Here is a 133,910-nt window from a genome sequence, read left to right as displayed (position 1 = left end):
GTGACAATAATACACCCAAGGCCACTTCCTGGTGACTCCTCTGAAAACACTGAATATATACAATTTAGCAATTAGTTCATAACCTGGGAGAGATATGTAAGTTGCATGAAGGAGAAAATCAATGATATTTTGTTGTATCTTGGTTTTCAATCATAAGTTTTCTTCTCAGGTATATCAAGATTACACATTTCCCTGTTAAACATCTATAATGAACCTGTAACTATTTCAATTATTTCATCAAAAGTAAACTGAGCAAGTTTAAAAAGTTCCAAAGTGTCAAGAAACTTCCACTGATTCCATCTTTAACACATAAATCTCATTAATATGCAGGAGCTACTTTACATTAACTTGGTTCTGAACGTTTTCCTCGTGTTTGACAGTGAATATTCTGATGCTGGTAAACAAGCCGTGCACTGTACACTGGTGTCAGAGCCCTTTTCTCATTTCACAGGGGAAATATTCTTGAATTTCCAGCAGCGGAAGGAGTTTATGTGCGACCACCCACCTTGGACGGATGGTGGGTGGACGGCTCTTGGAGCAGTGTGCGGTGATTTGACAGGCGGACGAGAGGCGGTGCAGAGTCTGAACAAGGGACCCGGTGCTCCGACATGTGAGCCTCTGCACGGCTGAATAACTGGAGCCTGTCTCGATGCAGAGACAAGTCCCTGAGAGCCAGTCGACTGTCGAAGGTGCTGCACTGAAATTCATCCTAACAGCAGATATATATTTATATATATGTGTCTGGATGGCTGACACAGGGAGGCTTGTCTTTGCAACTTGTTGTTAAAGTAGAAAATTATATATTTGAAAGTTGCCGGCATGTTGATTAATAAGGTACTTTTTCCCTTTAGCACTTTCCAGGGGCGTTGCAACAGGTTAGACGAAGCACATACTTGCCTGGGGCCCCGAGCTGAGAGCCCCCCCCCCCCCCTGAGAACAGCTGATAAACAGCAATAACATTTCTGTGAGAACCCTTTGAATTCTTTGATTAGGAAACTGCAATGACACCACTGTTTGGAAACCCACTAACAAGGCCCCTCGCCACTGACTCTCTGTCAAAACAGTTTGTTTGGATGTAGACCCCCCCCCCCCGCCGGGTTCCTTCTGCCTGGGGCCCCCGATGTCCCTTGCAGCACCCCCGATGCTGTTGTTTGTAAGTGATTGTGTCCATTTCCTCAGTTCAGGCGTCATTAACCTCTTCCTGCACTGGTTGCTGCTGTGGCAACGGCATGAGTGTGCACGGTAAGCTAATAAATAAAAAACCCAAACACGAGCTGCAGGCGAGATGAGGAACACAGATGTGTCCGGGTGCACTCGTGGTCAGAGCCTTCAGTCACGGTGCTTAGCTCGGGCGCAGTGAGCAGAGGCAGCAGTGATGGAGGAGGTTGATCTGCAGCCATGTTTCACGCTCCAGTCACAGACGCTTAATCATGCTCTGGATCCGACTTCAGTGTGCGTCACGCGTGTTGGAAAGAACATGGGACACGCCCCCTTTCTTTGACCTGCTGCCCTGGTTTGCAAACATCTACGTAAGAGTTCTGAATCTGATTTGCAAATAATCTTTAATGTTCGTTTGTGTTTTTGAAGCCATTAACAGATTCAGTCGGACTGGTTCTGACAATCTGGTCATACTGGAGCTTTAGAGTGTGTCACGCCCCCTGACAGTGATTCACACACAGCTGTCCTCGCTGCAGTAAGGTGAACGGGTCATTTCAGAATCAGAATCAGAATTATTTTTATCCCCACGTATATTTGCATATATTGGAAATTGCCATGGTGTGGTTGGTGCACTGTACATAAAAACAAAAACAACAATATATACAGTAAGACAATGTATACAGTAAGAAACACTGTTATTCACTGGTTTGTATGAACTCTCCCAGTAAACTGCTGGTTGAATCATCTCTCAGTCTCCTTGTCCCCCCCCCCCCCCCCCCCCCGATGTTTCACACTGATGACTGTGTGAGTGTGTGGATCTGCTCCTCTGTTGTCATCTCCCTCTTTCTGCTGTCAGCACTTACAGCTTTAGTTTTCTCAATATAACTAATTGGTGTCTTCAGCGCTGCACAAACCAAACCTCCACCTGTCCTCTGTCGGCCATTGTTCTAAAAACAATGACAGAACCCAACCGTGCGGGTCTCTGCATATTTAAACGTTTTCTAAAATGTGGAACAGGCAATTCCCCATGCCCCCCCCCTCAGCTGCTCCTGCTGACCCCCACTCGGTGCAGCACAGGACTCGGTGTGAAGCTCCTGCTTGGTTCTCATTGTTTCACTTATTTTAAAAGTTTTTAGTTTCTTCTTCTCAGTCAGTGAATAATCTCAGGGTGAATCAAGAGGATTTTTACTTTTATCTTTATGCTCGATGGCATTTTGCACTCGTAAATGTGCATATTTTTAAAAGTACTCTCTGGCCTTTTGCCTTTCTTTTCAAAAGACGAAGTTAAGGAGAGACGGGGAAAACACACGGGAGATGGTTCAAGCCAGCTGGGAGACAATCTGGTGACCTGCCGCCCGAGACGTGTGCGCCCGTGTGGTGTGCCCCCCCCCCCCCACTGTGACCTGTTAATGTAAATGAAGTGTGAGAACATATCAATACTGCAGAATAACCTTTCATAACTTTGTTGTGAACCTCGTGCTCCATCCTCCGACTCTCTTATACCAACAGTGCTGCCTTCACACACCCACGTGCACATGGGAGAATACACAACACATACAGTTATAATTTGAATAAATGAAATATTCATTTACCATTATTGGGTTTTGACGCAGGGGCCTCTCCTCAGAAAGTATTTGTTCATTTCAGTGGTATTGAAAATAATACTATTGATTTGAAGTCATATGGCCCATGCAAATTTTTGCGTAATCCTGCAGAAAAACACAGTAAAATATAAAATATATAAAATAGTGTCTGTTTTATTTTGATTCCATTCAGATTAAACTGACTTGACTGCAAAGATCAACCAGAATCAGGTCAAACACATAAATCTTCTCTGGTAAAAACTACAGCAGACTGTAAACCTGCTGTCCTGTCCGCGGCTGCAGAGGGAATTATTATGTTGAATGCACCCCCGCTCGCACACAGAGATGCAGTGTTGGATGATTTGTCTCCTCAGCCGACTCCCCGGCTGACACCAGGAGCTCATTGTGGCTGCAGGAGGCTGCGCCCTGGGACAGGCCGCTGTCCTTCATCCTCTCCTGCCCACTGGAAGAGGAGGAGCAGGGAGCACGTACAGGACTGGGTTATATAACATCTGTCTGACACCAGATCCTTCAGCTCAAGTGTTTTGTTCAGACTCTCAAAGATGAGATAGAGAGTTTCAGCCTCTGTGTCCACCACAGGAAGACAGATGGTAAGAGACAGAAATGTAAAGATCTGGGATAAGAATTTAATAAATGATATATTTAATGATGTAATGTGTCTTTGATCCAGATGTTTGCGTTGTCATCAGTATAGAACCTTGAAGATGTGTCAGTTAATTTGACTGTAGCTCTAAGTGTGTCTTCTTATTGGCTAATGGCTTCTGTCAGTTTGAAGAAAACCAGACGGATGAAGCGGTGAAATGTGCCAGATTTTTTTTTTTTTACATCCAGTTCCATGAGTGAGTGATTCACCGGGAAAACAAACTACCTCACAATGTTGAGACAGTGATTACAAAAACATTCCTGGATCTGTCCCCTAATTCAGATCAACAGACAGGAGTACAAACATAACCTCATTGGTGGAGGTAATCGCTAGAACCAATCAGGTTGTTGCTCTGTCACTTACGTTTGATTGGCTTAGCTCTGGAACCAAAGTGAGCCAATTTCTGCAGGTGAGTCCGAGGACGACAACATCATGTGACACTGAGAACACGTCTAACAGATTATCACCAGGACCATGTTTAATAAATACATTCAGAATCTACAGAATTATCTGTTTCTGTGACATAAAATCGCACATTGACCTGGACTATTAATTTATAAATATTAATCTCTTTTTTTTTATGAACATGTACGGTTAAATATGTTATATCTGTTAAATATCTTAACTGTATGAATGTGTCCTTAAACTGAACTTTATTATCTTAATCATCAGTCAAGCCAGGACCTGCGGCAGGTTAAAGTTTAAACAGTAATTAGGTTTTAAGTGATCACCTGATAACACAGGCTTAAACCTGTTAGAACCTTAAACTGCAGCTGAGGTAATGACAGAGCAACAGACCAAGTGAACAGCACTTTGGTGTCACCTCAACAAACTGACCCCTGGGAAAGAAAAGGCTCATCGTCTTCCATCGTGTTCTCCAGTGCAGGAGGGTGAAGGTGTCACTGACTAAGTTTTACAGTAAAACATACAGAACTAAAGGAAAACTCAAAGAATACAGAATGATCTCCAAACGTCTCGTGATCGAGGTTTTGAAAGTCTCCAAATCTGAGCGTCTGCACCAGTTCAACATGGTGATTCATTAAAATCCTACAACGTTTAACCCGTCGTAACAGAATCTAGGAATCAAACCATGTGACGGCAAAGCGCTCGTGACAGTTTAGACCCAGAAACCTCAGCGTTAACCGCCTGCAGTGACTTTCTGTTTTTACAAAAAGCTTCGACTCCTGCCAATCCTGCAGCAGGACGTGAAACCACAATCAGAGAATTGGCTCCTGGGAGACTCGCTGGTAAATGTTTTCATCAGAGCTGCGTCATGAAATTGAGTTGTGCAGATTCCACTGGCTCCCGTGCTTGTTTATTTTTTCCCCAGATTTCCTGTGCTTTGAGCAAAGCAGTGCATTATTTATGCCTCCCGAGTTGGAATCCCACAAAGTCCCCGAAGTCATTATCTCCTGAATGAGACGCGCGGAATGACGCCACCCTCGACTGCATATGCAAGACATTATGTTTTTATGATTACAGTTCTCCTGACATTACTGTGTCATCTGTGCTGTGAGGAAAAGTTGTTGTGTGTATCACAAATGGTGCATTTAAATCCCCTCAGAGCAAATATTCATTTAGGCCTTTCATTTAAATCAATTTGTCTATTTACGTTATTTTTACATCCCAGTTATGTTTGCAGAAGAATCCCAGTCCAGGATTTCTCCAGTGACTTTTGTTCTATAGATGAACGGAGGATGTTTTTCTTTTTAATGCAACAAAAGTTAAACAATTATCCATTTAGCGACCGGGGGGATTAATCTCAAAGCTGCAGCCAATTTCACTTCAGAACTTCCTTCCCCACCAGGTCCCAGTAAAGGTCCCAGTAAAGGTCCCAGTAAAGGTCCCTTCAGTCACTGTTGTGTCTCCTTTCGCAGTAATTGTGTAGTTAAACTGGGCAGAGTACAAGGTGCATTATGTGAGTGATTCCTCAGAGGACGAGTGACGCAGGACCGAACTTCCACTTGTGTGTATTTTTGCTGCTAAATGCCTGAATACTTCTTCCACTGCGAGAGTTAATTGAGCAGATTTGTCTTTTCAAAATTGCTGTTGTCTCGTTTCATTTGTGTTTCAATGCGCAGAGAAGAAGCCGAGCTCTCAGCGAGCATTCGTTTTGCATTCACTTTGCTCCCCAGTTCATTTTGGCTTGATTCCTTTTTCACCGTTACAAACACGAGATGAAAAACGACCCGGTGCCGTGAAACCGCTGCTCTGCTGAAGTGAGGATCGAGATGTAATGAAAATGCAAATGCAATTATTTTATTTTCTAGTAGTTGGGAGTAATTTAAGTGGAGATAAGCTATAAAGCCTGGTAATTTGTATTAAATTGGTTTTGTTTCTGGACTCGTAATATGATGATATAATAAAAAAGTACAACAAATAAATCATATCAAGCTGGGAAATGAGTTAATAACTCAGATGAAGGCGTCGTGGTTGTTAAAGCGTGATTTATCGCCAGCTGCAGAGAACTCGTCAAACTCACGTCGGAGTTATTCCTTCTGTTTTAGGGGAAAAAAATAAATCCAACACAAAAAGTGAGTAATATTGAAAATATACACACGGGGCAATGTGTTCAGATGATGTCAGAGGAAGAGCTGGAGGTTTGGTGAACATTAGGGAGAGTGATGCAACACCTGTTCTCTGTTTGACTAGTTGGACGATTCATTTCTACTGTATTCAATTCACAGTGCGTCTGTTTATTACCGACTTATTATTTTTATCATCTACAATATTTTTATTTGAGTGGAAGAAGTCAGATGCTGCAACTGAGCCCAGGGGACTGAGGCAACATGTTAGAAATACAACCCATTTAAGAATGTTGTTTCAATAAGCATTGTAATCTGAAACAACATAGTATTACAATTATATAGTGTAGTGTACAGTGGTATAGATTAGTATTTATCAGATAACATTTACTGAGTTTTAGATTTATACCTTGATTCATGTGCAGATGCAGCAGATTCGATATTTCATTGTGAAACAGTAAGACTGAAACGATACACAGTGCGACAAGCTTTTATTAAACCAATTTAATTTACACAGCTGCAACTTTGACAACTGATTTAAACTCTAATTTCTCTCTACATATTACTGCAATTTGTTCTTGTGTGTAACACTCGACCTCGTCAGCCGTTACAAAACATGGCCTCTGTCTGAAATCCCTCACTAATCACTTCAAAGGGCACTTTATAGTGAGTTCGCCGCTCCTAGTGTTGCAAGTTTTTTATACCCTATATATTGCACTCATTGTTTCCCACAATGCACCTATGGTCACTAACCTAGCAGTGTATCCCATCATGCATTGCGCTTGCGGTGGAGAGACTAGAGGAGCGGGGTCACCAGGAACAGTCCGGCCCGTCTTATAAATTTAAATACAAGCAGAGCAGAGCGTCACAAACTGCGACAGATGATCATTCAATATGTTTTTTAAGTATTAATAGAGAGAGTAAATGTCCAAAAGCGTTTTATTATTTTCCTGATGAGCTCACTATGCAGTCGTCTATATACTGTGTATATAGTGAAGTGGGGAATAGTCAGCGGTTGATTTCAGACACAACCAAGCTGCCCAGACAGACTGAAATTGACACAAGCTAACAATGTCAGTTAGAAGTCAAGAAGATATTAATAAAATGAATCAAGTTTTGAATAATTCATCTAAAAGGTCAGGGCCGAAAGACAGAAAAGTGAAGCTGATAAATACTGAAGTAAATGTTCAAAGTGTTTCACTGTCTCACCTCCAGTTTATTACTGATGTGTGTGAGCTGGGAAGTGAATGAAACATTTCCTCCTTGTGTCTTCGAGTGGAGTTCAACTTTGGTGAACTTTGACCTGCGATATTCGCTTCACATTTCTCTATATGAGTGACCGGGTCGTCACTCTAGCATGGTTCTGATCGGAGGAAATATAACTTCAGTCCCCTGTCTCTGCTTCACATAATTACTTTCTGGCAGAGAGATCGATATCGCTGTCGTGTAGATTGATCATTCCACAGAGTCCGTTAGCTTAGCTTGGCCCCAACGACTGAAAACAGCTAACCTGCCCCCGTCCAACTATAACAACCTCCGTCAACCGGCACCTCTGCTCATTAATTAACATGTCGTTAAAAACAACAACTCACCGAATGGTTTCTGGCAAAGCCACAGACGTGAGAAGAGGTCGGTGGAATGTTGTTTTCACTCCGCATCAATTTAACTAATTAGACCAATTACTCTAACGTGATAATTAACGAGCGTTACAGGAGCTGGCAGCAAAACTATTTGTTACCTTTGGTTTGAGCCAAAAACCTGGAGGCTGCTTCCTGTTTCCAGCCTTTGTGCTAAGCTAATCTGGGATAATGAGCCAGTGGCTGCTGCTTGATCACTGTACAGGCATGAGAGCGGCGTCAGGATCAAGGCAAATTCAATTAGAAAGAGGTTGAAAAGGGAAAAATAATACATATGAAACAGATCAAACTATGTAGACTAATAAGGAGGCAGATCCAGGAATTTGTTCTCGATCAAATTTAATGGGACTGTTTTAACCTTATAGAGATTTTGAGCTTTTTTTACAACTGCTGTAATGAAAAGTTACTCATGTTTTAGTCTGGTCCACTTTTCTCTGTCTGTTGTAGTAAACTGAGGAATGGAAAGTTGAGATAGTGAAGACTGGGGGGTGGGGGGGGGGTGCAGTTGCTTCTTTGCTTGTCTATCTGTAAAAGTCATTACTACACGCAGCTGATATAAATGAAGTCCGGTCTCTGTGTTTCACTGCCCCCTTTTTTTATGGGATGAATCATTTTTGGCGTCTGAGGATTTTCCAGTGACTGTTCTGCAGCACTTGGAATCAAACATCCACAAAACAGCCACATCGATTTCCTCTGAAGACGGATGGAATCAAAAAATCCCTTTGGTCTCTTATTGGTCTCGACAGAAATAATGACCAAACACCCACTGGGCTGGATCCAGCTCTGCTCTGGCACAAAGACAAGTTCACATGAGGTTCAGGCCCGGTGGATTATTACCTGAAGCTCCAACAAGCTGCACATGCACACAGAGCAAATAGAAGTCCGTGCTTTGCTATTAGTCAGAACCGTCTTTTATATCTTACACAGTGAGTCAAAGGATGTCAGCTCGCATGAGAAGCATCAGCTGGAGTCGGCCAGTGGCCCTGAGGAAGAGCACCGAGATTAAAAACAGACCAGAAGTTGGTTCAGGCAGAAAATGCATCCAGCAGCACTCACACACTGTCATGTTGGTTTTAAGAGTTTCAGTAAAATATCCGAATGTCTGACGTCAAGAGAAACCGTCTGTTAGAGCAAAACTAAATATTATTTTCCACAGTCTCAATCATGGAACGTCTCAGAGGTTTAACCCCTTGTAGACGAATGTCGCAAATTTGCCTCAAACCCCATTCTGGTCTTAATGCCGCCGAGGTGACGATTGTGCCTGATGGTGCAAATACTACACATACCAAGGAAGGTATTGGGAGCACTCTGCCGTCATCTAGTGGTCGGAGTGGAAAATACATACTAGCTCCTTGGGACTGTGCAGCAAAGTTATTTTGAGGTATTAAGCTGTATTTGAAATACTGTTATGATGGAACAGCAATGATTGTACATATGTTGTTATTCAATTTCAAGCAAAAGAATCATCAATATAATAATCTACATACCAAAATGTGTTAAATTAAGGTTATGCCCCATTATGCCTAATGTCGCTAATTTGCCTCATATCTAAATTTATATCTATTGTATATGCTTTATTGAAATTAACAATCTCCGCTTAATTGAGCAACTGTATGACAGGCCAAGAATACCAGTAATATTTTTTTTATATAATTGGAAATTAATTCAGGCATAAAGGGGTTAAACCTTGAGGAAAGTGAAGGACGAATGTCGGTTGAAACAGCTGCAATAAATTCACACCATTCAACATAATTCTCTTTCTCCAGTGTTTTTAGTCCGAAGCAGTAAAACAGCACAGTTGGTGGTTAATGTCCAGGAAAATGTTATCTTTACAAGTCAAATAAAGGCTTATCTGACATTATGGCTCACCGGCATTCAACAGTTTAGAATAAATCGAAGGTACAACTACTGTGAAGCCGTTTTCAGACACAAACTCCAGTGTAACTGACATCACTTCCTTCACAGCTGTCATCTTGACATCTAATTAGCAGCTACAAATCAAGTTAATTAACGATGTTGTGTTCAAGCTAACAAACGACACAAAACGACAAACCGGGAAATGTTTTGTTTTAATCCTGCACGTCCCTCGGGGACGGGGATTAATGTTTTGAAAACCAGACTTGCAGAAAGCCTTAAAATGAATGTTGCAATAAACAATCCCCCCGTGTGGAAAAGGCTTAGAGTTAAAAATCAGAGTTTAAATGTGGATCCACATCAGCACTTTGAGACGTGAGGCTCAAACACACATTAAATATATTACACTTTTTCAAGTAAAACTGAATTACCAGCCGTTCTGAAATGTCTTTTGTAATGACACGGACATTGAGCGTGCATTCAAATAGATTTGTTCTTGGCCCATTATCTCAGGGTAAGAGGGAAATAACTTCATTAGAGGTGAGGGGGGGGATGGGGGGGTGAGAATGAGCAGCTGCCGCAGCAGAAGACAGACAGAAGGAGAGAAGACTAAGAATGGAATAAATGAGGTGTAAGTAAAGTTAAAGCACACAGCAGCTACCGCAGTTAGATATATTAGATGTTATATTATATTGTCAAAATCGAAACTAGCAGAACATCAAATAAAAAAATCACAAACAAAAACATAATTGAAACTATACAGCATCGAAGATATTGTACGACATTTCCTCTGATTAAAAAAGTTCACGCTGACATCATTCCAAAAACATTGCAAATGTGCAGCTTACGAATATATGAAAATAAAAGCATTAAGAAATCTGAAATATGCACCAATTAAAAAAGCAAAAATCTGCATTGTGCACAAACAGGTGCATTGTCGTCAGTATTTCTATATTCATTAAAAGTCAGCGATGTTTTAATACAAAATTGTGTGTAAGAAAAATAGCACTTATTGTATTTTTTCTGACAATCTTTTTAGGGGGGGGGAACTGTATTCTATAGTATATTGACTCAAAGCTGTGTTAGATTAGCTCGACTGTAGAATCCAGCAGCACTAATAGGTCCTGCAATGCAGTGGGAGCATGGTATGGTCACATGTAGATGTTCAGCAGGTTCAGGGAGAAGACAAACACTTTCCAATGAGCATTCAACACAAAGTAGACTACAGCTAGAAGGCTAATGTCATTATCTCTGCAGGCATTTGTGTCCTAATGAAAGGGCTAAGTAAAAAAGCTAGAGGGGTTAGCTAATTGATTATGTTTCATTCCGAGAGGGAAATTAATTTCCGGTAATCGCTGCGATTAAAGTCAGGGGATCACAGAAGCTCAGGAGGACACAATGAAAATCTGTGGAACCATTTGAATCAACCCATCTTATATATTGAGATATTTCCCCACGCAAGTGACTTTATGACCTGTTGGTGGCGCTAGAGGAAAAAGTGTGAATCAATAAAGTGAGTGGGTTTCCTCCTCAAGTCACGTTGTGTAACTGTACAAACTTTCATGACATTCCAGTAGTTGTTTGGATATTTCAGTCTGACTCTTCCGAGCCGTGAAGTTTCCATGGTTTAGAAAGAAGTGCAGATTTGCTGCAGAGCACAAATTCTACAAAGACGGATTTCAAGTGAGCTGATCTCGTCCGTCCACACGCTGCAGCATGTGGACATCAGCTGCCAGTCTGAAGCTGGGGAGTCCTGAAGAACTTCAGATCAAATACCACCACCCCCCCCCCCACATGGGAACTAAGATTGGGATTTTACATTTACAAAAGCCTGCTGTGCACTTTGGAGCAAACAATAAAACAACCGGGCGGCTAGAAAGTTTTGCAGCTGTAAGAAGAGACACTCCTACATCAGCAGCTTTGTCTTGTGAGAACCAAAGCAGTAAAACAGCATAAAAACAGAGACACAGCTTCACACACACACACACAAAATGATAGCATCGTCAACTCTACAGATACAAAGGACTTCTAGCTTTTCAGATTCTCCGTTTGAGGATCCGCTGACAAGGCAATGCATCTTCTGTATCGGCTGCACAGTCTTAATCCTCCCTGACCCAGAATCTGTCAGGAAACACAATAGATTCCCCGACTGGGAGAAAGAGCCGATAAAGAAAAACGATAAGAGGGGAATATTGGAATTTCTCTTTGTGCTACATTCTAAAAAGAGTCTGAGCGGCTGCACAAGCAATCTCTCGAAAGTCTGCGTGATGTATGATGTCACTGCCACCGTGCTGCAAGCCACTGGGCGCGCTGGGAACGCTGGGTACGCTGGGTCGTGATCCCACTGCCAGAGGGTTGTGGGAGAGCGTTACAGAAAGTGGCGCCTGGATATAATTGGAAGTAAACTGTGACATAAGGGCCCAAAGTGAGCTGAGGAGCAGCCAAAAACATATTTCATGGGAGATTTTCTCTGGTGTCTAATTGTGTGAGTCTGAGTGAGTGTGGCAGGAGTTCGCTGCAGCTCTGGACGCAGACTTTTCCAAACAAGCATCCTCCTCTGTGTCTGAGTAGAAGTCAGATGATACGACCCATTTGAGCTCAATGACACGAGAGAATACGTGTCAAACTTTATTGTTTATGTTTGAGATTTCAACACAACGTCTTGAGACCAATTGGCATCGATTGTATAGAATAATACCAAGAATCTGAATTAGACATGAGCTGCTCTCCTCCAAGTAATTCCAGCAATTTCATGAACAGACTAGAACGGCACTCAGTAGAGCACATACAAAATTAAATTTAATCAAGCCGCACCAAATTGCTCAGACTCAAAGAAATCCCTCATCTAAATATCAGCCAGATTTTTTTAAAGAAATCACAATCCACAAATTATTCCCTGGGGAAAACATCCTATCTCGCAAAATGTTGAAGAAAAGAATCTTGCATCCATCTCTTTGTTTGGATCCACAACAAAAATGTAATGAGTTCTTTCTTGGCTCCTTCCAACGCGTTTCAATAAAGTCAGTTCATTTTTCCAAATCCACCCGAACATGAAAACAGACCCAGAGGTGAAAATACAACCTCCTCGGTGGAGAGGAACCCATTTGTACTTTTAACTTGAAAAATATCTTAATTCATTTGTTTTAAAGTTGCTAATATGTTTGGAAGTACGTGTTCTTTTTTCAGTGCAGGTGCTCGATGATGTGCTTCCCAGTAAAGTGAGTAAATCTTATAACAAAGTGTAGTTTGACTCTATTTCAGGGCCTCTAGCTGCTCACCTCTAGTTTAACTGTGTGGTGTAAATATGAGGAACAACTCAGAACATGGATTTCATTGCCACAGGTTTGAGTCACAGAGTCACAGAGTGTCACCACAACCTTAACAATTCCAAAATAAACACTTATTACCAGACCGTTGAACTGCACTGCAACACACTGGCTTTGATTTCCTGCCTTTGTTTTCTTGCCATGTTCTTTGAACTAACGTGTCCTTTTCAGACCCTGTCATTTTCTGACTTCAGCGGTTCAGAGCATCCCCCCCCCCCCGTCACCTGACCACCACCTGCACAACTGCCTCTTATTCCCAATGTAAACACATAGTATACACTATCTATACAATAAACTCTATTATTCTATATATTCACCCATAAAAGCTCCTGTTTGGAGGATTTGAACCCTGGCGTCACCGACCTGCCAGCTCCCTTCTGGACACACATCCCCCCCCCCCCCCCCCCCCCCACCCCCGACAGCCAACATCTGTTCTGAACATGGAACACACTCTGATTCCACCTCCTCTGCCTTCGTCCTCTGCTCTCACACACACACAACACCTTCCAGAGATGAGGTAATAAGTGAGCCCAATACCCCGTGCTCTTAAATATATGAACTAACTAACGAGGTTTCCAATAACACAACACAGTCTCAGCTGGTTCCACCTATTTAAGACAAAGAGAGGCTTTTCAGCAATCACAGGGAGAACTGTTTGAGTCTAATCGCTGAATCATTTCCAATCAAACTCGGATCGTCTGCCGAGCCGGGACTTAGTCCAGACTTGGTCCATTTAGCTCAAAGTTGGAGGCAAATAAGGATGTTTCATGTTGTTGTGTAGTAGATTTCAAATTCCATCCAATATCTGGAGAGAGAGGATCAGATAAACGTCACAAGCTCTCACAACAGAGAGTTCGTAAGAGGAAGAAAATGTCTGGATTGTGTTCCGTGCTCCAGCTTCATTGCAGAATTATGGAGGTCACAGAACCAGTTTTCTTTTATTAGACGCTTCCTCCTGTGTAAGTAGGACACTTCTCCACAATGATTGAATGTTAATGTGCCCGAAGGACCTCAAACCACGACAGAGTGACACACCCTGAACCCAGAACATGACTTCATTTTCCATTTGCCTTTCCTTCTTTCTTTTTTTTTTTACATCTGACACCATATTGAAATTCCTTCTGCAGAGTGGTGACACCGAGCAGCCTCCATTAAGCCTCTCTCGGCTGCCACTCTATTCCCTGTCTACAGGAGCTAGCGCCACAGGTTTCTAATAAAAGTGGAGCTGCACACATGTCAATGCATAAGATTGATGTTAGCATAAGGAACACCTTAGTGTATAAGTGTGAAATCTCCGAGGCTTGAGTTTGAGAAGAGGACGTTTTTTTGTTTCCCTGCTATTAAAAATAGACATTACGAAAGAAAAATGCAATATAAAATACAAAGGACAATCGTTAAAGCAGACGTTTCATAGAAGATATGTTCTGTATGTTACATAAATGTTTTTTCCTCCCAATGGTGCCAATAATCTGTTTGCACCAATGAGAAAACCAGGGACTTTCCTCCCTCCTGGAAAAATACAATGTGGGGTAAAGCCTCCACGTCCGTGTGTCCTTTATGTTGCCTCATCCCGAGTGTAAACTGCTGGCTCAAAGTCTGGTCAGACCATGTGTACTTAAACTACAGTACTGTACAGTTGGCACTTGATCACGGAGTATAGTAGCAGATGCTCTGGATTATTTTAATTCCTATCTTTTCCCCCAAATTTTAAAACTGTTTACACAAGCTTATTTTTATTTTTTTTACGAAATATGTTCTTTTCCGCTGACAGGAAGAAACAAGCTGTTTGGTATGGCGCACTGAAAATACCATCAACACAACATCCTCACATCTCGGCTGCTCATAAATACCAACGAGCAGCGTCTTCCTTCAGAAGACTCCTAATTAGGGGCCACGGCCTGTGTGTAGTTCACAGAAGAGAGATGCTTGTAAAGCAAACATGGAGGGGAGCTTTGTAATTGTGAAGCACGTGGCAGTGCAGCATGCAAGTCCCTGTGGTTATGTGTCTACCAAATAACACAACGTCTGTGGACTGCCCGGGTGCAGCTCCGCGGGGATCCTTGGCTTCGCATGAGGAAAGATTTAAAGGCTCCATTTGTAAGTTTGTGCTAGAAAACATTAGGATTAGGGATGTGTTTACCAATTTAACAAAAAATGTTGAACTTCAGTGTTCAACACAACATTTTAGCTTTGCCTTTTATTATCACTTCTTTGCTCAACTGAAGTTAGCAACCTATACGCAGCAAGCCTGGCCCGGATGTGGAATGTGTTTATGTTTTAGATTAGATTAGATTCAACTTTATTGTCATTGCACAGTACAAGTACTTATACAACGAAATGCAGTTTAGCGTCTAACCAGAAGTGCAAAAAAAGGCAGTAAAGTGCAGATTATGTGCGTATTTAAAGTGGAATTTAAATAAATAAGATATGTACAGTAAGAAATATATATGGAATAGTACAGTATTAAAAGGTATTGTATGATGTAAGACCTATGAGCAAGATAAATATATACAAATATATAAATATGAATATACTATAGGCGGGATAATACAGTAGTGAAAGAAAAAAAAATCCCAGATACAAACGTTTTGAGAGTCTGCACAGTAGTAGTTTAGTAGTTAGTTTAGTAGTTTCACCAATACATCTGTTTCTGTTTATATGGCATCAAATCAAAATAGCTGGAAACGGAATATTTGAGCATCGATTAATGTGATAAAAACTACCAGAAATTACAGAAAACCTTTATTTGACGTGTATGTTGACTTCTTACTTTCGCCCACGCCCCTGTCTGTTAACATGGAGAAAGAGGGTTTTATAAGATATACTGCAGCCAGCCATTAGGGGGCAGTCAAGACGCTTTGGTCTCACTGCTCTGGCTTCACTTTATTTACAGTCTATCGTTCTACTGGAGTCAGCATGCTCACACTTGGAATTATAATATCTTGTCTTAGTGCATGCTACCCTCTTGTTTGGTGGGAGAAATACTGTTTATATGATGTATTGCAACTTTAATCTCAATTACATGTTTTTAAAATGGTTCAGCAACGAAACTTTTTATATTCATAAAGTTTGTATGAGTGTTTGATATGTGCTGTGTTTAATTATTGTGTTTAACTTCATATTATTTTCCTGTTTCATGAACTGATGATATTTCTCTCATTTTTATTCCCGTTTTTCGTGTGTGTTCAGCATATCAACAATGTTCTATAAACAAAAAAGTAAGATTCATTCCTATAATAAATCAACAAAGGTGACATTTTTTTTAAATGATTTTGCTTCAACACTGAACTTGAAACACAAACCTCTTTATTTGAGAAGACACGACACAATCTGCTCCGACTGTTTAACACTGACGTGCACGAGTGCTGCCTGCAGTCTCACCCATCACACACATCTTAGGTCAACAAGAATAGATACTATACGCTGCTCTATTTCAAATCTTTATATAAACAATGAATACATATCAAGGTGTTCTGTAATAACGATACTGGCACTCACAGTATTTACTTACTTCTAATAACACACTGTACATTTGAGAAGATTACACAGCCTGCACAGCACAGTAAAGTAAAGGCCTCGCATTTTAAATCCCGTCTCAACCTTTTAGCACCTTCATAGCAAAATAACTAAAATACAGATAAGTGTCCACTTGTACACAGTCTTTTATCACTTCTGAAACATTCACGTGGAGGATCAGAGATTAATATTTGCTCATGTTGAGGAGCTGTAACTAGAGATAGTTTATTTAAAGGTCAGAATCAAAACATAAACACATATTATTCAGTATGAAATATAGACACTGACACATAAACTGTCCGAAGTGTCCAAAACATGACGTCGTCCTCCGGTGAATCAAATAAATCTCTGCAAACATCACCCTGTTTTTTGACCTCACACACACACACACACACACAGACACACAAACCTGTTACAGATGAATTCAATGCACAAAAATGGCCATTGTTATACCAGTTGAAACAAGGACGACATTTAACACACATGACATCTTCTTTTGCATACTGGGGAAATGTGATTTTCATTTGTTCCCAGCCATCTTTAGTGTGGTGATGTAACTACCACTGTGTGTGTTTATGGTTTGTTAGGGTGTGTTATTATTACTGACACTGGCCACAAGTCACAAAGTGCTCGATACACTGTCACATGATATATTTGTTTTTACTGTGATGTTGAAAGAAAGTGACATTTTTTATGTTATATACTGTTCAGACTCTTTTAAAGGGTCAGTTCACTCAATAAACTGTTTTCTGACCGTTTGAATTTACTAGATTCTGAGATATCCCTCTGAGATTTCTCACTCACATCATAAAAATAATATAATAATATAACATAACATATAAACTTGTCAGATCTCATTATGACAACACCAGAAAAACTTCAGAAATGTATCATTAGGGTTGAGCTGGGCTTGTTTTCTCTAAATGCTGTTTATTATTCTTTATTCAATATTTTGCAGTTTGTTTCTAGAAAGAGACTGAGGATTCATTTTTCCATGTAATTATTTAATGCTGAGGGCACAACAAACAAAATGTGATTCACCTTCATTGTTCTGGCTCAGCAAAGACATTTTAAACTCTCCGAGGGCCCTAGGCTAGAATTAGCTCATGCACTCAGCATGTATACACTGGGGCCCCTGTGTTCCAATCAGGCTTTAAGGAAGACTATACATGGAGCTTCATTATATGACCAGAAAGCAATACTCCTCGTACGGTGGAAAAAAATCTGTTGTGGGAAGTTGATTGAACCCGGCTGCCCGGCAGCTAATCCAGCTCTGGAAGCGGATCCCTCTAAAAATCTGGGTAAATACATAGTTTGTTGATTTTTGAGGTGAAAAAAGTGAACACAGCCCCTTCTCCAAACAGACGTGAAATATCAGCCTTTCTTCAAAACCTGATGAACTCGTTAGATTTCATGAACTCATGTTGTGGGATGTGTGAAAAGTTAGTCAAACTCTTTTCTTTGGCAGATATCACAGAAAAGCATTTTGCAGCCAGATTAGAGTCTTTCAAGTCTTGATTAAAGAATTTTCCTTCATTGCAGATAACGTCAAAATCTGCTGCACACACAGCAGCAATTTTAATATCGAGTTATTCATGATGTATTTCACTTTCCTCAATGACTCATTCACGTTTAGAATTTGCTGACATTTACTGGAATCTATTCTTCCCCGCAATGTTTCGTGTGTCAGTTGCTGCCGCACAACCCCCAAGTATAGTATTTCCACCCCTATGTTAAACAGCTGGCAAAGGGTGAGTTACTAATGGTGCGTTCAATTTGAATTGGGAAGTCAATCTTTCAGAGTTCCCAGAAGGACATTTTAACTGGAATGACCCCTGAAGTCGGATTTCCCACTCGGGACGTCCAAACAACCCCCGGCCGTCGACCTGCTTTTAAGGTGAACTGACATTTGAAGCTTTGACTTTAAATCCCTGATATGAATTTTCACCCTTGCCTCCAGCATACGGTCTCAGTCAACCATAAAACTTAGAATAGAAAAAAAATGAAATAGAGTGAGGTTTCTTTTTACGGGCGTAAATCCCAGTTTATTTCCAAAATGATCTCCTTAGAACTTTCCTGGAAAGAGCCTTGCCATTTAATAAATCATTATATTACTTTTGCATGGAAATTCATCTGGAAGTCAATGATAGGCTCAGCACAATAGAACAGACTAAAATAAAGCTACTGTAACTCTCTTGTTTTCCTGGAACTGGTACAAAACTGCAGAATTCTTTCCAGAAAACGTTCAATACATTTGTAAAGGATTTAGGCCACTTTAGGCAATAATGCAGCACTTCTGGTCGTCTTGTAGCCTGAACAAAATGAAAGTGAGCCTAAAGTGCAACCGTGTAAAACAACGAATTGTGGCCAAACTCTACCGAAAACAAATATGGGCTTTGTCTCGCTAACACCCAGGGATCTAGGCAACATGTGTTCTGACTACGAGAGGTGAATACGACCCAAATAGGACACAACTAATGTGGGTCAGCCTTGGTTGATGCGATGGCTCACTTGTGGCCAAGATCTGGCAAACAGGAGCAGACCGCCCAAGAACCATCATTCCACGCATGTGTGGGCCAGATGACAGCGTGGGCCGAATCTGGGCCAAAACTAATTTCCCCTACGGGAAAGGACCTTTTAAATAAACTACGATAAAGTATGTCATGAAACTTTTTTCAGAACTTCATGATCTCGTTCTACGGGATGCTCAGTCTTGTGCTGTGGCTGAGGATGATGAGGGAACGTGTTAGCCACATCTGGACCAAAACGATTTTACTCAAAGGGAATTAATGTGTAATATAAACTACGATAAAGTTTGTTTGGAAACTTTAATCAGAACTTCAAGTTGTCCTTCAAATGCCTAGGTTGCGGATGATTGGGGACAACATGGGCCAAATCCGGGCCAACACAATTTAGCTATTTGAGAAAGAACCTACGATAAAGTATGCTAGGAGACTTCAGAACTTCATGTACTCGTTCTTCGGTCTGATCGGTGTCATGCCATGGTTGCTGATGATCGGCAACAGCGTGGGCCAAAACTGATGTGTAAAATAAACTACGATAAACTATGCTAGGAACTTTTTTCAGAACTTCATGTTCTCCCTCTATGGGCTACTTAGTCTCGTCCGGTGGCTACGGATGGTCAGGGACAGCCTGGGCCAAATCCGAACCAACACAATTTAGCTATTCGAGAAAGAAGTTTTAAAATAACCTACGATAAAGTAAATTGTGTGGACTTTTCTCAGAACTTCATGTAATCGTTCTTCAGTCTGCTCAGCCTCGTCCCGTGGCTGCGGATGATGAGGGACAGCAGCTCGTGCTTGTCCCTCAGCCCCAGGGAGACGTCCAGCGTGTCCTTCAGCACGTCGCGCGTGTGTACCATCATGCTGAGGAAGTCGTCGTTGAGCCGGTGCTCCTCGCGCAGCTCGCTCTCCTGGCTCTGCTTGAACTTCACCTCCAGCTCCAGCAGGGACTTCTCGGAGTTCGTGAACGCCTCGCCGATCTGCGCCGTCTCCCTGCGCAGGTACTTCCCGTAGCTGTCCTCCCCGTCCAGGTCGTAGGAGATGCTCTTGCCGATGCCCTCCAGCACGCGCGCCGCGTCCTCGATCTGCCGCTTCACGATGGTGAAGTCGTCGCGGATCATCGCGTCCTGGTCCTGGTCGACGCCGCACTTGCGCTCGTCGGTCATCTTGAAGAGCATCTGGCACTTCTCCGGGTCGTCGTTGTCCTCGTAGTCCCCGTCCGGCACGAAGTAGTGATGGAAGGTTCCGTTGGACATCTCCGGCTGCAGCGGTCCGAGGTACGAGGCGGCGCACATCGTCCCCAGCAGCCCGGCGCACAGGAGCCAGTGGAGAGGAGCCATGGCGCGTCCGCGTGTGGTCCAACAAACACACGGGTTGTTTAAATGTTAATAAAAAATAAAAAAGTTTCAAAGTCAACCTCGAGCCTCTGTTTCACTATTTCACTCCAGCCCGGCGGAGAAACCCAAACATCTCACCCGGGTTTAAACCTCCACAAGTGCGCAGTTAGTTTCCTCCTCCAAGTGTCCTCTTCCTCCTCCCGGATTAAAAAACAACCTCTCTCCTCTTCTTCCTCTTCGTCTTCTTCACTCCAGGCTGCCAGCTCCCATCGCTGCCTGTCGTCCTCTGTGTGTGTGCGCGTGGGTCCGAGCGGTTGTTCTCCTCCTGACTTGTCTCGGTGCCTCGAACGCAACATCTGGATGTCTCAAGTGCCTCTCTGGGCTTTTTGTCTAATAATAATACCCCAGTGCTGCTCTCAGGTTACAGCCCCTCCGCCACTGACAGGGCTGCATTCAGTCTGCACCGGGGGCCAGCAGCTGCTAAAGTCTGCACCCGCACCAGGGACAATCACTTTGGGTCAATGCACAAGTTCAAAAAAAGTTTTATTAGACCATTTAGAACATACGTATAACCGCTTATCTAGGGCCTGGAATACAATAAAAAACACAAAAGTCCTGTAATTATCCTACATTTATAGAATATGAGGACATGTGGCCGAAACGTGGATTCAATTGGACGAAGTATCTCTTGTAGTAGTATTTTTGTAGAATATTGCATCAGGTAAGTACAACTTAAATTGGTATTATTCTTTTAAGGTTCATTCTCCTAATGATTAAACAGTTGTGTGAATTCATAACCATGACAAGTTCAAAAAGTTATATAAGACGATTGAGGAATAAGTATAACTACTTGTTATTTACCTGAAATACAATCCAACTCAAAAGTCCTCTGATGAGTAGCCTTCATTTATAAAACTTAAAATGTCTTACTGTGGTACTTTAGGTTATTGGATCATTTGTACATTATTTATTTTTGAATTATACTTGCCTGAGGTGGAGTTAATATGCTACAAATTAGAATGCTGCTTAGGAATTGTTGATAACAGTCTAATTTATGGTGATATTTTTCTTGTATGGTTCTTACGGCCTCTTTGTCTAACAACACATTCCACGAGAGATAGGAGATTCTGGTCCATGTTGACATAACTGCGTCATTCACCTCCACATCACAAAGCTTCTATTGGATTCAGCTCTATAGCGACTCAAGGTAACATATATAATTTCACTCTTTTAAATCGTTTTGTTCTTGCAGTCGATCAGCGTTTTACCTTGAAGGGATAACAAAGTGAGACATATCATTATCTAATAATAGACTCAACCATAATGCCTGTCTGGCCTTTGTTGCTGGTAGCACGTGTAATTCCGGAGGTGTAAACACATGTTCACTTCAGACCGACCACCTGTTTTCAGTCACCTCCTGGCATCAAATGACAGGGCGAGTTTATTTCAAGGAGAAGGAAAGACTCCACGTGATCGTCCCCCGTTGAGTAAAAGGAGCCGAGCAGCTTGGCTAGACCTTCAAATCGTAGGTGAGGAGTTTTGAATTGAAATGTTGTATTTCACAAACTAACACACTGGGATTGATCTAATCTGCTGAACCCACAGTTCCCCTCAAAGCGAGCGTATCTTTCCAGTGGAAACAGCAGACGTGACACCAGCACCCACCTCCGAGGAGACCTGCTCTCATTTTTCCACTGCATGAGCGATCTTCAGGGTTCTGACCTACATAAATAAATCTTGAGCAGAGTATATATTTTTTTAAGCGTCAACACACTCAGTTAAAAACAGATTTATCATCAGATTTATCGACCAAGTAAAATATCATATTATATTGCGAAAATGTGGAAGTGAACGTGTTACATAAGCCTCACGTAAAACTGAGGTCTGCGATGTGCATCAGTCTGATTCCCTGATGCATAAAAGTGTCTCACTGCTCATCGTGTCTGTCTCTGGGGTTTGGACGATGTCCTCTGAGCCGGCATGTGATGATGTGCACAGTAGAAGCTGGTGATGGACGGTGGCATCGAGGAGTCGGTGGTTACTAAGCTTTCAGATACTGATAATCATTGTGTAGTGTTTTTTGTACTTCCTCAGGTCAACCACTTCCAGGGGATTCTTCCTTTAGCACCGCCCTGCACCTCCCAGCACCTCCCAGTACCACCCAGCTTCGCCCACTGGCATTACAATCCAGTATTCCCCGCCTCTAGCCGGTTCAAAAGAACAAGAGAGAACGTCAGACTGGATATAGGAAGTGGTTTTATTTAATGATTTGGCGTCATCCATTGTTCCTCACCTTGTTCAATGCCCGTTATCATTGCTGTTGTGTATCTTAATTTTGCACCATTACAATAAAAGGCTACTTTGCCAGTTAATACCGGGTCTGTGTTGCTTCCCTTACTCCGACAGGCTCACTGGGTTGTAACATTGCCATTGTTGTTGTTGGTTAATCAAATACACAACTATCACCAGCTTGTTGACACAAGGCAGGTTTAGTCAATGGATTTATGCTACCGATAAGAGACAACCCAAACCAGGCTACGTTTTTCCAGTCTTGCCCAGTTTAGGTGACCAGTGACATTGTGTTATATCCTGGTTAGTAAAGGAAATACACAATTACACATTTTATTAAATTCTTTTTGATGTCACTTTAAATGTTGAGCAACGTCACCTCCCGTCAAGTCAGGTCAACCGTCGCTGCTCTTCAACACATAACAGTGGATTTATGATGAATATAAAGTATTGTTTTATCACAGGTTGAACATTAACTCACCCAGAGTTGAGGCTTACTGTAGATTTGCATGTGTGTCTGTAAATGGACCATAAAACTTGACATGTACATAGATCCTCTAAGTTTATTGCCTTGACACAGCCAGTGTTGGGGAATAATAAAACAGAATCAAGTATTGAGAAAAATTGTAACTGGAGTTAAGGTTACAATTTAAATAGGCCGCAGTTAGAAAAACAGTTATATTAGTTATTATGGAACAACAAATCAAAGAGGGGAGACCAGACAAACTTGAAAACATGCATGATATGTAATCTAAGACAATCTTTGCCAATTATTCAGCTAGCTCCTTTGTTCCATGCAAATTATCGTTAATTATATATTTTTTCTAATGTTTAATGAAACTAGAAACTACATCCTTTTTGTACAAGATTTAATATTCTCCTCACTACTGGCTTCAGCCTACTTTAGGTAGCAGCATTGTACTAATACCACATTTATTTACAACGTCCAATGCAATAATAAAGTAAGATCCTAAGTATTAAAAGGTGTTAACGAGCACACTTCATTTTTCTAGTCTGGATACAGCTTCATGTTGTTGTTGTTAATTGACACGTGTGCACTGAGGTCATGCTGCAAAGGTGACGTGTAATCATCAGTTACCTTGTGAGACTCCGGTCTGTTGTGTCATAGATGGTCCGGCCCTTTGTGTTCCTGGTTAATAATTTTCAAAAGGAAGCTTTTTTAAATCAGAACCTCCGATGTCGGTCGTTTACCATTTGGACTGAAGACTGTTGTGCACATCCACTGGAAAGTGATCAACCCTCCTGAACCTGAGAAAGACACAAGTGCTCAACTGAAAGAGGTACGAGTGAAGCTTTGACTTACAGCAGGTTGGGTTTAGTTCCTTCAGCAGCAATTGTTCCCGGTGCTCTGAAGCAATCTGCCACTTATCTGGCAACATGCTTCAACATCTACATGACAGATTGGTATTAAACTTGAACATGTTTCCTTAAATGTCTGAAAAGTGCACCACACAGTGACAAGTGCACAAGGTGAGGTTAACCATTCAACAAAACCTGGGAGATAGACTGAGTATTCATATTTTGTTATTGTATAGTTATTTTGTAAATACCCACTTTCTTCTAACCTGTATATCTATTTTGTGACCATTATTATTATTATTATCCAACTTCTTTGTTTTTGCTCATATGGGAGTTTCCCTGCAAACCTTTTGAAGATGTGTTTACCTGTATAACCAGTTTGCACACACATGAGATCATCTTGAATCTTGGAAGCAACTCAAAACATCTAATCCTCTTTAGCAGGTTGGTTGGGTTCAAGCAAGTGCAAGTTTAACATACATGTAGAAAGAAGAATTTGCTTTCAGATGCCACTCAAATGATGAAATTAGATCATGTGGAGGGATGGGGCATGACCCCAAGGAGGCACGTCTCTGGCTCAGCAGTTAGAGCAGGTCATCCTATAATCAGAAGGTCACAGGTTCATGGCCCTGCTCCTCAAGTCCACACGACCGAGTGTATTTATTCAACAAACTGAAACTTCAATTGCTTATTTTTCTTCCTCTAATGAGGTCTATTGGATTTACGCAGTGAAAACCTGGGGCAGACGTTCATGTCTAAATGTCTAAATCCATGCAGAGTGGAATAATATTAATATAACTTTATTTTTAAAGGGCTTTTTAGAGAAAGATGACGTGAAAGAAAATACCAAAAAACAAAACCAGTTAAAAATCAGTCATTAAAAGGCTTTCCTAAAAAAATATATCTAAATTGCGAGTCTAATCTCCTCAGAGTGTTTTTAATTCACCTGATCCTGTCGCTACTTGTCTGAATTGTAAGATTGGGGAATTGGCTGCAGGCTGTTGATTGGTTCCCCTTGAAAAATCAAATTCTTAATCTCCTGGTTAAACGAGAAATGAAATGAAATAAATGCCCCAGAGCCTCAGTTGTACTTTTACTAGACATTGCACAGACTGAACTGTAACCCTGTTTAATACTGTTGTGTTGTCAAAGTACCAATATTCATTAAAAAAAAAAAACATCCTCCTCTGCGGCTGACTCAGAATCAGCCCTTGGCCTTGAGAACACACTGATCCGATCTGATCCGAGCCGAGCCGAGCTGAACTGTGTGAGAAGTGGGACATCGTTCACTTCCAGCTCGACCTCTCACCTACTTTCTCAGCCTCCATAAAGAGCCGTGACGGGCGGCGGCAGTGTTGACGGACTCTCGGTGTGTGTGTCTGTGTGTGTTTGTGTGTGTGAAGGACCCGTTGCGTGTGAACCACACAGGTAACAACACACACTTTAACTCTCCAGCTGTGACTTTAATAATAAACCTGTGTGTAGTCGAGCTAGTTAGCCAACAAACGAGTTAGCTGCTTCCTCCAAGCTAAAGGCTAACACGCGCAATGTTTTTAGCATCCGAGCTATTTTTAAAATCACTGACGTTTGATGGAAGATGTGTTTAGTTCCTGTACTTCTGTAAAAGTACTTAAATACTTAATACAAGTACAAAGTCCTGCATTTAAACCTCAACTAGTATCATCAAGTGGATAGAGGATGAGAAGGAAAGTAAAATGGTTTAATATTCTATCTAGATTATTATATACAGCTGCATTCATATATATATATATATGTACTTAACTTTATATTAAGATTGTGTTAACGTGTGTTGCATTTAACTGCTGCAGAGGTTGAGTTCATTGGAACTAGTTCATAGACTGTAAGTTTATCATATGTATGTGACATATCTAAATAGTAGAAGTAGAAAGTTGTACAAATACCTGGAGAAATATAAAGTACAAGTACCTCAAATGTGTGCTTCAGTGAAAGTAAATGTCCCCAACTGCCTTTAGCTTGTCAACAAACATCAGGTTGTATTCAGATTCTGCTAATCAAACTCTACGTCATCCAATCCAATGATAGTGATATCTGCTCAATTAGTGTTGACATCTTTTTACAATGTTGTTATCAGTATAAGCAAATACACAATTTGCACCTATTTTACGTTTGAACTTTCACTGGCTACTGTTCAAGTGCATCCAACAGATAGACACATTTCACTGTGGGAGAGGTGACTGGGAACCCAAAGGTCAGTCTGACTTATCGTTACTGGAGCAGTGCTCTGAGGAAAGACCCATGAAATCTGCTAAAAGACTCAGATTGTGAGGCTGGACCACATGGCTAAATAATTGTATCAAGATAACACTTTTCATTTCATTTTTTTATTGATAATAATAACAATAAATAAATAAAGTTTAAAGTTTAACATCAGATGTTTTCTCTTAAGTGAAGGTCATGGTTTTAATCTCTTCTTCATGACTAGAGGATGAGAAACATTGATAAACAACAGACACTCTCTACTATTATATTGGGTTTTGTGGCTTTTGTTGGATCGTACCAAACACACAGTCAGCTGACCAAGCTTAGAAAATACCTCTGGTTGGCAGCGTTACCAGTCCATTCCTGATGACTGGAGACTTTTCAAAGCCCATTGAAAAGCTCCCTGAACTGTGTCCAATGAGCTTGGCATCGATCTAGAACAAGCACAACACAGTGTTATGCTTCTGAAAAGAGTCATTAAGTTGTTATAAAAAATTGGTTCTTGTTATTGGAACTTCATCCCATTGGCTCATTATATCCTCAGTTTAATTGTATGGCATTTAGACATTGTGTTTGTTGATATTTCAGTTTTTAAGCTAAATAGGAGACTCATAATATTGGTCTATTACTCACTCCTGGTTTGGAAACACATCATCCGAAAGGTAAAAGTTCAGGATTCTGTATTTAACCAATTTATTTCTCCTATTTGTGCCTCCTGTTCTCATTATCTACAGATTCTGTGGCACGTTCTGCTCTTGAGACTCAGGTGCCTGGTGGGAACTCTTCAGAAATGTGGACGAGCACTTTTGCCCGTTTCGCCCTGCCGGCCCTGCGGAGTCGCTCCTCCGCCGCGGCCTGCCAGGCTCTCAGGGCGTGTCGTGGACCGGGGCAGGCTGCAGGTCCGCCGGCCTCTCGTCTGACCTCAGTGCAGCTTCGTGGGCAGCAGACCATGGTCTCGGCCTCGGCCCCTGTGGCGAGCCAGTCCGTGAGGCACGCCCGGGCCCTGGACGAGGCGCGGATGGTGGAGGTGGAGTGGGATGATGGAGGCACCAGTCTGTACCCGTTCACCTGGCTGAGAGACAACTGCCAGTGTCCACTGTGTACCCTGCAGTCAGCTCAGGCCAGGCAGCTGGTGATGTGTGATCTGGACATCCACACGGGGATCGACTCTGTAGAGGTCATCAATGACAACAAGGTATTGCTTCATATAAACTGTACAATTGTCCTGTATAAAGGGAAAAGCATAAATGTTTAAATTATTATCCAACTAGCTGTGTATATGTCCAAAGACCTCTGGAATACAAGCAACCTCCAGCTGTGGAACTGTGGTTGTGTAATTAAAATTAATTGAGATTATTTACGTTTATAGTGCATCAAGTTTCAACTTTCATCTTTTAATAAGTGACCTGTTGGTTTGAATTCTGTTGATATTTAGATAAAAAATGTAATATGTCAAACAAAATGCTGCATCCTGAGACCAAAGCTCTTAACCAGGTGAGACAAATATTCATCATTTTAAATAATCTGAAATATGTAAATAAGGTTTTACTTTTGGAAAAGTATAAAAACATTATTTTTGAGCTGCATGAGGAGCCTCCTGATTCAAAGCATCAGGAGCAAAGTAGCGCACTCACAATTTCACACATTTAATTAGAATATATCTCCACTAATCTATATCCATCTGCTCCTACATGTTTGTAGTGTTCAGTTGTAGTCGTACAGTTTGTAGAGTTTCTTGTTGTGGATAAAAGTATTTCACAAGAAAAACAAATGTGAAAAAACCTTAGAGACAAAGACGTAAAAGATACTATTTATAAAACAGTTTGTCTAATGTTTTTAGATCAGATCTGTGGGAAAGACTCAATTTCACATTGTGTTCCCCTTCACTGGACGTTTTTACAAAAGATGAGTTATGTGAATCCTCCATTCAGCACTGATGCACCCACATGTTGATGATGTTGGATATTAAACTAAACTTTAAAATATTTTTTTGGTGGATTGTGACCAATCTGCTTGTTTGTGTCTCAGGTGTCGGTTGTGTGGCCCGACCATCACACCAGTGTGTTTGACTCAGAGTGGCTGAGGAGACGCTGCTTCTCCACTGCTGCCAGACAGTCACTGCAGGAAGAGCTTTTCCTCAATGGTGAGTCCATTTTTTTCAATTTCAATGTATTATAACTCTTGATTTTAGAATTTCATGTAGTGAATTGGTGTTGTGAACTTTCACCTCTATTCTCTGGGCCCAGCTCCGTCTGCTCTATAAAGATTAAGAGAAGATAGGGCTTTATTGTCTGTTAACAAGGAATTCTCTCACCACTGCCACGTCTACAACTTGGACACGTTGACAACATAAAAACATAAACTAAAGGAACGCTGCTGGCAGAGAGATACGAGGGTTGTTGCACAATCCATGTGTGAGTCTGTTGTTGTGAAATGATTTGAAGTAGAGTTTACTGGAGACAGTCAATAAATAATTGATTTGTTTAGTTTTGGTTTCACATTGTAATTTAAAAAGCACACTTAAGAGCTTTTGGATTATGAATGATCGTCTGGTCATCATCATCACCCACATGGGCTTTGTCTAACTGTACATGTTATTGATTGGTGTACGTGGGCATGTTGTCAATTTGACTGTTGTTTTTTTCCGTTTGAATGGAGACAATAATGAACCGGTTCACTTCATTACTGTTGTTGTAATATACTGAACATCATTATATTGTCAGTGGTCTGGCATCTTTCACACCCGTTATTTTGGTTTGGACTAAACTAAAAAAGTCCAAAGTTTACGGACCAAACGACCTCAGAGTCTGGTGAAGAAACTTCTTTTTACTTTTATCTGAAGCCCAAAGCAAACTTGTGTAAATCAGATGCATAAACACACAATAATATTCGGAGCAAGCGTTGGATCCTGCAGTTCAGCAGCATCATCGTGTAACGCTGTGATGTCAGATACCAAGCGGTGATAACATGAGCTGTCACTCCAGCCTCAGAGCTGGGATCAGCCGCACTGACCTGCGGTGCTGTGGTTTTGCTTGGTAGCGGGTTCAACCACATCCAACCTCCTCCAGTCACCGTCTCCTCCCCTCAGCTGGGACTTGAGGGTCCCAACTTGTTTTTCTGAGCTAGAGATCAGAGAAAAATCAATGTTTTTACAAATCGTCAGCTTCCGTAGCTTCTGTCTGGCTCTCTGTTGGTTGGTAGATTGTTTTAAATCACTGAGAATTGATCGTTTTAAGCTGTAGATCTGTGTTCAGTTAATTCTAATGCGAAATGTACCTGGTGTCGTTGTTTCACACGGGAAACTCTCCACCAGCAAAGCAGCAGGAGGCTTTTATTGTGAAGAAGTTACGGGAGATGCATTGTGTTTGTCACCAGCTTAGTAGTACATCATTACAGGTGCTATTCTTCAAGAAAAAACAGTTATAGGGATAAATTCTGTGCTATTTGTCCGCTCAGATTAAAATTTTGCAGAGAAGAAGCACAGGAAGTCACAGTGAGTTGAAAAGAGTTGCAGATTTACTTTGCAGACGCCACATGATTCAGTAGATTGTAAAAGAGGGTTAATGGTGTTTGAGTCACACTCAAACGACGTCTCTACGACAGAAGTGGCTCCTCGTTGTAATGTGGACTCTCGGTTTGGTCTCGGTTGGTCTGAGTCCTTCTCCTGCTCAGAATGATCACATTCTGTGTAATGTTCTCTCCCCTTGTGTGGCCTTCATGATCATTTCCTGGCCTGCATCTTTATTGTGTTGGAAGAACACAAAGAACTGTCCAAAAGACAAAGAAATTCCATAAAGGGTAATTTGCATTAGATGTTTTTCATTTGTCACACAAAATGCTGTAATATCCCAAAGCCCTAAGAAAGGATGGACTGCTTCTGTAATTGATCGATCTGACATTGACATACTGGTCCTTTGCTGCTTGTTAATGAAAGAGTTTGTCAAAGTTACTCAGCAGAAATTTATTTCACCCTGACATGACTGCAAAAATTAACAAAACTGTGATTTTTCATTCTGTTCGTTTCTTCTTTTTCTGCTTTCAAGAAGTTTTTGGCTTCATTTCAATCTTCACTTCTCTTTACTTTTTGAAGCTTTTACAAATGTATTGATCAAATACGATGTGCTGGCAACACTTTGCTTTACTTGTGATGCACAACATCAAAATAATATATAACTGGGTAGGTGTACTCCAAGGATTATATTTTAAATTTAAATTGAAGAGGTAAACATGCGGTAACAGCAGGAACAAGATGCTTGTTCACATCCATTACGTGATCAAGCAGCAGCTCTCAGGTCTGTTTGGCTGTGAAATTAAAACATTTGTATTTTCACTGCTGACTTTTTTCTGGGGGGAAAACGATGCCCCTGATTTAAACTCTTCTTTCCAAACCATTTCTCCTCAGTAACACAACAGGGTTGTTAAGGAAGGAGGGAGAAGTCATTTTACAGTACATTTACAAGGGGCCCAATACACTTTACAGTCCTGCCAGACAGCAGACGATTCAAACTCGTGGAACAAGGTAGCGGCACCTCAGTGGAGTGGGGGGATGGACTGAAGTCAGTTTGTGTACACACACGTGGTCCTGAAGGACCCACAGGGCTGAGTGGCTCCTGCTCCCTTCCAGACTTATTAAGGGTGTGTGTGTGTGTGTGTGTGTGTGTGTCTCAGAATTCCTCCATTCGTGTTGAAGTGTAAACAGATCTCCCTCTTAGCAATTTAGAGACAGATAAGTCATTCTGTAGAGTGGATTCTTCTCCGGTCAGAGCCAGGGGCGCACCTTGAAGACGCTGCTAAACTCATTCACTCAAAAACACAATACGAGATGACGCACAGGGTTTATTTGGGTTAAATTATTTCCCCCCCCCTGAAATTCCTAACACAGAAAAACAAGAGCACATTCTCCAAAAGATGTGTAATGCGCAGCTTTCACCTCCGAGGATTTCCGTGCTGCTCCCACTGCTGAGCTCTCGATGACGTTAACCCAGCGAAGCGTAGTCCACACTTTGAGTTTCTGTTTCCTTTTCCATGCAGAGCACCTAGACTTTAACAGGCCCGTCCCTGCCTGTTAAAGTGTTCTCAGCAGCGAAAGTGAAGCTCAGGATACCAGGAGGTCAATATGATAATTGGAGCTGTGGGGATATTATTCAGCCCGCACCGTGCCTCCTCTTTTTTTTTTAAATGTCTGGGCTAATGCTTTTTTCTTCTGCTTTTACTGTTTCTGTTTGAGTTGTGCAAAGTTGAACTGCAGTATTTAGTTCAGCAGCAAGTTCTGGAGCTAGACATGGAACTAGTTCTCATCAAGGGCACTTACATTATGACTTTATATCTGTTACACAGTCCCAAATGTAGTTGATTGACATTGAAATGTACTTATCACACATTGTAGAATAGTTTTCAGTGGAGTGGTGACGTGATTAGGTCGACTCTGGGATCCTGTTGATACGTTTCCATCATTACCAGACATTAAATTGTGTATTTCCAGGGTTTTTGGAAGCACATGAGATTTGTCAGCATTTCTCGTTTATTGGCTTTGGACAGGTCTGCACGTAAAGGTGGTGTGAACTGGACCCCTCTGAAAAGCTGACATCTGTTTAAATGTGAACGTCTCATTCAGAACCCCCTCTCTGCCTCCGCCAGATGGAAAACCTATTTAGACTTGAGGGTCAAGAAAAGATCTGCATGTTTCTTACCAAACACAAGCTCACCAGTATTTCCTTCCCTGGGAACAAGCAATTCCCTGAGCCTGTAGGTATGTGTAACCAGGAATTCAAACTCAAACTGCCCGGTGTCCATGACTGAGGGGATCTTACAGACATTTTCCTACTGAATCTCTAAATATCCACATATACAGTTCTCATTGACTGGACAGTAATTTTGGGTTTTGACTCACTTTCATGGTTTCATGGTTTTTGAATTTTTACCACTTTGGTTGCACGCTTGTTGGCTTTTTTGCGAGAGAACAAAGATTGTTTGCAGCTGTATGGGTCTGTCTTCAGTGGGACGTCTTGATTTGAATATATTTTTTAAAAGACAAAAGACTACAGAAGGCCACCACAGTCCAGTGCACTGGGTTTTTCTCTTAGCCAGAGCTGAGGCCTGGCTCCCCGGTTGGAAAGGCCTGTTTGTTGGTGGATCACCCAGTCCACTGCTTTAGTCTAGACTGGAATATGTCAAAAACTATTAGACAGATTACCCTGAAATTTTATACTTATATTTATGTTGCCCAGAGGATAAATCCAAGTGATGACATTCCTGGTTCCGATACCACGGATCCTGACGTCCTTGGTGTTCCCCCAACTTTCCTCTGTGGTTTTGAGGGAACTGTCTAACAGATATTGGCTGGATTGTTATGAAATTTGATTTCAAACCTTCATGTTCCCAATGGGAATAAACATTTTTGAGCACCACCGGTAAATCAACATTGGTCTGGATATCAAGTGAAATACCTCAAGATCAAATTGTACAAACTCTGTAAAATGTCTTGGCCAATTCATTTTTCCTCAAGTGCAACCACAGGTTTGCATTTTTTGGTCACAACTATTACACTTCTATAGGTTTGATATACACTTCAAAATAAAATGGTTTATCTACTAGTTTGGTAGAGATCCAGCCTCTAGTCCTGCTCCAGACTCTGCACTCCCCTTTAATTCAGTTCTTGGCATCTTAAGTCAGGTATTTAATTTGCTAACTGCTGTTTATATGCATGCTCTCAGATTTATGTTTGAATCCAACACTTTGATCTTTTCCTGCATCAGTAAAAGTATTTACACCTGATTAGTACATATCTTCAGCTTCTGTGAAATCCACACATGCCATTTCTGTTCCTGTTTGTCCACTTGAAACCGGTCTCATCACCGAAAGCTTGTATATCCCTCACATGCTTATCTGCAGTGACTCTCCCTTTCATCGACAATCTGTCAGTGATTTGCTGAAGCGGCTGCCAAATGCTTTTAATATTTGGAGCATGTCATTGTCTCACGCCTCAAATTCTGAGCTTGTCATGTTTATTTAGTCGCTTTGTGAATCATGACTAATTTCATGTCACTGATATTTAACAGGCAGATGGGAATTAGGGTGAATAGATTTTCTCAAAAAGTAAAAAAATATTACAAAAATAGAGGGATCTCGGTTTTTCCTCTCGCATATCTACAACCTCACAGTTGTATTTTGTCAAATAGTGTCAGTCCTCTCTCCAAGATCCCTGTGTGAACTTTCTTTCATCCGTGAACCACTTGAATTGCTCAACCTCGACATAATGACCTTGTCATTGCTGTTACAACTCGAGTGATTTGTTTGGATTACTCAAAATTCAATCCAGTACTGAAAGGAGCTGAGGGAGAAGGTTCTGAGATCATCCAAAATACTTTTGCACTGCACGTCAAGATTCAAATCGATTCGGTTAGACCAGAGAACATTTTTAAAACAGATTTCCGGTTACAAATCTAAAGTTTTAAGGGTTGTTCTAAATAAAATTGGTTTTATTTGCTATTTGTTTGTTATTTATTAAGTTGATTGTAAGGACAGCATGATTGTACAGTGGTTAGCATGCACTGTGGCCCAGGCCTTGACCGACCTGACTCTAAATTGACCATAGGTGTGACTCTGAATCTCCGTATGTCATATCTGGTGACCTGTCCAGGGTTGACCTCATCGCTGACCCAATGGGATTCTCTCCAGCTCCCTCACGACCCTGGAAAGGTGGTATAGAATATGGATGGGTACTTTGTGGGTCTCTCAAGTCCATACCTGTAGGTTTTTGCCCCAGGTCTACATACTTGAACTAATTAAGGTGGCAAATAAATTATGTAGCCATGAATTAGACAAGGAGTAAACCAACAGAAATGGAGAGACTGTAGTTTTTGAGACCCTGAGGACTTTGGGTATTTCCTACGACTCCTCATCGCTTCTTGACTCACCGGAAAACAATATACGATTGATTCAGCCGGCTGTTTTCAGCACATGGCCGTCGTCACCATCTTTCACAGAATGAGTAATACCACAAACCTACCACAGACAGGCTGACTCGTAACCAAGTATCCTGTGAGGACTGGACACATCTGCTGTGTCCTGAATCAGGGGCTGGATCCTTTAGAAGTCTTTATTTCTAGACTCAATATGTCAGAATTGACTCGTCCCGTTTTTTATTTCTCGTCCAGCGAATGAAGCATCCTTGTTTCCACATTTGGAAGAAACACTTTACTCAGAAAACCGTAATCCGCTGTTGTCAATTGTGATTTGAAGTGAAGCATCATAGCTCAAAAATTGAGGGAAATCGACAATTTCAGTCCAGTTAACACCAGCTCCTGATTTGGGAAAGACATGGAGGTCTGGAGCTGATTATCTGGAGCAGAGCTTTAACTGACCACTATTAATGTTCCACACATTCAGACATTTCAAAAGATAACCCCATGAAATATAGGTATTTCAATAATACACATGTTAATTGCACATTTTGTGAAATGCATTGTTGGAAAAATTCATAAAATTAGTCACGCCAAAGACTGGCAATGAGATTTCTGTCACTCTAACAGCTGTCCCTATTTCATATCTTCCTCTGGCCTTCCAGAAAATAATCCCAGTTACTAGTCACGGCCAAACTATCTGGTCTTAATCGATCTCAGCTGAAGGAAGATCCCTGTGAAGCTGACAAGTCTTGACAAAAGCCATACACGCCCTAAATACAAGGTGGAGATATTCCCTGGCAGTGTGCACTTAATAATTGACTGTGATACTTTACTCATGGTGCTTTGGGGAAAACATGTGGATGCTAATATAAGACAACTTCTCCGCCTGCTTGACAAATCGAATGCATCTGTCTTGTTGACCCAAAAACATCCCAGAGGACTTCAGAGTTGGTCCAGATCTCTGCTGAACTGAAGGAGGGGAAACATCACACCTTTTTAAAAAAGCATCAGTCTTTGTTATCTTTAATTTACGGCCTGGTGACGTCCGTTAGGAGATGGAAATTCAAGACCACGAGAAGTTTGCACATCTGCCGTTGGAGCAAATCCAACAGAGACTGGCTGTGGACCAAAAGGGAAGCTGGAAATGCTAGTGTCCTAAATACACATGTTCATAATATTAATCTCACTCACTTTTACACTTGATTATTAGTTACAGAAATAGTAACTTTAGCTTTTTTTACTTCAAACTAAACTGTTTTCAGACATTGTTGAGTTTTTCCTTTTACAAATGTAGAACACAGCAGGAGATTGTCCGGGTCCTGAGATGTTTATATATTCACCCAGCTTCATGTCTGCTCTGTGTCAGAAACATTATCAACACGCCAGTTGTATTATGACGTGGTCTCACGTGGGACACTTTCTGGACATTTCACCAGGTTCTGAGAGGAGAAGTTCCAGAAAATGTCCAGAGTAACTGAATCCGACTTTTGTCTTCTCACAAGCAGCCCCTCTGACAAGTTCCATGTCCGAAAGCAGCTGTAGTGTCAATAATCATCTCGGTACTCTTCTACTTTATACACTTCTTCTTCTACTGTCAAATAAATGGTCAGTCAAATTCACAACAGTAATCTGCTCTTACCTGCAACAACTATAAAGTTTAAAGAATTTGTTTCGTGGTTAGTCTCTCACTTCCTGTTTGGAGTACCTACGGAACACGTCAGTCTATTTGAAAGTTATCGTAAACTTCCTGACGGACCGGTCACTTAAGCGGACTCTTGAGTTTGGACGTTTCTTCATTAAGTCTGCTGATGGATTCTTTACTCCGCCAAGTAGCAGCTGATTCGTCAATTCTCTCTCTGGCTGCTGTCCCCCCCCCCCCGCCCCAGCTTCTTGCCATCTGGTCTGAATTTGGTCTCGTATGTCATCACTCGTCGGTTGACAGGATGACTCCTGGAAACAAAGCTGAGGAGGTCCTTCGATTGGAAAAACGCTCATGTTCTTCCAAACCTGAGCATCACTTCACACGCCACGCTCAACCAGCCTCTCTCACACACGTCCTCACACATGTGCGGATGCTGTGTTACCAACCTGAGAGGAATGTGGGGAATCTGAAGTCGTAAACTTCGACTTTGATCGTTTTTCTTTCGTCAAAATTAGCGGTAATGGACGGCTGAGGGCTGGAGTGCCTCGGACGTGTCAGTTTTATGTTGGTCAGCCAAACCCTTCACTCATCAGCTCCAAGAAATTTCTAAATTGTCCCATTTTCAGAAAGCATTACCGTTTTTCACCCTCAGTGTTTTCCCAGTATTCCTGCAATCCCTCTTCCTTTGTCATCTCTTTACATCGGCCTGCATGGAAAGACTCGGTCGATTAGAATGATTGGACGTTTCATTGCCTTGGCAAAGCGGAGCTCCCGCTTGGCTCGTCAAACAACACTGGGAGGCGTTTGAGTGCAAGTTGGCAAAAAGGACATCATTTCAACAAACTACTGCAAGGCTCGGTAGGATTCTGGAAAAGCTAAAGTTGCTGATGGAGGGAGTTGGGTCTGGATTAGTCTGTGGAGGGGCTGCGGCTCTCTGGTGAGCTAACACTGCTCGGTCTGTCTGCACAGAGGTCGGCCGCCCCGTCACCCAAGACTGTGGCATAAATAAAGGTGCGTTTGTCGAATCGGTCGAGGGTGGAGCGGGTTTCCTGCCGCTCCGTTGACACACACGAACAAAACACACACACACACACAGACACACACACACACTAATGGGTGATGATGGAGCACAGCTTCTTTTTTTATTAGTCAAATGTCTGGACTCACGGGTCTGGTGAGAACGAGTTTCTTTTTCAAAGCACAACGCAATTTCAAGCCTTAATGAAGTTATTCAATTACAGCTGAGTTTATAATTGCAGTCGCTCACCAGTTGATGAAACATTGAACATAAGTTAACACACGGGAAACATTAATAATGATTTATTACTAACTGTGAAAAACAAGTCAGTTAAATCATGTTTATTTAGTAGTGGAGGAAGTACTAAAACCTTTAAAGTAAAGTAATATAGAAATCATCTTTTTTAAAAGTACATGAATATTAAAAGCTAAATGTTTGTAGTGACATCAGTCGATGTCCCAATAATCATCTTGATAAATGTTCCCGTTATTATTTCTTCTAAGTTTAAAGAGCACTCAGACCTGCAGTGTACACAATGGCAGCCTCACTTTCTACAATATGGGACATTTATTTTATAAAGTAACTTGTCACTGTAGCTGTCAAATAAATGTACAGGAGTAAACACTACAACATTTCTCTCTTCACTTTAGCGAGAAGAACTTTAAAGTGTTATAAAATAGAAACACTTCAGATAAGTTCTCCAGGAAGTGTTTTGGCTTCATTCCACCACATTTTATTGCTGCCGAAAAATACCAGCGAGTGATATTTGGGGATTACCTCCGTGCAGAAAAAAACACAAAAAGGTGATCTCATTTTATTTCAGCAGAATCTCTAAACTGAGCTCCTTCTATAAACAACAGCTTCAGTCAGGGTTTCACAAGGCCCAGTTTCCTGTGTGTGTGTGTGTGTGTGTGTGTGAGCTCCACAGACGGCCCCATTGAAGTGAGATGATCGGAGCCCTGTGATCAAACTTAACCGAGTCAAAACAACAGCTCTGTGGATAACAGCGGGCGAGTCGAGCAGAGGGCTGAAGGGTCTCACAGCTGCAGAGGAGAGCGGGCGACACAGCCCACCGAGCTCCAGCCGAGCACAGTGAGCGGGGGCCGGGGGCCAAACTGCCATGAGCCGCCCGGCAGCCACAGGAGCCGGGGCTTCGGGTTCCCTCATCTGGAAAAGCCACTGTAACAGGCCGAGGGGGGGGGATTATGCACATCTACTATCTCGTCAGGCTGTCAGAGGTGTCCCGTCATGCACATGCCAGCATCATGTGAAAACCACAATGGTTTTACACAAATCAACACACAACAGGAACTCTTGGCTGTGGCAGTGTGACGCTCCCTCACTCTGTGTGTGTCTCTCTCTCGCCCCCAAAATACTTAGGAACACATGCTACTTCTGGTGAATATGAGGATTGAGTATTGTTCAATGGACCCACAAGGCTGGCCCTTTTTTGAAAAATGATTCGCTTTGCTTCCAAATTTCTCTTCCAGTCATTCTTTCTGCAATTTTTCCGGTTCATTTCCTTTTGTGTCTGACTTTAATGGTTCCACACAGGCACAGACGGTCCTCGAGCATTAATCACCGTCCACGTCTCGGGCTTAGTCTGTGATTAGTCAGATTCTCTTTGTCTGGAGGCTCTCTACCAAACTAGTAATGAAGTCCGAAGCTGTTCTCATCTTATTTTCATATTTAACTGATTCACCTAGTGAGTGGTGCTGATGAGAAGTTTGTCGGCTGCGTCATACTCATATGTTTTGGCTTTAAAACCAGAATGATGTCCGTCTACTACTCAAGTGTTTTATCTCTGTATCGGCTCCATACTGATAAATCTGAAGACGGCTGTCACATGACCATTCACCTACACCTAGCGAGTGTCGGGGAAACAGGAAGCAGATTTCTTCTTTTAGAAAAGTAAGAATCGGGAGCTGATACGAGTTGAAACTGTTTATCTAGCAAAATAAAACGCCTCCGTCATGTATTTGTACACAGTTAAATATTTCCCTCTGAAGTCAAACAGAGTAGATTTACAGTAAACAAGCCTCTAACACGCCTCGGTACTGCACTTGAATAAATGTTATTTTTCCACTGGAGCTCCTTTTATCATCTGTTCTAAATCTGAGCAGATCTGTATCCGACAAGGCTCCTATTTGTTTTTTTTAATCTGCAGTTTGACAAGAGCCTAAAAAAAAATTGCTTCTTCATAATCCGTCACATCTAAGACTCGTTATCAGCGTCTCCAGCTCAGATAAAACAAGGAGAGGAGACGGTCACACGATAAGGAGGCAGACGTTCACGCTCAGTTCTCCTCTTTTTATTCGACCTCTGTGTGAACTCGCTCTGCAGAAGCAAAAAAACAAAACGTGAGAGGGGTTTTCAAAATGAGAACGGAGCCGAGCTACAGCCGGGGGGGTGGGGTGGGGGGGGCTCGGCCGAGGCATGGTCACGCTGCGCCCGACACCTCGGCCTCTTGGTCCCGGCCGACTCCGTGAAGCTGTGGAGCTGAAAACACACCGGGCAGCCAGCTGTGCACCTCACGTCCAGGTCCAGTTTCACAAGAGTCATTTGTAACATTCTGCTTTGACCTTCGCCCTAGTTCCTCATTCTCAGCCTTAGTTTCCGTCTGACCGCTTGACAGATTTTAACAAGCAGGGGTGGTGGTGGTGGTGCCGGGGGGGGGTGGGGGGGCTCCTGACCCTTTGAACTGTTTGGCCAGAAACTCATTGTTTGTGACAACAGCCTGGAGGGAAGGTCAGTGACTCCTGAGGATCGCTGTGAGTCTGAGTGTTGCATCTGGAGCGCTCGGGGCCCCCCCTGCCCCCCCCACCTCCCCAGCAAAATGTTTAATTTAAAGATTGTCGCCGCTGAAACTTCTCATTACGGATTAAACTCTGCTTGTTGCGTCTGTAAATCTTCGTGGCCTTCAGCGCCAACACTCACTTTGCTTTAAAAGCTGCAGACGCTTCGGAGGACGATAAATTATGCATGACGTTTTCCAGCGAGCTCGTCCTAGGTGTGTGTGTCTGTGTGTGTGTGTGTGTGTGTGTGTGTGTGTGTGTGTCTGTGTGTGTGTGTGTGTGTGTGTGTGTGTGTGTGTGTGTGTGTCCTGGCCTCAGCCTTGTAATCCGTTTGCGATGCAGCCGTTTGGAGAGTTGTTGTGTTGTTGTGAGTCGGAGGGGATGGAAATGAGACACAAAGAGGGGCCTTAAACATCAGACAGGTACACAATCCCCTCAGTTACCCCCCCCTCAGCACCACCCCCCCCCCCTCCCTCCTCCAAATGTACTTAGCAGCTGTTTTCTGTGGAAGTCACTGGAGAGAGACTCAGTGGAAAAGGGAAGGCGAGCCAGCTGGGTGGAGAGCGGTGGGAGGATTTTTTCCACTTCTGTCCGTCTGATGGAGACATGCTGATTTTTCTCAGCCAGCTATTCGTCTTGAAGTGTGAGGACTCTGGCGTGCAGCGTCCAGTTTCACTGTTTATAGACCAAATCAGCTCCAATGAGCATGAGGCCAATAATATAACCTATTAGTAAAGTGTTGATTGCTTCCATTTTGCAAAACAAACAGAAGTCTGTCAAACTGTTGACGGATCTGAATGCAATTTAAATTTAGTGAAAAATCTACAATTTGATGATGTCTTTTTCAATAGAAAGTTTTCATTCATACTTGAGTCGATTTGTTTTAGCGGAATTTGACTTGTTTTGAAATATATCTGTGAAATATTTTAATGATCTAAACACAATGAAACCAACAGTTAGTGGAAACATGCACACTTGATTTAAGGTAGTGTGACAAAAACTACCTTAAATCCAAGAAAACATCTTTGAGAAGTGTTTTGACTTTTTAGTTTGAGCCATGTCCCATCCACTTACATGGAGGAAACAGGGTTCAAGACCAATTCTCTAACCATCCACCAGGTGGCGAGATTCTTTGGCTTTGAGGGACCTGTAATGTGTGTATATATATATATATATATATATATAAGTATATCTTTATATTTCTCCCATAGTGCACTTTCCACACATTGTTGGACTTTTCTTTATCACTCATCCTTTAGGGTTAACAATGGGTGTTAAGGTAAATATAAGGTCCATATTGGTCACTTGAACTTTCAGAGTGATGATGTTGACCATGTTAACTCTAGCATTTTATTATCTTTATTTATTCAAATGTAAATTAGTAGTTATCGTTTATGATTCAGAAACAAAAACCCTGCCTGAGAGCTCGTGGTGGTTATGAGGCTTTGGATCGATGCTCAGTGAAATAAATAGATTCTAACAGGAGAAGCTGAGACTGAGGTGAAGAAACAATGACCCTCTGATGAAGTGAGGAAACAGTTCAGCTTCATGTCAGAACACAGATGCACTGGTGGGAGGAGAAGCTTCAAGTCGGCTCCTTGCAGACGCAGTTTTATTTCCTTGGCAAACGCACAACAACCAAAAACACGTAAAACTCTCAAACTCTAAACTATTAATTATTTCCTCCTCGTCCTTCTTCTCATTTCAGATCGTTATTATTTTGATTCCAAGCTGAACATTCCCACCGGCGACTACGAGGAAGTCCTCCAGGACGACCAGGCGGCGCTGGCCTGGCTGCTGGCCCTGCGGCGCGATGGCATCGTCCGCCTGAAGGGGGCGCCGAGGGAGCGGGGCCAAGTGGCCAGACTCGCCGAGAGGATCGGTTATCTCAGGCTCACGTTCTATGGGTAAGTCTGCGTGACGGGCATCATCCGCTTCTCTTCTCCAGTCGACTTCAGCCAAGCCACTGGTTAATAATCTGACTCGCCTCTAAATCTTGAATGTTCCATCGTTCATATTTTAGCTGGAGCGGCGCCCGGGAAACGTTGTTGGAGAAAATCAAACACAAAAGACTTTAATTTACATCCTTTATCCCGGGAATTGAACGAGGCAGGAAGGTTGTTTTTTGATAAGATCCTTGATTTAAGACGTTAAATGTTGAGGAAGATTCTCTGCAGCATCGATTCAGTGAGCGTCTGCTGCTCCCTTCATCCTCCACAGTTCATCCCTCTGACTTATTGCAGAGCTGATTACTGGAGGACAGAGACGGAGAAAACAACCTAAAAGCATTCCAGCGTTTTTTCTGTTTTTTTTTTCCTCTAAGCCAGAGGAATTACCTGGTGCACTCAGTCAGAACCAGGGGTCTGGAGCGTGAAGCTGCTCCTCTGCCAGCAGATGAGCTCATGCTGCTGGAAGTGAGGCGGCTGCAGACTGGAGCTGAAGTCCATCACAGGAACTCCACTGCTTTACGAGCCGGGCATCCGAACGAGGCATGCACACAGAACAGGGAAGATAACTCTACCTCATTAGCGCTCGACTCCTGCTGCATCTCAATGAAGTATCTACTGCAGAGGAGCATTCCTGTGAAGCCCCCCCCCCCCTTTAGGGAGCCCTGCAGAGTTCATCTCATCTTCTTTTTTTCTCCTCACAGCCTAATTGTCGCTGCTGATCTTCTAAAGCCAAAGTTAAATAATGAACGTGGAGTTTATTGATGAATATTCTCTTTGTCCTCAGGCACACGTGGCAGGTCCAGGACAAAAACATGGCAAACAACTTGGCCTACACGTCCAATCGGCTCAGCCTCCACACGGACTACCCTGCTCTACACTTCTCACCAGGAGTGAGTCAAACTTCACTGATATGGCATCACTCATGAATTCATGTTCTTGTTTTGACTGCTGGCATTTTGGCTTTTATGGCCTCAAGAGTTGCAAAATGATAATTTGTGTGTGTGTGTGTGTGTGTGTGTGTTGGATGTGGTAGGTGCAGTTTGTGCACTGCATCAGCCAGGCCGTGGAGGGGGGGGGAGAGCGAGGTGGTGGACGGCTTCCACATGGTGGAGCTGCTGCAGAGAGAAGACCCGGAGGCCTTCAGGACCCTCACCTCCACCCAGGTGGACTTCACCGACATGGGGAGGGACTACTGCGACTTCCTGCTGCAGTCCAAGAAACACATCATCGAGTGAGTGGAGACCACATGTTGTGGTTTTACTCTCATACATGTGCGCACACATGTAGCATGTGTGTTTGAGGCAACAATTCAGATCCTACACAACACATGAATCACAAGGAAAGATGTGTAACTCACCGGCGAGGGCGGATGTGTGATTTGAAATGCAACACTGCCATCTGCTGGCTGGGAGATGTTCTCCACATGGCCTCTACACTCAGAGCAGCTGTGTGTTTCAGCTGATTTGTGATTACTCATTGAGATGTTTAATAATCACACAAGTGCATCAAATAATTATGATTAATAAATAATGTCAGAAAATTGTCAAATGTTACATTTTCCTGTGACCAAGTTTATGTAGTATGATGTATTCTGCAGCTAGCCACCAGGTGGCGATCCGCTTCACCTACGTCTTCCATCTTTATATATCATTACAATATAATATTAATGTGTGTAACTTCTATAATATGAATATTTTCTATATTTTCATTGTCTTTTATTATATTAAACTGTATTTTTATGGCACTTTTCTTAACAAACTTAACAAAATTCTCAGTAGTTAATAGTTAGTAGTTTTTCTTCTGAAACTTAAAATCGACCTCTTCCAGATGATATCAGATGAATCCATTATTAAAACTAATCACTGGTTTCTACTGACTTTGACGTGTTTGCTCTGATCAGCAGTCAGTAAGTTGTTTTAGTTAAACATTGAATGAATTGATCAGTCGAGTGTAAAACTCTCGTGTTTGATTGGTCTCCCTCGTTCTTCCTGATCAGCGTCGATCGTAAAGGCCGAGTCGAGAGGATCAACTTTAACAACGCCACCAGGGACTCGGTGCTGGACCTGCCCGTCCACCAGGTCCAGCCCTTCTACCGAGGCCTGAAGGCCTTCACCGACCTCATGAACCGCCCGGAGAACGTGGTCTGCTACACCATGGAGCCAGGTCAGTGGACCACACCTTTCAAACCGATATAACAAGTTTGAGAAGGTTAGAAGGAGTTTGAGTGTGAGTTCATCAGAGAAAAGAGATTGAACAGGAACAGAACAAGCAACAAATGGCCTTAACAATTATAACATTTCGTTTCCAGCTAGCAGAGCATTTTTTGCACTTCCTGGGATTTAGTGTTCCACTTAGTTCTTATCCTTAAATCATTTGTAGGATGTTTGGAAACAAGAACAGTGGAAACAGCTGAACAAGTGAGAACAGTCACATTATTCCTGTGTCGCTCATAACGAGACCAACAGGCTCCAAAATGCAACACAACAACAGGAGGTGTGGGTCCGTCTGTCGTTGTGTAATCACGGAAAATTTGAAAAACAAACCAAACTGTCACAGAAAGATTGAAACTCGGCCGAAGTGGAGACGTTTGTCTATTGAATCAAAAACCAGAGAAGAAACAGCTGCAGATAAAAACCTGAAATCTGTGTCGACTCTGTAACGTCAAAGTGAAACACAAGAAACAAACAAAGATTTAAATCAAGTTCTACTTCTGTCTCTATTTTAAGTGTTAATTTCCTTTTGCACCTGAAGAGAAAATTAAAAACAAATGTTAAAGACGACAAATTAACTCCTAATATTTACTGAAAAGCAGTCGATTGGAAACTTTTTCAACATTTGAAATCCAACTCATATTTTCACTTATTTCCTTGTGAGGCTGATGTTTGCAGCTTCAACCAGTTTGTCAGTCTGATCTCTAAACACAAGAGTAGTTTAATAATTATATAGATTATATTATATGATAAAACATAAAAGAATATCAGCATGAAACCATCAAGTGCTTGAGATCCTTTGCTTCAAGTCAGTTGGAAACATGGAGCTGACACAAACTGAATTATCTGAATGAAGTGGAATGAAAACGCCAAAATAAAATGTCTTATCCTATATCAAAACAATCTGAGAATCAAATGAAACATCTGAACTTTTCTTTTTTTGTTGTATTTCAGGTGAAGTGGTGACGTTTGATAACTGGCGTCTGCTCCACGGACGGAGGAGCTACGTCAGCCGGCCCGACAGCTCCAGACACCTGGAGGGCGCCTACCTGGACTGGGACGAGGTCATGTCCCGCCTCCGGCTGCTGCGCAACATCGTCCACAAGCACACATGAGCTCGGCAAACTAAACGGTGACATTGCAGTTTTTAAAAAGAACCTTAGCTACAGAAAAGGAGCTAAACTACATATTGGTCTTGAAGTGCTGAGGTGACGGGGCAACATGCAAAGGCTCATGTTGTTAACAGTGGAGAGCTGAAAGTCGTACGCCAGGAATCTATAAAGCAAACAAACGGCAACACTACAATGCAAAGACAAACGTTTTTCTAATGATCATTTCACTGCTTTGTCCTGTCCAGCAGGGGGTGCTGTAGCCCCCTCATCACCAGGGGCCGGTTTTTCAAAAGTTTTAATCTGGATCAAACTGATCCAGATTTGGAAATCTCTTTTTCTGCTATCCAGGATCACGTAATCCATTTTATTTTTATGCTGGTTTTTCAAAGCAATGTGGGATTGGATTACTCTGATCCGGATTCAAATTTTTCAGGATTACCAAATCTGGATTACCTGTGGTCTAAATGGGACTATCACAATGTAGCTATGTAAAGAACAACAGGTAGAATAGTGTGGAGTCACTCCAATATGCTTTATTTGAACAGAAAATAGGACTGAACGGATCAGCAAACAAACAATATAAACATCCCCCTCCATTGTCCATTTCTTGGAAACAGGCAGTCCACTCATCTGAGACCTATAACAAATAAATAAATAAATACATACTTTACTCACAAATACATTATGGATGTTTCGAACAGGTTTCAAACAAAGATTAATTGAATTGGACTGGATAAAAAAAGGCTTAAATGTCCAATACTTAACAAAATAAATTACTTCTTAGTTCTTGTTTTGAGTAGTTCTTCTTATGAGTTCTCCTCCTTCTTCATCATCATCATCTGCTTCGTCTGCTGTGGAGAGACCAGCTTGTCCAAGCTTGGCCTTTAGGAGGCGGATCTCAAGTCTGGCCTTGGTTTGCTGCAGTCGGGCAAGAATAAGCTGTTCTCTGCTAGATGGATCTGTACTTCTGCCCTTTCAGTCTCTTTTTTGCAGAAGTACCTTATAGGCGTCATCTTTCTTTGGGTGCTTTGAGCCTCTCTCTGGGGGTCCTGTGGGAACTAGGCCTTCTGGCTCCACCTGTGATTGACCTTCTCCCTCGATTACAGGGCTGAGATTAAGAATACATTTTTCTGAAGAAGGCTCGATTTCTGCTGTCATCACAGGCTCACCATCCTCTGCAACATCTTGGATCCCATGCAGAGCTTCCGATTTTCACCTCCAATAATATCACGGACTATGTCTGTGTATTCACCCCTCTTATATGGGTTGTTGCCTGTTTGGCTGTTCTTGGCTTCAGCCTGGTCTTTTGTTGCCCGGCCTTAAGATTCTTCCATCGAAATCTTAGTTGCTCTGTTGTCCTCTTCTGGCCAAACCCCATGGCATTCACATGTTGTGTGATTTCAGCCCAAATTTCCTTCTTCATTTTACTAGTCACTTCACCACCCTTGGCAGAACTAAAAGATCTTACCAATGACCTATAATGGCACCTAACACATTCAAGTGAAATTGATGAATAAATATAAATACTGTAAAATGCATGATATAAATGTTGTATTATTTAACTAACCAATTTTAGTTACCTAGTTTTATTACTGATATCCACCATGAATCCACCCTCCTGCTGGGATCAGTTCAATCCTGATTTTTGGGATCAAAATGATCCCAATCCTACCAAAAACTTTTGAAAAACCCAAACTCAAGATTTGATCCGGATCAACAACAAGATTGGATTACGTGATCCAATCCAATTTCTGGATTCTTTTTTTATTTTGAAATACCCATTTTCAAGATTTGATCCAATCCGATAGCCGTAATCCGATCAGATTACTTTTGAAAAACCGGCCCCAGACGATTGACAAAACATTTTATAAGATAATATTGTTTGTGTATAGTTTTCTACATTGATCCGGCTCCTTCATATTATCATTATAATGATGATTGAGTAAATTGTTCGTGGATACATATTCCTGGTGCTTGTTAATAATGTTTGAAATAACTCAATTTACTTTGCACCTGAATTAAGTTACAGTCGGCCATTTTCTCTGATATTAAATATCGATAACGCTACATAGAAAGGATCAGGTGTTGAAACTTACTCTCTCTTCAGAAATGATCTCTGGCTGAATTAAGCTTTGCTTTTTTCTCTTGCGTGTTTGAGAATCTTGTTTCCTCTGTTTTTTAATCCTTTTTACATTCAAATCACTTAAAGCTCTGAATTCTTCGTCAGTCTGAATCTTGATGTTGGCTTAAATCCTGTTTTAGTCGGATTTCTTTCACTCGCTGAAAAATCAATCGCCAAACTCCAGGTTTCAGGATGTCTGTAGACGATCCGACAACAGCTCCAGCAAATCAGAGCGCAGGAGACCAGTCCTCCCAGTCGAGGTTACTCCTGGTGAAAGTTGAGGTTGTGGTCGTGTGGTGTGAACTCTCAAAGAGTCCGGATCACGAGACAGGAAGTCGTGGAGCGTGAAGCTAATGGTTCCAAACTGTCGCTGTTCAACCCTTGTAAATTAGTTTGAAGTTAAGAACTTCTCATAATAACCTGGTGGCATCCGACCAGGAGTCAAATCATAGTTCATTATAATTAATACAAGTTTCCTGTTTCTGCTTTAATCTGAGATTTCAGATTCTCAGGATGATGCTGGTTTAAAACTCTTGTGCCTGAATATGATTTTCTGTTAAATATAAAAACTATTTCTACAAAAACAAAACGCATTTTCTGTTTTTATTAGAATAAATTTGATTTATTTTTACTTTTCATGGAAAGAAATCTTAGTCGAGCAAACGTTTCAGAGCGAAATTATATGAAATTATACGAGATCGATTCTTGTAAAATATATAAACCGATAGAACTGAAACCCATTCACTGTTTTAGGGTCTTTATTTTAAAAAACATGGCCAGTTTATTATCAATTCATTTTCTAACTGATAAGGGATTGAAATTCAGTTTACTTAAAAAAGTCTTTTAATTTGTCACTGACATTGAGAATGTTGTGTTTGATTGACAGCTCATCGTCTGCGGCTCCTTGTGTGTTTGGTTTTTATGTTTTTGTTTCTTCTTCTCTTGTCTATGTTGCATAAAGGATCTAAGTTGTTGTACAAACGTTTGTGAAACTGTGGCATCACTCGCTTGAATAAATGTCATCGAGCTGAAAGGAACTTCTCCACGTCTGATTCTTAACCTCGTCACAGAGTTCATGTTCTCATCCGTCCGTCACCAGGATGAAGGAACGTGTTTCCACCTCCACGTCCGTCTGAAGAATTCCCTTGATGCGATGTTGTGTTCACAAGATTCAAACATTCACTTTAAATCAAAGATGAAGAGATTTCTCGGGTCAAAGGTCACTGTGACCTCACTTTTCTTTGTTGCGTTGTGAACATCTCCAGAATAACTCGAGGGAGTTCTGTCGTTTAACAAAAACAATCTTTTGGTCTCAAGGTTGAACTGATTTGATTTTGGTGCCTGGAGGTCAAAGGTCAAGGTCACAGTGACCTCATGTTCTGGAAGGCCTGGAGGAACTTTATGGATCCTTATGAAAAAAGTGCATCTGGACATCTGGATTATTTAAATGACTGATATTTATGGGTGAGATTTGATTAACCGAAAGAAAACTGAGGTTCGACTGAGTTCTACTAAAAAACCACGATGAATCCACTGAGCTTCATTTGGGACAACTTTTATTCATATTGCCAAAGCTGTATATATTCTATAAATACTTTTTCAGATGCTGGAATACTTCCACCTTGCATCTCAGTAGTTGGGACTTCTCGTTACAGCAGCTGGCCAAGTACAATGACAAGAGATGAGCCGGAATAATCCAGTTTTAAAACAAAAGAAAACTCTTCAACTTAAGCAGAAAGAGCCGTGTCCTGTTCCCGAACCAGTTTCACACCAGCTTCAGATCCGGTTTGGTCTCGTTCACACCGACACGCGGTGTCACTTCATGAGAGGAACAACATGTCATCAACATCCCACTGATCCAGTTTCCTTTTACACAGTTAAGTTACTAAAAAATACCAGCATGTCAGAATCAAAATAAAACCTCTTTCCAGTGACATGGCTGTACCGATACATGTATATTGCTGATCAGGAGAAAACTGTTCACCACAGGAACGCACATGTGCACACACACACAAATACACAAACACATACACACACTCACTCTCGTTGCGATGGGACCAGATTTAACACAAAACAGAGACATTTAGAGATGTGTGTGTTTTCCGCAGGGAGCAGGAGAACAAACTTTCGGCGTCGGCCAAGTTTGTTTCTAACTTTTTGAGTCAGTGATGTCACAGCAGCTGGTTTCTCTTTGTTGTTCACTCTGGTTACAGTTTGTTTACCATTATATTGATCATCTTTACCTTTGGGTCAGGTTTTCATGTTTTCAAACTACTGAACCCATTTCTATGGAATTTTGTGGAGCGTTGGGACTTGACCACCAGGAAGAACCCCGGTACGTTGTTAGGTCACATCTGGATTAACGAGCAGATCCAGGAGCTTGTTGACCAGTTTCTCTTTAACATGGTGAGACGAGGTGTTCGTCCTCTGAGCTGTTTGAGTTTTACATCATTAGTTTGGACAAAACACGTTTGAAAAAGTGAACTTTTCTGACTTTATATGATTTGCTAATGGAAAATAATCATTACTTTGTGAATGTGATGACAGATTCTTGTTCATTCTTGGATGGATGTGGAGAAAGTTGCTTGAAATAAATACCTGGATATTATTTTCTTCATTAACAAGTGAAACTAGGTCCAGTTTACTTCTTTTAAACTCTGATTTTCATTTGGATAACATCTACTATCTATTAGTCTCTAAAGATAATAAAGTTTTAACTTCGCCGCTCATTTAAAAAAACCACCTGCTGTGACATCACTGTTTGGGGGCGTGGCCTGAGTGCAAAGCGCCCTGTGGTTTGTGCAGTTTTTTCCTGTTTGTGATCCGAAGCAGATTCACTTTTAAAAAGACAAACACTAAACACTCATGTCACATTGAATCTTCACATTCACATCAATCGAAATGTAAAAAACAAAAAGGAACAAAAGAAATCTCACATCTTACATTCTCCACCCAAGTGAAAAGCCAGTGAACTCCACTAGCTCTGGCCATGGCTAACTACTCATCAAGTATTGCACATCTAGCAAATGAACACCTGGTAACATTACTTTTTTTTTTCAGGGAAAATGTACAGTCAATAAATGTATATATTAAATAAATACTATATATAGAAATATATATATATAATATTTATTTGTCACAGGGGAACATGCAGCTGATCACAGACCACGGACGAGAAGTTTTACAGCAGAACTAGAACAGTTAACTCCGCCCGGTCGGCCGAGTGGGAGAACACGTGTCTGAGAACACGTCACATGACCGGAGGGGTTCAAACACCTTGAGAGAAGCGTGTACATGCGGAGCTCCGGTTTACAGAAGCGTTTTTGGGCGCAGGACATCCCCCCCCGACCCCCCACACTTCACCAGTTTAAACTTGGAACAGACTGGAACTTTACAGTAACCACAGAATCACAGAACAAGTCACACGGTCGTACGGAGACGAGACGAGAGGGGGGGGCAGTAGAAGTCAAGGCTGTGCATGGGACCTGCATGCACTGTGTGCCTCAGGGTGGAAGTGGGGGGGGGTGGTACTCCTCCTCCTCCACAAACTGTAGAGTCTTGGCAGCAGGTAGCGACAGGAGACGTCTCACAGAGGAGAGTCTCTGGAGTTTAAGGAGCAGGCAAACATTTAGCTGAGTCATCAGAACGACAGCGACCAGGAGCTGGAAGTATTTACATGACATCACGGAGCAAACACGCCATCACAAGAAGATCTAAAAGGGGAACGAGGGTCTTGTATGTACACGGGAGAGGGGGCGGGGGGAAGGGGAGGGGGGGGGCAGGAGTCATGTGCTTAGAGTAAAACTATGGATTGTCAGAAGTCTGTGGTTTTAAGAGCCGAGATGCCGTTTCAAGTAGCGAGGCACACAGAGGACGATACGGGGGGGGGGAGGAGGGAGGTGTGGACTAGCTGTGAAGGGGTCTCGGCGAAATGATCTTGGGTTTCCCTTCCGCCTCCTTCCCCTTCACGGCCGCCACGTAGGAGAAAAGGCAGAGGACGGAGTAACAGATCTGATGTGCCTGCAGAAGAGAAACCAGGAGGTGAGCTGAGGTCTGTAAAACATCACAAGGTGCAAAGTCTCTGAACTCAAGATATAAAAAGATGTCCTGTGGAGGCTCTGACCGGTCAGGAAACATTCAGAGGTGAGTTCAGACCTGAACCTGTGATCAGATCACATCAGGTCAGATGTTGATTTCAAGTCCGAACTGAGGTGGAGCAAAAACAACCATCAGGCAAACCAGGATGTAAAGACAGCTCAATTAAAAATAAAGTTTGAGTCTCTCCAGTTATTTCTGTCTGTGTGTTCAACATCAAAGACACGAGAAATCTCCACAGGGCATCTTTTAATATCCGTCCTAAATCTGAATTCCACATTTGCTTGAATTCCAACTCAGAAAACGTTCCGATTCCCAAGTGGAATTCATGTAAACACTTTATTTACAAGTAGAGAATCAACAGTTTATTCCCAGATTATCTCACTGGGAAGTTTCCTGCAATCAAACACTAGAGGACTCACCATGGGCGTCTTGTACTTGTGGATCACCACTTCTTTAGTTTCAGGAACTACGCCGATGCAAGAGACAAAACACAGAGTTCAAAGGCAGCAGGAACCTCAGTGAGTTCATGTCTGAGACGTCTGGGGTTTTTCACAGAGATGGATCAACAAGGTGGTTAAAGAACGGAAGAGGAGCTCCACACGTCGGATGTTTGACAAATGGCTGCTCTACTTTTAAAAGAAGCAGTAAAATCCTGGTCGTGGTAAAAATAGATCAACAATCTGCCAAACGAGACACTGGAGGAGGTGAGACGTTCAGGACCCACGAGATGGACGAAGGGAAAACACAGATGTGTTGTAACAAGAGACTGAAGAGTGTGAAGTGTCAAACAGGAAAAAGAAACCAAAAGAAACCAAAACAAACCAAAAGAAACCAGAGCCCGATCTGTGGAATCTGGTAAATCAAAGATATTCTGATAGAAAAACGCTTTAACTTTTTCTTTTTCTAGATTATAGTATATAAATATATATATCGGGGGTAAATAGAGAGAAAATATTATTGTACCTAATTGAGCTTTATGCTAATTTATGCTAAGCTAATATATATATGTATATTTTTCTCCCCAAAATAAACTCCAGAGTCGGTCGGGCTCTAAAATAACAAACAGACAAATAAAAAAAGGGAAACAGGAAGTGAACTGAAAGTCAAACGACACGAACAGAGAAGCAGCTTCGAGGCCAAAGACCCTTTGACCTTTGACCCGGGACCAAGTCCCCGTCCACAGGACTTTTCATTAGTAACTGTGAATCCAGAGCAGAGATGAGGAGGCAGAGATCTGGAGCGATGAAGGGGGCCGGGAAAACATCCTCCCCCCTCCCCCCTTATTTATATATCGATATATATATAATTATATATCTTTATATATAAATATAAAAACTCCAGTCCCATCATAGATCTCCACTTGAGGCAGAGACGTCAGAGAGAGAGAGAGAGATAGAGAGAGAGTGAGGACCAACGTGAGGGAGGAGGGAATCTGGGGTTTAGCTCCGTCAAAAGAAAACGAGAAACAAAAAGAGAGGCGGAGGGAAAGTGAGAGAAAGGATGGGAACTAAAGGACGGATGAGGAAATATTCAGCACAGAACTGGTTTGAATAAGAAAGGAGAAAGGTGACGACACTTTACCTGCTGGAGAATGAAGGTTTTCATAGTGGCAAAGATGAGGGCAACATTACAAAAGCAGCACAGAGACACGACAGTAACCCAGCCTGGCTCTCACTCCTCAACCTGCTCCTCCTTGTACCTGAGGATCTACTGATCAGATATCTGTTACCCTCTTCTACTCAGGTCTTTTAAAATACACGTTGAAACCACTGTTTGCTTCTTATTATTGTTATATTTGATTATATCTATTTCTCAGGGCTTTTACAATGAAGAAATCCTGGATATGTTTTTTCAATGTAGGTGAAACTAGTGATTTTCTTAGTTTAAGAACTAAAACCTTTATATTTTCTTTGCTCATGGTTAAATGGTGATTTCCATTAAACCTCATTGAAAACAATTATAAAGACACACTTTTAAACTTGATTGCATTTATTGATTTACTAATTTATTTCAGGTGCAATATCTCGCTCAAGAAAGCTTATTATCCAATTCTCTTAAGGCTGCTGATCTTCTATATTTTCATTTCTATTCAAAGTCTCATATTTTAAAAGTTTTTGTGATTTATTTAAAAGAAACATTTTGTGGTTTAAGAACCTAAAAGCATTGGAATGATTTTGTGCTGTTCTTGGAGAAACTTTTCTGATTCCTGTTGTGGTGAAGTCAAACTAACATATTTAAATAGAAGCCAGGCTGTGGTGTCCTCCCACTTGTCTCCACGTGGTAGAGACGTGTGTCTGTCCCTCTTTAACGCCTCCGAGGAACAGCCACTGGCTCTAAACTAAAGAAAACCCCGTCCTGCACAGACTTCATCCATCACTCTAACACCTGCAGACACCAGTGTGTCTCAGCGTTTCCTCCAGGAGAACCAGTATCCAATCTATCGAACCCTTATCCGTCAACACGTTTGCCATGAAGCTGAGTTACTGCCGTGCCGAGTACAGGCCTAGAATCAATAGATGGTGTAATTACCAAATTCCTCCAGGACAAAGACTCCCTTCACTGTATTGCACTTTTTAATGTGACTCAGCTCTATGAAAACCTAAAAACAAACAAAAAAACAAACAAAAACAAGACAGAACATTATTAACTCAACAACACTGGATGAGAAGTAAACACTTTGATATTTTAAGAAATGTTAAACTGGGTTTATTCAGTATGAAAGGTCAAAAATAAAATAAGAAAAACGACTACACATGGATGCAAGCTTTTAACGGCTAATGAAAGAAAAGAAAGTCACACTATGAGAAGTTTCCATGATCCAACGCAAACATGGGCGACGGTTAAATGAGGAGAAATGCACGAGTCCGCTCAAAGCTGGGGGGGGGGGGGGCTAATGACTCGTTTCATCAATGAAGTGTGTCACAACTTTAAAGATTACACTTATATTGTTAAACTGTTTTTTAAAATCAACACACACACACTTCTTTTTTTTCAGTGATGCAGTATGGGCCCAAATGATGCACACATGGAATTTTCCACACAAAAATGTAGACAAGGACACAAACTTAGATTTTTTTTTTTTGCCAAAAAACAGCTACGACAGTCAAAAGAAAAAAGAAAAAGAGGAAAAACAAAAGAATGAACCGAATAAAGATGTAACTGCTAATCAGCAAACACAGCAGAGGTTGTGTACCTTCCGCTCCTTGCAGGGGGAGAGAGCATGGGAGAGAAATGGTTTGGATTATTATCGGACAGAAGAGCACAGACACTCGACGACACTCCGAGAGGGCGCTATCCGCTGGAGCCTCGTACGGATTCAGAGGTTTCCAGAGCCAATGTGAGAAGAATAAAAAATAAAAAACCAAAAAGGTCACAAGACGAAATCGGCCCTGTAGAGCTAGAAAATGGAAAAATAACAAAAGAGGACTAGGGGTTTGACTAGGGGGGGGGGGGGGCTGGATTCACCCTCTGGACTTTAAACTTCTCAGTCCCCCAGAGCCCTCCATGCCTCCTCCTCCAGCAACAAGGGCTGGCACCAACACCACCCGCTCACACAGCAGCACCGATACACTGAGGCAGCTGATGGAGAGGACGTCACCTCGGACACGACCACGATCGCTGCTCATTCAATATCGTGAAGAATTTAGTTTTGGGGTTTTGATCCTAATGAAGACGTTCCTGCTGCAGAATCGCAAACCTGAGCCTCTTTAGGAATAGAAACAACTCGAGCCCTTGAAATGTGAAGCACAAAACTTTAACGTGAAAATGTAGAAGCAGGAATCGTACCAGTGTCTCAAGTAAAGGGTCAGTTCACCCAAATTATAAAAAGGACATCATTATAAATCTGAATCTGATTTTATCCGCCCTTGTTTTAATATATTCGATCTTCTTTCAGCTTCTTATCTCTCAAACCAAGTCCTGTGTGAACTATCCTTCACCATTACTCTCACCAGCTAGTTGCTGTGTTTGTCTTCCTGCTGTTCGATGTGGGACAGGTCGAGGACACTGGGTTCTTAGAGCCCGTCTCCCGAAACAAGCTACGACAACAAACACCAGGAGAGAGTGAACAACGGAAAGTCTAAAGAATGAGCTGAGGGACGCTGAATTGCTTTTGTGCCAAGTGAAACTATTTCCTCTGCAGAGAAGCGTTCATTCTTTATACTGGGCAAAACAACCTTTATAATAAACAATCCCCCAATATGCATTTAGTCAGGGCCCAGCTCTCTGACTGGTTAATGGCATGTTATGTCCAAAACACACCCCTGATTGATTATGAGACTTAGTACAACCCTTTGAGCCAAATCATCTGGATCGCCACTTTATGGATTATAAACCCAGAGTCCTCTGTGCTAAGATGGTTTCTGTCATTTCTTTTCCCACTGATGAATATGCTTGTTCCTGTTTCTGATCAATTTGGTCTTAATCAGTTAATTGACTGATTAACTTGATTGACAGCTGAGACCAAATCGAGATGTGGGACCCTGGACTTTGACGCTGCAGCGCCACCTAGAGATCACAACAGGATATTTCAGCTTCACTTTTATGAAGTGTGAGACTCAGACCAGGACAAATTTAACCCAAACTGTCGTGGACAGACACCACGAGCTCTGAAGAACCCAATGTTTGTCTAATCTGAGTGAACTGACCCTGAAAATGACTTTTACTGTTGAGAAACCAGTTTAAAGACGCAGGACGTGCGATGAGGAACACTGCTGTTATCTGACTCTGTTGTGTTGTTGTGTTAAAAGATGCCGAGACACTTCTGAAGTGTGTTAACAGCACGGTCGCTCCTCGAGACTATTCACCTACCGCACATTGTCACAATCACAGCTTCACACACCTGAGAGAACAACGTAGCGTCTATCGCTACCTGCACAGACGTGAAGACAACACACGACGAGGGTCCCAACTTAAACGTGGAAGTTGCTTTTAAAGAGCCAATTATTAATGAAAAGTCGTTGCTGGAGATCATCCATCGTACCACTGACGCACAACACACACACACACACACACATTAACACTTCATCTCCTCCCACACAGTAAATGAACATGAGGTTTGAACACCACAGATGTCAAAAAAGAAACTCGTGTGGAAGGATGTGTTAATTCATGTTTGGGGAAACGCATGCACACAAAGACACACACACACAAAAACAAACACAATCTGAAAACTTAAAAAAGCAAATCCATAAAAGCAACAAAAAAAAAGCACAAACGGAACGTCTTCCTCTAAAGGAAAAAAAAACATCAGACGGGAGTAAAGGCCAATCAGATATTGAGCGTTCAGTCGTCTCTGCTGTTTTGAATGAGATTGAGTTTTTAATGACAATAGAGGAAGATCTGACGAGATGACGGGAAATGAAACAAACACGTGAGACGAGCAGAAGGACGAGATGAGCTCTGAACCATCAGGAGGGATTTCTTTGTTTTCATGCCCCGGTGTTGAGATGAAAAGCAGTTTTCTCTCTGCGCTGGTTCCGCCCTCTTACCTGGCTGTGCATGAACTTAAGGTTGATTCCCTCCAGGGTGACCTGCAGCAGCCCACCTTCGCCCGTCTTCATGTCCTGGACGGGAAACTCTCCGCCCAGCTCCGGCCCTGAAGGAAACCACAGCCCAGGTCAGCTGCAATAAAACCACATGCTGCCGGGATGCAGAAATCTTTGAGATTATTCTATTTGTGGATTTTGAACATCGAGGGGATTTAAGTTAAGATGCTGATGAGAAGAACTAATTCAAAATGTAGAAAGTACAAAACTTAAAGTATCTACTGCAGAGATTGACCTGGTGAAATAAAACACTGGACTAATCATCCAATCAGGCATCTTCAGGACTACTCGCCCCACCCCTATAGGTAAAGTTCTACCACCAAGCAGGGATGAGTGCTTTTATTTTGATATAAAAATGAAACAGAAGGTTTAAAGGAATTCACAGGACTACAGAGAGCACAGAGCTGTCATGGAGCTTGAAGCTTCCCCCAAACTGTCTGTTAAGATTTGTTCAGGTCGATATGAAACTTCTTTTTGTTGGAAGAGCAGCTTGTAAGGACAGTGTTTGAAAGAGTCTAAGAGAAATAAAGACAGAGGAAAGAAAGAATAAGCAAAAAAAACAATTCAGCGAGTCCACTCTCTCCTCACCTGGTTTAATGCTCTGCTGTCTGGCTGCAGCTCGTTCCATACTGTCTTTAACACAGTAGTAGAGTTCACGACACTGGAAAGCAAAAAAGCAAGAAGTTATTAGAATGAATCAGCAACGTCCTCCTCCAGTGGATTAAAAGTACAGGTGGTAGGTTCTCTGACCTTCTTGGTGTAGAACTTGTTGAGCTGCGTCTCTTGGCCGTTGCGTCTCCACAGACACAGAACCTTGGTCTTGGGGCAGTACGTCATGTTGATGAGTTTCTCGTACCACCAGCGTTCGTACACGGTGCCGATGTTGCTGCGCAGCACGATGCAGTCGTCACAGACCTGAGACCAGTCACCAGTGAAGAGTTAAATGAGTTCACATCCACAGAACTGATTCATCAGTACAACAAGGTCATTCTACCTGAAATTGTGTTTTAATGCTGTAATTTATTCCACCTCATTTATTATTTAATTAACTTACAAAAAACTATAAAAATTATTATCTTGGTGGTTGGTTCTTATTTATTTTTCAAATTAAAAGCATACTTATGAGGGACAGCAGAAAAACATTTAACGTGAAAATCCTAAAATAAGTGTGAACGTTTATTTAATTTTTTACTAAAAACTAATTATGGCTTTATCCACTCTTGACGTAAGTGAAAGATAATTTGCAGAGGTCTCTTATGTCACAAATAAAGCTCCATTCATAGTTGGTAAACTTCCTCTACCTCCATGAAGAAGATGTCTCCCGTGGTGTCGGTGCCGGCGTGAACCACAAACGTTTGCTTCTTGATGTGACGGCTTCCACTGGGCCTGATGGACCACTCACGGCCATTCTGAAAATAAAGCACAGTCCAATTACCAACCACACAGTGTGCACGCACAAGAGGAACATTCAAGGTTTCCTGGAAATAACCGTGTAATAAGGTTTCTAATTATCAGGAAGACAAAGACAAAGTTGTGATAAAGTTATGAAAGTTGATTTTATAATTAATGCCGATTATCTGAGGCGTGTCCGGGAAAGAAAAGGTCAATTTAAACCACAGTTATTATACATTTGTGTTTAATTTAATGAATTTTTGTTTGTAGACAGATGTTCATCTCCCCAGCGACCCCCCCCCCCCCCCCCCCCCCCACACCCCCAATGACTGGAAGTTAAAGCAACCCCCTCTTTTCATCTTTAATAAGAACCAGATTACACATTTCTTTTTCAGAGAAATTCCCAGGAAACAATCATGGACGCACGGAGCAATAAACCGAAGCCGCAGCAGCTGAATCAACTGAACACACACAGGACAGGTATTCACCATGTTTGCCAGTTTGTCCAGCATCTCGTTGATCTCCTGGCTGTACGTGAGGCCGATGTGGGACTTTCCCATCAAACGTCTCACTTTCTTCCTGATGTCGTTTGTGGTCAACTACACAAATATTAAAAAGGGGGAAACAAACAGCAGTGAAAAAACAGTCAAACAGGAAATTGAATGGGTGATTTAACGGTTTGTGTGATATGAACAACAAACAGGGCTCCGTACTTTCATCATGAGCATGTACGCTATCATGTTGTGCAGCAGAGTAGCCAGGAGTCTGTCCTCGTCATCCTCCAGACGCTTCCGGTCATGATCCCCCAGCGACATGTATCTGTAACACACAGGAGGGAGAATCAAGAGATCAAGGGAGGTGCAGGGATCAAGCTCACAAAAGGTGCTAAAATTATCCAAATATGAGGCAGAAAAGAAAACGTCAGCCGTGTGGAACCTTTCGATCATCTCCTGAGGCCCCTGGTCCATCCCCATGCCCTCGCGCTCCAGCATCACCGCGTCCAGGAAGGCGTCCTCCCAGAACTGCAGCTGGTCCCACAGGGTGGAGCGCTCTTTACCTGAACACACCAGGACAGAGCACGTTCAGCTCCACATCCTCACAGCTGATCCATTTAATACAACCTAGACCACGTGGGTGCAGCCACAAGAGAACCTTGACAAAGATTTCTGTCCCGATCGAATCAAGTTAATTAAATAGACTTTAAAAAGATTAAAATGTGCTGAAAACAGTCAGTAACACAAAACAGGCACATGCATATGCAATCAATATGAATTTAATAATAATGTAAAACATAAGCTAATGTAAATATACAACTGTATAAGACTATTTATTCATTTTTCATGTTTTGCACAGTTTTGTTACTAAAAGTTTTACTGCAGGTAATCAAATAATGATGTTTTAAGATTTGACTGGAAAATTGTATTAAAATTTTGTTTGCTTTCAATCACGGAAAGGAAATGGATTAGACATGCAAGAAAATCACATTAAAATCAATTAGACCCGTTACAGTTACACATTATGATGCTTATTAAGGGGGTTCGTGGTGAAGCTCGTAACAGATCTTACAAAACATTTATTCTAATTAACCTTAACGGTTTGGCAGAGTTTTATAAAAGGAGCAATGTTGTATTCATAAGAGGAATCTGATGCTGCCTTCAAGTGCTGCTCAGTCAATAGTGTGTTTTATTTTTTGTTTGCGGCCCTTGTAATTTAGAAAGTCTGAAAAAATATACAAAATTATAAAACCGTACAACAAAGTTCACGTCTCAACTTTAAGCTCGAGTCATGACATTTCCGACAGCACTTGAAGGCAACGTGCACTCATCCGATATGCAAAGGCCATGAAAAAAGCTTTTAATCCAAGTCGGTCGGACGACTGTGAAAACGCAGGTGAGCAGCGGTGAGAGTGAAGTGAGTGGGAACTGAACACATCTCGATCTGAGAGGGGAAACTGGGATTCTGCAGCTGAGCTCATATTTCCACCTCCATCACAGACGTGCAGCTCCTCAACAACACAGGAAATACCCCACATCACATCAAAAGGTAACACACAGAGCCCGGCAGATCAGTGGATACACACACACCACCCCCCCCACACACACACAGGGAAAAAAAGGGCAAAGGCAAAAGATTAGCCCTACTTAGAGAAAAGGTTTCCATGGCAGCATCCTCTAGTTGATCCCAGACGGAGCTCTTATCGCGTCCTGGAAATATTTCCCAGGAGAAGCAGCAGGAGGGAAGAGAGAAGCAGCGAGAGCAGGGGGGGGGGGGTAGGTTAGTCGAGGAGGTTTAACGAGAGCAGAGCGAGCAGAGAACCAGAAGAGGAACAACAACAAGGACAAACCACGTTTAATTACTCTTATCTTCAGACTTTGACCTCAGAATATTAAACTGGAAATATTTATATATATATATAAGCACAATGAATTGAATTCTAAGAGCAATGATCTTATAAGTGTTCATCAACGAAAGAATTGTGTTTCCTTAAACGTTCATTCACAGTTATTATGTTTTATTCCTTTTATAATCTGTGTTCACGCTTCACCGACGTGTTGTTTAATTCATTTGATATTTTTCAATTGATCCAACCTGTCACACTATGAAACCTATTCTCAGAAGGCAGTGAGCACAACCTCCTCCTACTGAGTTCCTATTCATCACTATATAAAGCTGGACAGTTACATCAGGCTGTAACCTCTCACCATTACACAGCTCATTAACATTTCACCACTTCTCTGTCGTCACATGTCTGACTCTTTTCCTCTGAAAATGAAATGATCAAAAGTTCAATGTGGTCAAATTCTAAGGAAAACCAAAGCAAATGACTCTTTACCTTCGTGGAAAGCAACTTTTAATATTGTTAGAAAAAGCGATGCAGAAACAAATCAGAGCAAAACTACCGTGAGAGAAAAAAGTGAGGGAGTAAGTAAATGGAGGAATAAATGTTCAATCACACATTGACTGACTGAAGCAGACGGTGGAACGTACCAAGCAGGCCTTCACAGAGGTAGATCCTCATGCTCAGGTCCTCCATGGGCTGAGGGGGCGGCCCCTTGGACGGAGCTGGGACCGGATCTTTGACGCCTTTTTTCAGAGTGTGAGTCCTCCCCTGAAAAAACAAGACAGGGGACTTTTAGGGAACTAAAAAGTGGAAATGAATATTTGATTTAAAGGATTCAAGTCCCTGAAACTGGACACCTGAGCTGCAAGGAAAGTTTTTAAAAGAATAATCAAGAGCTTTTAATTTTCCATTTTTTTAATTCAAGCAGAAACCCTCCGGTGATTAATCTCCAGGCGCCTTCTGTGACTTCATATAAACCTCATAATTCAATTAACTAACAACCAAATTAGATTCACTATCTCAACTAAGAGGGGGTATAACCTGCATATTCCCTTTTATCCCCGAGTCTTTGACTTACAAACACTGAGCTGGTGGCTGGATTGGTTTCTATCTCACTGTCGGAGAGCGTCCCTCTGGACTGAGTCAGATGAGCAGTCCTCCTCCCACCGAGGCCGTCCCCTGCTGTGCTGCTCAGGTCACTGTCGGCTCCCAGAGTCTCCCCCGAGCTGTTGCTTATCTAAACATAAAGATCCAGGTGTACGGATGAAACACGAGTGCAGAGGATTTTGTAGAACAGGAGCTTCAGGGATTCTGATTTAATCCCTCTGTGTGGAATAAAGTGGTTTCAAACTAACAGCATCTGAAACCTTCATGGGTGGTGTGCTGTCTATGAGCTTGAGTTTCCAGCTCTTCTTTGAAATAGATTTTTATAGACGTGGCAAAATGTTTTTATAATTATAGATTTTCAAGAGGAAAGACAAAAGAATTGACCACAAATATCCTGAAAGCTAACTATATATATTAGTAATGTGAAATACATATGTATCTAGAATACATAGGGACAAAGTATCTGAGTTTTACAGATATGTATTAGTATTGTGACATATGTATCTAGAATACATAGGGACAAAGTATCTGAGTTTTACAGATATGTATTAGTATTGTGACATATGTATGTAGAATACAAAGGGATAGAGTATCTGAGTTTTACAGATATGTATTAGTATTGTGACATATGTATCTAGAATACATAGGGACAAAGTATCTGAGTTTTACAGATATATATTAGTATTGTGACATATGTATGTAGAATACAAAGGGATAGAGTATCTGAGTTTTACAGATATATATTAGTATTGTGACATATGTTTTTAGAATACAAAGGGACAGGGTATCTGAGTTGGCTGTGCCCTACCACTGTGCTGGCCTCTGAGTCCTGGCTGGTTGTCCTGGTCAGGATCGGTGGCTCCGAGCTCGTTACTGACTCAGTGTCGCTCTTCTATAATTAGAAAACATAAAGACAGAAGAAAATAATTTGTTTGATATATCTCTATTCAAGAGAGAACATGCAGCTGTTCTTTTTCCCCCCCCATTTGCTAACCTGAGATCCAGATGTGACACCGAGGCCACTGTCGGCACTGATCTGTGATTTCTTCTCCTCGGCGTCGGCCACCTGGGGGCGCTGCTGCTTTGCTCCTTCAGACCCTGCAGGGCACACACATGATTATCAGCAGGTCGTCGTGAACAGAACCTACACGACCATCTTACCTCGAGGAGCCGCCTCACTCAAAGCCACCACCCACAGCACAGAAACACTACAACCATCTAAAAGTGCCAAAGCCTCCATTTCAACACGGCATCACACCGGAGACACAGCGAAGCAAACAGTAGAACACTAACACTAACCTCCTCCAGGTAAAAAAATACAGACAGTTGTACACTTTATATTTTTACATTTTCTCTATCCAATGGTGAGTTAGTTTTCTTTCTAAAATGACCAGACAGAGAAGTGACAAAGGGGCAAGCAGAGAGTGCAGTCAAATCGGGGGAAAAGTTACAAATTAAATAAATAAAACAATAAAACTGCAAGAGCGTGACATTAATTCTCAGTCAGTGCTGCAGATCGGGCCCAAGTTTCAGCAAAACCAACAGACACAGGCAGTTAGGCATGCAGACGAACTGGTGGACGGTACAGGAGACATTTTCTGTTTCAAGTGTGATTTGAACTTCGATCCTGACACTTCCTCGTTTATCTGTGTGTGTTTTGTTTATTTGTGACATTTGAATTTGGACGATATTTAATAAAAATGTTGGCTGTTAATCGGTAATTCCCAGTAAGCCACTTGAAACTGGAAAAAAATACAGTTAAAAGAGCGGGACAGGGCGGCAAGTTTAATTTCTGTTCATCGGGATGCAGGGAAATCAAAATAATTTAAAAAAAAAAACACACTGGAAAATAAACTTACACTTTGCTAAAGCTGAAAAAATTACTAAAAATAGCAAAGACTTGATTCTAAACGCTGATAAAAATATATAAAGTTCTTGTCCGAATAGGATTCATATAAACCATCACATACTAAAGTCATGGCTGCTGACGGAACTGAGAAAACAAACCAAGACATCGTGATATTAAGTCTTAATTAAACACAACATGAAACATATTTCAAATTGTGTTCCAATTTCTCACAACACTTCATCTGTGAGAAATTGTCCGAACCTAGTTGTCGTGTAGCCAATACTGCAAATTCAATGAAAAGTACTTAATCTGATGAATTAAGAATCATGTTCACTTTGTACAAAACATCAATATATTCTTATTGTAAAATGAAATTACCCCTATCGACCTCTTCTCTCACATGAAGACTTTAAGCTGGTATATTATGGGTTATCCATTGAGTACATGATTATTAGGAGCTTGATTAGATTTTACTTGTTCATCTGTTAAGACACGGGTGAGGCAGGTGAGAGAAGGGGGGGGGGGGGGGGGTAAAAGGTCAACAGCCGAGCACCCCATTCGTTATTCTTTATTTATTTTTCTGGTGTGTGAAAAGTGTCTTACTCTGTGGTTTTTCCAAAGCTTTTTGCTTATCCTGGTGCTTGCTCCACAATTCTACCCAAGATGCATTGCAAGCAAGGAGAGAAAGACAGAGAGAGAGTCAGAGAGCGGATTTTGAAAAGGCATGTATGGTGGATGAGCATTCAAATCAAAAACAAAGAACTCAACAAGCAGTTAGAATCTGTCATCGCTAAACACAGGCGTGTTGTAATGTTTGCATGTAGCCGTGGTTTTTAAATCTGGACAAGATGAAAGGTTTGGTCTCTCGTCGTGTGGGTCCACTGTGTGCGACAGCTACTACGGTAACATTACAACACCCAGAGCTCCGGGTCCAGAGTCCCGGAGAGCCACACAGTGAAGTCCGGGCCGAGCCTCGGCTCCGACCGCAGGACACTGACGCCATCGACTGCATGTGTGCGGCTCTCCAGAGCAAAGGTTAGAGAGAAAGAGAGCGACAGAGAGAGAGAGAGAAAGAGACAGAGAGAGCTGGATGATCCGGAAAAAAGGAGCATGGGATGGGGTTGAGAGGCCGACTAGCCAGCAGGTGAAATGGAGCAGTTGCAGAAGCCGGGATGCAAGTCTCAAAGCATTCTGTAGAATTGAAGGTGCAACTTCTAAAAACAGGAAGAAAAGGGGGTGCAGGTAGGAGAGGTGTCAGGGTGGTGGACTGAAGAGTGTCCCCCGTATACAGACCCAGGAGAATTCTCAGAGAATTAAGAGATGAAGGAGAGTGTTAAAGATTTTCTCAATCAATTGGTACGTTGGTGACCAATACAAGAAGCTTTCTGCAGTGAAATTTGTCTCTTTACTGGGACTGTTTACTGGGGAGCGATGCTTCCACCCTCCATGCTAATAGCAGAGGAGCTGCCGCTGCTTTCCACAGCACGCCTCGCAGAAACCTGCAGTAACAGGCACAAGACCGGCACCGATGTTTTGACTTATCGATGCACGTACCTCCGGTTTCCCTCGCCCACTACTGCAGATTTAGGGTATTGGGAGACCAAAACAAAGACATGCATTCAAGGTGCTAAGAGGCTGAAGTCCAGAGGGGAGGCAAACAGGGGCACAGATGTTTGAGGGAGGGGGAGACAAACACACGCAGTCCAGGCTGAAGGACAGGGAAATATTCCAGACACTTTTTTCATGTTACATCAAAAACATTTTACAAGTTTGAAAATTCTGACTTTAGATTTTTCATTTAATATGAATTTTTTAGACACAGAAATCCCCCTGAAGTATTTTTATAGGGGGGTTTTCATGTTGTGCTGCTGCTCCAGTGTTTGAGGTCAAAGTGTGTGGAATATCTAACACCTGTAAGAATCTATCTAAAAGGGATTTTTCTTTGAGACGGTTGGAGGGGGGAAGGGGTTGGGGTGGGGGTGGGGTGGGGGACTGGTATTCAGGTTGATGAGCCTGTAGGGGGCTGGGTAGGGGTAGGGGCGGGGGGGATCTCACAGTGCACATGCAACCGGGGCCGGAGTGGTGTACACACCAATCGAGGCAATAAAGTTCTCCTCGTTCAGACTCCGGGTATCAAAATGGCGGTCCCCCTTGCCCGTGGGGTGGTGCGGCAGCTGCAGGTGGGGAACATTCAGGAGGCCCTGGGGTCTGGCCGTCTCCATACGACCAGACGGACTCTCTTTACTCCCCGGGCTGCCAGCACTGTCTGTGGGGCTTCGCTTGCGCTTCTCTGGGTCTACACCATTCTCTGGGTCTACACCAAGTTACCGGGATTAAGGTTCCAAAGACAGAGTTGGTCAAGTTAAGAAGAGAAGTGGGAGAAATGTGTGGGGGGTTCAAACTGGGAGAGGGTTAGCAGATTTACACAAAGAGGGAAAACAGCGACGAAACATTAGCTTTGTAGTTAGAGTTAATCTTAAGAGTCAAAATCTTGCATGCAGCTTAAAGCTTAATATTAAACACAATGCAAAGACATGGAAATGTGTTAGTAGAACAGCGCCACTGCTACTATGGTTCCCAGCAAACAGTTTTAAAAATCAACTTCTAATAAATCCGTCAAATGTAAACATTCCTGTGCTGAACACCTTTGCGTGACGCACCTTTGGTTTGATAGTGTGTCCGTGCTATTTCCAATAGGCTGAAGACACTGGCCATTCCTCCGAGGCCTGCGTTTGTGTACGAGTGCTCCAGACTGGAAACGGTGCACTTCAAGATGTCCAGCATGCCTTTGTAAACCTTCCTGCTCACCTCCTGGAGGCAAGACACAGGGACACAGCTTATAATGAGATAAACAAGACGAGAGACAGTACAAGAAGCTCCTGGTCTGACGATAGAAGACCTGGAAAGTCGAAAAACAAGCATCTCACCACGTCACGTATGATCTCCTGTCGGGCGTCTTCCTCCGACTGGACGGCTCGGTTCAGTTTACTCAGAACGAAGACGCGGAGCTGCTCGTTCTCCAACAGACGCCGGACCTTTTTCATGTTGAGCCAGCCGACCCCCTGGCCGTCGAGAACACTCTGCACCACCTCCTTCAAGAACTGCTGGTTCTCACTGGGAAGAGAACAGTTTGTGTTCAGTTCAACTGGACAGGGACTTTTCCTGCCCGCTCCAAGTAAAATGTGCAGAAAACATTTGTCAGATTGAGCCCATGTGAGAGTGCAGCGGGAAACATCCAGAAAATTCACAGCGAGCAAGTGGGCGTGTCTAACAAATAGAATGCAAATATCTCAGGATGAAAAAGAGGAGTCATTTACGAGAGGACGAAGATGTCAACTTGGAAAGACGACGAAATTCGAGAGTTTTTGGTCATAAGGGTCGACGCCGGTGTTGATGTGCTGTAAACACAAACAAGTTATTTCCACAGGGGAATTTATACGTCCTGTCCTGACTCGTGCTGCTCTACACAAACACCACCGCTCGCCTGAATGTTTCTGGACATTATTTCTTCTGTTGTGAAGCTTCTGACCTGCACCCTCTCCTGCTGCGTTCTTCATGTGAGAAAAACAAACTCTGCAAACTGTCTGGACCCAATTTTCTGGTGTTGGTGTCTGAAAGTAGCGTGGAACATTCGGAAAGGATCCGTTACCTCGTGTTGTTGACTCGACCTTGAGGAGACGGGGATTCTCTCTTCACTGTGGGACTGTGCTTGATCACCGACGACTTCTGGTCAACGAGTGCTCGCGGTGCACGTGCGCCTGGAGGAAGAACCACACGCATCAGGAACCAAGAACCAGGACGAGAGAAACTACGTTGTTTTTAAAGCTAACACGTCAAATACACAAGGGAGCAGCTGACTGTGTGAAGAGGACACACACCTGGAATCTACTGAAGGTTATCTAATGCTGATCAGACAAATTACTGGAGGTGCTAGAGTCTATTATTACAACAAGAGGGGGGAAGGGCAAATCAAACTGGGATTGTTCACACACACACACACACCACACACACACACACACACACACACGAGTCCCAATGGTGCTCTTGGTGGTGACATCACACAGTAGCAGCATAGAGATGTGAGGTCAGACAGAGGACAGTGTGACCAGCAACTACATCATTGAAGTCATGCATGAAGGAAATAAAGAGATGAGTGGATGATAAGGAAGATGAACCACAAGGTCCTGAGCTTATTATAATACACATTGAATTGATGGTGCTCAGCATCTGCATGTGAACCTCTTGGGTCAATCATTTTATCATTATTTTATATTTCACTCCAACAAGGAGGTTGTGTTTTCATTGTCATGTCTTTGTCGGTCTGTCAGCAGGGTTACTCAAAAACTACAAAAACGATTTCCATGAAATGTTGTTCCTGTGAGGGGGTTTGGATCAGGACCCAGTGGAGGACACATTAAACTTAAGCAGTTTGGAATAACGGGCCGATCCAGGAATTTGTTTTCACATTTTCTATGAAGTAAAAAGGTTCTACTCATACACAGGTTGATACTTTTAATTAGTGTTATTACATGAGAATGTTTACAAACTGTCCATTGCTACAGTTCCTCTTTCCAGCCTCTGTCTGAGGCACTTGATTTAGCTCCTGGCTCTACAAGACCCCCCCTACTGATAAAGCCTGCTCTGATTGGCCACTTGACCCACTCTGTTGGTATTAGTCAACTGCTTCCAGCACGTGTAGGAAATGTCATTTTCTGCCTCTGCTCTACTTGGCTCTGTCCGGGGGGGTGTCAGGCTAGCAGCTAACCGCGCATTACGCAAATGTGAGGCCCTTATGATGAGTCATCACGGTTCCATGACAGGACTCTCTGGTCCTCGAGATGTATTCTTCATTTTACAGAGATGAGTTTTATCATCTGGTTGGTGTTTGAAGTGGTCCCTCTCCTCGGTCAGCTGTAAACCTCCAGAGCAGAGCAACACCCACACACTAGAACATCACACACCACCCAGTCCCCTTCTGTTCCTGCCATGAATCTCATCCACTGTGAATGCTGGTGTTTCTTATCCCACCTCAGGCATTTGGCCCCGTTTCTGTGAAGTGGTTTAGAAACGACTTCTCGTCCTCTCAGGACAACACAGCCTTCTATTCTAGTTCCATTCTTCATTTAGAAAATTATGCATCAGTGAAAAAATTATTTAATTTTCTATCTTTCAGGAAACTAAACTTGATGCGTATGTATATGCAACTTGATTACAATACTTTTTTCCCAACTAAAGATGTCTTTAGATCTTTAGAGAATCAATTAAGCAATTCTATGACCATGATTTCACTTTCACTGCAATACAATAAACTCTAGACAACACTTGAAGTGAAATACAAGAAGTTAACGTTTTCTTTAGGACACTGAAAAAATGCAGGTGAACCAAGCTCAGTCAGTCACATCACTACTGCCCAGACTGTGAAAAGTGCATTTAGTGGTTGTTGTGTCACTCCTGTGTGGAGACACAAGCTTTCTAACGTTTGTATTGTGGTTTTCAGTCGTTGTTTCAGAATCTTTACACAACCACAAGCGACAGGAAGCTCAGAGAATCACAGACATAGAAAGAATCTCTGTGGTAACAACATCGGTCACATTTAACCCCTCATCCTACTCGGTCAAGCTGAATCATAGCAAGTCAAGCTGACAGACTCTCGGGTCTCTGACTCATGTTAAATATTTATTTATAAAGATGACTCATTATTAAATATGTGAAAATGTATATATTCATCAAATTGTATGATGTCTACAGTTAGGGGATTTCTTTCTGCACCATCTAATGGGATTTGAACATTCCAAATGCATGTGTGACATTTCATCTTTTTTATTCCAGTTCTCTCTCTGGCTTTGTCACATAATTATATTCTCCTCTGGACTAAGGACTAAATTATGTTGATACCGGATATCAGCAGCTCTAAGGAGCAAACTGGCCCTACTGATAATTATCTGGTTAAACTTGATGCATAGGAAAACATTTACACTGGAAGACGAATCTAATGGAAAGAAAAGAGAAAGGAAGATATAGACTCAGTGGATGAACTCTTTCGGCGGAAGCCACAGGTAAGTTTTCCATCCCTGCTGGCCCGCTGCATTGATTTTATAATTGGATTGTCCCAGTTTATGAACCACACGATAATGGAAGCACTGCCTGATGAGCAGTGTGCAGGTATGGGGGCGGAGGGCTGGGTAAGTCGTTCTGGAGATGTTCTCCTGTTTGTTTTGTGAAATGGATTTTGGATGTGCAGAGATCCAGGTTATTCTCTACATCAGGAGTATTCAACGTTTTCAGGCCAAGGCCCCAAACTGGTGGAGAGATGGAGCAGAAACCCCCTACAATATATATTGTATAAAATTGGGTTTTATATTAAACTGGGCCTAGTGCCATATATAAACATAACTACCCAGCTATTGTGCATTCAATACTAAGCTATTCAAATATTACACGGGTTCATATATTCATGTTTTTAATTTAAACATATGCAAGTTATAGGATGGCCATGCCACTGCCATTTATAAACATACATCTTGCATACAACACTGAGCTATTAAATTAATTCACAGATTCATGTTTTTATTTTAAACTACATATGTAGAGTACAGTGAATCCTCAAGCCACCTGTAGATGCCACACATACTCCCACATTAGTGAGATGTCAGACCCTGATGTGTAGCACATAACTTATCTAACCTTGGATGGATGGAGGTTGTCAGGCAGAGGGTCATATCAGCCTCACAATAGTCGATGCATGTTAATGTGTGTTTAAACACGTTTAAATTTGTAAGTACTGCCCATTGCTTTCATTGTGTATTAAGTTTCAGGACTGCAATTGTATCAACTCCCCCCTAATGCATATTGAGCTGATACAGTCTGATATAATACTCTTTCCTACATTCACCCCTCTGGGACGTTATAATGCAATAATAACACTATTGAATGCATTCTGTGGAGCTTTTGAATTGTAATGCATTATATCGACAAGTGTTATTTAGCATAGACTCACTATTTTGTAAATGGGGCAAATAGTATAAACACGTGTCCATATGATGCAACAGCAGCAGAAACAGTTCAACTGACACATCTCGGAATCCTTCATGAAGGAGCATTTATTGTAGGATGTATTTTTAGCTGGGTGCCTACAATACATATCCAACTGAGCGTATGAAACATCATGCCTCATCTATAGAATCTGCTGTGCTATCCAAATGACTGCAATGCCCGGAACCATTGAGATAACCATTATGTTGCCTGATGAAAGCCTGACATTCACTGATAAAAAAATGTAAAACATCATTCAGGTTCAGAATTTGCATAATTTCACTGCTCATTGTGCTCAGCACAATAAAAGGTTGATTAGGCCCAACCCCCCTCTGTACTCTGTGGGAGCGTAAAGGACAAGAAAACAATGGCAAACAATGGATGTGGCTATTCTTATCCTGTAACGCCAACATCTGCGTCCATGTTTTGTACTTCATTTGCCTCCCTGTGGCTTTTTAAATTTTTCGTGTGATTCCTGATGTTGGTTCAGGTGTATTTTTCTAATGAAATCTATTCAGAGTCACTTGTGATAGAGCTACTTCAACAAATAGAACCCAACGTACTGTGGAGTGAAAAAACAACAATCACTATGAATGGCAGCGTGGAAAGACAAAAGGACTCAATGCTAAACTGGATCTTTGAAGACACACACAGTGACTGGGATGAGGGACAGACAGAGGGGGATGCTGGGAGATGTAGTTGCCTGGCTTGGAGAAGCATGCAGCTCACTCGATTAAAGGGCAGAACCCACCTTCTGCGCTCCCCGGGCCGGCCTCAGTAATAACCTCCATTAGAGAATTTAGCCCAAATACTGCACACAAAACCCAGAATTAGTGCCGTGAAAGAGGGGGACAGAGAGGGGGACACCGGCCCAGACACAACCAGTCTGAACATCAACCCTCAACAGACAAGCAACATGGCGCCAAAACAGAGAAAGAAAAAGAAAGTAAAGAGGAAAAGGGGAAGACAGACAATAGAATAAATACACACTGATGGTGTGTCAACCCTGACACTGTTTGAAAAGATGCCTGATGCTGTATGTTCAACATTCACAGGATCAAGTAGGAGCTGTGTATGAGCTCATATTCTTAGCAATGACTGGAGGTGTTTTTCAATCACTGGGAAGAAATCAGATTTTCAGCACAAAGACAGAAAATATAATCATGACTAACAGTAGTAAAAAGTGTGATCTTAAAAGATTCAACACAGTTTCTGCTAAAATAGTCTTAATACCTCCAAATAGGGAGAGAAACACACAACAATGGAAGCCACAACACACGCAAGCAAAGCAAGAACACACAAGCATGGGGGGGCAGGTGGGATTTGAGCTTCATCCACTGAGGACAGATCCTTCTGGTTACACAATCCAAATGCAAATATCATGTAAATGCAGGTAACATGGATTAAACCATCCTTCTGTGGCAAGGATGTGCAGATGCCACACCAATAACAGTTTGTCGTCACACGTGAAATCCTCCGACTATAAATGCATCCAAAAGACTCCCACCAGTCACACACAGGGGAATGTCAGAGGAACGGGAGGGGAGGACATGGATAAACATGAATGTGACATTTAAGGGGGTCTTCTATCTTAGTCCTATGTTAAGGAACAGGGTGTAAGATAGGACAAAAAGGTCACTTCAAGGTTAAAGGAACAGCCTAAAGTCAGGGGGCTGAAACAAACTACCACACCAGACGTAACATACCCGGGCTGTCAGGGGAATCTGAACGACAAAGACAAAACACATCATGTGCAAAAGGAACAGAACATTTTTTTTATGGCAGCTATTCCACACTGAGTGGAGCTATTGAGTTAGGGCACCATGCTCCACTTCTCTTTTTCTCTCAGCTAGAGGGAAAATCCAGAAAAACAGAATTCATATTTCCGTCTGATTATTAGCCATCAAGTTGCACTCCCTGTAATTTAAGCAAATCTTAACCTTTTTATGGGGCTGTGCAGAATTAACTTGTTTCAGAACAGTTAAATGGACTCCCCCGGTTTATTTTTCTTTCTTTTTATTAAGTAAAAGGAGCAAATTATCATCGTCTAATGTTAATTCCATCTTTCTTTCCGAGAGTTGCGATTTTGTAACCCCTTGTAGGTGAATGTCACAAATTTGCCTCAAACCCCATTCCGCTCTTAATGCCGCCGTGGTGACGATTGTGCCTGATGGTGCAAATACTACACATACCAAGGAAGGTATTGGAAGCATCTCTCCCGCCATCTAGTGGTCAGAGTGGAAAATACATACTAGCCCCTTGGGACTATGCCGCAAAGTTATTTTGACAGTTATTATTATTTTGCCGCATTATGCCTAATGTCGCTAATTTGCCTCATACCTAAATTTATATCTATTGTATATGCTATATTGAAATTAACAATCTCCACTTAATTTAGCATCTCTATGACAGGCCAAGAACACCAATAATATTTGTTTTATATAATTGGAAATTAATTCAGGCAGTAAGGGGTTAAATCCTTCTAATTTCACTAATCACGTCGCACTTAATGTGAATGGTCGAGTGAGCTTTTTAATCCCATTTGATATAAAACTGATACCGACCTCAGAGTCCTCGTTTAGATTTGCTTACTTACTGGTTCCCAAGAAAAACTGCCTTTTCTTAAATATATATATATGAAGAACTTAACCTACACAATCTGAATGTATTCTACACCAGCAGCTAATAGTTTGGTAGAAAAGGTAGCTGTAGCTCATCTCAACAACAAAATTGAAGTCTGTTTTTTCAAGTGGATTTTCCTCTTAAGGCTCGAGAGAGAAAAACGTTGTTTCATATATCCTCAATATTCTCCCTTAAAATAGTGCCATATCCATTTGGCAATCCAGAGGGAAGGAAGTCAGGCTTTAAAAATAGCTCTACCAACCTGCTTGTTCCATTTCCTCCTCAATATCAATATTGAAATATTCTTTTATCCCCAAACATCACACAGAAAAAGAAATACAAACAAACAGTAAGTTAATTAAATAGAAAAATAAAGCTTCACAGTGTCACTAGTTATGGTTGTTGCCTTAAACAAATATATGACGTTGGGTTTGAAATTGTTAGAATTTATGAATGCATGTGAAGTATATTAAAAATATCCTAATAAAACAGGTAAATAACTGCAAACATGTAATGTGATGAAAAAAAATGACATTAATGGTAAAGAATATTAATTTATTGAAAAGTACCCTTAAACTTTCCCTCAGGTACCTGTATGTTTTAACAAACCATTTTTCGTTTCACCTGAATAATTTCTGAAACCACACTGAGCAACAGGAACAAACACCAACTTCCTGAAGTTTACATTGAACAGAAGTAAAATGGTCACATCAGCTGGGATGTCCTACCTTTCAGGCTGGGAAAGGGAGTGGATTTATCCCTCGCTGCCTTGTTGGGGAGGGCGAGATTGGACAAACTGAAACTGGTGCCATGGTTCTTGTACAGATTGCCTGTAGTGGGAGTGATAAGAGCCATAGTTATGTCTTTAAGAACCTATCACATCGATCTGATAAGAGCTTTTGGTGCCATGATTCATCATCTTCCTCATAAATCAGCCCACTTTAATGTTTTCCTGGATTTTAGCTGAAAATTTAATGCAAATATTCTTACTGGCAAAGGACATGAGGCCCCCGAAGCCGTCATTGCTGCTGTTGGAGATGGTGGAGTTTGGCGAGCTGTTCCGGGAGTCTCCCTCCCCGTCCGACTCTCCTGGAAGCCTCAAGCTACTGGGACGTAAAGGACGCTGCGTCCTAAAGAAACCACCAAAAGACATCAGCGTGTGTCCGGGACTAGATACCGGTAACTTACAATATGGGAAACTGTCAAGCATTCACACGGCATCACAACATCACACCACCAAAGATTCAAGACCACCATGAATGGAGAGAGTCGTATGGCATGCTGGGTTTGGATAGAGAACATTGCATGGTGGGTCAGAGCCCATTTGAATGATGATCAAACATTCATTCAAGCGATGAACAAGTTTAACACACTTGTTGCCATTGAGGTTCTGGTTGAATCGAGGGGTGTATGACTCCACTTGCTCCTCTGCATCAGGGTCATCCTCAGCGGGGAAGCCATACTGGGGCTCAAAGTACGGGTTATCATACTCTTGCTTTTTGTTGCCTGGGTCCTGCAGGCCAGGATCAGCTGGAGGCCTGAGGAACGCCTGGCTACCCAGTGCGGGGACAGGGTTCTGTAAAGCAGCGCTCGCCGATGCTTCAATTTCAGGCGCTTCCCCCTGCTCCTGAAAAGAACCACACACGGATTAATGGAAGCCTCGTTTGCCCCAATTAATCTTCTGATAGATACGACTTTGAAAAGCTCACGATGGACAAGTTGCATCTACAAAAACTATAAATATAACAAAAGAGAAGAAGGCGAGAGAAAAATAGAGTCTCTAGAGGAAACACATTGATTAGAAAGGTCACACACGTTGTTGACTCCCTGGATTATTGTACTGGGACTGGAGCTGGCAGTTGTGCTGGAGCTCGAGCGCAGCGGTTGTCCATCGGAGGCTTCAGCAGGTCCCTCCCCAAGAGGTGGACCCTCGGAGCCAGGGCCTTCCCTGAATTCATGGAAGTCCTGAAACTCCACCTCACTGGCATCTCCCAGTGCAGCGTGGGTAGGAGGGTCCAAGCCTGAGACATCAGAGTAAAACACCATGAGGAGGAAAACAGCATGAACACGGTCAATGTGCATCTTTTAGGTCAAACCACTTACTGGGCGTATCTCCCTGGATGTCCCCTTGGATCATCTCGCTCACCAGGTCACCGAGCGAGGAGTAAGATGAGCTGGAGTCATCGTACGCCTCACTGTCACTTCCACTGCAAGAAATAAAACTGATTGAAGAGCTGCCAAAATAAAGTTACTATAGACTGTAAACATAAAGATGGACTAACAAGTCAAAGTACACTTATAATACATTTATGCCAAATATGGTTTCTGCCACTTCAGGTAGTTTATAGATGTATTGGCAGGACCTCAATACACCACAATTCCTTTTTGTAGAACCAGTGGAAGTGGATTTCCTTCTTCTATCTTTACATACAGTTTAAGTTGTGATTTACTGTTGGCAACGTGCATAAAGCAAGAACTCTTGGATGTGATTGGATTGCTATGGTTAGATTGCTCTTGTTTACCTGTCTGTGGGATCAGAGTCGTTGCCATCGTCCTCCAAGGGACCGGCCATGGCTTCAACCAGCTGGGAGCTCCCATCATACACCCTGTACGACACTGGTTGGAGCTGGTGAGCGTACCACTTGGGCTTATCTCCGATCAAGGACGGGTCAAACACATCTGCAACAAAAGTAGAAATGTTTGTCCAACACATTTTCAGTAAAGAATACGAAACAACTCAAATCGACTTCAATGGGTCTCACTGTTATGTATCCTCTGAAAGGCGAGGTTGGTGGGATTCAGAGCCCACTCTCCGTAAAACTCCACCGCCTGCGTGTGGGACAGTTTATCTGCAAAGCTAGAGCGCCGAGGCCGAGACGCTAGAAAAGACTGCGACTGGAAAGCCACCACTGGTCGGGGGAAGAGGCGCAGGGTGCGAGTGTGCATCTGGAACCCCTGGAGAACGTTGGGGGAGTTGAAGAACCGTACCATGGCCACCCTGCAAGACAGAATTATGTTAGCTTAATATCCCTTGACTTCCCAAGCAGGCAGACAGACAGTCCCTGGAAAGAGACAGTGAGGACTCACCTGGTGGCGACATCCACTGAATCTACATCATTGCCGTAAATCAGAGGGTTGAACTCCGTGGAGGACGGTGAGGCTTTGTCCCGTCCCGGTGGGAGCAGAGGCATCTCCTGGCCCTCCTGGAACTTCTCCAGGTTCAGAATGGGCTGGGTGTTCAAACTCATACTGGCCAAGGCCTACGACAGGTAGCGGTGACACTAGTTACAAACGCAGCAGTGGATTTATAAACAAAAAAACAACACAGCACTGCGATGGAGCACCCCCACGTTTGGCATCAACATTTACTTTACAATTAATGGGACAATATATCATAATTTGGGGAAACAATTGGGACCAAAGTATCCGATTGCAAAACTGTAGAGGGTTAAATATGGAGATTATGATTCATGGGATGATATTAGAGGATTATTCAACTTTTTAAAATTTATCTGAATGGTAATCCCAGTAATTGCAAGGTTTAAAAGGAAGAGGATAATTATCTATATGGTCCAAACTATAAGTTTTCTCCAATTTGACTTGTTATATAAAGCGGCTGAAGGCTCAGTTTTATGCATATTGATGCCTGTAGTGGGTGTGTCATTTTGGAGAGGGAGAGCACAAGGGAGGTAAGTCACTATGCATGGTTTTGCTTTGAGGGAACTGCTGCAGACTCAAGTGTCAGTGTTTAGCTTAGCATAATGGAACATTTAGTTGCTGGGGTCTGGATGAATGTTAACTTTGTCAGAGTGATTAGCTTCATCGTATCTTGCTTTGGTTACGAGAACACTCACTGATGCCAAGATAGATGCACGCACATTCAGTCATGCGCAAGCCAGAGCTAAGCAGTGTATCGAGAGGACTGGTCCGAAACATTCTGCGACGCTTTTAATGCATTTTAATTCAAGTCTTGAGAGGAGGAGACAAGTAGTAGTGACAAGCAAAAACAATGTGTGAGAGAGAGAAAGAGAGAGAGAGAGAGAATAATATCCGTGCAGGGGCATTACACATTCCACAGGAGGAGAAATAAGTAACCTTATTTTCAGAGGAGAAGATCTGCTTTTGGGTGATCACGGTCAACCTAACCAGACACTAGGAAGGGGATAAGAGAGATGCGAGGAGAATCACATGAAGGCCTGGGATGACAACTTTGTGACTGACACTGGAACAGCACATGACGGAAGAGTCACAACTGTGGCGCTTTCCCTTTCTTTTCTTTACCTCCTTTCAACAGCACTCCCTTTCATTTCACCGAATCAAATAGATATGGCTTCGCGAGAAAAATAAATTCCATAATGGAATTTCTTTTTTTGCTGTTGCTGTTTTCACCATTTTTCCATTTTGTCTACAGTTCACTGAAGAAAGGAGATAAGAAAAGGTAAATCCGTATTTGCTTTTGAAGAGATGATGGACAGCCAGGAAAGAGAGAGAGAGTGTCCGACAGGAAAGAGAGAGAACTGTCTGAGAGAGTGAGATCAAGAGAGAAAGAGAGAAATGAATGTGAGGAAAGGAGAAATGTTTGGTTTGAATGTTTAACGTGACAGACAGTGAGGGACACAGACAGGTGACCAAAAAAACCAGACTTCACCCAGAGAGTCCGGCCACTACAGGACACATGAAGACCATCCATGGTGACCAACTGGAACCAACCAGTGATTACAATGGAGTGGTGATGACAAGAAACAAAAACAGCAGATCTTTTCAGACACAGAGAATAAAAATACTTGCACGACAAAAGTACCTGGAGCAAAAAAATTAAAAAAGGCTTAATTGTAACTGATAATTCAGATAGAAAAATGTTGGGTGAGCGGGAAAAATAATAATTCAACCAAACCAAAAGAAAAATAGATGTCTCACTTCCTGGTGCAAGTATTTTTTAAAGTGGCTCTCAAATCAGCGGTGTTCTGCTTTGGCATCACAATCTGATAATCACCTCAACCATCTTCAGCGACATTTTCTCCATTCACAGATATTCAATATTGTGAGCTCGTTTCCAAATATACAACTGCTAAACTGAGGCTTTGCACACTCCTACACACCAGCCTTCAGTCACACATCCGCACACAGGGAGAGAGCTGCTAACCACACACAGCTAATGAACCGGCTCTGATTCAAGGCAAGTTACACAAAATGAATCACTGTGCACAGGATTCTAACTTCAAAAACTTAAGTTTCAAAAGACATGAAGTTAAGTTTGAATAAAACACACAAGGAAAGGTCAAATAAAAGTTAAGAGTTTACAGATTAAAACAGTTTCAGGGTGTTGACTACATTGCTTGTGAAGCTTTAGGGAGGGATCTGTAAAACAACTGAATTATGATACTGGAAATTATGATGCTTAAATTGTGCCCCTGCATCATTTAAATTGATGATTAAAAGTAGATTTATTATAAGGATTATAAGGATTATAACATTAGCATTGGTTTTAGAACTGCAGTGGAATAACAATGCCTGGGTACATGGTAATCTAACTGATGATCAACAGCCCACGGACAATATGCAAACTGAATGATCACTTGTTTCCCTATCGGCAAAGGTGTGAAGGGACTTTGTATGAGAGGGTGTTGGGATCACTCACATGTTAGACGCATGAAAAGGTCTTTCCATGAATCAGAACCAGATGCTTTATTAAAGGGACCTGATTATGCTTTTTCAAATAAATCCTTATTTATCCCAAACTCCCTGTAGGCCGCCCGTCAGCTCAGCCTCAAACCAGCTGTATTAGCTCAGGCCTCCTTAAGAAGCCTCCTTAAAAAGCCTGCTTTCCAGAGCACCACCTAGTATTTTAAAGTACTTAATAACCAAAGCTAATTAACAGGAAAATAATTGATTTGAAACGGCTACTCTGAACATGATGGATCCCGAGTTTGATCTTGTGTGGGCAGCACTAACATCCAGGGCAAGTAAAGATGATTCTACTCGATTCATATTACGCTGCTTATTCTGTCTTTCAATGACAAGCTGTGTGTAAAATCTTTTTCAGAAATGCACAATGTCTGCTGTGTGCAAATATCAAAAGGTAGCATTGCTAGTAAAAACTGTTTGTCGTATACAGGACAGGACAGGAAATAAAGAAAAGCATAATAGGTCCCTTTAGACAATGAGGTTACAGGGGTAAGTTAGTATCTACAAGTGTTTCTAAAGGTTTTTGCTTGGGGAGCAGGGTCCTAACATCTGCTTTTACCTCCAAGAGCTACAGCATGCAGAGAGAACAGGACAAAAAACAAACATTTGTTCATGTTAGTGCACGACAAAACCCTTTTCAAATGCTGCCACACTCATGTTCAATACATACAACTGTGTTGAGGAAGGAAATCCCTACTCTTCTCACTGCTGAAAGAGAAGTTTTATGCTTCTATAAGACTTTAATCAAAGGTCACAGGAAGATGCAGCAGACGGTGGCTCCACATGAGTCCCTGAGTTCTAGAGCCGCTCCGCAAAATGCTGATATGTGCTAGTTTGACTGGTTTTTGTGCCGACGGCCATCGTGTAAAAGAATCAGAGAAAGGTCACACAGAAACTAAGAGGAATCCGATTTGCGGTACCTGTTTCAGATGTTTCTTAAGCTCGCATGCTTCCGGCTCTGGAAGAGGTGGTAGCAGCTCTGCATTGGTGGGTGCAACAACCTGCCGGCAAACAAACAGTCCTCTTTAAATCAATTCTAGAAAACGTCCCTCCAGGAGTAGGTTAATTAGACATTATCTGTCCGCTTCCCCCTGGACATGATGAAAACAGACTAAATGAGATCAGAAGGAGGAGAGGAAACTAATGTTGATGTACCGACCTTGCTGCTGTCAAGGTCCACAAGCCACACATCATCCGGGATTTTGAAATCTGCTTTGTAGAGGAAGAAGCTGGCAGGTACGCCAATAATGTAGGGAGTGGGGGCAAGAAGGAGCTGAGGAGTTGACGAGTAAACACATCAGTCAGTCACAGCTCGAGGTGACAACCACAAACTGCATGTGCAATTAAAACAGCAACAAATACGATTATAAAGCACATAAAAAAAACATCTGCTTAATTGAAATATATCTTTACCTGTTCAGCTGAGGCCATACATGTTGGCAGTAGAGGGATGACAGGGAACATGTACTCCAGAGGGTAAATCATGGCCACAAAGGCCATAACACTCATTGATAAAGCATTGTAATCTCTGGATTGAAGAATGACCTGAGGGAAAGAAAAAAAATATATGGGTGTTATTATCTTATTATCTTTATTTTACTGTGTTTCAATACAATCTTTCTGGGTGTTCACTGGCCTGTTTCCTCTATATTTAAATGAGCAGACACACTAACACCTCTTGACGGCTTCTTCTGTTCCTTTATTACAATATGATGGTTTATCAACACCTCCTATTACTTGTGTAATGTTAAGATGTGAACAACCATTTGACGTTGGACTCATAACAGCAATATTCAAAACTGAGCTTTTATGAGAAACTTATATCTGCAGCATGAAGTGCTTGAAAGTAAAAAATAAAAAAACTCAGACAGCTTCTCTGCAGCACTTAGTTCAGACTGCCTGAATTTAATGATGCATTGAATTTATCTTCAGAATAAAAGAAAATGGATGAATACAAAATGGCAGAGTTTCATACAGATGGTCGACTGTGTGGAGGAGAGGGAGGAGAGAGGTGCAGAGGCTGCAAACAGCAATGAAACCAACCAGTGACTCCTCATCGGACAATTAGGCTGAAACACTGAATGATACTCTCTGGCTTTTCAGGCTTTCTATTTTCTTTCTTCAGTAAATCGTCGACTAAAAATGGAAAATGATAAAAGAGAGATACTGGTTGTTTTTCTGACAGAGAAACAACCAGTATCTCTCAGACACTGAAGTCTCTCCGCAGTGTGACTGAGGCTGTGAAGCTGAGATTTGATTGGTTGCAAATGAGCCTTTGCATCAGTGTCACTGTAAAGCAACACAACACTACACTACATCACTTAAGAAAAACACAGATTCCTATAGCGTCCCTACGAAAGCCTCCAGTGTTGGAGCGAGGACAGACAGAAATGAAGTCTCTCTCTGTGTACTCAGTCTTCTATTTACCCACAATCCTTTGTCCAAACCGCTATCAAATTGCTTCAGCAAGCCTCAATCTAACATAAAATGTCTGATGAAGGCCACTCAGGACATTTCTAAGGAGGTCGGTATGAATAAATATAGCTCTGCTTATCCTTTCTCCTTGAAGCATTCAGTCTGGTCTTTAATAAAATGCCACAGGGGATAGAGTGGCAGTTTGAAGCCACTCAACATCTCATCTCATTGCAGCAGAAAGCAAAGATGCACCTGAGTGACAATTGATTAGCGGCTGTCAGCATCCTGAAGTCCCCACTGAGCAAGTCCCTACCTTGTGCTCTAGCAGTATGCAGCTGAGGACCTGAAGACAGGCGTCCACCCCCAGCAGCTCCAGGGGCAGGTGCAGGGGGAAGTCGACCATCGAGAAGCGGGAGTTGTCAGGCAGGGCGAAGTTGAACGGCCGTTTGAGTTCATGGGGCAACACTTCCACGTCCACACGTCTCTGACCGGGCACGGGGACTGGTGAACGCAGCAACCGGTACATCCAGGATTCAATCTCCCGCAAGTCGGCCAGCAGCTGGCTGCCTTTCTCGTCCACCGTCAGCGCCCCAGTGAACACTCTCCACATGGTGTCCCTGAAAGTGGAAGGAAAAATGGGAAAAAATTGATTAGAAAAATAAATAAATCCGAGCTCAGTGCATATGTCAGGGTTGTTTTTACATTTGTTCAGATCAAGTTAAAGGAGAAATTAATTCATTTCCAAAAGAGCAACAGGTTTTCCCCTAACGTCAATGTGATGTTCCTGCATTGCTCGTTTAGTTTATCACATAATCCACAGCCACATTTTTTACATGTTTCAATAATATTGTATTTTCTAATACGTGCACTCGACAGTGATGTAAGGGTTAAAAACTGAGGCGACCACGGGGCCTGAACAAACACCCGCTGAAATCACTAACGTGAAGAGCAAATGAGACTGAAACACAGGAGAGGCTCTTAAGCAATTGTGAATTGCAAAGTATTGATGTGTAAACCCTCCACTCTGCACACACATGGTGTCATTAAACCCTTTCTCAAGTGTATGCTCTCTGCACGCGTGGCAAAGTGGGAGATAAATCATTAGGCCGTCGGAGCCCTCCCACCGACTGCAGCTGCTACCCAGAGGCAGCCACAGACCTCAATCTGTCAGAGCCGCCATAGCACAACGCGCCTGCAGCCATTATGCAATGGCCTCCCTCTCTCTCTCTCTCTCTCCATCATCGACACACCGCATTTCAGCCAACCACGTCTGGGTGAAAAGGATTCTCAGGTCGCTTCAGCCGCTGGTTAGAATGTCTTCTTTCCGAGGTTGTCAGATAAATGACACATGTTGATCCACGGCAGCATTTTACCACAGACAAATACAGCGATGGTCCGAGATGAGCTGTGCATTAGACACTCAATTACTGTAAGTGATGATGAGGAGAAAGCTGCACTGGTTTTGACACCTATAAATACAGGACTGAGGAGAGAACACGGTCACCAGTGTGGGTGAAAACCAGCAATCACACTGGGCCGGAGCCAGTGTTAAGTGACAGCCTAATTATCACTTTGTCACTCCAATGAACAGAACAACGCCAGGGACGTCTGGAGAGGGCTGCAGACCATCGCAGGCCACGGAAAAGGTGTGGGAAGACAACAACCCAGCGGGGACAAGGACTGGGCAGACGAACTGAATCTGTTCTTCAATAGATTTGATTCCCCTCCCCCCGCCCCCTCTTCACACCTCTCCTGGCCAGCCCCCCCCCCCCCTCCTCAGCCTGCCACCTTCGACACCTGACCCCCACCAGCCCACCCCCACCCCATCTCCAGATCATCATCCCCCCTTGTTACTCTCACCACTCCTCACCCCCACACCCCCACCCCAATCATCCTCCACCCCCCTCTCTATAACAGATGATCAGGTGAGAAGCCAACTCAAGAAGATCAAGGCTAGGAAGGCCCCGGGCCCGGATGGTATCAGCCCAAGACTGCTCAAGGACTGTGCTGACCAGCTCTGTGGTGTGATCAGGCATTTGTTCAATCTAAGCCTGAGCCTGGAGAAAGTCCCAGCCCTGTGGAAGACCTCCTGTGTGGTCCCGGTGCCGAAGACGCCGCGCCCCAAGGAGCCAAACCACTTCAGGCCAGTTGCCTTGACTTCTCACCTGATGAAGACGATGGAGAGGATTATCCTGAGACACCTACGACTGCTGGTGGGCACACAGCTGGACCCCCTGCAGTTTGCTTACCAGCCTGGGAGTGGGGTGGACGACTCAGTTACCTACCTGCTGCACAGATCCCTGCTACACCTGGAGGACAGCAGGAACACTGTGAGGGTCATGTTTTTTGACTTCTCAAGTGCATTCAACTCCATCCAGCCTTCACTGCTCAAAGTGTAGATGGAGAACGTGGGAGTGGACCAACACCTGGCTGCATGGACAACGGACTACCTCACAAAGAGACCACAGTATGTGAGGCTCCATCACTGTGTGTCTGACGTGGTGCTCTGCAGCACAGGTGCCCCTCAGGGTACGGTGCTCTCCCCTTTCCTCTTCACCCTCTACACCTCCGACTTCACCCACAACACCACACACTGCCACATCCAGAAGTTCTCTGATGACACAGCCATCGTTGGATGTGTTCCGGAGGGGAATGACCTGGAGTACAGGGCGGTCATCACAGACTTCGTCAGCTGGAGTGAGCTGAACCAGCTTCAGCTGAACACCAGCAAGACGAAGGAGATGATCGTGAACTTCCGGAAAAAAGCATCCTACTTAACACCAGTGAACATCCAGGGATTGGACATAGAGGTGGTGGAGAGCTACAAATTCCTGGGTGTTCACCTCAACAACAAACTGGACTGGTTGGACAACACACATGCCCTCTATAAGAAGGGCCAGAGCCGCCTCCATCTGCTGAGGAGGCTGAGGTCCTTCGGAGTGTGCAGGGCTCTCCTCAGGACTTTTTATGACTCTGTGGTGGCCTCAGCCATCTTCTACGCGGTGGTCTGCTGGAGGGGGGGTAGCACGGACAGAGACAGGAGCAGGCTCAACAGACTGATAAGAAGAGCGAGCTCTGTCCTGGACTGTCCTCTGGACTCCATTGAGGAAGTGGGGGACAGAAGGATGTTAGCCAAGCTGGCGTCCGTCATGGGCAACACCTCTCACCCCCTACATGACATTGTGGGGTCCCTGAGCAGCTCCTTCAGCAGCAGACTGTTACACCCACGGTGTAAGAAGGAGAGGTTCCGCAGGTCCTTCATCCCGGCCGCAGTCAGGCTCTACAACACCAGCACCACCTGATAATGTTGTAGTCCCTGTCGATTATCTCCATCTCCACTCAACCTCTCACCATAGCTGTATTTGTATTTTTATTTTTCTTATTTATGTTTGTATTTTTGTTTTACTCAGTCCACTACCATGCACAATATTTATTTATTTACAACACTTTACATCTATTTACAACACTTTACATCTATATTTATATCATGGTCACTTAAAATGGTTACATTGCATTATTTATATTTCCAGTATGCTATGTTGTAGTATTATTTATATTATGGTCACTTACTTTTTAATTATTTTTCTGTATCATGGTCACTACTGTTGAAATATTACTTATAATATTTTTGTTTTCATTACAATAACACTTACATCATTCCACTTTATCCCCAGCACCTGCTTTTGCACAGTGTCTGTTTTGCAGGTTGTTTGTTATCTGTTTGTTATCTGTACTCTTATTATGTGTAGTTTGAGTAGTGTACATATTGTGATCTTTTTTATTTGTGCTTCGGCACTGTTACTTTAATTCTGTTTTCCTTTATTGCTGTAACAAGTGAATTTCCCCATTGTGTGGATAAATAAAGAAATCTAATCTAATCTAATGCTGCAACCTATTGAGTCAGCCATGGCAACAGAGTAACCCACCGAGCACTGCAAACTGCCGCATCACAAAGTCATAACCAAACGCTGTTGTTGTTGTTTTGTTTTTTGTAACTGCTTCATTTCTGCCGCTTTAATAAAATATGAATCATCGGCCATTTTACCACATGAGCAATTCTTTGCCTGAAGTCTAACAAAGAGAAATGCCAGTTCTTCATTTCGCAGTGTACCATGCAGCTCCAAGGTTTTCCTTCTCAGTGTAATAACTTATTATTACAATACATTATTTATAGAGCACAAGGATCAACACACCTTCACAGTCATAACATCTAACCTTTAGAAACTGTCTCCAGCTCAACCCGTGACACTGGCTGAAATAATATTTGCCCGTAACGCAAATTTCTCAAAACAATCTGATGAGACGCACTGTGAACACTTTGGTTATTTATCATGGAGGTGGAGTGTAGAGCGAACTGTGAAAGCATGACGAGCTGCAGATGGCCTGCAGAGCTGCACAAAGGCTCCTGTTATAATTCTGAAACACAAACATATACATGGACGACCAGCAGCGGCAGGCATAACTTGGAACCAACACATTTTAATTTAGTCGTCTACTTGTGTGAACTTTTCTAAAACATAAAAGAAGCTGAATTACAGCAAACAATGATTTAAAATAACAGATACAGCCCTTTTGTTTGTAATGAATGAATGAATGCACTTAATAGCTAACAGATGATGAAGATAGTTATTGAATTTAGCTAGCAACTGACTTATTTGTTGGCAGATATAAATTAGGTGATATGAGAATATCAGCATCAGAATTTATGTTTGCCGATGTGAAATATTTTATTTTACATATAAAAATATGTGCATTTATGTTTACATTTTACATTAAAAAAAATTGTATTCTTAATTCAAGTTAAGATTTGATAAAATATCTAAGGAATAATAGCCAAAGTTATATAATGTAGTGGACAGTTTTTATTGCCTAATATTGGGTTAGCAAAAAAATATCCATATATCAGTTGGACTCTGATATTTCCGTATGTTATGAGCACTATTCATTATTTTTACAGGTGCGTATGTACATGAAATAAAATTGTTTATTAAGGCCTATTGTTATTTATTCTAAAGTTTTTCCACACCCTAGTTCTGTGTTAAGGAAAGAGGATGTCTCCTTTTGTAGAGATTGTTAAACCCTATGAGGCCAATTGTGATTTGTGAATATGGGCTATACATCTTTTTATTTGATTTTAATTGATTTGATTCCAAACCCATAGTGGTTGTGTATTAAAATACAAGAAAGAAATACAGATTGTAGACACTAAGTTAGGGACCTCAAATTGATGGTGTGACAGTTTATGTGTTCATTACAATCAAAGGCTTCATTGGTGGTATGAATGGATTCGACAAATTTAATGGCAATTAGCCTGGGAATTTATGAGTTCTTGTTATCAAAGTTAAGACTTAAGGCACAAGAAAGAAGTTCATATGTGGTCAACACTAATAAGCATTAATCATCTGACAAGCATGCATGTGCATTTTCATAGCAATTAACTATTAGAAGTTTGGTACATGTTTAAACTGTATGACATGAGAAATTATCCATGAGCTGGAAACCGAGCTAGTGGAAGATTTGCTAAGTGACACTTGAGTAAAGAAGAAACACAAAAGAATCACAATAACTTAAAGGCAAGCAACACAAATGAGTTGCGTTAACAACTTGTAGAGGCAATCTCAACCCTCACCTCTGGGTGGCGCGAGGGAGCCCAGCCCGCTGCGTAAGCCTCTGACTGCAGCAGTCCACCAGCCTCTTCAGAATATATAGGCATTCCCTGAAGGTGGAGAAGAATGGGTAGTGGCTGAGGATGCACAGCGAGGTCAGCGTGCTGTTGCGGTTCCTGGCCGCCATCTTAGCAGCGCTTCGTCTGTGCTGTGGGGATTTGTTGGCATTTAGCTCGGCACCCGGTTTTCTGCCCTCTTCTCCTGAGGCCGGCGGAGCTCCGGACTCAGCATTGCTAGGTGGAGCTAACACGGAGGATGAGCCTCCGACACTTCCATCAGACCCTTCACTAGCGGTGTCTGCTGCCTGTGCGGCTGTGTCTGAATGGCTGCCCTTGTCCCCGCGGGCACGGTGATGCCCTCGCTGAAAAGAGCGGTAGAAGTTGATGCAGATTCCATAGCGGGTCGTTCCTGAGTCTTTGTCGGTAAGAGTGAAAACAAACGAGGAGTCGTCACGGAGGCTAACCCTGCGCTGGCGGATGCTAAGGCAGCCCTCCGGTTGGCAGAAAAACACCACATCTGGTGGGAGTGGGAAGTCAGGGTGGTCCTCCAGCGGGTAGCGGCGAAGGAGCTGAGGTGTCTGGGCCACAGTGTCACTGCTAGGTTGCCTGGAGGGGAGATAGAAAAACATTTGTTAGGTTTTTAGAGAAGCAATTTAAACCAGATCTCTTTAAATTGAACAACCACAGTATGGCAGATTGTCTGCATGGACAGTAAAAACTTTATGGACAATAGCACGATTGAGCACACAGCTATACAATGCATCAAGTCAGAGATTGATTATGTGAAGTGTCACAGTGACGGGCTGCCACAGTCTTGATAATTAATGGGAACCACTGCTGAAAAGGGGCATTGGCCTTGGGGGAGGTATGAGCTCTTCACCTCCGTCCATTTGTTTATTTGTGGGTTGTTTTTGTTGTCTGCACGATTACGCAAAAACCTCTGCAGAGATTTCCTCGAAACTTGGTGGAATGATGGGACATGGGCCAAGAAAGAATTATTAAAACTTCAGGTATTTTATTTCACTTTCTTTAACTTGGATCCTCTGGGATTTTGAGTGGTGCAGTTTGGAGCAGATCCAACAATAAATCTGGATCGTGACTAAAGTAAGTGCTCTACTGTGAGCCATTCTCTATTCTTTATTCTTTATCGCTGTACCTATCATTAGCTCTAGGTGGTTGAATAACTCAGTCTGCTTTGGGCATTTCATAACTCACCTCTGATGTAATCTGTTTTCCCCTCATAGTTTTAAATTGAATTTGAAACGGCCATCAACTTGTGAGAAGTATTGTATAAAAGAGTATTCAAGTCTCTGATCACTTCATAGTAAAAAGCAACGTCTAAACAAAGTCCCAACAGTAATCTGGTGGTTACAAAAGCAAATTCTTAACTATATTTAGCTTTTAAAATCCAAGAACTGATTTGAAAAAAAATCTAATGAGGGAAACTTCACAAAATACATGCATCTCACCCCATAATAACTCTGAAACTGCCCCTGAAGCACATCGCTTGAAATCCATAAATGTTATAGAAGAGCTGCTCGGTGGCTAACTTCAAAAACACTATCACCCTGGACTGTTTGCTAAATGAATAGTGTTTATATGAATCATCCTTTTCTCCTGTGGATACTCTGCTTGAAACAATGCGCTACATTATGCATGCTACATCAATTCCAAAGCAAAAAACCTGAGAGTGTTAACACATCGGTGGAGGAACCTCTGGCCTGCAGGCAACATTACAGCCCCCGAGATAAATACATAAAAAGAGCAACTAATGAATTCTAAAACCCTCATGACCAGGACTCAAGGCTCACGGCACCACGTCTTCTCAGGAACAACAAAACATGATGAACAGAGATACTCTCCAGGATGCCTCCCGGGAGAAAATAACTAAATAGTTTATATATTTACAGATTTATTTTTTGAATTATTGTATCAGCAAATGGCAAAGGGAATCCAGTGCTGACTAGTGAGCACAGCAGAGCAATTTAGTGTCTACAGCAAAACCTGAAATGAACTGACGTAGCACCAGTCGACCCATCCATCCGCCCAGTCACAGGTTGTTAATAAATATGTAGCTAAACAAAGGACTGCTTTACAAGAGACAGAACGACCACAGGGGGCGGGAGATGTTTAAGGCCATCTCCTAGGCCGTAAACATGTAGTAACAGTTTGTTTGTGGACAGCAGTGGTTGTGGTTTATTTGATTTGGACATCTGATATGTTTAGTATCAATAAAACTGATTTGATCAGCTCTGTAGCTGCGGGGGGAGGGGGGGAGGGGGACTCTGCTCGCCAGGAGCACAGTCGGAATCAGATTTCACATAGCGTCCAATAAGAAGAAGTAGATCAAGAGATTGTATTTCAGTTCATCTTAGAAATGTCTACAATCACTCAGAGAAGCATCTCTCGTCTTTACGGATAACTCTTTGGCTTTAAACTATATTTTGAAAATAGCTAAATAAATAAAATTATTGCCTCTGCCAAGGAGGTTTTGTTTGTAGGCAGGATAATGCCTAAAACTACTAAATGGAATTTCAAGAAACTTTCAGACAGTACAGACGATGCGTCTCTACAACCTGAGAGATGTCCTCAGCTGACATCACTTAACTTCAGTTTTCACAACAATATTCAGCACCACCCTTATGTCTAAGCTTAGGATAACTTTAAACCAAAACTACTACTTAAAGTCAGATTAAGTTCTTACCTTGCTCCAACTACGACCAAGTAGTCGAGCAGGCGAGGGCACATTTTCTTTTTCTCCATCTTGGATTGAACCCGTCCTGTTTGTCAGGGCATCCAGGATATGTGTTCTGTCTTGAGTCAGTGTTGTGTCTCCATCACAACTGGGAAAGTTGAAGCGTAGAGTGGAACCACTGCGACTCGCTCGTCATCGTGTTGATCCAAAGAAACGACTGAGTCAGACCTGTAACGCACAGAGAAGAAGAAAACACGTAAAACACAAGTCTACTGAAGTCAGAAAATCTCTATTTATCCAATTGCAAACAAACAAAAACAAAAAAAAATATTTTATAAGAGAGATTCTTCAGTACTCGTCCATGGTTTTTGAAAACATGAAATAGCCCTTCATGGTCACTGTTGTATTTTACAAACCACCAATGTCAGATCAGCAACAAGATAAAATGAAGCCGCACTAAATGATTTGGGAGAGTTCGTTATTCACAGAAAAATGTGGATCAAGGGGACATGCCAGAGATTTCATGTTATGAAACAGCACTGTTCGACTGAACTTATAAAAAGATGCCTCAAACAAAATGCACGGTTCGTTCTTATTAAACTAGCTGTGAGTGTTTTAAGATTCTGTTTTGACCGTTATTTCAGCTGCTTGTTTTTGTGTGTGGGGGGGGGGGGATAAGGATTTTTCATTAGCGGCTCACTGATATAATAAGCAGCTTAGGGGCCTTAGTGGTGAAACAAGCAACAACCCCTCTCTACTTGTAGTGGTGGTCTTTACAAGCCTGGGACTGACAGGTGAGTGAAGCACAAGCAGCAGCTCCACCAGCACGGAGCCTGTTGACTTTGGTGAAAGTGTAAAAAGAAAAAAAAAATCCCATCTCATAATGTTGAACCAATTGAAATCTAATTCTTGGCAATGTCCATTTTTCCTGATCCGATGTCCTAATCTTCCACTGAGTTTGTCGGAAATCCACTCAGTAGTTTTTTGCGTAATCCTGCTAATAAACAAACCATGCAACAAACAAACCGAGACACAATAAACAAAACCGTGTAATTTAATTATTGTATTTGAAGCAATGTCCTCAGTCCTCCGTCTCCGCTGCCAAGCATCTGCTGCGTCTCTTGCCAAAACAAATCTGGTCATTAAAAAACCAACGTTTTTTTGCATCAAAAATCAAAACAAATCTGGTTTCTTCTACTGGATCTTGTCAAACACAAATTTCCTTCGCTCCGTCAAAGAATTACAAACTGGGATTTATCCTCAATAACCCTTAGATCACAAAAGCACACACACACGTTGCCCGTCAGGAATGAGAAATGTCTTTTACTTCTGCGTACGTCAGCTGCCAGTGGCAAAGCACCAGCTCTGATCGGAGCACACAAAGCCCTCGGTTCTCTCTGCAAATTGTATTTCATGTATGATTCAGAAACAATAAGCCATAACTTCATCTGGATGTGATTTTCTAAGCTTTAGAATTTGGACAAATTCGTTGTTTCAATTCATCTTTATAAAGCTTTAATATATTTTTGGTTAACTGTTGTTTAAATTACCACGCAGGCTATTGCTAGAAATAAAATTCAGATCTACGTTTAAGATCTCTTTTGGTCTGTTTTTCCTCTGGCAAGTGAACAAGGCCATTCTCTGCCCTCTCCAGTTTCCCTCTCTGCGTTACAGACAAAGCTCGTCTTTCATATCAACTCACACAGATCTCTTAACAGTAACTTTATGCACCTCGTGTTCGATTCTGGATACAATGCCTATCAGGGGAATCCGCATAACGCCAGGCTCCTGCAGCATATGATGAAACTGAGACGACGGTTGAATTATGGAGAGATAAATACAAAAATAAAAATAAACTAGGGTCAGGTGCCGATTACATGTTCTCTTTCTCTGACCCTCTTCCAGCCGCTGCTCTGCTGCTCACATGGTGTTCTGAAGAAGAATCAGTTTTCTCGACATCAATAGTCAGAATCCATTTATTCCTCCATAAACTTGGCAACACTGAATTTCACATCAATTCATCGACCTGCTTAGTTCTTGAGCCAAACATTTACATAAAGGGTGGATGATGATAAAGGGGGGTGGGGGGGGGGGTAGGTTGCCTGGCTTCACTCAATATGAAACCAGCAAGTCCTTGAGATGTTCGACTGCGAAAACATGAGACGGGAACAAAGCATCATCAAAACCTTCGATTACCAAAACACACTCAATCTGGTGAAGAGCTTACATGAAGGAGACGATCGGTCGACTGCCTCCAGCGTGCACACAGCCGAGCGTCTGTCCTCCCTCTACCTGGCTGCGTTAGTTGTGTATCTCATGCAAATGTGGGTCACGTGACATCACAAAATACACCACGGCAGTAACAGCCCGGCCGCACACAAGCTGTTTCAGGAGCTGGAGCAGCACTGTTTTCTGTGGGGGGGGGACTTTACTGTTGACTTCGGGCCTTTTAGCTCTCAAGCTGAACTTTTACATACACAACAAAAAACACACTAGAGAGAGAAAGTATAATAAACCCCCCCAAATTAAAGTACTCTTGTAGTAGAAGTACTCTCGTGGAGGTGATGAGGATGCATTAACAGCTCCATTCAAAAAAATAACAAACCAGGAGGGGGGGGGGGGGGGGGGGGGGGGGGAGTTATGATGGGCTCAACTCTACAACCACTTGCAGCGACACAATCATTTACTCATTCCCACTGAGATATCATGTTGTGCTCTGTGGTGCAATAATGTGATGTTGTGTTACTGACGTACACTGCTCCACAAACGGAGGTCATAGGTCAAGATGATAAGAAACCATGTGTGTTGTTTATGCCTGTTAGTAACCTGCTGTTAACCCCACTGTGGTTCACACCAGCAGGGACACACACAACCAGCATCGAGTCGCTGTCACGTCCACGACAGATTTCACTCAGCAGGACTGTTAAACGATGCTGCAAAATGGCCGCTCTACTAACAAGCTGTGGCTCTTTGGTTCCGAGGGACGAATAAAAAATCAAAACGCATGCGAATGAGTAGATTCTATTGTACTGTACATATTCTGTTATATCATACAGTGTTATACACATTGTTATATTATGAATTCTGATCTGTCACAGGGAAGATTGAGGTGCTAAAACATATCTGTGAGTGTGAGCTTCCTTCAGCAACTGGAACAGATGTTTGGAGATGAAGCGACAGGGCCAGGGTCAACAAATGCCACACGAGCCTGAGCTTCACAAACTCCACCCTGAAACACAAACACCAACGCAGCTTTCCACTGTCTCTTAAGGGCTGTTATCCCTGCACTGATAAGCTAAAGGATCAGTAATTTACCTAGTAGGTGTAATGCATTCCAACTGAAAGGAACCAAGGCGGGGGCGGGGGCGGGGATCACACTGTTAAAACCACCACCCCTCTATCACACACACACTAATATAAAAAACTGAATATTATCTCTTTTGACATTTTAAATAATCAGGCAGGTCCGCTGTGGCTTCGAGTAATTTTATTTACTTTTAAATTTATTCAATTAAAAAAATAACAGGCCACAACCCATGAAAAAAAGAAATATTTAAAAAGGCCTCATAATTATCTTGACATTAAAAGTGAAATAAACAACTATTAACATTGGAAATTATCCAGACACAGTGTTGTTATTGCGGCTTTTTCGAAACGTCAACCTGATACGGTCGTGTCGGCTGCACCATCACTGTGTCACGTTTCCAAAAACCCTATCAATGTCACATGGGCGCATCTTAAAGCAGCTCGACTATCTAACACAAACAAGAAACCCACAAAGGCTACAAGGGAAATGACAGTAGTGTTTGTGTTTATGTGGCAAGAGGGAGACTTCCCCCGACAGCCATGGCATGTGATGCAGCCGCGTCCAGTGGGGGTGACTTCACCACAGAAGGCTTCAGATGCATTATGGGTATAATTATGTCTAATAGCTCTACTTTTGAGTATTGACACAGACTAAACGTCGGCCAGACTAATTTTGACGGAAGAAGAAAACAAAGCTGGTCCATACTCGATAGGGTAGAGATATATTTTGGGCACTATAGCCTTAATTGGACACAATCTAAGTGAGGTTCTCAAGCATCCACCCCAACATTTTACTGATTCTTTCTTAGGTCATGACCCAACCCTTCCACAGCATTTCAGGGATATTGGTTCAGCAGTATTTGAATAGTCCTGCCATCAGACAGACAGACAGCGAGACATACAGCAGTGAAAAGTCAAGAGTGCACAGGCCGACAGTATTTGAAGATGTGGCTCACGCTGCACCACACAGTGAAACGCTGAAACAAGTGGTTCTGAGGGAGCTTAATGTCACCCGCTCATCACACTTGGTAAAATTATTCAAGTGCTCCCCGAGCCCGACAGTCTCCTGCTGCTCTTTGCATGTTAATGAACAAGAAGGCCACAGTAAACTGTCACTTAACATTAACGAGGATATCTGCACTAAGCAGCTAGTCGGAGCACAGAACCCCCGTGTGGGAATATTCTATTTAACAGTGTTTCTGCATACTACTGAGCACGTGGAAGGGGTTTAAAGGGGTAGACAGTTCATCCTCACTCACAGAAATGGGTTCATTACAGGAAGTAATCACGACATATCGCAGAGTACGCACATTCGAAACCTTTTTATCTCAGGTCTGGAAACGTAACTGCCTCCTGGTGCGATGCCAAAATGGCCATTTTCTGAAGCAAGGACTGCATCATTACTTTTAGATGAGGATGGAAGGACTTCACCACTTCACCGGCTGTATTGAGTGAGCAAGCTTTGTTTCTCTCTCTCTTTTAAAACAAAAAACACGAGATAAAAGAACCACAACAACAGTGTGTTCTCTTGAAAAGGGGACATAATGATGCAGGTTAACACGACACATGAATCTGCGCTCTCGCTGGTTATGTAAGCACTGGGGGGGGGGGGGGGGAGATGGATATGATTCACAGTGCTTCCTGCCAGTCACAGCGACCGACAGTACCTAGCGATGGAGACTGTTGGATTTGTTTGAGCCGAGTGACAAAGCACAAACGAGAGAGAGAGAGAGAGAGAGAGAGAGAGAGAGAGAGAGATGAAGTGTAGATTAATAATAAAGTATTGATTCGCTGCGCACTCACCATGAGATTTAGATTTCCAACGCCGGGTTTGTTTATTACACGCCTGAACAAATTTAAGAACTGATTTATTACCCTGTCAATAAAACTGGTTAGCACAAAATTACAGCCTAGTCCTCTTTAGCCCCGCCCCCACCTCACACTTCTCTTATTATGTACGATGTTTTAAAGACGTCGTCCGGGCTCTGACCCCCATCTTGGTTGTATTATTCACTTGTAGTGATATGTTGTGTGTTTGTCTCATGGACGGTACATTATGATGCACGACACGACAGCTCCTTTTAAAGTGAAGCCGAAAGTGTCTAAATCGCCCCCTGGTGGCTGGCTGCGAAACCTCCTCCTCACTGTAAGTGGGTGGGACGTGAGACAAACTTCAATAAAAAAAAAAAAAATCGAGATACAAGTCACAAAGATGGTTTCTCTCATGTTAGGCAAATCTCATCACACTCCCACACACTCCTTTGGCGCAAGATGCTAGCATTCGTATCAAGACTTTGCGTCGTACATGTTTATATACACGAGTCTGTATGAACATGAATTCATGTGTTTGAATCTGCTTCACATTCCTCTTTGTACACGTGTCACTCGTGTCATAACAGTAACAGTAGAATGTGGTGACAGGTTGCATTCGGGGCCGGGTGCGATGACTCAAGCTGTCATGTCAAGCTGGTACTTTCTCATGAGGAACAGGGAGGGGCCTGAGCTCAGCGTTTACCACATGAAGACATTCACATACAAACTGGGTGTTTAACAATTAACCGTGTACCGATACCTTTGTCAATCCACATGTCCTTCTGGGTTGAATAATCAACCAGGACCATATTTAGGCAGTTGTCAAAAGCTCAGTTGTTATTAACAGTTTACAGATGATTAGCTGGAACATCACCTGGTATTTTTGGGGGTCACCTTCTCAAATTTGATATTTATTCCAGACATGTACCTGACCTGTCATGTGACATTATCCCGGTGTCATAACACGATAACTATGATACAATATGAAGGCCTTTGTTTTGAAGTTATCAAATACAAATAAAAACTTGTGCATGAAAACTAATGATGGATGACTATTTTTGATTCGGGGGATATTAGGGTGTTTTTGTGGTCATGCATAAATCAGTCATAATAAAAAAAAAGTATTTCATTACCATGACAGTGACCAAGGCCTCAAAGCAAAGATAAACATCTCTATTATATGGATGCCAACAATTTATAGAGACACCTGGAGGAGTCACCAGACAAAATGGCTTTGACGCACTGTATTTTCTACGATTATTATTATACGTGAAGTCTACACCTTTCATATCTCCAAATATAAATATTATACTTAAGATATTGTATTGTCAATATCTCCATTATCACATACTTCTTTACAGTGACAGCTTTGTAGTGCTTAGTAGTGGCGAGACTTTCATTTCACTGCAGTGAACTTATTCTAGACCCATCTTGACCTTTTATAATTCTAATGCTCTTGTGTTTGATACTGGATACCTTGATTTCCCTCAGGAGCAATGAAGCCTTCTATCCATCTATCTATCCTTCTATCTATCCATCCATCTATCCATCCATCCATATTACATTTTTATTCCTTTGGTTATTTTCAGTTACTTAAATCGCTTCAGTGTTTTCTATCCAATCTCTTGTGGAAATTGTTTATGTGGACCAAAATAAACTGAATGAGTAACTGGGATCTTCTAGATAAATATACTGGCTCCTCTGACACGTACCAACTGTGAAAGACAGATGCTGGTTGAAGTAGAAATACTCTCACAGTAACTGAGTGCATGTACTTAGTTACTTCGCACTACTGCAGGTTTGACATTGAGTAAAAACAACCCAACATGGATCAGGCCTCAATGACAAACACGTTTCGACCAGTGTGGGAGGTTAAAACCAGTAACAAACACTCCCCCACACAGGAGACCAGGTTAGTGGAGGTTAACAGGGAATTTCACCTACAACCTATGGAGATTACAGACGATGAGCTGGAGGTAACTGGGCTAATAACTGGGATGAGGCGATGCTAGCATCTCCCGGTGAATCCCACCGATCTGAGCCTGTAGCTGCAGGTCGTGTGTCCGTGTCCCCAGCTCCGTGATGAGGACCCAGGCCTCGTCCTCCACATCCCTTCCCCCGAACATCCATCCTCTCACCCCCGCTCCGCTAGCTCGACGCTGTCACTACGCCACGGGTGGATTAGCTAGCTAGCCACCTAGCTGCTAGCGCTAGCGTCCCCCCGCGGATAAACGACACAAATGGATGAAACATGGTGGATTGTTAGGAGGTGGCTCTGTGGTGGTGGTGAAATGAAACCCAGCGGGGATGAGCGGCTCAGGTGTCGGTGTGAAAGAGCGTCCTCACCTGGCTGCGTTAGCCGGTTAGCCGCTAACGCTCGCTGCGGAGCCAGCTGCTGATGACGGCCTGGGCGGAGGGTGTCCTTCTCGGTCACGGAGGGAGAGAGGCCGCGCGGGGCGTCTTGGATTCGGGCGTTTCTCTTGAGTACCGCGGTGTAGCATCCGGTGTGGAGGTCGGGTTGAGGGGCGAGCTGCGTCCGTGTGTCCGGCGGGCAGAGGTGTGTGTGACAGATGGGAGGTGTGCGTGTGTGTGTGGGTCCGCCTCTCCGCTCCGCTGCTTCGGTCAGTTCCGACCTGCCTCCTTCACAACATCCCCTCCGACAGCTCCGTCAGTCCGCAGGGAGTTCCGCATACTCACGGTCCCAGAGGAGGGAAGCGACGAGCGGGGACACTGCCAGCAGAAGCGGTCATCAGAGTCGTTGGTGACGGGGACAGCAGCGAGAATGTGTCGGTCAGGTTTTCACTGTGTTTTATCATCTGACAGGGCCGGTCCCAGCCTTTCTGGGGCCCTGTGCGTATGGCGGCCCCCCACCCCCTCCATTTGAACTATGGCCGTTTTACCCAGAGTTTGTCTTTTTGACACATGCACAACACAACGATAGATTTTCTGCACAATAATATCAAAAACCTTCATATTATTACTGATGCGAGAGGTGGAGCAGGACGACAGAGACAGGAAGTGATGTAATAACTTAGCGCCCAGACAGTGGTCAGATCTTATCACCTCAAACACTTGAGGCGATTAGTTTTCTTTTTGTTTTGTTTTCAATTTTAGCGTCTGTCTCGTGTTAGAAGCTTCATTAAGATTATGATTTATTAGCCTGTGACATCACAGGAGCAGTTTATTTGTAGGAACGAGTCTGGAACCTTTATAATAACTTGTCCTTTTCCAAGGGGCTCTATTACAACAAACCTTTGTGTAGAGCAGTGATTCCCAACTGGTCGGCCTTTGCCTGGGCAAAAGGTTTATTTTGAAGGAGACCTCTTTATGCAGCAGATTGCTGTCTATTCACCCTCCTCTCTTAAGTTACCTAAGTACTTACTTAAGTTACTGAATTGTTATGTATGTTGGATTACCTTGTGTCCTTAAAATGCACGTTGGGGTTTTTAATTAAAATGCAGCCAATTGAGTGTATAAGAGAATATTTCTTTCTCTAGCATCTCCACCTGCTGGTCGTTTTGGTTTATCATTTAACTTGGCATACTATGATATTCTGTTCTATCTCAGCTTCAAAGTGCAACATGTTTTCGTTAAATAAATTTGAGAAGTTGAATATTTTCCTAGATTTGGGTCCCGGCTTGTCATTAAGGGGTGATGGTGGGTCCCGAAGCCAGACCAGTTGAGAACCACTGGTGTAGATAACTATATAGTGAGTTAAAAACCTCTGTTTACCAGTAACTAGTAATAACACTTTTTTAAGTGATAAAAACGACACCTGGTGGTCGGCTGCAGTATCGATCATGAGTCAAGCCTCAACTGTATTAGTGGATGTGACTCATGCACCAAATTTAAAAAGTCAAAATAAACATTAAATACATTTTTCACAAAGTTCATTGTAGGAAGTTGTTGTCCCACTGATGAACTGTATATTCAGGTGTTAATTATTCTAGTAAGATTGTTTTTACTATTAGGCCAGTTCTAACAAAGTAACCTGAAATATAATACAATTATATCTTGTATATATGTCAGTGTTCAATATAAAGGTCTTTACTTTAAACACAATCTGGTGTTTTTATATTTCAGGTATCGTGATTACAGTGCAGTGCGCTACAACATCTTCTGAGATCAATGAGGAAATCTTTGAGTGACATAATATAAATGAAAACATTGTGTGATAAAGACAAATTCATAATTCTGACCCTTTAGGTCAAGTCTCTGAGCATCAACACGTCTAAAGTCTGACGGGCAAACAAGTGATTCCAGTTCCAAACACAGAAGCACTACAGCATAGCTTTAATTTATACTGTACATACAAAACAGAAGGTCTTCAGGAGTTACAAGTATTAAAATAGGTTTGCATTTCTATATATCAATATTGTTTAGTGTCACCCTTTGAGGACAGGAATTAAATGAGATCAGATGTCACTTACAGTATATACAGCAAAATTAACTGATACCTACATCATTAACATAACATGTACACCGAGAAACAAAGATTTCAGAACCAACAGCTTTCTGCTCGTTTGATTCGAGTACAACACAAGAGCATTTGTGTCCGTTGACCTGTGGGTCATTAGAACATGGTGGAAAACTTGCAAAGGCTCAAACTAAATTCAGTGGTTTGAAGTATTTGGCCTCAAACAGCAAACCAGAAACCAAAAAGGCAAACTTTACATTTCACTGAAACCCAAAGTTAAGTTTTTTGCAGAACGGAAACAAATCACTTATAATCTGCTTCATTTAATTATCGATCCATCTGTCAAAACAAATCCAAAAACATTAATACAAATGTTAGAGAGGGGGGTGTCAGAAAAATCCATTACAAACAAATGTGTTCCCATTTTTAAGCTATTAATAAAAAAACAAAACCAGGTCTTTGAGAGGGAAGGCAGAAGGCTTCATACAATCCATGGTCATATTTTGCCAGATCACCGTGTGTTAGAGGGTGAAGTAAAGTTTAGGTTGATAAAGTTTGTGATATCGAATGAACAGTGCAGCTCATGGGCATGGAGCTCTAGATGTCTTGAGTCCACCTGGATGAACTAAAGCTGATTTTACTGTGACGACTCTGCAGGTTGAAAATCATCCCACTGTTAAAACAAAGCACATCTGAATTCAATCAACCAACCAGGAGGGTTGTTTCCCCATTCACATGCTGCTCAATTGGCCATTTTGTCATTTAATCAATCAAATGAAGAAAATCAATTGTATATATATATATCACAGATGGATTGAATGGCAGTTTACACAGAGGTCTATGTTTTTGGCCATGATACGAGTTGATCAGTGAATCCTGTGGTTTTCCATTGATCTCTTCAGACTGGGTTTTAAGGACACACACACAGACACACACACACACTCCTCTCCTGTGCAACGGGGAGGGACATGAAACAGTAGAATCCTTTTCAGACAAGACATTTGAACAAGTCACAGTAGAAAGTTGATGATGTCATTGTTAACACAATATGCAACACACACGTTTCTGCTACTGCAGCGTGCCAAGAATATATCTGCTGTGAGAAAAGGATGATTTAAAGAATGATTTGATCTTTTAGGAGGTTTTTAACTGAAAACAAACACGGTGAGAACTTTACGTAGAAATAGAAAAACAACAAAAAAGGGACAAACCCAAGTCTGCAATTCAATTCATCTGTCACCAAGTGCTTTAAGAGACCAATTCAGATCAAATTAAACCTCATCCTGCCTGATGCCCCTGTAACCACACGGCTTTCACCTATTTGCTAATGTCAGTTCAGTTTTATCTGCTCATGTGAAGAATCATCGTCCCATTTTAGCTGTTAAAAGCAAATTTATTCAACAATAGCCCAAATGAAACTGTCTCTAAACATGATTAAAAAAGCTCATCACTGATGTAAAGGCTCTGATTTTGACCGGCAGCTCATATAAATGGTTGAAAATGTTTTCACTTCTGAAAACACGCTGCAGTAGCACCGTCTCGTCCAGTTTCTGTTTTTTAAAGCCAGAATAAACATCAAAGCTACGTATTTACATTAATATTCCTCTATCGGCTGTTAACGCAGAATTTCAAGTTTGCACTGCACAGGAGAGATGCATGAAAATCACTGAATGAATATAAACATCTAGATCTCTGCAGTTACGACATTTACAAATGTTTCTATTCATTTCCTGATGTCCTCTGCTCCACGTCCACGGAGAATTTTTCTTTTAAAGAAGGCTTCGAAAAAGTCTGACCAGTTAAAGCTGTTTGTGTTGAGTAGCAGTTGGAGGAGGAGACTCAAACGTAATTCAATCACAGATGTTTTTTCTTCAGTATCATTCGTATATTATCAAAATGAAATGGCAGCCTATTTCTATGTATCCGGTTAGAAACTGTGTTGCTCATAAATTCTCACTCACGATGATTAACCCAGATCGAAATATGAAAATGATTGTACGGTTTAATTATGAATTGAATAAAAGAAACTTCTTACATATGCATCATGACGAATTAGGTGTTAATAGAGGTTCTTTCTATATTGATTCATGAACATAAACTTTGTGGGAGCAGGGTTTTCAAACTCACTTCCTTTTTTTAAACCAACTCTTCATCTTTACACGGAATTTTGGAGACACTCGTCTATTTCGAGGTTCCAGTGCGCTGTGTTGAAAATAAAGAAAACGTGTCACTTCACCATTTCCTGTCAACGAGGGCACGGTCTCTCTGTCACCTGCAGTTTTAGCTTTCTTGTGCGTCGGTTTGTGATTGTACGATCTCGTGGAAACTTCCCCTGCGTGCACTCAACTACAACACTTTTTGTCCTGTGAAAATAAATATACAATTTACATGAACGTTTTATGGGCATCTAGAAATGACCAAAAGGGTCCCTTATGCACTTGGAAGAAAACTCAAGTCCTCTCTTAGAAATTAAAGAAGCCCCCGCCCCCTCCCCCCGGTTCCCAGAGGTGTACTTCACATTACTTTACCTGAGCGACTACACCAAATGTTTTGATTTCTGAACTGACATCAAAGAGAACAAACTATTTGCTGCCATATCACGATGCACAATACCGTCCAGATGACCCACCGCTTCACCCCAACATCAATAACGTGAATATCAGACACGAATCTGCCGGAGCTCAACTCAGTATCCGGGTCCACCTATTGCACGACTGCAAATCCCTGTTTGTTTTAGACCAAATCTTCAGCTGTGAAACAGAAAACAGCTCAAACCAGATCCAAACCTTCTGATGATTGTTAGAGGATGAGTACAGAACTGCACTAGAGAGACTTTCAACAAATATTAAATCAGATAAACGGCTCCGGAGCCTGATGCTGGTGTTCAATATTGCCACAATCATGTCAGCATCTACTCAAGAGGAAGATCAACAAAAGGCTCAAAGAAAAACTAAGTGTCCAGGTTTCTTCTCATGAACACAAATCCGTTCAGCAGTCTGTGTGAGAGCGAAGGGCAATGATGCTCTCCTGTCACGAGAAAAAATTAAATCTCCACTCCTTGAACCAGTCCGTGCGGGAAGAGGTCCGGGTCCCGGCTGGATGTCGGGTCAGTCTCGGACTTTAAAGCCACGGGAGTGCGACACCAGGTTCGCAGTCACTCGTTGACGTCCCAGATTTCCGAGAGCAGCGGGGGAAGCTTCTTGTCCTGGAGGCGAAGGGCAAAGACCTGCTCCGAGTGGACGCTGCTCAGCGTGCGGAGGCTCACCAGCTTCATCAGCATGCGGGGGAACATCAAGTGATCCTGAGGAGACGTTTAAAACAGTTTTTAAAGAAGGAAGAGAGGAGACTTCTTGCCTTTTGATCAAGTCAACAATGAGTGTCGCAATGAGTCATGTGGCTTTTAGTTCAAAGAAGAAAAACACAAAGTAACACAGGCTCTAGTTGCAGCTGCAGTAAAAGTTAAAACAGTTCCTCTATGCGTCCTTTTCTCCTCTAACACACAACCGCCCCGAGTCTGAACCAAAGGATTTAACCTCAGCCCTGACCCAATGTGCTTGTTGTGATGACAGCAACCGGGCTATGCTGACATACTGCCGGTCACAAGAGAAGTGCTTATGTAAACCACTCAGCACTTACATGCGGTCTCTTGATCATGATGTAAGAGCGCAGGGCGTCCACGTAGGGCTGCTGCAGCCGCTCCACCAAGTCATGATCCTGCACATTTGGTCGATCTAAACATAGTACAACAAACAAAACAAAGATTTACAACCTGTTCATCCTCTAATTGCAACAGATTATCAGATTGCTTTGATCTTTAAAGCCGTGGACATGGAGGATTCACTGTAGATTGTGTGCGTTCTGAATTCTGACCTGCAGAGAAGATGTTGATAGCGATGAGCAGAGCGTACTCGGCCTCGTCCAAGTGCAGGTCATTCATTCCTTTTGAAAACTCAAAGATGGGGTTAATGAACTCCAGCTGAAGCCCTGAGGAGGGGAAGGTTGAGAGAGACACAGGGAAATTAAAGAAGAGAGAGTGGTACACTGTTTCTTCAGCAGAGTAAGGTTATTGTTTGAAACCTAACCGATTTGAAGTATAGCTACAGGCCTCTGAGATACAAATGTTCTATCTGACGTACCAGGTCCATACCATCAGGGAACAAGATGCAGCACCTCTGAGTTACAAAATCAAAACATTCAACAATGGCTACAGATGCTCAACCTTTATTTGAGGCATTTAAAAACAAATGGGACAATCAGTTTGAGGGTTAATGAACATTCATATCCTCCATGAACACAAATGAGTAAATTCACCTGCTTTTGCGAAATCATCCTTATTATAACTGAAGTCCTTCAGAAACGTGATGCTGTCGATAGTAGGGTTGTACCGGCGTGACGTCTCCAGCAGCATGATCTGAGGGAGACGAACACATTCAGTTTGTTTTACAGCAACATTTACATCCATTCTAATGTTGCCTTACTCAAGAGAATGATTCCAGTCTTACTTATCAAACACTGGCCTGAAATCGAGCCAATCCCTAAAAGCCCAGGTGTCAGTATCCAAATTGAGAAATCAATTGAGGTGCATTCCCTATAAATCAGGACAAACCTCAATGGTGGACGTCTTCAGCAGAGCGATCTGATCCTCCCTCGTGAGCTCCAGGAAACCAGGAAGCTGCTTCGCAAAATCCACGATCTCCTGCACCGACATGATGGCGAGTTCGGTGAAGTGGGCGAACCGCTGCTGACGCACTTCTCTGTTCTGAAGGTCCTGACTCTGAGGCCACGGCTGTTTGATGCACACGCACAAATATATACATCAACAAAACACAAGCGTAGTTATGGATTGGTTGACATGTAGTAAACATTCCTCTGATATGTTTTGAAAGCAGCAGCCACAGATTCCGGGTTAAACCAGTATTCAAATCATCGAGGCTTTTACAAGAAGTTTCTGCTCACATAGCAGCTGTATCTTCTCCTTCACCTGCCAGGTCTTAGCAGATTAACAGCCACCCACACTGAACACCTACGCAAATGCAGCATCTTGTTCCTCGAGGCGTTCACTTACCGTGACTTTTGGGCGTTCGAGGAAAGACCTCTTGTTGCATTGCTTCTGCATGGTCACCAGCTTCTCGATCATCTCCAGCTGCTGAGGATCCAGCGTGACCACTTCCTGCGGAGGCGTGGGCGTGACCACGGTGGACGTGCGGGCCGAGTCCTCGTCGTGCTGCTTCTTCATCTTCTTGATTCTGATTTGCTCCTCGGAGAGGACACCTAAAGGTCAGAGGGGAGGATCAATGAAGAGGATCAATTTCATTCTCGTGTTATTCACTCTTCATGTCAGAGTGGAATTTACATCTTCTACATCTTTGACACTTTTGGTAAAAGGACAACTCACACTGCTCCAACATGCCGGCCTCCCGACACTTGCGCAGGCGACACTGCTGACACTTGCGGCGCATGTACATGTCCATCTCACAGCGGCCATTGTTCTTGCAGGAGTACTGGGCACTCTTGATGACGCTGCGTCGGAAGAAGCCCTTGCAGCCTTCACAGCTCAACACGTTGTAATGGAAACCCGAGGCCTTGTCACCACATACGCTGCACACCTCATTGCCCAACATCTTCGGAGCCGGCCCCTTCTTCCTCTTCACTGGCTGACCGTCTACACGCATGGAGTGAGGGGATAAATCATATTAAGAACCTTGAAGCACTTCAGTCAGAGACATTCCTTTAGGCAGTAATGTGACTAAACAGGGTTCCTGCAGGTTGCAACACGTTTAAACTTTAGACCTTTTAGAGAACAGAGTAGAGAACAACACTTGATGTGCTACATTCTCTCTCAATCTACAGAAAGACACGGTGGCTGTACTGAGATCAGTTCTGACGATCAGTTCAATGTTGGTCTTGTAGTTTTATTGCAGCTTGATTAATTGTATTGTATTGTTGAGACAGAAGTACAACACATGGAGACATTACAAACTAAGCAGACCACCAAAATATTTCTCTCAAAATAAAAACAACAATTATAAGGTGCAAAGGAAGCAGCATTAAATTGACGTTAATATAATTAAGATTTACCTAAATTATTGAAATATTTTGACATATTTAAGACCACTGCTCCCTGTGCACTTGTAAAACCTAATGAAATTACTACTACTACTAATAATAATAATAATAATAATAAAAAGAGTAACTATTAAAATCAAACTCCCGAGCTCACGGTGTTGTTACAAAAAGATCATGTCTGTTACAAACAGGTTCGTACAGTGCGGAAGATCACACCAGTTACACACAGAAAGATACTGGATGACACATCACACACACACGCACAACCCGACAACACTGTTGTATCAGGTGCAGACTGAATCTGCCAGAAAACACAAAGCATCTTGACCAAATTAAGATCAAACTGAATCATGTTCTGGAGTCATTGAGTCATTCCTGCTCTGACTTTGTCATTTTCAGAAACACAAAGGGCAGTGACATTACCGGGAACTGCAGTTCAGATTCATACAGGGAAACTTAAAGAAAACTATTTAAAGACTTCAAAAATACAAAGGATTCAGATGTAACATCGGCTCAAGTTGTATATTGAAGCCAGTCCCCCCCCCTCTCACCTATGCTGCTGCTGGACGTGTCCCCGGCAGCCGGGTCCAGCTTGATGTCGCCCGTCTCCACCGGCAGGGGGCTGCTCATCTTGGTCAGTGAAGGGCCGTTGTGAGGGGGGGCATGGAAGTCATCAGGCTGGGAGAGGTCAGCGAGCGACAGCAGGCCGCCGCGCTTCACTGTGGCGCCTCCGCTGCTCTCCTCAACCAGGCAGTCCAGCTGCAGCTCAGAGGCCCCTTCAAACACCTTACTCTCATCTGACAGAGGAGACACACAAACACGTTCAGGACCATCTGCAAACACCTTGTGACGCTACACTGATACGTTTCCAACACAAGTTTACACTGGTCCTTATCAGTTTTGGCTATTGTCCAAAATAAACGTTTAGCGTACATTAACCAAGAGGTGGTACACAACAAACACACAAAGCTCATGGAATAAATAAGATTTATGTGAAGGGTAGTATTTGAATTTCTGCAATTCTTTTGTTCGAGACTGTAGGAATCAAAGCAGTCGTGTGTGTGTGTGTGTATATAACTTTTCAATGTTTTTTTTTTTTTTTAAACATAAATGTGTTACATGTTAGCTGCATTGTTAATCCTGTCAAATCAAAGCTTTCATATTGGCACATATCAGCCGACTGATACTGATATGACAGTGAAGGTCTCATATCAGTGGACATCATCAGCCAACTGATAAAAGAGCCGGGCCCTGCTGATAACATGTGAGAGAAGCGTCTCTCACCATGACCAACATCTGGGATATCAGTCACAGACAGCGTGGACATCTTCTGCACAACAGCTTGTCATTACGAAACCAACGTGCACCTGTGAAGCACAGAACAGAAGCAGATTTGATTAACGTGAGTACGACCACTGACCGAGGGAAAAGCTAAATCTCCTGAAGCAACATTAAACCTGAGAGAGACAGAAACACAATGTTGACAACCACCTGTTACTTATCTAATGGTGCACAACTTGGATTCATGTCAAGTTGCACCAAACACTTCTGTAGTTAACTTAGATTTAAATTCATTTCACAGAGTTCTTTCTGTCGCCAACAGAAGTGTCATGAACAGGAGAGGATTTCTATGGGGAGAGTGTTTAACTGTATATCGGCTTTGTACAGATTTAAAAACAGAGACGAGGTTAAATGACAAAAGGGAAGATGTTTATCGTTCAAGTTCTTGGAAAGATCTAAAATATGAAAAGTCTTGTAGTCAACCGAGACCCAGCCGACAAATATGTGCAGACTGGAAAGTGGACAGGCTGTGAAAGCAGAAATGAAAGTCAGTCATGTGCCACATATGGATGCATTTCAGGAAACTGACTCAGCGGGCACTCGTGCTTGATTTTCAGTTAATTTTAAAACAACCTGCAGGAAAGAAAATCAGGTTATAAAATATTATCCATCTATCTGAAGTTTATCTCACAAGTTAGCCCCTTGTGGTTTTGTAATATTACATCATAACACTGCACGTTAGTTTAATCGGTTTCATTAGTTGGCTTTTTTTAGGATGAATGAAACGGGTAAAATCCTCTACAACTGATTATATAATATAACATTGTCATAAGCATTATTCTGGAAGATCAATTCATTTCAATGCTGCCTAAAAAAAAAAGTTACGGAAAATTACATTACATTACATTTCTGTACATGGCTGACGATTTTGTCCAAAGCGAATTACAATTATTACACTCAACATTTATGAGGGGCCATTTTAGGGGTTCAGTATCTTGCCAAGGACACTTCGGCATGCAAATGGGGAAGGGTGGGATTGGAACCGGCAACCTTCTTGTTGAAGAACCACCTCTCTACCACTAGGCCACACCGCCCAAATACTTTCAGTTCGATTTAATTTATTTTTATCACACCATATTTATCTTAAGGCTCTTTACACAGAAAGGGTGAAACACTGGAGAGAAATACAAATTCAAAATCCTCTTGCACAACCAGTAACAGGGTGAACGGACACCTGCCTCTACAGGTTGAACTGGTACTTAAGATTAAACCATATAAAAGAAATCTATTACGTCATGCTGCTTCACTTGAATTTTAGAAACCTGAGAAATGTTTGATTCCTTTTTGAACAATCCAAACTAGAACTGATCTGTTTCAAGTAAAGAATTCCTTGTTTATTTTATGTATTTTTTCCAGATTTAGTTTCGGTGAACACTGGACACTATGTTTACAAGCCTGTTTATGATCCACGGAATAACAACACAGCCAAATCTCTTGTAGCATTCCAGATGATAAGGCCACTTGCCATACGTAAAACTGATAATCGAACATAAACAGTTTCTTTGACCATTGTGACGATAGGCCACCTGCTAGCTGCACCATTTGCTTTATGTTATTGTGCAAATTCCACATAGTGACAGGGAGAGATAAACAAATAATGTGGTTTTGAATATATGACCACAAGCAATTTCACTTTTCCAGGACCACAACACAGGGTCATTTCGTAACTTCTCACAAAAGCTGATCACAGGTTCAAGTCAAAAAAGTTGAAATTCCTAAAGGTAGTATTTACTGCACAACTGGATTTATTTTCTTTTCTTTTCAGGAAGAAACAACAAATGTCTGTTTCAAATTCACTTAAACTCTGGTCAGACTACGTGGGTGACAAATTAAAAGGAAAACTTCAATTGAACATTGAATGAAAACACTAAAGTGGTGACGGCAGTAACTTTCCAAGCCCAGCAGATAATCGTGTAAACATGGTTTTCATGTGGTAAACTAGAAGAGCACTTATTCGAGAAATCATATTCCTCCACCAACAATCCCAAACATGTCTGTCTAGCTCTCATTAAATAAGAAAAAGGATAATCTGCTATTCTACAAACCTGTGGATGTAAACACCCTAAATACGTCTGGTCTTTACATCTCAATTTAAAAAATGATTTGTCATGAAACTTTTGAACTTGCAATGTTCAACGATAAGTGAAATTCCTCAATTAGCCGTTAAGCCAGACCTGCAAAGCATGGTTTCATGGTGCAGTAGTTTTTCAGTGTTGCAGCTGAGAAGCAAACAAACAGAGATTAAGAGGCTATTGTTGCAGCTTTAAGATAAAAGCTTCCACACAGGATGTAGTAGAGTTTCCTTGGTGGTTTCTGGCTTTTTCAATAATAGAAATGATTGCAATAGGTTATTCGAAAATTCGGAAAAGTATGATTATGACGGATACTGTATTGTTTTAATATAATTGTCAGAATTGAGCAGTCATGTTGCTATTTAACTGACAGAAAGAATCAAAGTCTAATAGGATTTTCTACAAAAGTCTATATTTGACCATTTAAATGAGAAAGCACTCTCGCTCTAGATAACATCAGTCAACAGATAAATAAAACCAGAAGGACCACATTTTTATACTAAGCCCCACTCAGCTCCAGTGAACCTGCTCCACTGACTCTGTGACAGGCATCGATTTCCTCTGATCTTACCTCTGAAGTCGATGTCTTGTTTACCGCCGATGCATCTTTCCCACGCGAGTCCTCGGCCTCAGTCTGTCACTGTCCCCGCGCCACGACGCACGACTTGCTGGAGCGATGAGCCCCGATGCCGAAACCACCGCGAGTCACTGGGCTGAAGTTTAATGACTTGATATCTTGAAGAGTGCGAGGAAAAAGAAAAAAGAAGACAACTCTCTTTCCACTATGCCCTATGGGAGACAGGAGGGAAAACAGACAGAGAGGAGGGGAGGAGGGGGGGGAGAGAGAAAGAGGAAACACAAGAGGTTACTACTGGTCATGTATGGCTCCTAACTCCCCACAGACCTGTGGTGTTCCAGTCTTTTTCACTGAGATTATTTAGCAAACAGATTTTACTAAGAACAGCCTCATAAAACACACACACACACACACACACACACACACACACACACACACACACACACACACACACACACACACACACACACACACACACACACACACACACACACACACACACACACACACACACACACACACACACACACACACACACACACCTCAAAATAACCCCAAGCTTTCTACAGTTCTTTCAAAGTAAAACCACTAATGTGGTTCAGTGAATAAGACGAAATACTATCAGCAACAGAAAGCCTCTCTCATCGAAATGTCACAAAAGCAATACTACATCTAGATTGAATGCATCAATCAGTTCACAGGAAAAGACTAATGTGATGTTCATATATTGGGAAACCACAAATCAATATGTCCGACGTCATGTCAGCGTTGCAGATCACGATGGACATTTTTCTGTGATTTTGATCTTTTCTGAAGCAGCTAAACAGAAACAGTTGTTTCCACAGGCTGCTCATTGTCTGCTAATCCAACAGGTATCAACTTTTATTGGGTCAGTTCACATTCTGTGGTCGTAAAACAACTTCTACTCTTCACTGTGACCTTATGTCATCCCCACCCTGATCCCTCTGCTCCGGTCCAATGTCCCCTGCATCTTATCAGTCAGTCACCTTTGTCCGTGAGCGTGTTTTCACAGACGACTGGAAATGAAATCACCAACAAAAAAATCTATCGCACACACACAGGATAAAACCAAAAGGCACTGATTGTATTTTACACTTGACAGCCTCGTCCTGTACTCACACAGTCGTCAATGACATGTTGTGTTCAGGACACATCTACTTGTATGTTGTTAAAAAAAGCCATCACACTCATAATGAGCCGGTTCCCTTGATTACAACCTTCTACAGCTGAATGTAAGTTGCTAGTCAGCGCAAAAACTTCATCACTTCATAAGTATGAAAACCAAACCGGATGAGTTCTGGTTGCATATGAGTTAATGAGCCAATTTTTAGCTGACATCCGATTATCAGGTGTGAGCAAAACGAATATAATATATAGGACTAACGTTTACTTAGCAACACGAGCTGAAACAATCACTCAACTGCTCAGTTCATTGTTAACAAATGAATCACCAGCGAAATATTCTCTACATTTCTGGATAGACAGAGGATGTGGAGACTAGAGATGAAACCAAATATGACTGGTCTGGTATCAGCTAGTATACGTCTCAGTGCACTGTCCTGATACCGAGTCCTTTAAGTATATGTCTATGTGTTTACAGCAGTGATTTCCAGGATAGTGTAGCCGTTAGACAGAGTTAGATAAAATGTCTGAAATTTGACAATATGTCACGCTGGAAAGTTCCACGTGTAAAATGGCGATTTGCACTGTACATAGGACTTCAGTTTTGTGCAGTGGTGCTAGTGTTGCCAATCAAAACACTAGCAATCTCATAAAACCTCTTCCATACAGGCTTAGTAGTGCACACCTGTTAGAATATGTTCTACAGGTTGTTATGTGTCTTTAATGCACTGGAATCGGATCGGTACAAAGTCCAGGTATCGCAGCCGGTACCGGGAAGAGGAAATGTTTGATTGGAACATCTCAAGTGGAGACGTATCGTCCATCTTTGCAGACAGTCAATGATTTTTCTCCTGGCTCTTTGCCAACCCCTCCCTAACTGATATAAACCAAACACTGAATCTGTTAATCAGGAACAGGTTTTCCATTGTTGCAAAGGGAAATAACAAACCCCTCAAAAATATGACATCTATGTGACATTTTCCGTCACTGTCCGGGGGAACACGTGGAGGCGTTTGTGAAAGTGATTATTACTTCCCTCTCACTACACCTGACTGTACAAATACAGTCAGCACAAGCGAGTGGGAATCGTCCCTTTCTCAAAGTCTCAGAGCGCCGGCGGATGCAACTCGCCCATGTGAAGCAAAAACGGACAAACCCACTCAGCAACAAGTCAGAGTGAAAGCAAAGAGTCAGTGCTTTCAGGAGTCAGCGGCTCCACCAGCCACTGTTCCCATGAATGAAACACGAAACCAGTGATGGAAGAAGAAGTGGTCGATCCGGTGCTGCCAGGCCCTGCAGACCCCACCCAGTGGTCTCACTTCTTCTCCCTGGAAGAGCTCGTGTGCTCGGTTTAACACAGGGTGGAGACACACGTCCGGTCCACCCGGCTTCTAAAGACTGATAGAGATGTAAGAGTGGATCCAGGCTGACTCACACTGTGGAGCATCACCAACATGGAGGAGAGAGAGAGAGAGAGAGACAGAGAGAGAGAGAGAGAGCTGACAAAACAAGGGACCTCAAAGACACGTGTGGGTGGAATCAAGGACATTCAGAGACAACAACCAGGGATAAGGACAGATCATTAAGAATCAGACTGTCTCATCCCTTTGTCTGGACACATGAGTCTCCACTGTCTCTGAGGTGGTGGGTGTCCACAGGCTAAAGATGTCATTTCGCAACCGGGCGAACTTTGTTGACGCTTAAAAGACCAAAAAAAGTAAAACGAGTTAAATCCCATGTGATGAGTTTCATGATGAATCTGACACCTGGTGAGAAAGGTCGAGTGGCTGTTCCATCCACAGACTTGCGACCATCACTAGCCAAGTTAGTTAGTTAGTTAGTTAGTTAGTTAGTTAGTTGAGAAGTCCTGCTAGTTAGCTAGGAGGTAAACACAAAGTTAGCCTAAACTTGGGCTCGTGATGAAGTCAGTTTGAACGTGAGCAGTGAGCGCTGCTGGATCCATGATAACAGATTAGCTCAGATTAGCTTCAATGCTCAGTCCGAACAAGGCCGACACTGTTAACATTAGCTCAACCCACCCGCGTTCCGGAGGAACTCCCCGCTAACACCTTGAGCTCGGCTAGCTCAGCTAGCTAGTAAGCACGATGAGACAAGGTGACGTCGGTGGATTTACCGGAGTTTCCAGGCAGTTGTCGATCCGGTGAGGGCGAGTCCGTCTCGGGCTGTGGTTCGTGTTGACAGCGGCTCTGACAACCGACGCTAGCGTGTTAGCTCGCTATGCTAACCAGCGTACATCCATCATGTGATCCAGCGGCCCGGTCTGAGGCTGAGGCAGGAAGCAGATGCTCTGCCCTGCGGGAGGTCTTACAGGCAGCAGGGGTTAAACGTTGACTGTTCTGCCCTGCTGCTAGTCTTACAGGAAGCAAAGGCAAGTGATGACTGCTCTGCCCTGCGGTAGGTCTTACAGGCAGCAGTGGTAAATATCGAGGTGTATCTGATCAGTGCTCTGCCCTGCGATTAGTGTTGCAGGCAGAGGAGGTGGATGCTAACCGCTTGCCCTGCAGAGTGTTTTACAGGCAGCAGGAGTGCGTGTAAGTGGTGATGTTCAGGAAGTCAAACATAAACTTTCAATGTCCAGCTTATACATTATTTTCACTCTATTCTTCTGTTATCTGTAAACCTATTATTAACGTCCTTTTGTTTTCCAAGTGATCCTTAAACAAAACAGTCACTTCGTCAGACATACAACTTATTAAGGAAGCTCTACTTTAATATTATAAATATTGTTATTACTTTAGCTTTAAGAGCCAGAGAAAATAATGTATCTTTAGTTGCAATAACAGATTTCACCTCCTTTCTCTCTCTGAATAACTACCGAGCCGCCGCTAGAGGGCAGACGCTTCCCAGGCAAGACAGGAAGTTGAAGCGGATGTGTACATTTTATTTCCGCCGAGGAAGAAGAAACCCGAGGAAAACAATCACAAACCACTGATGTTTGTTCATTGCTTCTTGCGCGTTTACACAGTTTTTGACACAATCGCGTAGTTTCTACAGAAGTGACACAATGCCGGTGATCTGTGCGGCGACAGGCTGCAACAACAAGTTCGTTAAAGGGTCGGAAATACGATTCTACAGGTGAGTTCACACCGGAGGAGCAGAAGCTTCACGTTAGCTTCAATGATAATTTGATTAAAAACGCAGCTTAGAAACAAACACGATTGACTTTAAATCACGTCCTCTTTAGCAGTGCAGCGTTTTTAGTCTCATTAATATCTTTAATAACCGATTCAATAATAGAACATGGTGCAACTTACAAGAGCTGATGTTAGCAGACGTTCACGTAGCTATGATAAATCTATATTTCCACCCATTATCAAAACAATATGGCATCATACAATGACTTGTATGTTTGCTGGTTTAAGTTTTGGTCTCCCTCGCTGGAGATGAGATGTGTGTGTCAGTCAGTTTCAAACAGGAAACAGTTACAATGATTCAAAAAATATCTGCAAATTCTAGAGAAATTATCCAGATCTAATCGGTGAACTGCTTGTAGAAAAACCAAATGGATCTGCCCTCAGAGTTGACCTAACCTGACGACCACTGAGTATCTGTGGGGAGATCATTAACATACCGAGTGCAAGAAAACTCCAAGAACACCTGAGAACATGAAGTCACCTGCAGGAAGAGAAGGAGAATCCATCGATCATTCTATAAGGAAAAGTCTTGGTTAAATGCAACAAGTGTTTGCAAGCTAACAAAGGTTTTGGGGATTTGCAGCAGTCATTGTTTAATGTCTTTCCTACGTTTTATATTAAAAAAAGGTATTTTAATCTTTTTATTTCAAGTTGATCCGAAATCTAGTTTTATCAAACAACTGTATCAGCGTAAAGCTTAACTATCAATTAAGAAATGTAATATATTTAGAAAAACACAAAGTTGAAAGCAATTATACATCTTAAACATTAGCTCTGCTCGTCACTGACCCTCTCTAAAAAATACATATTGCTAGTTTATCCTGATGTAGTGAAATTAGACCACAGCATTAAATCACATGGAATTGTCTTGATTTCGCCGGATGATGTGAATATAGAAAATCTGACATTCAGCCAGTTGAACTGTAGCTCGTCTGCAGATGTTTGACAGAAAACGTCAAACTTTACAATCAGCTTCATGTTATTCCTTTGTTTACAAAGAGCACTCACGGTGTATATATAAATATAAATTATCTGACTTGAGGCAGTGAATGAGAGACCAAAAAAAAAAAAAATAGTGTAATAACATACAAAATAACATAGAAAAAATTGTACATATTTGACAGATTTGGAATAAGATCTTGTTAAAACGGTTTAAACTGGTCTAAAGCCGTCTCCTCCCTTTCCTGTGTCTCAGGTTCCCACTCAGCAAACCTCAACTGGCCAGCAAATGGGTTCACAGCCTGGGGATGAAGAACTTCCTCCCGACCATCAACACCTGCCTCTGCTCAGAGCACTTCAGGGCCGACTGCTTCAGGGACTACAACGGCAAACAGTTCCTGAGAGAGGACGCAGTACCCACCGTTTTCATCGGACAGGATTCCTCAAAGGTGCAGACTCACAACTTTATATCGAATATTCCTCGGTGGAGTTTGTTTTCGAACTTATTTTGGTCTTCTCATTTTGAGGATATTATTTGTTCATTTCACGCTCAGATTTTGTAATGTTTCCCTTCAGAATCCTGCCGTCGCTTTGGCTCAAAACTGTTTGTCTGCACTCAGATTTTTTACAGCTGCACTAATATTCTGTGCTTCAGTTCCAGCATTTCAGGAAAACTAAAAGTGGAACGAGGAAATAATGCTCTCAAAATGAAAGAACACGCTTGAATCAAATAGGGAAGAAAGTCGTTATTCCATCCTAACAACAGGTGGTGATGAGAACCAGTCGCTCTGCCTGATAACTGTGAAAATCCCACAGATTGAACTTCGTAAACGAGGAGTTGTGCCGAAGGAGACGCCCGCTGCTCCTCAACTCGGAACGCAAGCGGACAGAGACAAAGCGAGAGAAGCTGCCAATCTACGCAGAGAAAGGAGAGGAGGAATGAGGGTGAGATTTCTGCTGCTGCCTCTGAATGATCATATCAGGGATTTGAATGTGACGTGAACTATTGTAATTACATAACCTAACTTGTACTTGTTGTCACAGGGAGGGAGAGGTGGCCGTGGAGGAAAACATCTGTCCGAGAGGTGAGACACTTTTATTCTCGCAGATCCGAGACATTGTTCTGATTACAGACGTTAATAAATGCATCAAGAACAGACTCTGGTTAAAGAGACGACTGGTTGATATCTGTTTTTCTCCCTCTGGATCACGCAGGCAGTCGCTTGCAGCCAAAAGCCGAGTGTACGACAACAAAGGTCATCTGCTCTCCAACGACAAAGACATGTGTGACTGTCTGGACGTGGACTGCATGGGCTGCTTCTACGCCTGCCCCGAGTGCGGCTCGCGCAAGTGTGGGGTGGAGTGCCGCTGCGACAGGAAGTGGCTTTACGAGCAGGTGGAGGTGGAAGGTGGAGAGATCATCCGGAACAAGTTTGCTCTTTAGTTGACGGTGACTCTTGGGTTGTAAAGATGGATCCAGAGGGATTCTGGGAAACGTTCAGCTCCAGGTCAGTCTGGTTTACGGTCAAGACTCTGAAGCTGTGTAAACAGATCTTCCACTGACAACACGTTCTGCAACGCTGCCCCCTGTGGCAGTAAACGGAACAGAACAGTGTACGTGTTCTGCTGGATGTCAGATGTGTTTTTTCTGGTTTTCTCTTTTCTTTGTCAGTTTTATGTAACAACTTTTCTTAATAAACTTTTAATATTTGACGTCTGCTCTGTTGATTTATCAAAACCTCTGCAGAGGAGTGATTAACTGAAGTTTCCATGTCCGGCTGCTGCCAGTGAAATTATCTCAAGCTCCACTTTGTTCTGGTGAGATGCTGAAAAACATTAACTTAATTTTTAATTGGATTGTTGCAGAAGGAAAAACATGAAATCATATTATGTAAGAAACACGGAACTGACACTGGGGCTCAGAAGGTCCAAGGAGAATTAAAGGATTTTACTTATACACTTTTAATGTGATCTGTTGGTGTTTATATAGTTTTTTTTTCAGATAAATATTATTCTCCAGCACAGTAACACTTAAATTCATGAGGAATAAATAGGAATTCTAAGCTGTAATGTTTTGTTTGCGTATTGAATGCAAAATAAACAAAGAAAGATGAAAATATTTTTGTCTTTGCTACAGTCGTGCTTCAAAACTCTTCCACCTCAACGATCTCTGTCACTGCGTCTGACCTGAAACAGCTGATTCCTCATGTTCTGCTCGTCACAGCCAAGAAAAACAAATAACTTCCTCCTGCCGAAGGCAAACTGAAAAACTGGGTGAGATGTCAGGACAGTATCGTGACCTGGGATAAACCGGATACAACTTTAAATCTTACGCATGACCACTTCTACTCCAGAAGCTGATGAATGAAAACATCTATTGGCCCAAACAACAATCCCCCTTTAAATCAACAACAATGTCAAAAAACGTCCAATCAGACATTGTTAAAGAGAGCGATAACAAATTCCTGGTTCCTCCCTGACCCCCACACATCCTTTCATTAAGTTTGTAAATCAACCAACTCAATGGACAAAGTGAAAACAACCTCTGGAGGTCATTAATATAATAATTAAATTAACAATTTAAGGTGTAATTGAAAGGTCGAAGCTAAACCTTTAATCTAAAAGTCTGTCTGTCCCGTGCTCAGTCTTGAGGAGAGGTCTAGAGGAGTCCTTCCTAATTTATAATTAAGGATAAAAGTCATAATACCATTAAGTTTATCACAGAAAGCCCTACCGGTCTAAGTTTATTACATTTGACACATAGCTTTTTAAGAAGGAAAGACATTATTAAATTGTTAAAAGTCATCTCAGGAATCCTACTGCTATAAACAAACCCTTTTAAAACGTCACTAGAGTTTCTCTTATTTCCATTCGGACAGGTTGTTTGATTATCCCAGACCGGAGCCGTCCTGCCACGTCCCCCTGTGCACTAACAAACTGCAGCAGGTGAGCAGCATGACACAGCACTTCATCACGCTGCCAAGTCATGTCTCATCTGGACACATCGTCCTTGAGCCCGGCCGGAGGTCAGGTGTCACCGGCCGCTGTTCCATTTCCTCTGTTTGTGTCCAGGGGGCAGAGGAATCACAAGAGAGGGGAGCTTTGGTTTTTTAAGATGTTGTGTAAATGAGAAGGAATGCATTTTCAGTAAAGTTGTCTTCATGATGTATCTTATACAGAAGCTCGTTTTTTTAAAAGGGCTTCGTATAAATAAAGCTTATTAATATGTATAAACCCGCGTCAGTGTGTGGAGCGAGCGAGTCGTTCATCACAGCGGCTGACGTTTGGTTACAAACTTTAATTTAACGGAGCGAATTGACTTTGCACAGAGAGCAGAGGATGCTTGAAGATGCCTCTCGTCCTCCTCTCGTCCTCCTCTCGTCCTGCAGGCTGCAGGCAGGGGATCGATCAAGTGTTTCCAGACTCCGCTCGTCACTGTCTGACTCTGTGACCCTCGGCCGCATCTTCATCACCTCGCGTCTCGACGGTGGCGACAGAATCCTGTCCGGGCTCCGGTGTGAGCTGCCAGGATCCTCACCTGCAGCTCAGCCCCCCCCCAACCCCCTAATCCATCTTCACTGCCGTCCAGTCATCATTTACTAAATCCTCGTCCCCGCCTTTAAATCCCTCGGTGCCCCGGCCCCCTTGTACCTGTCTGACCTCCTCCACCCCGTCACTCCATCCTGGAAACTTTTGTCATCGGACACGTTCTCGCTCTGCAGCCTCTGCATCATCCGGAGAACCTACACCCCCCCCCCCCCCCCCCCCCCCCTCTGGGGCTCTCTCCCATCAGAAATCTGCATTGCCCCATCTCTGGACTCTTTTAAAACTCAGCTCAGTCCTTGAGACGAGTTGATTACTTAATTCTGCAGCAACAACGACTTTGTGGGAACCCCTTTAAATCCTGTGTTCAGTCATACAGGCCCTGACTGCAATGGGCCAGGGTTGGAAACCCCCTGACAAGAGCCTATTCCATTGAAACACTCCTGCTCATGGACCAGACCAGAACCATTCATGACGGACTGAATCCTTCACGTCACATTTAGTTTTTTTGGGACGAACTGCAACTACATGTTTCTTCAGACGTTCATGGTCCCCAGAGGAAATGTAGTAACTCTGATCTTAGTGTCATTTCTCTATTCAGCAGCTCTGCTTGTTAAACTTTTTTAAATTGTTAATTCAAAACCCTGCAATTTCAAACAAAAGCATGTGTTAGTCTGCGTCCTCTGAGCCCTGTGTGTTTTAAGTAGTAGTTAGTAAAAGATAGAAGTCATAATACGTGTTGACACAAACCCATCTACCACATGACTGCATCCATTTCCTCCCGGCAGCAGAGGAGGCCGAGCGACACACTCGTCTATAAACTTGATAAAACGTCGATGTAAGTATCGGTCGCAGCCGTCATCAGAGAGGAGAGAGCAGCCGCCTCCGGGGAGCTGCCCGACAAACACAAGCTGCTATTAAAGGACACCAGTGACCTGAATGGACTGAAATCTGTCAGCAGATACCCAGCATGCAGTGCATCGAACTGAGACTGAAGAGCATGTGTGTGTGTGTGTGTGTGTGTGTGTGTGTGTGTGTGTGTGTGTGTGTGTGTGTGTGTGTGTGTGTGTGTGTGTGTGTGTGTGTGTGTGTGTGTGTGTGTGTGCGTGAGACAAAGTCTGAAACAAAATCAATGTGAGAATGTGAAAAGGTCTCAGGTCTGTCAGGATGTTGACAGAGAAGAAGAAGTTACTGAGCCGTCACAACTTTCTCTCCCTGGTTACAGATGGATCATGAGGACGGACGGGAACACGGCTTCCACTCAGTGGAGCCAACGCGTCTCGATCGCCCCCTGCTGGCTGGTTGTGGTAGCACTCATGAACCCGATTTTTTTTTGTCATTTCAGGCAGTTCTTATCATACTGGCATATGTTCAAGTTTTAAAAAAAATTGTTTTTTAGTAATTTGATGCTCTAACAGCTGAGCCTGACTCTCGATTGGTCAGGCCTGTGTATTGTTGGTTGTCTTGTGGTGTCTGTTTCAAGATGGCAGCGTTTGTATAAAGGATATTTTGGCTTCTTTCCTGAGATGGAGAAATATCGTCCATGTTTATTTATAGTTCTGTGGCTGTCAGACATTTTCTAATTAGGACTCAATATGAAGAACAACTGAGGGCGAAGGGAACGTCTTGATTCTTTTGTAGGAATCTGTTCTTAAATGATATATCAAATAAATACAAATTTAATTAGATTGAAAACATGCAAGTTTAAGTTAATTTATAATTTCCTTTTATCTTGCATAAATGTGCAATATCAATAAATTTGACATGACCTGATACGACGTAAAAAGTTAATTACAAAACAATCTTAAATTTTACATAAACGTTTGAACAGCAGCTGTTGAGATATTTCAGTTTTCGGTGAAAAGTGAAAAACACAGAAATGATCTTCAACTGCTGCTTTTCTCTGTATTAAATCACTTTTTATTGAATATCTCTCCAAGGTCCTGATATAGAGACATCACTTCAGGCTGTGAAAAGTTATGAGAGACATTTTACAGTATACATAAAGAAATAATGAATCCAAAATAACAGACAGACTATTCACTAAAAAATTAAATAATCATTACAGGCCCCACAATTATGTATTATATATATTTATATAAAGTTTTTGCCTGTGCTAGGATCAACATGGGATTTTGCTGCGTTGTTTTGGATTTGAGATATCAGAGATCAATGATTTCCAAGTTTCTCAGCTCTGGTTCAGGTTTCCACTCCTCGTCTGCTTTTTATCTGCCGATGCTGACAGAAAATAAAAAGATCCCTAATGAACTGCTTCATTTCAAACCTTCTCAGATTCCTTCACGTCACATCTGTCCTCTGCTGCCTTCACACCTCTGGCTGCTTCTATTGAAATAAGACATGTTGGTGCCGTGATGAAGTTCAGGCAGCGTCTCACACGGTCTCTGAAGGACACCGTCCATCTCCTGCTGCCAGCGTCCTCCTCACTCATCACTTCATCTGTTCTGAACTTTCCTCTAAGCCTGTACACAAGTTAAAAATCTGTCTCCTCTCCTCTCCTCTCCTCTCCTCTCCTCTCCTCTCCTCTCCTCTTATTCCTTCAGTCTGAAGAAGATCATATATTGTTATAATGCAATTTCCTTGTGACGTGAATAAATGACGATAAATGATTAGTTCATCTTAATAAACTGTGACCATCCTGTCACTAACATCAATATTGTCTCCAATATTTTCTGACTATATTCTAGTTGACTTATTTTAGTTTTTAATCCACTTACATCAATTATTATTGACTGTGTGAGGAAGAGGGACCCTGGCAGAACCCAGGCAGAACCCTGGCAGAACCCAGAAAGTGAAATACACAATTTCTGGAGAATCCATTTATGAGAAAAACTATTTTGCAGATCTTAAAATACACACAGGTTGTCACAACAAGCCCTGTGGTGCCACTGGGTCTTTTACGAGGGATCTTTTAAAAAGCAATAAGAACTAATGTTTCATTGTTTGCAGCTGCATATGTTTTCTTCCCGTCTTCATTTAGAAAAAAACGACTCGTCCTCCTCCCTCGCACCAGAGACTCCAGAGTCCTATTTTACCTTTTCAGCAAACATGAAATACTAAAATAAATCAGAACACAGTGGTTTTCTCATCGGTAAGTTTCCAAGTCACAACACTTAACGTGGTAATTAACGACTGGTCGTGTTAATGAGTTACTTCTGTCTAGAGCAGAGGCCTCCGCTTCGTCCGTGTCTCTGTGCAAATTAAGACGTGACACTCACAACGTGCAGACTCAGAAGCTACAGCTGCTATTGGCTGAGAAACAAAGCTCCTCCGTCCTGTGTCGTAGGAGCAGTGACAGTCCCTGGTGGACCTAGAGGCGGAGAGCTGATTAATTCTCCTCATTTCTCTGCAAAGTCCATTAGTTTGTCCATTAGCTCTGCTCTGCTGGGATCTGGGATTCTAGTTTCACCAAATTATAAAGAGATAAAAAAACAAAGCAGAGGCAGGGACTGGTTTTTCTAAACTGGTCCGTGTTTCTTCCCACGGAGAGAATGTTTCATGTTTTCTACTGACTGCTCATAAGAACGTTTCCTGAATCCAAAAAGAACCGAATACCGTCCATTCTTTCTGATGAGCACTTTTCTATTTCACTGTGACACAATACAATGGCTGAGATTCACAGGTTATGAACAAGAACACAGAATGTACCATCCGGAGGCTTTAAGGGGCAGTAGTTTTAATTTCATTCATTTCATTGCTTATATACGATACAGCACATTTCAAAGATTAGGAAACAAAACTCCATCACTTGTATTTCAGTCCAGTGTGAAGACAGAGAGAGAGTGGAGGGAGGACATACAGCTGGGGACGTCCCCGAGGAAGGGGCCGCAGTCGGTGTCATCCGGGTTACATTTGGAGCAGTTGCAGTGTCTGGCCACCGGGTAGGTGACCGGCACCGGGCATCCATTAATGTGCTTCACCTCGTACGACCAGTCACCGTTACAGCTGCTCTGCTTCTCCTGACCCTGTTTGCTGACGTAGACCGGATCCTGTCGTAAACAACAACAACAAACACACACAAACAAACACAACGATTACAGAGGAAAACAAAAAGTGAAGGAATGACAAACCCTTCATATAGATGCTTCTCAGATTTCAAATTAATAACATCTTATGAGAAATGAACCTGACGTAGTGCAGGTTAGTACAGTAGAGGATCAGAGCACAGATTACATTACATGTCATTTAGCTGATGCTTTTGTCCAAAGCGACTTACATTTTTAGTACACTCAACATTTATGAGGGGCCACTTAGGGGTTCAGTATTGCCAAGGACACTTCGGCATGCAGATGGGGAAGAGTGGGGTTTGAACCGGCAACCTTCATGTTGGAGAACGCCCGCTCTACCCCCTTGGCCCCTCAAGCCAAATCAATACGACTTAAAAGATTAATTTTACGATAAGAGGGAATAAAATATCAAACTGAAAGAAAATTATTACCCATGATCCCCGGTTTTCTAAATCAGAAAAGCTGCTGCATCAAATCCATCAAACTCTGTATAAAATTTAAAAATAATTCATATTTAAAAATGTTCCTGGTTGATAATGGAAATAAACGCTGGTTTTGAATAACTTCCAAGTCTTTTTAACCGATCCACAGTTCAGCTTTAGTGACTTACTGGTCCTTACTGGGATGATTAGACCTGCAACTCTCAGTCACTTCCACATTTCTCACAGGAGATCGTTCCCACTCACCAAAGTATCACAGAGCAAGAACAGACATTCAGGGATGAGGAGTGAGAATGAAAGAGGAAACATTCTCCACATGCACAGTGCACACACGTCTCACTGTGAACAAGCTGAGAGGCCGAGCTGGAGTCGACCCTCACCTTGTTGTGGCACTGCCCTGCGCACACCGTGGTGTCGATGTACTCGGTGCTGCCACAGCTCTCCACGGGGATCCGGACGATGGTGGGCCGGCAGTCGAAGCTGCAGCCCCGCCCCGCCCCGCCCACCGCCGCCAGCACTGCTGCCATGAGGACCAGCTGCATCCTCTGCTGGGTGCAGACGTCTGCCACGAGAGGGGGGGGGGGGAGCAGGTCTGACGTCACATGTTTGAAAACCGTGTCAGAGGATCCGAGGGAGTTAAGGTGGATTTAATGCTTTTTTTCTAATAGATCAAATAAACTTAAGGGTCAATTAAATAACTTTTTTTCTGGACGTTTCAATCACATCTCAGATTTAAGGTGGTGGTACAAAATTTGTCAAACTCCTGACAAACATATTTGTTTACAAGGTCAAACGTGACCTGTGAATTAAACTCTGTGTATTTTTTACACTATGAAGAACACAAATGGGGAAAAAACCCTCAAAGAATCATGTCTCCTGTAAAGCAGATAATGAAATTAGGATAAAACAGGAGATAAGTGAGAAAATTGTAATATTCAGTGTAGTGAGTGTTGTTAAAACGTTCTTGAAGCTGCATCTTTAAAGAACAGTCTGTAGCAAACAAGCGATCAGGGAATAAAGATGAATAAATCATAAGAAGATAAGAATAATTTACATATTAAAAAAAACTTTTAAGAGTTAGACTCACCTGAGGTTTCATCCTCAGCGCCAACAAAATTATTACATTATCGTTATCAGAATATAAAACACCTTAAATATCCTCTACATACACGGAATAAATATTATGAATATTAGTAATGCAATCAATTTACGATAAACCTATAATAAATCATGTTTAGTACTTTGAACAGGAGACGTACCTGAAGAGTTCTGTTGTCACTCTGAATCTCCTTCTCTTACTCAGTAAACATCTGTACCAGCGCTCCTCCTGTGACTCTCCCCTCCGCTACTTAAATAGTGCTGCACATAAATCCATTTAATCTGTTTGGCCTTGGTCGGGGGCTAATTTTTCCTTCCCCGGTTGAGACTTAAAAAGGATGAATCCTGGTCTCTTTTCCTTCCACAGGTCAGGGATGGGCTCGTGGCTCAAGGCCTCTCCTCCTACACACGAGGAGACGCGAGTCGGTATCTTCAGAAAATCTTGTTTGGATTAAGCGAGTGAATGGTTCAGATGGATCACAGAAACATAAACACCCATCTGCCCCCGCAGCCAGATGGAAAACACTGACAGTAATTAATACGCCAGCCTCCTCTGTGTCGCTTTGTGTTATTTTTTCCAATGTGTCAAAGGCAATAACTTGTCTATGTTTATGCACTTTAGTGATAATGTATTATAAAATATACGTAGCTTACTGAAAAAAACCTTTTCATTGCTTTCCATAAAATAAAAAAATCAATTCATGGCCAACTTAATTACAAAGCTTTTTCCGACAATACACCAAAAATGTGACATTTTAAGTATCCTCACTATTTTATGTGTTTGTTGCATCTTTCCAAATAGTTCTGAGAAAAGTTTTTTGTTGTTGAAAAGTGAGAGCATCCAAGTGAAGCGGTACAATGTGTTGACTTCAACCCATTCATCTTCGGAGTCAGATTCAAGACCCTGTAATATTGAGAAACACACGGCCGGTGACGTGATACTGAAGTAAAACAAAAAAGTTTCCCAAAGTGGATTTTAAGTACTTTTCTGTTCACGAAAACTTATTCATCAACGTCTACAACTGCAGAGAAGCAGGAACAGATCTGTATGAATAATCAGACCCAGGAAAAAAAATTGTATTACTAAGGTGCCATTTATTTTTCACTGGGATCCAACGGTTGAGGGATTAATTTAATCTTCAGGTTACAGGCTGTGAAATCTACTTTCAATATCCAAAGTAAGTAAGTTAAGTAGAAGTCGTACTTTTTCTTGACTCAATATAGTTCCTCACAGCTGAAGATGCGTCTGAACCTAATGTCTGTTTCATTAAGTAACCAGAACAGCACTCAGGAGATCAACACCTCCATCAAGGCCTCTTGAATTCAATCAAGCTGCATTCACTTCCACTCACTCGTAGATATCAGTCCCATTAATACACCTGCTCTTTGTCAAAACCTCCCTCACCCACAATATCAGAGAAAGGGATAGAAGATTCTGGGACGTGCCTCTTCTGTCCAGATCTACCCCCAAAATTGTGTATGGTTTATTTCTCTGCTTATTTCTTATTCTTCAACCAAGTTTTGTGGAATTAATTCACAAGTTTTTTTGCGTAATCCACAGTTTTCCCCCCTTAAGGTATTTTTTGCTTCCTCTTGTTGAGGGTTAAGAACAGAGGAAGTCACACCTTGTTAAGCCCTGTGAGTTACATGGTGATTCGTGAATATGAGCTATACAAATAGAATTTGATTGATTTGATTAAATGAGAGGTAAAAAGTAACAATTCCACACAGAACTTATCATCTAAAGTGAAAGTATCTGCAAAGTGGGTTTCAAATATCAAAGTGAGTAACAAGTTGAGAACAAGTGACTCCAAACTGAGCTCTCAGTTCCTTTTCTATACTCCTGCTTGTCTCCCTCTCCTCAGTGTGTGTTGTGTTCAGTGAGCCCTGCACCAGGAGCTGGATGCTCTGCAGTGACAGTGGAACATGGAGGCAGCAGCCTCAGTTCATCCGGCGGCTCCTCTGTCTGCCCTTGAGGCCTCCAGGGACTCCAGGCTCCCCAGCGTCCTGCATGCTGAACCGCTGTACCTGCCTGACAAGGACTGTCTGCCAGGACTTCACCAGAGCGTCCCCCACGTCCTCTGAGGTGCTGCTTCCTTTAGGAGATCTCAGCTGAACTGCATCACTGTTGCTAACGCGGCTTGTCCTTAATGAACACCAGTCATAGCTGATTAATCTGGTATTCGGAGAAGGAGACGCCATTAGTCATTTCCTGAGTAGCTGGTAATTCGTCTATAAAATGAGTGCATCCGAAAAATTGATGTATTAAGTGAGCAGCTGAAAACATGAGGTCCGGGCCGGCACTGCATTGATATGCTAATCACATAAAGTGGAACCTGGGAAAGTGCAGGTAAGACTTTCAAGTACATGTCAATACAATGCTTCTAAAAATAGTAAATTTGTGCTGCAGCGAGCTAAAGGAGAACAATAGTCCGGAGCATTAAGATGAGATTCCCCCAGTGAGCGTCTCACTTCTCTCTGCCGCAGCCATAAGAGGACAAGGCCTGCACTGTCCTGTCACATTAAAGTCTACTGGGAATCAATTTGGAGATGATGGATGAGGTGATGGTTTCAGTGCCCAGAACGATTTTCTGCTTCGTAACTTTTAAAAATTCTGCTATAAATAAAAAAAAAAAACATCACCTTTGAGGGCGCAAGAGCTCAAATCAGTTTTTATATGAAGGCACATATAAAACAGCTCCGAGCTGACGCTGACATCAAGGATCAGAGTCGTGGGTCGTTGGGTTTTAAACTGAGGAACAGAAGCTTCTCTCTTTTTTATCAACAGGCCGTAAACTCAGTGATAACAGGACTAACAACATCCACAAACCCACTCAGTCACACGCCGCTCCCCTCCTCCTCCTCCTCGCCTCTCCTCCTCTGCAGCTCCATCTGCCACAGTGCGAGCTCGTGATCACGGTTATCGACAGAAACACAATCCTGGAAGACAATTGTGTCGCATGCAAAAGAAAAACCCACTGGCCGAGGCCTTGAACACACTGCATCACGTCCCTCCTCCCTCCACAGACGCCTCCACAGCGCTGCCAAGGACAAGACTTTTGTTTGGTGACTGTTGCTGCATGTGGGTGTGTGTGTGTGTGTGTGTGTGTGCAGAAGTAGGTGGTAGGTGTGTGTTTGTGTGTATCGACTGCTCAGAGATTCTCCACTGCCTCCTGTTCTCTCTGCTCACTCAACTGTTTTTAAATCCCACAGAGATCATTGATCCAAATTGACCTAAAACAAGCCTCCACACACCTGTGACACCTTCACTGGTCACTGACAGAATCTGAACATTTCTTCTGAATAATTTAACAAGTAAAGCTTTATTTTTTGTCCTCGTATTTATAAGTATGTAAGTATATAAGATATTTCAAACGCAGCAAAATGCAGGTGTTAGCAGATATACTGTATTATAGAGTGTTTACCAGTGACTCATCCTGTCAGCCAGAAGTGGACGTAAAACAAAGTTGTAATAATAATGCAATTCCTTATAGGTGAAGTTATTATATCTGTGTCTTTACCAAAGCACATCACACTAAAATCTATTAGATATTTGATTTTACTTGGTTTAAATGATAAAAAAAAGTATGTTAACCAACTTATTTCCTGGATATTAAATGTTTATCTTCCTATAAATTGACCTCACAGAGCTGGATGTGTTCAATGTGTGTGTGTGTGCGTGTGTGTGTTTGTGTGAGTGAGTGAGTAGGATGCAGGATGAAGTTGTAAACAGATGCAGCTCTGTTGCAGATCTGGAATCAGCTCCAAGTGCACGTGAACCTGTGTATAATAAGGCCTCTTCTATCCCCACTCCATCACCTCAAATTATATCTGACCTCACACCTCCCCCTGGTGCTGACTGAGGAGCACACTCGATGAAGTGCAAGCAGTGTGTGTGTGTGTGTGTGTGTGTGTGTGCGTGTGTGTGTGTGTGTGTGTGTGTGTGTGTGTGATGGGTGGAAAATTGCCTCCATGTTGTGCAGGGCATGAACAGCTCCTCTAATATCTTATAGGTAAGTATCTGAAACACAGAGAGAGAGAGAGAGAGAGAGAGAGAGAGAGAGAGAGAGAGAGAGAGAGAGAGAGAGAGAGAGAGAGACAGAGAGAGAGAGAGAGAGAACGAGCTCTGTAAAGAACAGCTGAGTGATTCTTGCACCATCAGCAGCACCAATTATTTCACAAGGTAAAACCATCTGCCTTAAATTTCCAGATTTCCTCTTATGGAAACCAAGCAGGACATATTTCAGAGATTCTGCACAAGCAACCAAAAATATCTGGTAATGGAACTAGGGGTTTTAAAAAAAACACCTCAGGGAATGATTAGGATTCCTTAGAGAGAATCGTATCTTTTCTGGAATAACACGCTGTTCTTGTCCTAATTAGAGTTTTTGAGTGGAATGGATGGACTGAATCAAATGGACAGGACTTCAGGGGCTGCACTGATTACTGCATATCCCACTTCCCGGCCTGCAGTGTGTACCTGCAGACAGAAAAATACTGTTCTCGGCACAATCAAATTAAATCTGGGAGGTTCCAACGATGTAAATTAGACCTTTACTGTCCCATAGTGCACAAGAGAGGGGATCTAAATAAATCTGTGGTGGCAATCGAGTGCTTGATCGATAACAGTGACTCGACAGTTAGCTCAGTTAGAGATGTCTCCTGTTCTTTAAAGTCAGCACCCGTTCTCACTATGTGAACTACTGACAAACACCCCCCGCCCTAACGTCTGTGGTTAGACTGTTAAAAAGATGGAGCTAAAAGTCACATTTCAGAATAATGATCTACTATGTAGCCTCATCATTTTGAGTTAGAAGTCCTTTTCTTCATGTTAAGACTGTGACGTCAATCTAATTGACCTAATAATTCCAGAATTCTCTTGTGTGTCTGTCTGTGTGTATGTGACTCACATATTTCGAGGAGCGTTCATCTGGGCGGCTTCACACTGTGGCGTGTGTGTTGTTAAGGGCCGAAGGAAGTGCAAAGTGGTTATGAAGTCCTTGTTCCGACTTTCAGTGTGTTCATCTGCTTGGAAGTTGGAATGTGGGGGGAGAAAACATGGACACTGTGAACACAATAAGTTGTAGTTGTGTGTTTAGGGAAGTTAAATAAAACGCACCTCGACACCTCTGTCAAATATTTGCAGATTAGACAAATGGCAAAGAAAGAGGAAGTTGTGTTAGGTGCTAAGTTTGCAAGAGCCAAAAATTTCAGCCATGACTTTTTAACCCCTAATTGCCTGAATTAGTTTCTAATTATATAAAAAAAATATTATTGGTGTTTTTGGCCTGTAATACAGATGCTAAATTAAGTGGAGATTGTTAATTTCAATATAGCATATACAATAGATATAAATTAAGGTATGAGGCAAATTAGCGACATTAGGCATAATGGGGCACACACTTAATGACATTTTTTTGTTATGTAGATTATTATATTGCTGCTGCTTTTGCTTTAAATTGAATAACAACAGATGTTTTCTGTACAATCATTGCTGTTCCATCATAAAAGTATTTCAAATACAGCTTAATACCTCAAAATAACTTTGCTGCACAGTCCCTAGGGGCTAGTATGTATTTTTGCACTCCGACCACTAGATGGCGGGAGAGAGCTTCCAATACCTTCCTTGGTATGTGTAGTATTTGCACCATCAGGCACAATCGTCACCTCGGCGGGATTAAGACCTGAATGGGGTTTGAGGCAAATTTGCTACATTCGTCTACAAGGGGTTAAGTTGTTGCTCTCAGACCTGAGAAGCCGTATATGTCAAATTTAAGATGATTTTTCCTGATTACGCTGATACCATGTGAACGCTCCACTGAACCTCACCCTGCTTTCTGTGCAGCAGTGGCGACGTGAACTTCAGGGTTCCGCAGAATTTACTTTCTGTGTGGACGTGTTTACCGTTTCAGAAGAGAAGGCGGCAGCCAGCATCACCACAGAATGAGCAAACAGCCCATTCCCAACAAAACCGGGCACTGCACTGGTTTTATTTTGAATCGTAGACGTCAGCACGGACCTTTAGATGATTTATTTCACGGGCCACTAATCATCAAATTTGTTTGTTTACAGAACGATGCTCAAAAAAACTGTCCTTTCCTCAGGTATCATTATTCTCACAAACTGTGGAGAATACCTGTGTATGAATAAGACTTAATGTGGCCACATTAATAAAAAATCACCAACATATTCATTAAACTTAGTTTTCAATACTCATCACTCAAAAGAGGTCATGCATTCTTAATAGCTTGTTTCAATAGTAATTCATTCTTGGACTAATTAGCACCTGAACACATCGTCAACACAGTGATTTGTCAGTCTGCGTGTCGCGGCCCAGTCTCCACACTCGTGACTGTGACTGTGAGAGAAACCAGGTCGTCTCAGGTCACGTGAAAGATGAAGAACACAGGGAGGAAGGAGGTGACCTTTAATTATACACTGTGTGAATGTGCCGCTGTGGTTTTGAATTGTATCACTCTAATTAGAGAGTGAGGTGTGAGCTCATTACACTTCAGTCCTATTGGGGACAGACTCAGTCACTACGTTTACAGGGACGGCAAATCATTGACCCAATTCTACAAGGTCCTATAAGGAGAAGGCTGCTTGCTGATAGGATATGCCTTTCATATTCCTATTTACAAGTTCATAGTCTGATTATGACTCACTGGCTTGTTTACACTGGAACCCAGGACATGTGTCTTCAGGTGGTTGGTAGCGGTCACCTGTCGATGTCGCTTCATGAAGGGGAAAACTCCAATAAGACGTTATAATGTGATTTAAACGTCAACACAACCTGGCCACAGCAGGGCCCCGAAGCCGAGCGCTGCTACACTTCACGGCTCGTTGTTATTATCAACTGTAGATTTATTATACAACTTTTTTTATTAGGAACAAAGTTTGGCTGAGATCTGTATATGTCAAATTTAAGATGATTTTTCCTGATTACGCTGATACCATGTGAACGCTCCACTGAACCTCACCCTGCTTTCTGTGCAGCAGTGGCGACGTGAACTTCAGGGTTCCGCAGAATTTACTTTCTGTGTGGACGTGTTTACCGTTTCAGAAGAGAAGGCGGCAGCCAGCATCACCACAGAATGAGCAAACAGCCCATTCCCAACAAAACCGGGCACTGCACTGGTTTTATTTTGAATCGTAGACGTCAGCACGGACCTTTAGATGATTTATTTCACGGGCCACTAATCATCAAATTTGTTTGTTTACAGAACGATGCTCAAAAAAACTGTCCTTTCCTCAGGTATCATTATTCTCACAAACTGTGGAGAATACCTGTGTATGAATAAGACTTAATGTGGCCACATTAATAAAAAATCACCAACATATTCATTAAACTTAGTTTTCAATACTCATCACTCAAAAGAGGTCATGCATTCTTAATAGCTTGTTTCAATAGTAATTCATTCTTGGACTAATTAGCACCTGAACACATCGTCAACACAGTGATTTGTCAGTCTGCGTGTCGCGGCCCAGTCTCCACACTCGTGACTGTGACTGTGAGAGAAACCAGGTCGTCTCAGGTCACGTGAAAGATGAAGAACACAGGGAGGAAGGAGGTGACCTTTAATTATACACTGTGTGAATGTGCCGCTGTGGTTTTGAATTGTATCACTCTAATTAGAGAGTGAGGTGTGAGCTCATTACACTTCAGTCCTATTGGGGACAGACTCAGTCACTACGTTTACAGGGACGGCAAATCATTGACCCAATTCTACAAGGTCCTATAAGGAGAAGGCTGCTTGCTGATAGGATATGCCTTTCATATTCCTATTTACAAGTTCATAGTCTGATTATGACTCACTGGCTTGTTTACACTGGAACCCAGGACATGTGTCTTCAGGTGGTTGGTAGCGGTCACCTGTCGATGTCGCTTCATGAAGGGGAAAACTCCAATAAGACGTTATAATGTGATTTAAACGTCAACACAACCTGGCCACAGCAGGGCCCCGAAGCCGAGCGCTGCTACACTTCACGGCTCGTTGTTATTATCAACTGTAGATTTATTATACAACTTTTTTTATTAGGAACAAAGTTTGGCTGAGATCTGCAAACCTGCACACCTCGGAAACTTCCTTGAAATATAACACAACAGAGAGAAACACGTAGCTGCTCGTCACACAACTCTGCTTCCTGGATATGAAGTTCACTGTTGCGTTAACAGTATGTAGAGGATGAGAGGAAAACAAAAATCTTTTTGCTGTTGTGCGTTGCCTGTACTTCCTGGTTGAACCTAAGTCAAACCTCAGAGCTCCTGGTTATAGCGTGACGCCCTTATTAAGTTGATTTGCATTATATTTCTTTATTGGAAGTTCATTTAATCCTTTCTTACTGAAAGGTAATCAGTAAGTACAGTAGTCAGTCACTGTTTCAATCTTCACTCATTCATCTATGTTGCAATAATGCGACATAGCCTTTCTTGGCTTCTATTCCACAGAAACATTAATCTGAATATAAATTTTACATAAGTAACTAAAGAGTTGGTATCAATTATTCATTTGCGTTTTGTTCCAAATATATTTCACCTCCTATTGCTGCGTTTACAAATATTAATGACATAAACAGACCTTTGATTCAGTGGCTGTTAAACTCGACATTAACAGATCTGTAAATCAGCTCAGGAGAGAGAGCTGATCTGAGGTGCGTTGAAACACGAGTTCGACCTCGAAGGGAGCAACAGAGGTGAAGTTGTATTTCCTCTCGGTTTAAAAGCGTTAATGTTCCTCGACAACATCACTTATTTATGTTTTCATGCCTCGGGCAAAAAGAACATTTATAAAAAAAAAGTCCTTCACTCTTAAAACCAGCTGGAATTTTCCAGGGTTGGTGTTTGTACATCACAGACATTTAATTGGCTGCACATGTGGATTTGATTTGTGTATGTGGTTTAATACTGTTTCCTCTATGACAAGACACTGAAGTTGTGTCATATTGTAATGAAACAGATATAGATATATCTGCAGCATTGGCACAAATTCTGTGCTTTTTTCCTCTCTGTTTATTTATTGACTGAACTTTTCTTGGATGCACTTAAAGGATAATGAAGAAATACATGAATTCACTTCTGAAATAAGTGCTTTATATACTTAATCAAATATCAAAGTATAAAACAACAAAACCAAATTGAGTTTAGATGCTTAGTCACGGGGCAGATTGCAAATATATTAGGATTTCTAAAGGTTTGTGAAGCAGAGAGTTTGTCAGTTAATTGATTAGCCTGGAAAATAAATTCAAGGTGACAGCTTCAGAGTCTAAAACCTATAAAGATAATCTGCTAACTGTGAAATAAAACTGAGAAAATAGACACTGGGAGAGAGGAAACAGCATTTTTAGTTGAAATAAATATCTTACCTATTATTTGATCATCTAAATATGTACCATTAATTGTGATTTGATAGGCCTGGTGCAGTGTTTCACTGCAGAGTATAATTGGGGGAAAGAATATGTTGGAATCTGTGATACTGATCTCCACTGCTGTAAATTCACATGCTGTCTGTGAAAGTTCAGGTGAAATATTGTTTTGGATTTCTTGTCCTGTGGTGCAAACTGGGTGAGGACAAAATACCGAAACGTTTCCCAGACTGATTCCTAAGAGTAAGATCATTTTTAAGAAACCCCAGCAGTGCCCTGTCGTTGTGGGTCGAGGGGGGGGGGGGGGGGGGGTATTTTGAACTCCAACTTCCCGAGGATAATGACGTTATACGCTGGTCACGTTACATCACAGGGGCGAGGTAATGCACCTCCTTTTTTGGTGGGAGTGTGTGTGTGTGTGTGTGTGGGGGGGGGGGGGGGGGGGGGGGGGGGGGGGGTCGAGGACACCGGTTGCCACCCGGCAGTGGTGGTGAAGGGCAGAGGAGGCTCGGGTGTGAGAGACTGCAGCACGGCGCGCAGTGACCGGCTGCAACCACTGGGGGAGGACCGAGCTCCGCCTGCGTGCGCTGCGGCGCGGGAGCGACTTTCTCACCGAGGCTCTCCATCACCATCACACGATGGGAGGGATACGGGAGTGTAGGTAGGGCTCCGGCGGCAGACAGACAGATGTGTGACGCTCAGCCTCCGCCGCGGGGTCGATCCCCCTCGCCCCACTGGAGCTAAACTTTTACCCACCCCTGTGCATCTTTGCGCCGTGACCGTGCGGAGCCGCCGCTCGATGCCAACTCGCTGCCCGCGCTGCACACCTGCACCCCCCCCTCCTTCCTTTCTTTCTTTGTCTGTTTTATTTTTATTTTGGGGATAGAACCCCATCACCGCTGCTTGTGAACGCTGCTTGTGAACCGGGAGCGATGCAGCACAGCCGGGGGCTGAAGTGGCTGAACAGATCCTGTTGAATTGAGACAAGACGTCGAGACGCAGCCCCCCTACCCCCCTCCCCAAAAAAGTGTCCTCCAGCTCTAGAGTGCGTCAGAGCACAGTGGATGTTATCATGGACACTGCCTGGATATACGATCGAGGGATTTGAGATATTGCACCCCCTGAAATCAAGAGGGGAGATTTTGGGCAAAAAAAACAAGCAGCTGCATCCTCACCTAGCCTCCCTCCTCCTCCTCCTCCTCCTCCTCTTCCTCCTCTTCTTCCTCCTCCTCCTCCTCCAGCAGATCTGTTTGTAGAGGGCTCTGCTCTGGCCCCCTTCTTCAGATGTAAGTATGGATGTCAGAATGAGGGGAGGCTATCTTAACGAGTAGAAAAATCCGTGCGTAATGTCTGCACTATAAATATATGTTATCCACGCTGTCGTGCCCGAAGCCCTGCCTTCTCGTTAACTCACGTCAGCCTGATAATAACATGCAATAATA

The 133,910-nt window shown here is 42.5% G+C and overlaps 6 protein-coding genes across 20 annotated transcripts; 2 read left to right on the top strand and 4 right to left on the bottom strand.

Moving 5' to 3' along the window:
* Positions 1 to 16,036: 16,036 nt before the first annotated feature.
* fibinb (fin bud initiation factor b) lies at positions 16,037 to 20,476 on the bottom strand. Its single transcript, XM_053427362.1, has one exon. It carries the CDS (start codon positions 20,123 to 20,125, stop codon positions 19,505 to 19,507), a length of 621 nt encoding a protein of 206 aa, XP_053283337.1. The 5' UTR covers positions 20,126 to 20,476; the 3' UTR covers positions 16,037 to 19,504.
* A 4,476-nt stretch (positions 20,477 to 24,952) lies between these two features.
* bbox1 (butyrobetaine (gamma), 2-oxoglutarate dioxygenase (gamma-butyrobetaine hydroxylase) 1) lies at positions 24,953 to 45,055 on the top strand. The gene is given in 9 exon segments (XM_053420711.1): positions 24,953 to 25,159; positions 26,707 to 27,167; positions 28,001 to 28,115; positions 41,040 to 41,238; positions 42,065 to 42,170; positions 42,314 to 42,349; positions 42,351 to 42,511; positions 43,277 to 43,443; positions 44,445 to 45,055. Coding segments are annotated over 8 exon segments (1,350 nt in total). The 5' UTR covers positions 24,953 to 25,159; positions 26,707 to 26,762; the 3' UTR covers positions 44,606 to 45,055.
* A 5,440-nt stretch (positions 45,056 to 50,495) lies between these two features.
* madd (MAP-kinase activating death domain) lies at positions 50,496 to 97,051 on the bottom strand. 12 transcript variants are annotated; one of them, XM_053430104.1, is made up of 36 exons: positions 96,636 to 97,051; positions 89,181 to 89,399; positions 86,441 to 87,082; positions 81,125 to 81,428; positions 79,810 to 79,941; positions 79,556 to 79,669; positions 79,317 to 79,397; positions 76,807 to 76,863; positions 75,799 to 75,971; positions 75,474 to 75,709; positions 75,234 to 75,390; positions 74,815 to 74,918; positions 74,527 to 74,732; positions 74,085 to 74,338; positions 73,702 to 73,841; positions 73,440 to 73,541; positions 71,796 to 71,813; positions 66,707 to 66,815; positions 66,375 to 66,455; positions 65,985 to 66,171; positions 65,718 to 65,868; positions 65,150 to 65,353; positions 62,203 to 62,306; positions 62,017 to 62,100; positions 61,180 to 61,338; positions 60,749 to 60,869; positions 58,697 to 58,817; positions 58,474 to 58,579; positions 58,249 to 58,359; positions 57,670 to 57,777; positions 57,119 to 57,283; positions 56,957 to 57,029; positions 56,312 to 56,418; positions 53,352 to 53,421; positions 51,242 to 51,288; positions 50,496 to 50,744 (listed from the first exon to the last, which is right to left on the bottom strand). In XM_053430104.1, exons 2-36 carry the CDS (start codon positions 89,237 to 89,239, stop codon positions 50,631 to 50,633), a joined length of 5,001 nt encoding a protein of 1,666 aa, XP_053286079.1. In that variant the 5' UTR covers positions 89,240 to 89,399; positions 96,636 to 97,051; the 3' UTR covers positions 50,496 to 50,630. The 12 variants fall into 12 exon arrangements, with proteins under 12 accessions (XP_053286079.1, XP_053286165.1, XP_053286247.1 ...); XM_053430190.1 differs by having other exon boundaries at positions 62,020 to 62,100; XM_053430272.1 differs by having other exon boundaries at positions 74,085 to 74,332.
* Positions 97,052 to 98,565: 1,514 nt separating this feature from the next.
* On the bottom strand, positions 98,566 to 112,294 carry nr1h3 (nuclear receptor subfamily 1, group H, member 3). Of its 2 annotated transcripts, none has more exons than XM_053432491.1 (11): positions 111,945 to 112,294; positions 108,757 to 108,974; positions 106,057 to 106,139; positions 105,324 to 105,569; positions 104,102 to 104,368; positions 103,772 to 103,977; positions 103,313 to 103,492; positions 103,018 to 103,117; positions 102,577 to 102,690; positions 102,343 to 102,437; positions 98,566 to 102,007 (listed from the first exon to the last, which is right to left on the bottom strand). In XM_053432491.1, exons 3-11 carry the CDS (start codon positions 106,097 to 106,099, stop codon positions 101,861 to 101,863), a joined length of 1,398 nt encoding a protein of 465 aa, XP_053288466.1. In that variant the 5' UTR covers positions 106,100 to 106,139; positions 108,757 to 108,974; positions 111,945 to 112,294; the 3' UTR covers positions 98,566 to 101,860. The 2 variants fall into 2 exon arrangements, with proteins under 2 accessions (XP_053288466.1, XP_053288385.1); XM_053432410.1 differs by having other exon boundaries at positions 112,040 to 112,293.
* On the top strand, positions 109,905 to 116,155 carry arl14ep (ADP-ribosylation factor-like 14 effector protein). 3 transcript variants are annotated; one of them, XR_008339881.1, is made up of 6 exons: positions 112,795 to 113,001; positions 114,256 to 114,448; positions 114,816 to 114,944; positions 115,044 to 115,084; positions 115,215 to 115,507; positions 116,137 to 116,155. XR_008339881.1 is itself a non-coding variant. In XM_053432730.1 (5 exons), coding segments are annotated over exons 1-5 (594 nt in total). In that variant the 5' UTR covers positions 109,905 to 110,013; the 3' UTR covers positions 115,444 to 115,712. The 3 variants fall into 3 exon arrangements, 2 of the variants coding, with proteins under 2 accessions (XP_053288705.1, XP_053288587.1); XM_053432730.1 differs by lacking the exons at positions 112,795 to 113,001; positions 116,137 to 116,155 and adding an exon at positions 109,905 to 110,015 and having other exon boundaries at positions 115,215 to 115,712; XM_053432612.1 differs by lacking the exon at positions 116,137 to 116,155 and having other exon boundaries at positions 115,215 to 115,712.
* A 5,075-nt stretch (positions 116,156 to 121,230) lies between these two features.
* Positions 121,231 to 128,191, bottom strand: fshb (follicle stimulating hormone subunit beta). The gene is made up of 4 exons (XM_053421108.1): positions 128,016 to 128,191; positions 123,267 to 123,507; positions 122,388 to 122,569; positions 121,231 to 121,549 (listed from the first exon to the last, which is right to left on the bottom strand). The coding sequence occupies exons 3-4, from the start codon at positions 122,547 to 122,549 to the stop codon at positions 121,316 to 121,318; spliced, it is 396 nt and encodes a 131-aa protein (XP_053277083.1). The 5' UTR covers positions 122,550 to 122,569; positions 123,267 to 123,507; positions 128,016 to 128,191; the 3' UTR covers positions 121,231 to 121,315.
* Between the last annotated feature and the right edge of the window lie 5,719 nt (positions 128,192 to 133,910).

Source organism: Pleuronectes platessa, chromosome 1 (assembly GCF_947347685.1).
Source record: "Pleuronectes platessa chromosome 1, fPlePla1.1, whole genome shotgun sequence".
Lineage (NCBI taxonomy): Eukaryota > Metazoa > Chordata > Actinopteri > Pleuronectiformes > Pleuronectidae > Pleuronectes > Pleuronectes platessa.
This window is presented reverse-complemented; position numbering and strand designations above follow the sequence as displayed.

Excerpts from the sequence above, each read along its gene's own strand:
- nr1h3 (XM_053432491.1), bottom strand. The coding sequence starts at position 106,099 with ATGTCCACGCTGTCTGTGACTGATATCCCAGATGTTGGTCATG. Across the intron at positions 103,118-103,312 it reads TGAAGACGTCCACCATTGAG|ATCATGCTGCTGGAGACGTC; the intron begins GTTTGTCCTGAT and ends CGTCTCCCTCAG. Across the intron at positions 102,008-102,342 it reads TCATGATCAAGAGACCGCAT|GATCACTTGATGTTCCCCCG; the intron begins GTAAGTGCTGAG and ends ACGTCTCCTCAG.
- madd (XM_053430104.1), bottom strand. The coding sequence starts at position 89,239 with ATGGAGAAAAAGAAAATGTGCCCTCGCCTGCTCGACTACTTGGTCGTA. Across the intron at positions 57,778-58,248 it reads TGGACAAACTGGCAAACATG|AATGGCCGTGAGTGGTCCAT; the intron begins GTGAATACCTGT and ends CTTTATTTTCAG. Across the intron at positions 56,419-56,956 it reads ACAGCAGAGCATTAAACCAG|GGCCGGAGCTGGGCGGAGAG; the intron begins GTGAGGAGAGAG and ends GGTTTCCTTCAG.
- fshb (XM_053421108.1), bottom strand. The coding sequence starts at position 122,549 with ATGCAGCTGGTCCTCATGGCAGCAGTGCTGGCGGCGGTGGGCGGGGCG. Across the intron at positions 121,550-122,387 it reads CAGGGCAGTGCCACAACAAG|GATCCGGTCTACGTCAGCAA; the intron begins GTGAGGGTCGAC and ends TGTTTACGACAG.
- arl14ep (XM_053432612.1), top strand. The coding sequence starts at position 112,931 with ATGCCGGTGATCTGTGCGGCGACAGGCTGCAACAACAAGTTCGTTAAA. Across the intron at positions 113,002-114,255 it reads TCGGAAATACGATTCTACAG|GTTCCCACTCAGCAAACCTC; the intron begins GTGAGTTCACAC and ends CCTGTGTCTCAG. Across the intron at positions 114,945-115,043 it reads AAAGGAGAGGAGGAATGAGG|GGAGGGAGAGGTGGCCGTGG; the intron begins GTGAGATTTCTG and ends TTGTTGTCACAG.
- fibinb (XM_053427362.1), bottom strand. The coding sequence starts at position 20,125 with ATGGCTCCTCTCCACTGGCTCCTGTGCGCCGGGCTGCTGGGGACGATG.